General features: G+C 37.4%; 1 protein-coding gene and 1 non-coding gene across 4 annotated transcripts; both read right to left on the bottom strand.

Annotated features, from left to right (window-relative positions):
• Positions 1-5,536: 5,536 nt before the first annotated feature.
• On the bottom strand, positions 5,537-5,640 carry LOC141510541 (U6 spliceosomal RNA). The gene has a single exon (XR_012475009.1). It is a non-coding gene; the product is annotated as a U6 spliceosomal RNA (small nuclear RNA).
• A 19,144-nt stretch (positions 5,641-24,784) lies between these two features.
• ADRB2 (adrenoceptor beta 2) lies at positions 24,785-141,486 on the bottom strand. Of its 3 annotated transcripts, none has more exons than XR_012473737.1 (2): positions 139,464-141,484; positions 24,785-25,873 (listed from the first exon to the last, which is right to left on the bottom strand). XR_012473737.1 is itself a non-coding variant. In XM_074212362.1 (2 exons), exons 1-2 carry the CDS (start codon positions 141,382-141,384, stop codon positions 25,839-25,841), a joined length of 1,182 nt encoding a protein of 393 aa, XP_074068463.1. In that variant the 5' UTR covers positions 141,385-141,486; the 3' UTR covers positions 24,785-25,838. The 3 variants fall into 3 exon arrangements, 1 of the variants encoding a protein (XP_074068463.1); XM_074212362.1 differs by having other exon boundaries at positions 140,238-141,486; XR_012473738.1 differs by lacking the exon at positions 24,785-25,873 and adding an exon at positions 103,220-131,700.
• Positions 141,487-144,179: the final 2,693 nt, after the last annotated feature.

The raw sequence follows: 144,179 nt of genomic DNA, 5'->3' as shown, positions 1-144,179 counted from the left end.
CTGTCTACCTCATTTCCTCATTTTTAAAGTATACTGGAGAAATAAGTGGCAAACCACCCCAGTTTCTTTGCTATGAAAACCCAAATGGTGACAAGAAGAGTTGGACATAACTGAAAACAATATATTCACTCTGGAAAGAGATCTGGATGCTCACAGACTCCTCTCCACTCTCCTACTCCTCAACCTTTAATTAGTGCTGTGTGGGGAAGAAGCATATTGGAATTCCATATAACCTGTATGCTCTAACTCACTCCTTCAGAGCCATGCTGCCTGTATTACCCTCATGGTACCAGTGGTATTAAAGCATCTTTTGTTTTCCTGCAGTTTTTTCTCTCCTAACGTACCCACTGGCTATGATTCTCCCATTGTAAGGGGCTACTAGTACCTTAGTTCATGTAACCAGATAACATTAATTAGCTTTTCCAAAGTTGATATCACTTTGGGAGAAATCTGAAAGAGTCACTAGTCTGCTCTTGTCCTGTCCAAGCTCAAACGCTGACTTTGTCACTTAATAGTTATGTGATCTGGGGGCAAGTCCTTGCCTGGGCTTCAGTTTACCCATCTGTAATATGAAATTTGGATCCTCTTTTGTAGTCCTTTCCAGATCTTAAGGCTTTTGTTGACATGGAATAAGATGGTAGACCCCAAAATATAAAGACTGAAGATTGCTCCTTGCTCCTCTGGAATCTAGACTGGCACACTGGGATGCCAGAGCTCCCACTAAATGATCTCTTGAATGCATTAGATCAAGAGGTTTCCTTTATCTAAAACTGAAAAAGAACAATCCAAAAGAATTTCTAAGGAGAGGGGTCTGTTTCTTGGACCCATGTGGCCTCTGAGGGGAGAAGAACAGTAGACTTTTCCCCTTACAGCATGGTTTTGCACTGAACATTGTAAACAAAAGAGTAACCAAGTCCCCTCAGATTTGAATTAAGCAAAGAGATAATAGAAGTTGGCAGTGATCATATGAATGGGGCATTGAAAAGAGCCAGTTAAAGAGCTTCTACTTCTCCAAGTGGTTAGTAGATTAGAATCAGTTACAGAATACCTATGCATGCTTCACTGTCTCTCCACAGCATATTCCACAACATGAGTTTCCCATATGTCAACTACCTGGGATCCTCCTTGTGGAGAGGTTGCATCAGCTGAGTAAGTTGATGGAATCTGCACATTTGCTAGACTCCCGTTACATACAAGTGCTCACTCAAAGCTTTCTCAGAAATTTAACTGGAGAGGATCATGATCATGGCTATTATCAGTCCAAGCGATGGCAACATCCATGGTCATGCTGTAGTTTTAGGGAGGGCCCTGTAGAAACATATAGCATGTGGTTTCTCATGTGTCCTGAGAGGGAAGTTGATAGGAAATGTTCCTGGTCTCCAATCTCCTGTGTAGAGGATGAAGAATCTTGATTTCACAGAAGAGTGATATTAGAATCTAACTAGTCAAAGAAGGAAGATTTCTTGGGAAGGGTTCCTTATGAATCTGAGAATGACTGAATACACTTGAGAGAAGAGGATTTCCCACCTGGTCCCATAATTGAAACTCTAAAATCAATACAAAGGTTGAGAGAGAGAGTTGGATGTGGTCACATTGTTGGTCATAGAGGTACTAAAAGATATAGAGAACCAAGATTTGGATCTGTGTCTACATTCAGCATTTGTTTTATACTATACCCCATTATTTTCCAATGCTTCTGTCTCTAAAACAAGTTCAGTATGAGTTGCTTACTAAAGGTCAAAGGGAACTGGAGATTGGAATTTATTTGCTCACAGTTAAGGGTTAGTGAGAAAATATTTATTTGTGGTTAGGTATATTCCTTTCATTCTTGTTCTGTCATATAAAACTTTTATATAATAGCAAAAATGTTGATTCATCTTTATTTGGCACTTCATTATTACTGAGAGATTCAGACTGTGCACATCCAATGGTAAGGATAGTTACCTTTTTTATGATGATGGTGAAGGTAGCTAGCATTATATGAAGCTTTAAGCTTTGCAAAGGGTTTCACCTATGTTAACTTATTTGTTGAGGAACTTCAAGTGTATTTTCCTTCCAAGGAGCATCAAAACAACAGGATGGTACTGTAATTCTCTGAGGGATGATGTTGAAATCTGTGAGAGACAGGGATTGCATTTATATAGCATTGGATTGCTTCTGGATCCTCTCAAGTTCAGTTTCAGAGGAGGATTCTCAAGTTCAGAAATGGATCCTTCCCTTATCCCTAAACCCAACAGCTAAATTGCTTCTAAAAAGAGTAAAACTGTGATCCTGGGATTTTTACTTAGACTTTCAGGAAAATCAAACAAATTAGTTTCACCTTGGTCCATTCTAGACATCTGGTCACCTGCCATTATCCATTCCATTCAGGATAGATTGATCTGCTTATCGGGAGGCTATGGACCCCACCAGCTCCACCATGGACCACAAAGGACACTTTTCTAATTCTTATTCTTTAAGTTTTTCTTCAGTGCATTCAAAACTATATTCTTCCTATATTTCTCTTCTTCCTTACACTCTTTTGCTCCAAACACAAATCAGTCCTTTCTCCTGACTTAGCTATCTCTGTTACTAGTAGGACAATCTTTCTAATTCATCATGCTTTAAAATTTGTGTCTATTTTTTTTACTCTGTGTGCTCCCTTAGTTCAAATTTCATTAGTCATCAAGTTCTTCTGATTTTCCCTAGTATCATTTTTTTTAAAAAAATTAGTTTAATTCCCCCCAGATACATGCAAAAGTATGTTTCAAGATTCACTTTTTTTTGGTTATGAAAAAATAGATTTCCATGCCCAATTAAGTGTATATGTTATTCCCTTTGTGAACCAATTCTGATAAGAGTAGGGCTCATTCACTCCCCCTCACTTTCCCCCTCTTCCACTCCACGTAAAAACTTTTTTTTCCTCTTTCAGGAGAAATAAATAACCCCATTCTACCTCTACTATCCCTTTCTCTCAGTACATTTCTCTCTAATCCATTAACTTCATCATATTAAAACCTCAAATTCAACTTCCATCTGTTGCTTGTCTATATATATGCTTCTTCTAAATGCCCTAATAAATAGAAAGTTCATATAAGTTATCAGTTTCATTTTCTCAGGCAGGAATATAAGCAGTTCAACATCAAGTCACTTATAATTTGCCTTTCCTTGTTTACTTTTTTATGTTTCACTTGAGTCTTCCATTTGAACATCAAATTTTCTGTTCAGCTCTGGTTGTTCATTAAGGAAATTTGAAAGTCCATTCATTGAATGTCCATCTTTTCCCCTGAAAGAGTATGCTCACTTTTGCTGGGTAGTTGATTCTTGGTCATAATCCAATCTTTTTTTGCTCTTCAGAATATCATATTTCAAGTCCTATGATTCCTTAATGTAGAAGCTACTAAATCTTATATTATCCTGTCTGTGATTCCATGATATTTGAATTGTTTCTTTCTGGCTGCTTGCAATATTTTCTCCTTGATTTGGGAGTTCTGAAATTTGACTATACTATTCCTGGAAGTTTTCATTTTAGGATCTCTTTCAGGAGGTAATAGGTGGATTCTTTCAATTTTTATTTTACCTTCTGTTTCTAGGATATCAGAGCAGTTTTCCTGGATAATTTCTTGAAAAATGACATCTAGGCATTTTTTTTTGGTCATGGCTTTCATGTAGTCCAATAACTTTTAATTTTTTAATTTATTTTTATTTAGGTTTTTTGCAAGGCAAATGGGGTTAAGTGGCTTGCCCAAGGCCACACAGTTAGGTAATTATTAAGTGTCTGAGGCTGGATTTGAACTCAGGTACTTCTGACTCCAGGGCCGGTGCTCTATCCACTGCATCACCTAGCCACCCCCAAATAATTTTTAAATTATCTCTCCTGGATCTATTTTTCAGATCAGTTGTTTTTCCAATGAGATATTTAACATTTTTTCCTGGTTTTTCATTCTTTTGATTTTGTTTTATTGTTTCTTATTTTCACACAAAGTCATCAGCTTCCCTTAACTGATGTATATTTTGTATATTTTATGGAATTTTTTATTCAAAAAGCTTTTATATCTTCTTTTCCATTTGGTCATTTCTGCTTTTAAAGCATTCTTCTCCTCATTGGCATTTTAGACCACTTTTTCCATTTGGCCCAGACTGGTTTTAAAATGTTATTTTTTTGGTATTTTTTTTTTGCATCTCCTTTACCAAACTGTTGACTTGGTTTTCATGATTTTCCCACACCTCTCTCATTTCTTCCCCTAATTTTTCCTCTACTTCTTTATTTGATTTTCAAAAATCTTTTTTTGAGTTCTTCCATGGCCTGAGACAATTGATATTTTTCTTGGAAGCTTTGTATGCAGAAGCTTTGACTTTGTTACCTTCTTCTGAGTATGTATTTTGAACAGAGTTGGAAGGGATTTCAGGAACTATTTAGACTAACCTGAACCTGAAGTGGACAAAAACTAACCAGATTCCAGTTAAAACAAATTTAATGGGGCGGCTAGGTGACACAATGGATAGAGCACCAGCCCTGGAGTCAGGAGTCCCTGAGTTCAAATAGGACCTCAGACACTTAATAACCTAGCTGTGTGGCCTTGGGCAAGCCACTTTAACCCCGTTTGCCTTGCAAAAACCTAAAAAAATAAATAAATAAAACAAATTTAACTAGAAACAGCTTTTGTTGATAGCCTCTAGTGAGGGAGAACCCATTTCCTATGGGGTGGCCCATTCTATTTCTAGATAGTTCTACTGTTAGGAAGAATTTCTTATTAAATTCAATCAAAACCAAACAGAAGTACAATCCTTCCATACAATAAACATCACAATATTTGAAGACAACCGTCATGTTCCCTGCCCCTTTAGTCTTCTCCAAACATTCCTTTGCCTCCTGTTCATCCTCCTCTGGCACGATCTCAAGATTTGTCCTTTTTAAAATGTGGCTTCCATAATTGAATACAATATTTCATTTGTACACTGAGTAGAGTAGAGCAGAGTGGCACTATCACCACTCAAGTTTTAGATGTTATGCTTCTCAGAACAGTGTAGATTATTTTGTACTCATTTTGGGGCTATGATATTCTTTTGACTCCTATAAAACTTCAGTCCTTTAAAATCTTCAGTCCTTTTACATGTAAACTGGTCTATAATACCTCCTCAGTGACCCCAACATGGACCATGATTGTTTAACTCAAGTAGTAGATTTTACAATAATTCATATTACATTTAACCTAATTAGATTTGTCCTAGTGCTCTAGCTCATTAGATTATTTTGGATCCTGCACCTGTTAAGTATTAGCTGATTCTTCTAATTTTGAGTCATCTAAAAATTGGGTAGGTATACCTATACTATCTATGCTGTTATCTAAATTATTGATGAATGTACATGTTAAAGAACATGTTGAAGTTAAGGGCAATTAGGTGGTGCAGATCATAGAGCACTGGTCTTGAGGACAGTGAATTCAGCCTCATACACTTGACTCTTACTAGCTGTGTGATCTTGGGCAAGTCATATAATTCTGACTGCCTCACCTCCAGGTTCATCCCCAGACATCCTGATTCATATCTGGCCACTGGACGCAGATGATTCTTCATGAATTTGCATGTCATCTTTTCACAGGGGTCATGCTAATCTCTGTATCATTCCAATTTTAGTATATGTGCTGTCAAAATGAGCACGACCCAGATGATTCTGTAGGAAAAAGTGAGGCTGGTGACTTAGGACAGCACCCCCATCACTCAAATATAATTCATGTTTCTGTCATGGCATCCCCTCCCTGATATTGTGGTCTTCTTTGAAAATGAAGGACAAACATTATTATTGTTAAAGAGCACAGGACCAAGGACAAGTACCTGGAACATTTCATCTATTAAGCGAATTATTTTTTTTTTAGAGAAGGAAAGACTCTTAAATCAAGTCTCAACCTAGATTACAAAGCAATTATCAAAATATTTGGTTTAAGTTAAAAAAGTTGGGAGCTTGATCAGTAGAACTTATTAGGTACAAAACATAAAGAGATAAATATAATAAGTATAGTGCTTTCTAAACCCAAAGAAAGGTGCTATTGCAGGTATAGCTGAGAAAACTGGAAAACGGACTGAGAGAAATGAATTATAAAGCATCATATTACCATATATATATTACACACACACACACACACACACACACACACACACACACACACATATATAAAGTTAAGTTTCAGGGGACAAATTGTTTAGATAAAAAAGAGTGTTTAGGGGTGGCTAGGTGGTGCAGTGGATCGAACACTAGCCTTGGAGTCAGGAGTACCTGAGTTCAAATCCAGCCTCAGACACTTAACAATTGCCTAGCTGTGTGGCTTTGGGCAAGCCACTTAACCCCATTGCCTTGCAAAAACTAAAAAAAACCAAAAACAAACAAAAAGAGTGTTTAGATACATCAAGAAAACAATTAGAAGAGTAAAGAAGAAATTATCTTTCAGATCTATGAATAGGAAGTTAATGATGAGAAAAAGGATAAACATAATCATAGAGAATAAAATGGGCAATACATAATTTTTTTAAAAAAAAATGTGTACCAACAAAGCAAATACAGCTAAAATTAGTAATGAAACCAACATACAGGAAGAAAGTAATCTTTTCATCATTTCTCTTATAAAGGTCTCATACAAAAAATGTAAGAAACATTTCAAATTCATAAGAAAAAGAATAATTCACCCATAGATTAATAGTTAAAGGATCTTAACAGGCAGGTTTTTTTGGCAAGATAATGGGGTTAAGTGGCTTGTCCAAGGCCACACAGCTAGGCAATTGTTAAATGTCTGAGGTCGTATTTGAACTCAGGGACTCCTGACTCCAGGGCTGGTGCTCTAGCCATAGCGCCACCTAACTGCCCCAACAGGCAGTTTTTAAAGGAAGAAAATCAACCTATCAATGACCATATGAAAGAATATTCTAAATGTTAATAACAAAAGTTGTTGGAGCGGGCACAAGAAAATATTTGCAATAATGCATTGTTGGTGGAGCTGTGATTTGGTTCTGGAAAGCAATTTAGAACTTTGTCCAAAAGTCACTAAATTGTTCATGCCCTTTCCCAGTCATACCAGAACCCAATGTCTTTGAGAATGAAGGACAAACATCATCATCAGTCTTATTCCACCAAAGATAAAAGAAAAAGGCAAGAACTCACATGCATAAAAATATTTATAGTAACCCTTTTAGAGTTATTTTTTGTACCAAACAAGTACAATCCTTCTTCTATACAATAAATATTACAATATTAGAAGACAACTGTCATGTTCTTGGCCCCTTAGTCTTCTCCAGATGAAACAAATTTCATCTTCTCCAGATGTAAAAGAATTGGAAATTAAGGAGGCAAACAGCAGGCAAGGAAGTAAAACATTAAACAAATTATAGTATATGTTTGTAATATAATATTACTGCTCAGTTAGAAATTATGTAAAGGTCAGTTTCAGAGAAATTTGGGAAAGTTGTATGAACAGATGTAGAGTGAAATAAGCAGAAGCAGTGGAACAATTTATGTAATAGCAACAATATAAAACAAACCAGACTTTTAAAGACTAATGTGATGACCAAACAGGATTTCAGAGGACTCATGATGGAATATTCTAATTATCTTCTGATAGATGATGAACTCAAGATGCAAAATGAGTTATACATTTTCAGATATGGAAAATATGGGCAATTGTTTTGCTTAAGTGGGCATGAGTTACAATGTCTTTGTTTTTCCTTTTTCTTTTTTTTCCCATTGGGCAAAGATGGGATGGAAATGGGATAGGGATAGGGAAAAGAAGAAAAAGAAAGCTAGAAGAAAGAAAGAAGGGATAGAGGGAAGGAAGGGAAGAGAACACAAGGAAAAAAATAAGGAAGGTAGGAAGAAATAAAGAAAGCAAAAGAGGGAGAAAAGATAAAAGGAAGGAAAGGAAAAAAGAAGGGGAAAAAAGAGAAAGAAAAGAAAAAAGAAAAGTTTATTGAAACATTTTTTTCAAAAATGTGTGGAACAGAAGGATCTGTAAGAATCATAGTTGATTTAGTTTTGAAAGTTACATTTTGAATATATTAATACATGTTACTGTATATATTTGCACACAAATTTGTAAGCAAAATAAATTTGAATTTATATATTATTACATTTATGTATATATATGTTTATATATACATACATATTTATGTAAACAAGCAGTATATTATAGTTATATCCAAAGTTTTATGCTGAAATTTTCTTGGTTCTTCTATGCAATAGAAAAGTGTTTTTATTAAGTTCAGAAGAAAAATATTATTAATTTAAAAGCATATTTTAATATAACCACACTCCTATTTGTGTTTGACCACTCAATTAATTATGAATCCACTTAGCTGTATTATCATCTGATTACATCACTCTAACATTCTGTACAAAGGACTTCATTAAATGCTTTCCTGAATTGTGAATGATCACTATGTGCACAGTCCCTGTTTTAAGCATTCCATCAGAAAAAGGAAACAAGGTTGGTTTAGTATGACCTGTTTTTGATGAAGCTAAGCTGACTTTTTGTGATCATCACTTCCTTTTCTAGAAGCTCAGTAATCATGATTCCTTTAATAGTTTTCTTTAGAATTTTGTTAGAAACTCACACAAATCCATTAATCAAGGTTTTACAGATTCCATTATATGTCCTTTCTGGAAAATTGGCACAGGATTTGCCCTTTCTTCTCTTGACCAATGGCACTTCTCCTGTTCTCCACTGTCTTTCAGTCATCACTGACAATGGCTCAATAGTAATACCAGTATTCATTTCGGTATTTTGAGTTGGAGATTGAATTTATCACAGGCAGTTAGTTATCTTCTTCCTGTATTTTTACTTATTTCAGTTTCCTTCCAACAATAGATATTATAATTCTGTCTCTCTGTGTATCCCCAAAATTTAGCACAAGGATTGGTACCTAGTAGAAATTAATCAACTGATTGATACTGTCCTTTTCAGAACAAAGATTTTCATCTGAGGAAACAACAGCTGAAACAACAACAAATTCTGAGTTTCCATTGTTTGTTATCATCCCATTCCCTTCAGTTTTGCAGTCTTTGACAACCTCAGCTCTCCTGCCTGACAATGTTCTTACAAGCTCATGCTCCACTTTGCATTCATCCTCCATAACATGCTCTTCTTTTCTTGGGTTTCAAGTCAAAAGACTGTCATATGAAATAGCATGAGAGACTTGGACTCAAGAAGTCTCTTATTTAAATGCCACTTCACTATCCACAAAATTACTCAGAAAGCATTTAGTTGTTTAGAGCATATTTCCTCAACTGAAAAATGGAAATAATATACTTCTGCTATTTACTTCATGGGGTTATTATGAGGCAAGGATGTTGTAAGCCACAAAGTGTTATATAAATGCAAGTGGTTATGTATTTTAAAATTGCAAAGTTGACCAATGAGTTTAGTGCATCTTCACTTTGGTCTCTTTGCATAATTGTTCCTCTTTCTACTTCTTAGAATTGTCTTTGAGTCTTCAAAATGTCATTGTAAGGAGGTGTCTCTTGGTTTTTTAATGCCATTTTATTTTTTCAATTACACATAAACATTTTTTAACATTAATTTTTAAAATGTTGTGTTTCAAAACCTCCCTCCTTCCCATCTTTCCCCTTTCAAAAGCAAGCAATTTGACATAATTTGTGCAGTATTGCAAACTATATTTCTATGTTAGTTATATGAAAGAAAACTCTGGCAAAAACATGAAAAAAATAAAGGAAAAAATAGTATACCTGGATCTGCATTCAGACTCATTAAATTCTTTCTTTGGAAATGGGTCTGTTGGAATTGTCTTGAATTAATGTCTTTATCACAATAGCTGTTTTTTTTGGTTTTTGCAAGGCAAATGGGGTTAAGTGGCTTGCCCAAGGCCACACAGCTAGGTAATTATTAAGTGTCTGAGACCGAATTTGAACCCAAGTACTCCTGACTCCAAGGCTGGTGCTTTATCCACTATGCCACCTAGCTGCCCCTAGCTAAGTCTTTTTCAATTAATCATCACTGCAATATTATTGTCTCTATATACAATATTTTCCTGCTTCTGCTCACTTTGTATCAGTTCATGTAAGTCATTCCAGATATTTCTGGAAGTATCATTTTTTAAAACACAAAAGTATTCCATCATACTCATAAACAATAACTTGCTCAGATATTTCCCAAGTGTTGAGGAACAATTTCCAATTCTTTGTCAACATTAAAAATTTTTATCTCCCTTAGATACAGATCTAGCAGTGGTATTTCTGGGGTCAAAGGTCAGGCAAAGTTTTATACCCCTTTGGTATAGTTCCTAATTGCTCTCTAGAATGATTTGATCAGTTCACAACTCCACCAACATTGCATTAATGTCCCAATTTTCTCCCATCCCTTCAAAGTTTGTCTTTTTCTTTTTTTTGTTAGATTAGTCAATCTGATTTCATCTCTTTTAGACTGACTTTTCCTGTAGAATTTTGATCTATAGAATCCTACCTATCCTTTGTCTGAACCCTAAGAAATATGCTTTCCAAGACCACATCCAATATTCTTATCTTACAAAAAAGATGTAATTACTCTTTGGCAAGAGTTCCATCAATTCTACTTTGGCAACGTTTTTCTCCTTGATGGAAATATTGAATGTCAATTCTTCTCATTGGTCTCTGCCCCACCTTTTGAAAAATTAAATGAATACTAAAGCAAATCAGAAAATTATTAACTGTTCCCTTTAGCAGAGAAAGACAGAAAGAGAAACAGAGACAAAGAGATAGAGAAATAGAGAGAAACAGAGATAGAAATTTCTGAAAGATCCTGATACAATTGGAGAACCATCATATCATGTCTCCATGACATTTGTGTGATCTGTTTCCCAAATGCCTTAGCTGTTTCCTTTTTGTCCAATTGTCCAATATATTGAGAATAATGCTTCTGTTTCTATACCTACTGATTTTTGCCCAAATATTCTCCATACCTTCTCCTTACCTACATATCACATTCCCAAATTTTCCCTCTTGAATGTGTCTTTTTACATATGTTTTGGAATTGGAGGAAGTAGTTAAATCTGTCCAGATATTCATCTCCAGAAACACTGCTGCTCTCTCCCACCTCACTTTACTTACAAAAAAAATCATAATTTTTCAGAGTCATTTTTCTACTACTAGGACCCATTACACCAAATCTCAATGACACTCATCAAATCACATTAAACTTGGTGTTCCTGTATTTATCTCACCTTTGGGTATAATGTAGTATATCATCTCTCCCTCAGGAGCTGGACAGCATCCTTTATCATAGTCTTCTAAAATCATGGTCATTGATCTGCATATTTATAAGACTTTCAAAATTGTCTTTTCAATATTGATACTATAGTTCTAATTGTTTTCCTTCAGAGGAAAGTGAGTAGAGAGGGATTCCTTTAATGTCTTTACTTTGTTTTCTGGGACATCTCTGTTTTTACTCAGCTATGGCAGACTGATAAATGTTGCTCACTTTACATGTCACTTTCAAAATTACTTTGTTCTTCATGTTTTTAAGTTATCAGATCCACATCTGTAGCTCTTGTGTCCAACTTTCCACAAGAATTCTTAGGTTCCTGGAAAGTACCTCAGAATATAGACCCTAAATTTTACATTTTAAGGCCCTTTCCATATCAAACATTCTAAATTTTCTAAGGCTACTTCCAACTGTGATATTATATAACTCAATAACTAGGGTAATAATTAAATGGGCTTTAAATAAGAAATGATTTAATATTTTAAATTAGAAAAGGAAGTACTATGAGTTGTCATGCCAGAGACCAGCTGCAGGACTAAACCTTTATTTTTGAAAAATCATTTTATAAACAATAGCTGTCTGGCACCAAACTGGAACCTTTGCCAACTCTGCCTCTCTTAGGAATTCTTCCTATGACTTCATACTGTTACATTGTCAAAAGATCTCAATTTGTAAGGGTGTGACTTACTTAGCAAGTTAACACTTGATGTTGTTTCTATAAAGTGCTCCCTCCAAGGAACAAGATCAAGCAGGAGTGAGAATGATAGCGTGGGAACATTTTGGTTCCTTGGATTTAGTCACCTGGATTGTTCAATCTGAGATCTGCATTTTGGTGCATAAAGCTGAAGCATCATCTTGTTGGAAATGAGAAGATTTGATGTACCAGATTCAACTCAATGTGACAAACATTTATGGAGCATCTGTGATGTGTAGTATATACTATACAAAAAAAGAGGAAACACAGAAGTAGAAAGAAATACAATCAAGGTCTTTATAGTCATAAGATCATAGACTCAAATCTAAAAGAGATTTTAGAGGTCAAGTTCTACCCCCTCATTTTATAAATGAGGAAACTGAGACCCAGAAATATTAAGTGACTTGTCAGGGTCACACAACTTTTGTGTCTGAGTCATGATTCAATCTCGTGTCTTTCTGAGTTCAAATCCAGTGCTCTCTCCACTGTACCACTAGCAGTCTATTGGAAGAGGGATGAGTCAAGTACATAAATAACTTTAATAGAAGTTATGATGGAGGGAAAGTTTATTATTGTGTTGAATAGTTAATTGCACATGTCTTTTCTTTTCTTCTCTTTTTTTTTGTTGAAGCAAACACCTAGATCACACAGCAGTAAGTATCTGAGGTCAGTTTTAAACTCATATCCTCTTGATTCCCAGATGGTGGACTATCCACTGTACAACTTAGATGCCTCTGTGTGCATTTTTCTTCTCGCTTATAAACTTCATGAAGGTAGAGGTGATGCATATCCTCTTGACAAATTGTGAGTTCCATGAAGGCAAAGTACATATGTCTAGTAGTCAGTAGTCTACTATATTATAAGGTCTTTAAGAGCAGAGATCTGCTAAACTAAACTAAAACTCCATTAGGATAAGAACTGCCTCTTATTTCACCTTGTACTCCCCACTCTTTACAAAAATATTTTCCAGATTCCAGTGCTTAATCCACATTTGCTGAATTGAAGAGGAGAAGGCTGAAGGAAATATGAGTTGCCTTCAAGCATCTGAAGAGCTGTCAAGGAGTAAGAGGATTAGACTTTTGAGCTGCTTTGGAGTACACTCTGTAGCAATGGGGGCTGAGAAGTAGATAGCTGCAGAGAGATACTTCACTTCCCTCTGCTTCAGTTTTCTTATCTGTAAAATGAAGGGATTGATATATTGATCCTCTAAATTTCCTTTTCAGTTCTAAATCTACGTCAGTGTCTCCTTGATAGTTTCAGTTAAACAAAAGGCAAATCTTCCTAAAAACTAGGGCAATTAAAAAATGAGGCCTGATTATCTTGCACTTATCACTGGAAGTATTTGAGTGGAGGTTGTATCATTAACAATCAAGGATGCTCTAGAGCAGAATACTGTTTGCAAATCAGATTAACTAGATGATGACTATTGAGGGTTGCTAGGTGCTAGCTTGGAGTCAGAAAGACCTAAGTCCAAATCTAGTCTTAGACACTTCCTAGCTCTAAGACTTTTGGCAAGTCACTTAACCCAGTTTGCCACAGTTTCCTCATCTATTAAGAGTTGTAGAAGGAAATGGCAAATCTCTCCAGGAACTTTGCCCAAAACCCCACAAAAAGGATCACAGTCAGACATGACTGAAAAGCAACAGAAAATAGGATTCTTGAGGTCCCTCCTAACTCTGAGCTTCTAAAATTCTCCTTAGGATCCTATACATACTAGACACTTTGTCAATATTTTCAGAATTTAATGATCAATTGTTAAATTCCAGTCATGTGTAGATTTTTTTAAACTCTTGCCTCAAAGGAAATTTTCCTTTCAAATGTCTGTTATACTTATGAGTTATCTGTGTATCTTGATAATAAAGCTAGATTGCTTGATTTCATTAAAGATAGACTGACTCATTCCAGAAAATAGTTTGGAACCATGTCCAAAGAATTACTAAACTGTGATCTTTTGACCCAGATATACCACTAATAGGATAATACCCCTAAGAGATTTTTTTTTGAAAAGAGGAAAAAAATCCTATATGTCCAAATAAAATTCTGGCAGTTCTTTTTGTGGTGGCAAAGAATTGAGACTAAAAGGGTGTTTTCAGTTGGGAATGACTGAATAAACTATGATTGTCTAAATGCAATGGTACACTTTTGTGCTTTTGAAAATGATGAAAGAAATGGTTTCAAAGAATCCTGGTAAGACATATAAACCAATGCAGAGTGAAGGAAGCAGTACCAGAAGAATAATTTATATGATAACAGTGACATTGTAAAAAATTAACAATTTTGAAAGATTTAAGAACTCTGATCAATGTAGGAATCAACCATGATGCTGATAATAGAATTCGCTCACCTCCAATCAGAAAAATTAAGAGCTATGTTAACAGAATGAGGTGCACAATTTTGGACAGAATTTATATGGAAATTTGTTGTGTTTATATTTTTTTGCAATGGAGTTTGGGAAGGTAGGAGAATAAAAATGTTTGAAAATCACCAAAAAGAAATTTAACAAAAAAGTAGATTGAGTCTCTGTTGCATTACTTTGAAAAGACTACACTTTCTTCTTTTCAAACTGGCATAGAAAACCTGAATGTTGTTTGTAGTGGGTATCATTTTTGCAAGAACATGTAGATTTTTTTTTCTTTCAAAGAGTTTTCCTTTTGGAGATGTGGATTACAGTTACACCAGTGAAATGTATGGAGCAATAGAGAAAATCCCAGCTTTGGAGTCAGAAAACCAGAGTTCACCTCCTAATATTGGTACTGTGTGACTTTGACCTAGTCTGTTTATTTATTAGCCTCAGCCCCCCCCCCCCCCCCCTTTGGACTGGTGATAATGACACTTGCACTTTTTCCCACACAGAGTTGTTGTGGGAAACAAATGAGATAGTGTAGGTAAAATACTATTCAATGACTTCTATGGAATCATATTTCTATTGTCTCCTTCACATTCATTAGTATAGCTGGGCATATAGTATTCACTTTGTCCTCATTGATTGGTGACTGAGTGAATATAAACCAGTTCACTTAGATCACTACATGTAGCTGGTCCAAGACTGCAGGCCATCCTTTATATTTGTGTCTCATATACTCATGCCATCTTTCCATTTTCTTGCCACTGTTCCCATAACCCTCCTCTGTCATCATTCTTCCTGCTCCCTTTCTACCTCTTGTTCTAGTAACAATAATAAATTTAATAGTGACATTGTTTGGGGGAGGAAAGTGAATCAATTGAGTATCCTGTGGCTTTACTTCATATTTCTTCATATTCATTTTTACATCATATTCATTCATTTACTTTACTTACATACCTTTTACAGGAAAAGGATTTTTCAGTCTTTAGCCCTGGTGGGGAGAGATTGAGGATGGTAAGGGATGTTGGTGAGATATAGGAAGTTGGATTTGGTCTTTAATAAGAAACTAGAAGGTTGAGATGACTTTTTGGAATTCTGAGGTCCTGGGTATAAGTTATGCACATACTCATGGGATTATAGATTCAGTGATGAAAGAAGCCTTAGTCACTCAGTCTAATCCTTTAATTTTACAGATGAGAAAACTGAGAGTCAGAAAAGTTAAATGGTTTGCTCATGATTGATTGTATAATTTAGATGGCAGAGGCAGGATTTGAAGTCAGATCTTCTTGACTCTAAGACTGGCACTCTAGCCCTTTCATCATGATTCCCCAGGCCAACCCAATTGACTACCTTCTGATGTCAGAAGAAATTTATCATAGATGATTATGATTCATAAAAAGTTTCCTTCTAGGTGAATAACAGGCCCATCTCTCAACAGCAATTGAACTTCCTGACCAACTTTCCATCTTCTCATTAAACCTGTGTTTCTTCCCCATTCCTTCTCTGTCATGGAGATAATTTTGGGTTCTCAAAGGCTGTGCCAGTACAGCACAATATTACCAAGCTGAAAAAGCATTTGTGAGGCTAGTCTGTCAGAGAAAAGAGAGATGGATCACTCTAGAGTTGAATTGGTTTGCTCACAATGAACCATAAAATGGGGAGGAGTGTATGTGATCTAAACCCACAACATCTGAATCTTAAACATTTTTTGCATCAAAACTTTTTTTTTGACCTTTGTCAAACAGGTAAAGTCTATGGACCCCTTCTTAAATAGTATCTAAATTAAAATGTATAAGAATACAAAAGAGACCTATCATATTGAAATACAATCATCAAAGTTAAAAAAAAATAAAAACAAGTTCTTGAACCCTAGGTTAAGAATCCTTGACTTAGATGGTCCTCAGTCCTGGGATTCCTTTTTATTCTTTAACCAGTTGTTGATAGGGCAATGGAAAAGAAGACCTTCACTGTACTAGGTAGCCTTTGAGGATTTATAGAAAGCCAGGAGCTACAGAGGTAGAGGATATATTTGATGCAGGTGTTGAGTATTCTGTTAGACATACTCAACATGTGGTTAATTTTGCTCTTCTGAATTATTTTTCTCTTTATTTTCAATATGAGAATGGCTCAATGAGGAAAGTGCCAAATATACATGTATATATTTTTGTGTGTCATGCATATACACACATGTAAACACACATGCACCCACATGTTTGTATGTGCACATGCATGTGTATACATATAGTTTTTAAAAGACATGGAGAAGAGTTGCACAGAGTGAAAGAATGGGGAAGATCTGCTTCTCTTCCAACTTTGATATTCTATGGTATACATTCTCAAATCTTTTCCAATTCTAAACTTCTGTCTTCTCAGAGTCTCGCCCAGCTCTAATGTTCTCTATGTATCTCTGAGTCACTGCTTTGGAGAACCTTTGGGGGTAGCCTCAGGGTTCTATGTGCATAGAACAAACACAGATGCTGGTGACTCTCTTCTTTGCAGCACCACCACTGTGATTTATTGACATGTGGTAGTGTTTTCTTTACCTGCCAGATTTTTACATTTTCCATAAATACCATTGGCTTTGAGCTCAGAGGAATTTTTAAATCAATTGGCTATTTGCTTTCAAAAGTGTTTGCAAACACCCATGGAAGCAGCATGAAACTTTGCATAAAAGCCTTCTCTGCTGGAGTCTGGGTGTGCCCATCGACCTGACCTGACTTGGCTCACAAACAACTGAAATAGAGCCCATAGGGACATGATGTTCTCAAGTGGGGAAGAACATCTCTGTGGTGAATGAATCTTAGATTTGGAGTCAAAAGGACTTGAGTTTGAAGTACAACACTGATACTTAACTACGTGATCCTGGGAAAGTTACTTACCCTCCAGAAATGGAACTAGATGTTCCCTCTTTTCCAGTAATATAGCCTATGGTATTACAATCATCCTTTAGCCTGGAAGTCTACAAAATAGGGGATCCCAGCTTCCTGGGGGTTCTGGCATGACTCCAAAAGGTATCATTCAAACATGGACTTTTTTTGTAACATATCCACATCACCCACTTCCCTGATTGCCTTGAACCTCTTCCCACCCAAGTCTTCCTGTGACTTTACAAGATCTCAATTTGTCCCTTCCTGACCCAACATGTGATGTTCAGCATGCTATAATTTTCAGCCTCTCACAGTAGAAACTATGTAGGTGACATTGGGAAAATTGTTCCTTCCTCAATGTACCCATACCCCATCATTTCATAGTTGTACCAGATGCCCCTTGGCTGCCCGTGCATCATTTGAATGGTTTTATGCTTAAAGGCACTGACTGGCATGTAAGTAAACTCCATTCCTGTTTGTTTTTAGCAGGATAGATGAGTTACACAGGATAGGTAGGGATGGATGAATTGTGATATGCACTGCACATCTCATTACACTATTTTTATCTCCCTCTCCTCTTCTCTCCCCCTTCTTCCTTGTTATGTTTGAGAGTATCACAATCCTTCTAGATGCAAATATTCTCAACCCCAGTTTCATCCTGGACTCTTCCCTTTACTTCACTCATATATCCAATCACCAAATTTTGTTGCTTCTATTTCTCCAACATCTCTTGTATCCATTGTTTTATCTCTATTCACATAGGCATAATCTTAGATCAGGACCTTTTCATCTTTCCCATAAACTATTAAAATAGTCTCTTAATTGATCTCTCTGCCCCATATCTCTTCCTATTTCAATTTATCCTCCACATAACTGCCAATATATTTGCAAGAAACTAGTGTTTCCCAGTTTCTGCTAGAACCAAATAATGCTTCTATCTCATTCATTGTTTTTTAAGGTTACCATTTGTTCAGTTTTATAATGCATATAATTATAAGAATCAGAATATACATATAAGCATATACATACTGGAGAATAAAATGGCAAATCACTCCAGTATCTGCCAAGAAAACCTCATGAGGGCAACTAGGTGGTGCATTAGATAGAGCACTGGCCCTGGATTCAGGAGGACCTGAGTTCAAATTTGACCTCAGACAATTAATACTTACTTAGCTTGGACAAGCCACTTAAACCCTTGCAAAAACCCCAAACCCAAAAAACCAAAAAAAAAACCCCCCAACCAAACCCATGGACAGTACAATCCACTAGGTCATAAAGACAAGACTAGATGATTAAAAACCAACAATAACAGCAAATGAATGTATTTGTATGTGTGTGGGGCTGTGTCTCTGTGTGTATCAATTAGGTGTAGAGTAGATAGAGTGCTGGTCCTGGATTCAGAAGAATGCAAGTTCAAATCTAGTCTCAAGATCCAGCTGTGTGACTCTGGGCAAGTCACTTAACACTGTTTGCCTCAGTTTTTCTTTTGAAAAATGAGTTGGAGATGGAAATGACAAACCACTCCTGTAGCTTTGACAAGAAAATCCCAGATGGGGTCCAAAAGTAAATGAAAAAGGAATAAACAACACACACACTTATATATGTGTACATGTGTACATGTGTACATGTGTACATATATATACAGACACATGTGAATATATATGGATATACATTAAAATAAATATACATGTATTGGGTTCATGCTAATAAAAATTTAACTGATGAGTATGTATGGACAAAGAAAATCTGAAGACTATTTCCCTTATCATGTAATATTGAACTGGAAAGTCAGGAACAGTCAGGCTTCAGAGTCTCTGCTTACCATTTCTTTCCTTGAACCCTTCCTCTTTGTTTCAGTCAGTACTCAACACGACAAATCTGCCCTTTAGGTTGGTGACACATAAAGCTATATACCTAAGGGATCATCGTTTCATAGGTCATGAAACTAGAACTGGCAGTAACCTCAGAGGCCATCTAGTCCAAACCATCTGATTTTACAGCTAAGGAAACTGAGACCTGGGAAGGTTAAGTGACTTGTCTAAGGTCAAGAGTAAGTATTACAACTAACCATTTCCCACCACCACCACCTTACTTTCAATGGCTATTTCTAATGTTAATTCTAATCACTGCAGTACTTAAAAGATTTTTAAAAAATGCACTCCTCACAATAACCCTAAGAATGCAAAGATTACATATTCAATGCTCCAAGGACATTCAGTACTTTCATGGCTCCCTATAACTGTTAGGGTAAAATACACATTTTAAAACCCATTATTTTCTGTCTCTAATCTATCATTGCAAGCTAACCACACATTAATCTATCACCCCACTGCCCTCATGCATGCTATTTTTCAGTTCAAATATTCTTATTCAAAGGTTCTTAATTTGGGGTCTAAGAACTTTTAAATATACACACACACATACATACATACATATATACATATATATGCACACACATATATATATAGTATGCTGATAACTGTATTCTAATAATAAACATTTATTTTGTATATTTAAAAGCATTATTCTATGAATGGAGCTGTGTCTTTAGCAGCCTGCCAGTGGACTCCAAGACACACATAAAAAAGGTTAAGAATCTCTGCATTGTTTGATGGCCCCCTTACATACCATTCCATCTTCCATTTATGTGCTTCTTCCTATATAGGTGGTGCCCTATGTCTTGAGCTCTCTTTACTGTCCTTGAGAAATACTGGTTATGCTCTTTCCTGTCCTCAGTCCTTACATGAGGACTGTCTTTGGGCTCCTATTTGAAATACAAGTTTATATCTGTGCAGTATTGCAAAGGACTTTTAAAAACTCCCACCTACCCAAGATTCTTGGAAGGAAATGTTCTGGGTTAGAAAAACAGGAATCAGGATTCAACACTTCTTACAAGAACTTGTACCGCATTTGTCTAGCATTCTAGAACCTTAGCTAACACTTCAATGAGGTACTTATTGGAGGAGGATATTTGATGGAGTGAAATAATTATTATTATTCTCATTTTGCAGAGAATAATCCTGAAGTTCACAAGTAAGAAGTGACTCCTGTAAGGGAAGGTTTCATTCAGGGTCTGTATTTGAACCCAGGTTTAAAACTAACATGGCAATTGGAAAGAATAAATATTTTGGAGTTCAAACCCTAATTTTGCTACTTAATTGTGACCTTGATCAAGTAATTTCTCAATTTAAGCTATAATTCCTCATCTGTGAAATGAAGAGGTTGACCCAGATGAATCTTAAAGGGAAAGTGCCTACAACAAACCAAGGATCTTACAAAAATGATGTCATTAATTCTCACAACGACACTGTGAATAGATTCTGTTATTCCCATTTTTACAGATGCGAAAACAACCACATAGGGTTAAATGACTTGTCTTAGAGCAGATTTGAACTCAGGTCTTTCTGCTCCCAGGTCTAGCACTTTATTCACTGTACTACCAAAGTGCCATGAATTTTAAAGTCCCCCTAGAAGGATTTAGAAAATTCTAGAAAATTCTGTTCTATCCATTGAGACCTGGTTAAATCTATTTGCTTCCACATTTTCATTGATAGTGGTCAGAAATTCTTCACTTTTTGAAAACTTGTCTACCCTTTAAATCCAGTTCAAATGCCATTTCTTTCAAGAAACCTTCCCTGATGTTTCCAATTGACAGTAATTTCTTACTGAGACCTCTAATAACATTCTGGAACTCAAATGCACCACTTATATAATCTTGTTATCTATTTATGTATATTATAGTTTTCTGTGTTTAGGTCATATTGCCTTATTAGACTTTAGGCTCTGTGAAAGCAGGAATCATTAAGAATCATTTCTTTTCTTAACTCATTATCTGCCTCAGAGCTAAGTATCAAGTTCTGTCTATAGCAAGCTTTTAAAGAAGATTGATAATATAAAACTTATATCAAATTGCTTACTGTCTTAGGGTGAGGTGAGGTGAAGGGAGAAAATTTATAACTTAAAATTTTAAATGAATGTTAAAATTTGTCCTCACATGTAATTGAAAAAAATAAAGTACTACTAAAAATAAGGAACACTAGTAGTTGCATGAGTGAAGGAATAAAGGAATGAATGAATAAGAATCCCCTGAATCCTGAACATTGTGAAATTAAAAATGTTTGTGTTCATGTATAAATATGTGTGTCTGTGCATGTATGTGTATCAATACATGTATACATATATATGAACAAATGAGAATCCTCTGAAGATTGAACATTGCAAAATTAAAAATGTGTGTGTGTGTGTGTGTGTGTGTGTGTGTGTGTGTGTATCTCTAGGTAGGTGTACATTTGTATATTTTTGAACAAATGATAATCCCTTCAAGATTGGACATTGTGCAATTAAACAATTGCTATTCCTCTAGTTTTATAGTATATATATATATATATACATATATATATACATATATATATATATGTGTGTGTGTGTGATGTGTGTATACATTTACATACACAGAATTCTCTCATCTAGGGGGAAGGAGAGAGAGTGGGAGAGAGAGAGAGACACTAAGAGAGGAAAAAAATCTAGGTTCAAATCTCAGTTTCTTCTACTGATGGGTTGCGTGTGTGAGACTTTAACATTTGCTGAATTAAACTCATAATATGAGATAATGATGGTACAAGTCATGCAGAACCCACAGGTAAGTTCCTTAACTTCCCAGTGCAACCACATTCTCACATGCTATGAGTGAAAGACAACAGTTACTGATTTGTATCTTTGAAGGAATTCCATACCAGAAATTCCCTGCAATGGAAATCACAAATAAAAAAAATAGACAATGAAAAGGTAAGCAATTTGTAGAGGATTGGTGGAAATAGGTGTTCTGTTGTTGCTACTGCTACCACCACTGGCATTATTATTTACTGTTGTTGTGACCTGAAATGCAGTGGAAGTTGAAGTAGATAGAGGAGCTATTGGACAAGTCTAGCATGAAAGTAGTAATGGAAAGTGACAAGCTCAGATGAGAGATCTCTCACTCTTCTCATACTTTCCCAGTATCAAAGATAGATTCAATGGATTATAGAAAGGGAACTACATCATATCCTTTTTTTTTTTCATTTAGTGTCATTGAGAGCCTGAGGGGCAGGTGCAACACTCAACCAAGAGAACATCACTGGGGTTAATAGCAAGGGAAGGACAGAAATTATGAATACATCAGAGTTAGAGTCAGAAGACTCAGGTTCAAACATGGACCTACAAATGACTACATATGTGCTCTTGGGGAGAGTTGGACTAGATCAATGTCAGAGGTCCCTTTTCAACTCTAAATCCTAAAATTTTATCTCTGAGTACTGTTTCTGAGCATTATATCCTCAGGAACATTTCTAACAAATAGACTCTCCAGCTCACTGGAAATTCTTTCTCATACCAAACTTAAATCTGTCTCTCAGCAACTATTCTCCCCTCAAATCCCTTTTGCCTTAAATTGCTCCTAGTTCAACCTTCTGGGACCAATAAGAATAATATAAATCTAATCCTTATTCTTATTCTTCTACATGACAACCTCTCAAGTGTCTCTAGATAGCTCTCATGTCCTTCCTAAAGTCTTCTCCAAACTAAAGAGTGCTAATTTTTTCAAATAATCCTTGGATGGAATAGTTTCCAGTTCTTTCCCCATCCCAGCTTCCTTCCTCTGGATGTGTTCCAACTTGAAAATGACCTTCCTATAGTGTGGTGTCCAGCTTGGTCACAGTCTTTCAAATGGAGGTCTGACATATACAGAGGCTCACAGGATTACCTCCTCCCTTGTTCTGATAAGTATTTGTTTATAAATGAGATCTAAGTGCTGATAGAATTAGCTTTGGAGATTAGTCGATTATGCTATTAATTTATTGAATTTACAAACCAGTAAACCCTCAGGTCTCCCCCCCCCCCACCCCCTGCCCCAGCACCAACTGGGAAGCTCTGACCTCTGTATGTTGAATACTACTTTAATCCAATATTAAATAAGAGTAAGTGATAAAATCCTGCCACCAGAGGGCGCTAGGATGCTGAATATCTATATCTTAATGGACAAACCCTCCTTTCTCTCCCCCACCCCAACCCAGTCCCTAAAGTGGCTCTCTTATTGTAATTCTCAGGGGACCTCTAAACCTATCAGTCACAGAATGTCAGAGCTAGAAGGGACCATAGAGATGGAGTCCAGCACTTTCATTTTGCAGATGAAGATGCCCCCAGTCACACATTTCTTGGCTATTCCAACCAAAGACAATATAGTAATACAACAGTATTCTACCAATAAAGAGTATTGAATTGAGTTAAAAGAAATGTATTTTCTCCTGTCTTTGCTCCCGTTTAATTATATGACCGGTCTTTTTCCATCTCTGAGACTCAGTTTCTTCATATGTTAAATGAGGAAAATGATCCCTGCCTTGTCTCTCCCTTCATTCTAATATGGTAAAAGTGCTTTATAAAATATCAAATGTTATAGAAATGAGACCTATTATTACTTACTAGCTCCCAGTTCTTATGACTAATTCCTCTTTTTCAGTATTCTTAAAAATTCATTCTTCCTAGGTAAGCCAAATTAGGATGATATCATGGAAAAAAGGATTGGGTTAGAAGGGAGTCAGAGTATTTGAGAAAGAATCTTTTCTCTGACATTGACTCACTCTTTGACTTTTTCCTACCTGGGCCTCAGTTTTTTCATCTACAAGATTAAAGTGTAGAATTAGATTAAACCTCTCGGGCATTTGCTATGTTTTTTGCATTCCAGGTGAATTAGTCTATGTTCTAAGTACTGACTGGCTTTTACATTCTGTTCTGTGTTCTAAAGTTCCTACTAGTTCCAAAGTTCTATGAATTAGATGCATAGCTAGCAATTTAGATTTGCAAAGTGCTTTACGTCTGTTATGTCAGTTGGTCTTTGCAATAAGCTTGCATGGTGAGTGACAGTTTCTTCTCATGTTACAAATGAGAAAACTGAAGATGAGAGGTAAGGTAACTTGCCAGGGTAACACAATAAATGTGAATCTGGATTTAAATCCAAGTCTTTCAGTCTCCCTGCAGTAGAGATAGTGATCCACTTTTCTACCTAGATGCTAACTAGAAGCTATGATCTGTATTCCCTTATTATAAATTCAAAAGATTCTTCTCCTAGAAGCTGCTTTCCCCAAGTTCCATCAGACAAAGCTTCATCAGGCTGTAGAGAAAGATCTATGTCTCCAAGGGGAAGATATAGACATGTCTTCAAGCAGAAAGGGGAATGTGCATGAAGTAGATAAAGCCATGGACTTAGATGCAGAAAAACTTGAAATAAAATCCAGTCTCTAATTCTTATTAGATGTGCAACCTTGGGCAAGTCACTTAACCTCTATGTCCCTCAATTTCCTCAACGATGAAATGGGGAAAGTAATAACCCCTACCTCCCAGGATTATTGTAAGGATAAACTGAGATAATATTTGTAAAGTGTTTAACACAGTCCCTGGCAAATAGTAGGTGTTTAATGATTGCTTGTTTCCTTTCTGAGATGTCTTATGCAATGTGATTTGGGGGAATGCCTTATTTAAAGGAACCCTGTGGTGAATGTGACTCCTTTGTTAGTGTGTTTATTTCTCTTTTTTCTTCTATCCTTTTGAAAGTTTGTTTTTTCATAATATTAATTTTTCCTAAATGGGGGGTGGGGTGGGGGTGGGGGTGGAGGGGCACACCTGCAATCACACAATGCTTCATAGGAGTGTTGAAAAACTAAACATTTACGTTACCCCCCTCATTCTCCTATCCCATTTTGTTAGAGCAGTATGGTGGCTCTAAGGGAGGGAAATGGATATATAGGATGAGAAAGGGAGAGACAGACAGACAGACAGACAGAGAGAGAGAGAGAGAGAGAGAGAGACAAAGAGAGAGAGAGACAGACAGACAGAGAAAGAGAGAGAGAGAGAGAATAAGAGAGGAAAAAATAGAGGACAAAAAACAGAAAGAAAAAACAGGAAAGTGGAGAGAGAGAACAAAAAAAGAGGGAGGGAGAGGAGAGAGAATACAGAAACAACAGAAAAAAGAGACAGGAAAAAAGAAAGAAGAGAGAAAATGAAGGAAGGAGGGGAAAAGATGATGTGAATAGGGAAGGGAGGAAGAAAGAAAAGGGAGTAGGAAAAGAGAGAGAAAGAAAACGAAAAAAGAGGAGGGGAGGGTCAGAATGCTATGGAGAGGATAAGAGAAAGAACCATGACGGAGAATTAAATGTCAAAGTACAAAGTGAAGCTGTTGCAATGTTTCTTCCATTTATGTTAAAGCGATTATTATTTTTTTTCAAACTTGACAACACAGTCCATCTGGGTCCTGTTGTCCCCTGAGTCCCATTAGGAAGCCAGTTCAAGTTGACTCCCATGATCTTGTTAATAATAAAGAAATGAAATCCCTGGATTGTTAAGGCTTTGTGTCACTGTCCTCGGGTTAGGTGGGCCAGGGAAGCCCGCATGAACCCTCTTCTTCCTAGAGACCTCGGTGTTTGGAGATCTCTGACTGCAGCAGCTTGCAGTTTCCTGGTTCACCCTCATCTCCTGACTCTTGACCCATTGTATTCTTTCCATATTATCTCCTTTCATGGCTCCTTGCTCCTTTGCCTTCAGATCCTGAGTCTCCTCTGTCATTCTTCCAGTGGTAGAAAGGAAGTCATTGTTGAAGGTATGGACCTGGAGGCAGGCAGCACCATGAGGCAGCAGTCCCCAAGGTCAATGCTTGCTGTCCCAGGAAAGTAGGAGAAAATGCAGCCTATTCAGCTTTCAACTGTCTCAGGATGGTCTGGGCTCCCTAAGGAAAACAGAAAGAAACAATGAGATTTCAGAGAGTAACAGGGATTGGCCAAGACCGCTAGTTCTTTGATCCTTTCCAGAGTGGTCATATAGAGATCCTCTGGGACAGAGGTTCTTAATTTAGGTTACATGGACTCCCAAGGGGGTCTCTGGATAGATTTCAAGGGGCTTATGAACTTGAATGGCAAAAAATTATACTTTTGTTTAATAAAATTTGTTTCTTATATAATTCTATATATTTTATTTTATTCATCTCAAAATATTATTCTGAGAAGGGTCCAGAAAATTTCATCTAGACGAAAGGGATCCATGACCCCCCCCCCCAAAGCTTAAGGATCCCTAGGGGCTCTAGAATTGTAGAAATATGAGCTGAAAGAGACCTTAGAGATCATCTATTCCAATCCCATGTGGAACCTGAGGCCATAAAAGAGAAAGGGATTTAATGGGGTATAGCAGCAAGCTCGGTGGATTTTGAATCAGGAGGTTTTTGAATCTTGTCTCTGACACTAGATGGGAGGTTAGATATTTCCCTTTTCTGAATCTTTCACCCTGTCCTTCGTGTCTCTCTTTCCCTCTCTCTCACTCTTGCTCTTTCCCTTCATTCTACTCTCTCTCTACCCCCTTTTCCCTATCTTCCTTTCCCTTTCTTTCTCTCCTGCCTTTTCTCTATTTCTATTCTATTTTTGTCTTCTTTCTCTCTCTGTACTCTTTCTGCCTGACTGTCTTTGTCATTCTGCCTCTCTATTCCTTTTTCCCTCTCTTGTCCCTCTTTCATCTAACTCTTCTTTCTTCTTTCTATTCTCCTTTTCCTCTTCCCCCCCTTACTCCCTTCCTCTCTCCATCTTCCTCTGTCTCTTTGCCCATCATTTTAAAATGAAGACAAAAAGAACATGGGCAAGATCTTATTTTTCCCATCTGGAAAATGAGAAAGTTATCTCCCAGTTAATACATTCTATGAAAAAGAGTTGCTATATTAACAAAGGCTACAAAGCCAAGAGACACAACTAAAACGTGAGTCCAGGTCTCATAATTCTAAACCTAGGAATTCCCAGGCATACCACATCTGAAGTAGAAAATTTAATCAGTGAAGGCACTGATAGAAGAAACATTTTATCCTCAAACTTGGTGAATATAGGAGGCAGCAACAAACTTTAACTTGAATCTTTAATGTATTTGAGCAGCTGTCTAATTTTCTGCTACTTTCCATTCCAGACATGATTTTCCTCAATCATCTCTTTCGTAAATGTAGACCACAACCTCTCCAGACCTTAATAAAGTGGTTGCAAGAACTTCTCTGGTCAAAGGACTTCATCCCCTGGTTTCAACCATTTCTGCTTTTGTTTTATCGTGTATTTTCACCCATTAGAATATAAGGCCCTTGAGGGCAAGGGTAGTCTTTTTTTCCCTTTGCATTTGCATTCCCAACATTTAGCATAGTACCTGACTCATAGCAAATGCTTAATAAATAACATGAATGAATGAATGTCATAAGCTTCTCCACATGTAATTAAGTTGATCTTTAGTTGATACAGGATCAGTCATTGGGATCTGAATTAAAAGGCTTTCTAGCTGGGTATGACCTACTAAATAATAGTTGTATTACACTAGATGAACTTCCAAGAATTTAAAATCATATCATTACAGCAATTTTTTTTGAAATTGAAAAGGACCTTAGAGATCACCTAATTCAGCCTCTTTGTTTTACAAATGAGGAAACTGAAGTCCAGAAATATTGGAAATTTGCTCCTTTACCCAGCTATTAAGTGTCAGAGTCAAGTTTCAAATCCAGGACTTATGACTCCAAACTTTCATTAGTATGTTCTTTAGATACTTCACAACCATAATAGGAATTCTTCATTTATTGAAAAAACCATTTTCAGACCCTTAGGGCTAGAAGGAAGGATTTTCAGTGATTCTTGCTTCTTTGAGTTGGAGGATTAATTTTACTATGTATTTCCTTGTCTCTGGGATGTTGACCAATTCAATTCTCAGGTAAAAAAGGCCTTTATCTTTGTATAGTGTGTTAGTTAAATGTTCTCTGATGTAATATTCACTGTCATAAAGGTTAAGGAAAGAATCTGGGATTGAAAAGTCAAAAGCATTCCTATCTGTGTTACCTTGGGCAAATCATTTAATCTCTCTGGGCTTTAGTTTCCTCAGCTGTAAAATAATGGAGTTAGACTAAATGATGTCTAAAGGACTTTCTAACTCTAAACTTAAGATATCATAAATGCCAACCAATATAAACAAATAAATAAATAAATGAAAAAAGTATCACAAATCTCTAATAATTTTCAGTGTGGTCTCACCAAAAGGTGATTTTTTTTCAATTCTCTGATAACATGGCTATGGGTAGAATCTCAGGCATGACCAGAGGGTATGTTTTAATACCTTGATGAAAAGAAGAGATATCTCAGTTTGTTTAGAAATGGACTCGAAATTATGCCCAAAGGGTAATAAAAATGTGGATATCCTTTGATCCAGCAATACCACTACTGGGTCTATATCCTGAAGAGATCATGAAAATGGTAAAAACATCACTTGTACAAAAATATTCATAGCAGCCCTGTATGTGATAGCATAGAATTGGAAATTGATGAATGCCCATCAATTGGGGAATGGCCGAACAATTTGTGGTATATGTACATTATGGAACACTATTGTTTTATTAGAAACCAAGAGGGATGGGAATTCAGAGAAGCTGGGGAGGATTTGCATGAACTGATGCTGAGCAAGATGAGCAGAACCAGAAAACATTGTACATCAATAACAGCAACATGGGGCTGATGATCTATCTTAATGGACTTGCTCATTTCATCAGTGCAACAATCAGGGACAATTTTAGGGTATCTGTGATGGAGAATACCATCTGTCTCCAAAGAAAGAATTGTGAAGTTTAAATAAAGACCAAAGACTATAACCTTTGATTTTTTTAAAAAAGTTATCTTCTTATGTAATTTTGCTATCTCTTATATTTTATTTTTTTCCTTAAGGATATGATTTCTCTATCAACACATTCAATTTGATCATTGTATAGCATGGAAACAATGTAAAGACTATCAGACTGCCTTCTGTGGAGTGGTGTGGGAAGGGAAGCGAGATTGGGGGAAAATTGTAAAATTCAAAAAAAATTAAAAATAAGATTTTTTTTGCTAAAAAAAAGAAATGGAATGAAAATTCTGGGCTTTGAACCAAACTCTCTTGATTCATGTATACAATACATGACTCTTAAAAAAAAATCACTTGAATTAGATTCTTTTTAGCGGTATGGGCTTTGCCTGTTAGAATCAGGAAGCTTAGAATTGAAGGGCCTTTTGAGATAATCTAATCCAACCTCTTCCTCCACTTCCATTATATAGATGAGAAAAATAAAAACCATTGAGAAAAACTGACTAGTTGAAGGTCAATGGGCAAATTAATGGCACAAGCAAAGTCCTGGATTTGGAGTAAGATGACTTTAAATATAACTTGTGTACAAGCCACTTCATCAATTGGGGGCCTTTGATTTCTCATCAATAAAATGAAAGAGTTGAATTGAATAAGTTCCCTTCCACTTCTGACACTATGTTTTCTGAAGGCCGTTTTCATTGCTAAAATATAATGTTCTAGGTTCTAACATTCTATAATATAGAGTCCTTTTAGCTTGAACATTCATATTCTCAAACTTCTTTCACTCTAATGTTCTATATTTTCAAATCCCTTTCAGCTCTATGCACTGACACATTGAGTCTTTTATATCCATTTTCTAAAATCTCTTCCAGTTATTAATATTCTATGTTCTATTGCATATAAGATTTAAAAAAATAGTCTTACTGAACTACCATTCCCTCTTTCCTTTGTTTATTTTTATTATTTTTAAAATTCTTTGCTATAAGAAATGAACCTCTGGGGAAATGGGAAATCTAGGTGACAAAAACAAAGATATAAAAAAGAATCTTTTTTTTTGAATATTTGGTTCTAAGGTTCATCCCACCTCTAATGTTCCACGATTTTATGATATTAGTCATCTCAACATCTTGCCATGTAAGTTTAAGAATGGGAAGTGGTAGAAGGTAAGGAACAGGATTAGAATCTTTCATCACAAAGACAAAACCAACTGGGAGATTTCTCTCTAAAACTCAGAGGTCTTTCCTTAACCAACTTTATTCTCTTTGCCTAGATGCCCCATGGGAGAGGGAGGATAGCTCTGGTTGGGATTGTGTTGTTTGCCCTTCCCTATACAGAGACATCCTGCTTATCACTTGCTCCACAAACACTTAGAAGTGATCTATGTCTAAGTTCCTATGAAATGAAAACTGTTTCCTAGCTTTAGATTGCCCTGACTAACCAAAGAGGTTGTTTTTTGCTAAACCCCCGCCTCCCCCCCCCCCATCATGTCTACTGGAAAATATGATCCTAGAGGCAACTTTCTTGATTTGAGAGACTTGTATTTTTTGGCTATGTTGTATTGCAAGAAGCTTTGGAGTTGGGCCAGTATGATGTGAAGCAGCTGCGTAGCTCAAGAAGACAGCACATGCCTCTCTCTCTCTCTCTCTCTCTCTCTCTCTCTCTCTCTCTCTCTCTCTCTCTGTGTATGTGTGTGTGTGTGTGTGTGTGTGTGCGTGTGTCTCCTTCTCTTTCTCAACACCCTTGGCCTTCTTTCTGCTTATCATATTTGTCATATTAGATCGATGGATTTAAACTTCAGTCAACTCTGCAGTGACCTTAGAGTCAAACAACTCTGCAGCTACTGTTTGCTAATAATAATGATGATGATAATGATAATAATAATAATAAATGTTCTGCATTATGCTTAGAAAAACTAGAACCAATGGAAGGAAGTTGCAAGGAGGCAGAATTTGCCTCCATATAAGGGAAAACTTCCAAACAGAACTGTCCCTAAGTAGAACAGAGAAAATTCAAGAATAGAATCATAGGATGTCAGAATGAAAAAGGACTTTTGGAATTTTTCTAGCTCAATCTCTTCATTTTACAGAATAGGAAACTGAGGTTAAGAGGGAAAGTGACTTGGCCAAGTTTACACATCTAGGATTAGAATCATTCTTCCTGATTCCAAGGGAGAGAACTAAAAGCAAACAGATAGAAGTTGTAGAGGTTTTGAGTCAATACAAGGGAAAACTTCTTAACAATCAGATCGAACCAAAAGTGGAATGGTATGCTACAGGAGGCAGTGATTGTCTTCCAGTAGAGGCTGACTGACCACTTTTCAGGAATTCTTAGAAGGCTTTTGCTTGAACAAGTTGAAGCCTAAGACCCTCCAAGCTCTGAGGTTTTAGATTTTTACAAATTCAGTTTTGTAAAGATGCCATTGGTGGGTTATTTCCTCCTTGAGTAGAGCAGAGTTCCTCCTCATCACTGTAGGTGATCAGAGGACCACAACTTTTGAAATGGAAGAGACCTTGGAATCTTCTAGCCCTACATCCTCATATTATAGATAAACTGACATCCAAGAAGCTGAGTGATTTGTCCATGGTGACAAAGCTTCTAAGTATGAAGAGTGGGATTGGAACCTAGACCCTCCAACTCAAGAATGAGAGCTCCTTCCCCCATATCACACTGTCCTTAATATGTTGCTGAGAACATTCTTGCCTGGTGGCCAAATCTCAGGTTATGGGTTTCTCTGTTGCCACTTATATATTTGAAGATTTCCAGCTTAGTAGAAGAATGTCCTACTGGAATTTGAGTTCTCTTGGGCAAGTCTTTTAGAGATTAGAGACATTTCCATGCCAAGAAAAAGCATCAGAGGGACATGTTAGTAGAATAATAATGACTCTCATTTCTATAGACTCTACTGTTTAAAAATTTTTCTTTTTTAAAACATTCTTACATAGTACAAGGATTATTACATCCATTTTGACTATGAGGAAAATGATGCTCAGAAGAAGGGAAATGACTTTAGAAAGGTGAATGATTATTTTTCTTCTCAGGGGAAATTGTGAGGAATAAATGAGATAATACATATAAAGTAATTTGTGACTAGAAAATACTATGTGAACAGGAGCTATTATTATCCTGAGATTTGATTCCCTAGTTATAGGAAAATAGGCTATTGGGCAGATAGGTGATAGAGTGATAGTCCTGGAGTCAAGAAGAACTGAGTTCAGATCCTGCCTCTCATTTTTCCTAGCTTTGTGACTTTGAACAAATTACTTAAGCTTAGTTTTCTTAAATGTAAAATAAGCATAACAATAGCACCTACCCTCTAAGGTCTCAGTGAGAATAAAAAGTGCTAAAGTTGGTTAAGTGCTTTGCAAATCTTAAAGAGTTTCATAAATACTAGTTGTTGTTGTTATAGGAAACTGTCCCTGAAAGATTTTCATCTATTTTCTTTAAACTTTATGAGCAAGAGATCCTGTAGACTTCTTGATAATGTGCCCAAGCATCCTGCAACCAGCTGCATCAAAAAGCCTCCTTCATTCCCAAACTAAATTACTCCTGCTGCCATCTCAGTGGGTTCTCTCTTGGGCAAACAAACATTTGTGGTTCACCACCACCACCACCACCGCTACTCCCCACCTCAGATGCTCTCCCATAAAGAGAGTTGACATGACTACTAAGCTACACTTCTAAGTCTTAGTGGAAAGAGTACTGGACCTGGAGTCAGAAGACTAGGAGGTAGCTGGGTCACCATGGCTAACTTATTTTCTTGGTTTTGGTTTCTTATCTAAAGAATGAAGACAATAAAACTTTTATTACCTGCCCCACTTCACAAGGCTGGTGTGAGGAAACTAGGATCATGGATTTGGAAATTGAAAGGACTTTAGAAGAAATCTATTTAGTCCTCATTTTACAAATGCAGAAACTTGTTTAGAGAAGTCAAGTAAAGGCAGGATTTAAATCTTGCTCTTTCTGGCTCCAAGTTCAGCACTCTATCCAGGAAAGTATTTTGTGACATGAAAGGACTATAGATGTGTGAAACATCTTCATGCTATTATTAATATTATTATTGGATCTATGATTTCAAGTCAACAACAAGAAGTCAATAAGCATTTGTTTCATGCCAATTATGTACTAAGCTTGGGCTAAGCACTAGAATACAAAGAAAGACAGTCCCTGATCTCAAGGAGGTCATAGACTAATGGGGAGACAGTATACTAACAATATTGAAACAAGCTATTTACGGGTTAAATTATTTGGGGATAACCAAGAGAGGGAAAACATTAACATTAAGGGAAACTGGGAAAAGCTTCTTGTAGGTGGGATATGAAGGAAATCAGGGAAGCTGAGAGGTAGATGTGAGGAAGAAGAGAATTCCAAGAATGACAATCAGTGAAGATGCTTGAAGTCAGGAAATGAATGTCTCATGTGTGAGGAATGTGTTTTACTGGACTGTAGAGTACACCAAGGAGTGTAAGGTGTAAGAAGATTGGAATAGTAAAAGAGAACTGGGTTATAAATGGATTTAAAAGTAAGACAGGATTTTATCTGTGTACAGAATTCCTGATAAATAATTCTCTCTTCTAATATTGAGCAGAACATTCTCTGAAGCAGAGTATTAGGCATACTTGTGACTTAGACATACTAAGTGACTTGCCCAGGGTGAAACAGTCAGGACTTGATCTTGGATCTTACTGGTTCCAAAACCAGCTCTACTCTCCATTACACTACACTGTTTATCAAATTATTTTAATTGTTGCTGTCAAAGTTCATATGAATGCTGGGGCTGGATATAAAATGTTATAACATGGAATACAAAGTCTTAGAAGTGAAATATACTACAGCACTTATAATATGGAATGTTCACATGGGAGGGCACCTAGAACATAGAATAGGGATAGAAGTTTTCAAGTTTACTATTCTTATTTTAAAGATTGGGAACCCAAGGTCTCAGAGAGGTTATATGTTTTGCCCAAGGTCACACCACAAATCATTAGCAGATAGAGGACTAGAACCCAGTTTTCCTGATTTTCCAGAGTTTTTTGCACTATAAAGTCTGACCTATCATAATTTATTGGAAATGCATGGAGTGTTTTGACTTGGGGAGAGTCTCTGTGTGTGTTCATGTGTGTGTGTGTGTGTGTGTGTGTGTGTGTGTGTGCTGTTTAACCTATGCAAACTAAGTTGCTGCTAATGAGAAGACTTATTCAACAAGACTCTTATTCTTTAATTATGAAAATGCTGGAATCAGATAAAGATTATATTTCCCCTTTAACAGTGGTGGCAAAGGAACACTTTTAGACACTATAATGATAGCTAGAAAAATTCCTTTGATATTAAAGAGAAGCAAGAATAGTATATTTGAGAATCCTGAAGATAAATATACTAGGCCCCAAATTTTCTCTGCTTCTCCTCACCTAAAATTCCTTTCTTCCATTTTGAATGACTTTCATAGGGGAAAAGGATTAAGGCCCTTGAGAATAACTAGGAGCAAAAAGGATCTGGGAAGTTTGGGTAGAGAAGAGGTCAGAGAATGGATTTACTAGTTGACTAAGGCTAGCTTAATATGAAGAATGGAAAGGACAGGTAGTAGTGAGGCTTCTGTCTGAGTGGCTTCTGTCTGAGAGTACTCCTAAAGAGGCTGCAAGATCTATTGGCAGAGAAACCACACACAGGTCGTTCATAAAGTGAAATGTTAGTCCAGATGGTCTTCCTTCTTACTCTAAAACTATCTGATTCCCTTTGTCTGTTCTTCGAGACCTAGATCAAATTTAACTACTTTCTGAGACCACAATTTCCCCTTTTTACTCATCCAATAGTCCTTATTGTCTTTTGTACCCTTTTGAGTACTAGAGAAATACTTTCTTGTTCTGTTGGCTAATTTTTTACTGTAAATGTCTTATATGGAGGCATAGGCACTAGAGAGCCAGTACTGAGTTCATTGAGACCTGATTTTGACACATGAAAACTGTTTCCATAGGAATTTAACATGTCAATCTCCCAACTCTCTAAGATTTTATACATGAATTGTTGATCTGTATTGGGGGAAAGGGAAACTCCATTTGAAGAGTTTCCTCCATCAGTGATATCCAGGTATAGAGAGCATAGAAGCATACTTCACTGATTAGACTGACTGAGTCTAAAATTGTGATGCAAATTAAACAATATTTGGGGAGCATCACAGTATAATGAAAATGGTAACAGTCTTATAGTCAGAATAACTGAGTTCTGACTTACTAGGTGGGTAAGCTTGAAGCAAAGTGCTTAACTTCTATAAACTTCAATTTTCTCATCTGTAAAATGGAAACAACAATATTTTCTACTTTGCAACATAATTGCAGGGAAGGTACTTTGTAACCTTTAAACCACAATAGAAATATGATCTAGTATTGTTACTAGTACCACAGGAACAATGTTAAAATGTTATGAATAGGCAGTTGTCAAATGATGTCATAGAAGCATTTTGCAATGTTATATAGTGAGCTTTGGTTATAATTCAATAATTATGTTATTGTAACATATTCTTGGTTTGGGCATTGGCATGATGAAAAAAACCTTTACTTCTCATGTTAAAGTAGAATTTCAACTAATGTCTGCTCTACAGGCTAAACAATTGAAGAAGAAATTCTGTATAAATTAGTGCTTTGCCACTGATAAAGAAATCTAAACTTATTTTGTCCAAATCATTTTTATTATTCCTGTTGCTATTCCAATTCTAATATTGTTCAATACCCTATTATTTCAATCCCTATTTCTTCTAATTGGCCTATTTTGTGTTCTATGTTCTACATTGAAGTTCCTCATTTTGACAGAGGTAGGAAATGACTTTCCCAGAGAAGTTAAGTGATTTATCCAGGGACATTTGTGGGGTTAATGGTAGAGGTAAAATTAGAACCCAGGTCTTCTGAGTCCCAGTTTAGGATCATTCAGACCACCCCTCAAAAAGCAATTTTATCTTCCCTTGCTAGAATGTTTAAACTTTGAAGTTGGTGTTCTAGACTCCATTTCGTCTGATAGTGGGTAACTGGTAAAATACTTGGGCACACAGGGACATTCAATAAGAGCTGTAGGGCAAGAACCCATGAAGGTTGGCAGTGTCTCTTTCAGTGTTCCTGGCCACACCTCCCCTTTGCATTCAAATATTCTCCAAGGGACAAAAGCCAGGAAACAGTAATGGAAGTTGCCAATAGGTTTTACAGAGACATGCCCGAAGCTGGCAGAGTATGCTGTTGACACAGTTAGCTCCCAATGGGGACAGAAGCCTGAGAGGGTGGAGAAGGGGATGGGAGGGTCTCAGTGGCTCCTTCCCTACAACCAACCACACTGTTTATTGGGCTGTCTCTGCCTCAGCCTGTCTATTCCCTTCTGGCCAATCCTCAGGCTAAAGACAGTTGCAGCAGCTCCACATTTAATAAGGATAATGACAGGTATTTATTATCACAATGTATTTTACAATGCACAAACTATTTGATTCCCAAAATAAGCCTTTGAAGGAGGCAAGGCAAGGCAGGGTTTTCTTCCCATTTTACAGAAGCAGAGTCATAGGAAAACAAAGACCAAACACTTAGCTTCTATGTCTTCAGGATCTTCCCAGTTCTGAATAACGGCAATAACAGCTAGCAACAACAGTCAACGACAACTACAAAAATAGGTAACATGCACATTGTACCTACTTTTGGATATGACTGTGTGCTAAATGCTTTATGAAATATTTTCTCCTTTGCTTCTCACTACAATCCAGGGAGATGAGTGTTTTTATTATCTCTAGTTAACAGAGGTTAAGTGATTTGTTGAGGGTCATACAGTTAGTGTCTGAGATGGGATTTGAACTTGAATCTTCTTAACTCTAGACTTAGAAGACATTATATGGTTTTAGCTCTTACTCTTAATTTCCTGTGTTCTTAATGTCTTCCTCTAATGCCTCACTCTAACATGGAGGTGAGTAGAGTCTGAGTTGTCCAAAGCTTTGAGAGAAAGTTGTGACAGCTCCCTTCTCCTAAAGTACTTTAGATGGAATTGATAAGAGACTAGTCTAAGTGTAAGGAATGATATCTCCCAAAGGTTGGTCACTGAATAATAAGATCAATGAGTCACAGTAACTTATGAAGACCAACAGCCATCTTCTATAATATTTTCACTGCACTTCGGTGAATAATTATACAACCTGGAAATGTTGCAGTAGATTCAATCTGCTTAAAATGGAAAGAACATCCTTTAGACATAGTGTAATGGGGGGGAGAATTTGGAGTGAAAAGATCTGTGTCATTTTAGACAGGTCATTTAATTTCTTTGGACTACAATTTTCTCATCTGGTCAAGTCCCAGACTAGATAGAAATGGGGGCAAAGGTGTGCAATGGAAAGAATACTGAGCTAAAAGACAGGAGAGAGCTAAATGGGAATATTGTCTCCAACATTTATGAGTTGTATAACCTGAGAAAGTCATCTAATCTTTCTGAGATTCTGTTAGCTCATCTGTGGAGATCAAATGAAAACAATGTATGACAAGTGTTTTCAGAACCTTAGCTTCATAGTAGCTGTAAGTTCTCTGTCTACTAATGTACTTTAAGAATATAACAAGTCTTCCCACTGATGCTGTATGTAGCTGTGGAAGAGGGTATCCAAGGTTTGTGAGGAGAGTGTTTCTGTGGCTACTATTTTTATGATGCTATCTAGATAGATGCCTTTACTTTGAGACAACTATGTCTACCAACTGACTATTAAAGTACTTCAGTTTTAGGAGTGTGGACCCATAGAATACCTTGATCATGAAGGTAATTGGTCCTTATTCATCCTATGTGTTAGGGTTGGGGAGAATTCTGGAGGGATAATTCACTAAGAAATCTGTGCCTTCTCTTTCTATTTTTTTTAACAAAGCCCCTCACGTGCTTATCTGATTTGTTGTTGACTTTGAATCCATTGATATTTCCTGAAGATACCAGAGAAGCAAGTCTTATCAGTCAACAACAAATCATCAGAAATATTTGCCACACTTCTAAAAAATGTCAGAATTTTTTAACCCCAAAGATATCATATGTTCTTGCAGCTTTCCTGACAAAATAACTTTGTTATGTGAAACATCCTAGAAATACCAGCTGGATTTTTCTGTCCCAAATTTCTTTTCCAGAGCTTTCTGAAACATCAACCTCTAGCAGATTAATTCTTGTAGAGCTGAAAAAAAGCAAACCAAAGCCCTTAGAAATCATCTGATATGACCCTTCCATTTTACAAAAGGGAAAACTGAGACTCTGAGAAGTAAAATACCTTGTTCAAGGTCATGGGGTAGTTAAATGACAGAGCCCAGAATTTGAACCCATGTCTTCTGATTTCAAACTCAGAACTGATTGACCCTAAAGTGATTGTGCCTATATCATCTTTTAGACTGCCATCAGAATTCTCTCTGGGATAAATTATCTTATTTCAATAATCCTGGACTATCTTCCCATTTTGCAATACAATTGAAGCACCTGTAACCTTAATTCAATTCAATGAACATTTACTAAATGCCTACTATATGTCTGGCACTATCCTAAGGTGCTATATTATAGTCTGAGATCAGACACCTAGTTTCCCCAGCAAGGGCAACTTCTGAATCATTAATAGGCTTCTCAAGACTCAAGGCCCCACCTGACTTGTTGGGAATGTATTGGCTATCCAGTTTTTCTGGGCATTTGACTAAAAAAAAATAGTAGCAATATGTGGCTCATATTTATATAGTAGTATATGTTTTGCAAAGCACTTTCCATTGCTTATCTCTTTCCATTCTTACAAAAACCCTGCAAGAGAAGTATTGCAGCTACTATTATGGTCATGTTGCAGACGAATAAATAGGTTTGGAAAAGTTAAGTAACTTGGCCAAGAATACAGAGCTGGTAAGGGAATGAGGATACAATACCAAATTCTTTATTTCAAATCCATTGTTCTTTCCATTACATAACAGAAGCCTAATCTACTAGGGTGGCAAATAGAGGCCCATTTAGGTAACCATAGTATATTTGCACAATTTTACCTTCAAAATCTCAGCTATTAATGTCCTATTTCTCCCCCACCTCTCCAATCCAATAAATTGTCAATCCTGCTAATTTTACAGCTATTTCCTCATATCCACTCTGACTGCTATCACCCTAGTTCAAGCTACCATAGCTTTGGGATCATCTTATGAGCATTATTTTTACTATTATTAATAATAATAGCTGGTTTTTATAGTATACTATTTTAAAGTTTGAACACTTTTATCCAAATTTATATATATATATGTTCAGGTTGGCTAGTTTTTATAGTATATACTGTTTTAAGATTTGAAAACTTTTATATACATATGTATGTAATCTTATTTGATCCTTACAACAGCCCTATAAGAAAGGTGTACTCTAATCTTCATTTTACAGATGAAGAAGCTGAAACTGACAGAGTTTAAATGATTTGACCCTCAGAGTCACCTATATAGTGAGTATCTCAGGTTACATTTGAACTTAGGTGCTGCTGACTCTTAAGTCCAGTGCTCTTACCCACAAAATGCTTGAATTAATTAAATAGATACTTAGTTGACTGATTGACTACTTAAAAACCTCCTAACTCATCTCTCTGCTCTCTCATACTCTATTCTCTCCAATCTAGACTTCAGAGAGCTGCCAAAATAAACTTCCTAATGAACAGGTCTGACCATGTTGCTCTCTTGCTCCAAAGTTTTCAATGGCTTCCTATTGCCTTTAGGATAAGAAACAAAAAATTGTTAGCCAGGTGGTTAAGCCCTTCTGCAATCTAGCTCCAAATTCCTTTTCCAACCTTCTTTCATCCTTCTTCCTTCCATACTCCTTAAGTTGTACACACACACACACACACACACACACACACACACACACACACATACACACACACACGAGATCCTCACTGTTCCTTTTTCTTCCCCTTCTCTGCCTCTATGTGGCTACGTCGCTAAATGTTTGATTTAGGCACCACTCCTTGAATGAAGATCTTTCCTGATTTACCCATGTACAGTTAAAAGTGAAATTCCCAAATTTTCCTAATGTATTTCATTTGGATCTCTCTCATACTTTCACCATATTCTACCATATATCATACCTTCAATATTCAACTTTTGGGAGAGTAACATTCTTGGAGAACAGCATTAAAGTAAAAATATGTGAGTCGATTTATTGAAGCTATAAATAATTGAGGCTTAGATTTCTGGGACCACCAAAAACTGTAACTTTTTGCTAAAGATTGCTGAAAATACACTCTTATGAACATAATTCTTAATAACAAAACATTAATTCTGATAATATACACTTTTCCTAACACATTAATAATGAAATAACTCATAAAATGGAGTACATAAAATAAAACTGGTAACACGCAGAACTTTTTTTCTCGCTAGTAATGCCTTCGAATTCAGTGATCATTTATTTTAATATTTCAATTTTTTTAAAAAATTGATTTTAGAAATTATCCACTTTCTATAACACATGAAATCCACAGATACAGTAAGTAAAATTCTTAAAGTTAAAACTTTTAAATCTGAATCTTATCTTTCACTATGCCATGTAGTATGTAATGTGAGGGCATTGTACCATATATTAAACAATGAAAGCAATCAACAAATGTATAGGGACCACTTTACTCTACATTGATAGTGTAAACAAGACTCATGAAGCAAGATCAGATGCTCAACAAACTTACGTACATATTATCTCTTACTTTTTTCCTCTATTGCACACAAGATTGACAATACGAAAGAGAAAATAGTTACTAATAAAAATCACACCAATACTTGAAGTCTTCAAAGTTAAACATGCAAATGTTGGAGTTTGACTGAAGTTATTTTTAGTTTCTTGTAGGCTATAGCCATATATATATATGTATGTATACATACATATATATAGATATAGAAATATAAAACTATAGTCTTATATATGTCATTTTCCATCTTTAAATCCACATTATGAGGCACAAGGCCTTGTTCAGTGTATCATAAAATTTAGAAGTGGAAGATGTCTTAGATATCTTCTAATCCACTGGCTAGAGTAGCTAGTTGGATAGAGTGTAGGCCCTGGAGTTAGAAAGATGAATTCAAATCCAGTCTAGGTGTCTGTGTCCTTGGGCAAACCACTTAATCTTGTTTGCTTCAGTTTCTTTATGTATAAAATGAGATGAAGAAGGAATTGCAAACCAGAACAATATCTTTACTAATGACTGAAAACAATTGAATAAAAATAATCTATCAACTGTATTTCAAAGATGGGGGAATTGGGGACCAGCAAGTTTACTAAGTTTGTACAAAATTATGCAAGTAATATATAACTGAGTTTAGGATTCATACTCAAATCTACTGAAACTAAATGCAGTGCTCTTTAACCCTTTGACTTCTAACTTGATTTGAATTGAATTGAACAGGTTAGGGCCTCAGAGAGAAAGAATCTAATCTAACTCCTACCTTAAGTAATTCTCTGCAAAAAACCAAGAATAAAAGGATTCAACCTCAAGTTGAGCATGTGATATAAAGCAACTTATACCCTTTACATTAAGGCATTTAATTGCACTTTGAGATAGCTCTAGTTGTTAGATATTTTTTCCTTATTCCCAAGCAGCATAATCCTTTTCCCCTATGACAGGCCTTCATATCTCCAGTAACTCTTTTCCAGACTAAATATCTTCTTTTCCTTGATGAAATACTCATATAACATCTTCACTATTTCCATATCTTTCTGGTTTTTCTTCATTGGCCAAGTGTGGTCTTGTTAGTTATCATCTGTCCATGTAACCAGTGAATTCTAAGAGAGGCAGCAAAGAAAATTGGCAAGAGATTGGAACTGGTTTCAGAAAGTCTAGGGTCAAGTTCAGTCTACCACTTACGAGTTATACAAATCAAGACAAATAATTTCCCTCTCTGCACCTCAGTTTTTTTTCTATAAAATTTGGAGATGGGACTAGAGAATCTGTAAGTATCTTTTCAGCTCTAGAAACCGGACTCTTAGGTATAATTCCTACAGAGTTAAGCCTGCAGCTTCCCTTTCCTAGGCCCCAAATCTATAACCCCAGGCCCCCAGCTGTCTTGGCAGCCCATCTCTTGGCCAAAGTTTCTTGGGGAATAGCCCTGTGGAGAGTCAATAGGCCATTCAGCACCTTTTGGAAACTCAACAAGCTGTCTATAGGAAGCTGACTTGGGGACTGGCCTGTCTCCAATGCCTCTTGACAATCTCCCCTGCATGGGAGGGTGTATCCATGACAGATCCAAGTCCTTGCAAGGCTGCCTGCCTGGCATCAGATGGTCTGAGTGATGCCATTTGTTTTTCTGTAGCTCACAGAGAACCCAATGAAGGCATCTAATTGGGATCCTGGAACTGCTGAGCTTCCATTTCCCCCTCATTAAAAAATAAATAAATAAAAACCAAAAATGTCTGTGCCCCCCCCCCCCCCAGTCTTTCTCCTTTAGTTATAATTATACAAGTCCTCATTTGAGAATAACAAACCTTTTTCTTCATAACAGTACAATGAGGTAGGGATTAATTGAAAAGTACATGAGCCCCATTTTACCAACAAGGACTTAGAGCTAGAAGACAAAAGAGGAAAATCAGATGGATAGAATGAAAACAGTATGGAATTTCAGAGTCAGAAAACTGGTTCTTGTCATTTATAAGTAGGGTGACTTTGGGCCACTCACCTCCCTTCTCTAGGCATGGGACCTGGTCTGTGAAATGAAAGGTTTAAACTAGACACTTCTTAGCTCCTATGAGGCACCAGCATTCTGGAATTCAGTGCAATTGAAACTCAGAGAAATTATATAGACATTTCTTAAAAATTTTATATTTTTAAAGCACTTTCCACAAACCACTATTTGATTCTCAAAACAGCCTTGTGAAGGAAACAGGACAATTATTATTATTATTATCTTCTTATTTCAAGAATATGACACTGGCAGAGAGGAAGTGATTTTCATTAGAATGGAAGCATTGACCCTAGATTGCATTTTCACTAGCATGTGAATAAGGACAAGTCTCTCTGAGACTCAGTTTTCTTATCGGTCTGTAATCTTTGGCTCTAAGTTCAATTGCATTAGACTTTCCTCTTTGGTGGAAATTGATATGACTCAATGTTCCACCCTGTTTGAGAGTTTGGGACTTCCAGCTTTGAGAAAGAAAACAAAAGGTTCCAGATTCCCTTCAGGGAAAGACTGGGGAAGGGAAAGGATTATCTTGTAAAGAAAACAGCTTGTAGAGGTGCTAGCTTCTTGATCATGTTCTTATTCCCAGAGTGCTTCCTCATCTAAAAAATGGGAATAATAATAGCATCTACCTCCCAGGGTTACTATGAATACAAATGAGCTATAATTATAAAGCACTTAGCATTTATCTAAGTACTATATAATTTTTTATATATGTGTGTACATTATGTAAATGAACACATGTAAACGTATGTTCATGTATATGCATATATGTGTATATACAGTTATAGATACATTATATATTTGTATATATATATGTATGTATGTATGTATATATGTATATTTACACCCTATATATCTTATCTCCCCAAAGAGAATCTGGAACAGCTTATCTTTTCTCTCAAAACTGGAAGCCAATAGACAAGGATCTCACTTCTTTCCAACATCTCTGACTACATCTCAAACTACCCGTCCTTCCATCATCACCTTTTCCTTCCTCCCCAGACTTGGAGCATTGAGTCTTTAATATTACATACAGGATAGGGATAAACATATTTATCCTACCTACCTCACAGGGTTAAAGTGAAATTCAGATGAGATGATACCTGTAAAGCATTTTGTAAAGCTAAAAATGTTATCATATTGTCAGTTTTTTGTTATGGTAACAAGACACATTTTTCCTGTGTGAAAGGCAGGGCAGGTTTTATTATCCTCGTTTTCATTGAATAGTAGACCTGGAAGAGATACTAAAGACAATTCAGTCTCCTTCCTTGTACAAATGAGGACCCTCAAGAGATCATAAAAGGTTAAGATTGATCATATGATGAGTCAGTAGCAGATCCAATATCTGATTTAAGTGTCTTTACAGATGAATAAACTGAAGCTTAAAGGAAGAGTGACCTCCCCAAGATCATAGGATGAATAATCATGGATTGCACTGCCAGGGAAAGAGGTTTATAATTGAAGCGTTAGTCCCTGGTCCCAACATAATGTAACTTTGGTTGGAATTATATTAGTACAGACACAGTCACACATTGCTGGGCTTAAGGATCTGGCCTGTCCCTAACTGCCCCAATATGGTGACAGTTCCTGATATTTAGCACTTGTCAATTAGGCCCCAAGCAGTTGTCTGTATCTCTCCCAGCTCCTTTTAATATACATTTTCTAGGAAACTCATTTTCAAGCAGAGAAGCTATGAAAGAATGTTGCTTTTTCTCTCTTAATTCTGATAGAAGGTAGAGGAGTTAATATTTCTTGTTAGGGTAATGAATATTTCTGAACTAATATTTCTACAAAGATTTCTGGTTACCCAGCTTCCTTTGCCTCAAATGCCCTATGCCATGAGATATGGAAGAATTTTTTTTCCATTTTACCTTTGAATAAATTGGGGATCAGAAAGCTTAAATGACTTGCCAATGATCATACAGGTCTACTGATTCTAAATTTAGTGGTATTTTTGAACTATGCCTGAATTTCTATTTCCATTTTTACCATTAATGTTTTGCTCTCCAGACGTGTAATACCAAGTTTCTTTTTTTATTTGGTTGTGTTTTTCCAAGGCAATGGGGTTAAGTGACTTGCTCAAGGTCACACAGCTAGGTAATTATTAATTATCTAAGGTCGCATTTGAGCTCAGATCCTCCTGACTCCAGAGCTGATTCTCTATCCTCTATGCCACCTAGCTGCCTGCTAATCCCAAGATTCTTAAACCAGGACCTGTGAACTTGTTTTAGATAGAGAGATAGGTAGCTAGATTGATAGAAGGGCAGCTATAGAGAGAGATAAACTGCATTTCAATATTATTGGTTTTCTTTGTAATATTAAGTATTTTAATCTTATGTATTTAAAAACATTCTCCTGAGAAGGGTCTATAACTTTCACCAAACTGCCAAAGGGGTCTATGATATAAAATGGTTAAGAACTTCTGCCCTCATCACCATACTATGAGAGGCCTAGTAGATAGAGAACTAACCTTGGAGTCATGAAGACCTGAATTCAAATCCTGCCTCTGACATATATTGGCATTCTCTAGGTAACCTCCAAGCCTCTGCTGAACTGCTTTGGGAGAGGGAGTCTCCTCATCTTGGATTTCTCTCTATCAGTGGAATCATAGGGCCAGTCCCTGTCCTTAGTAGATCTATTCTCCTTATTTAGAGTGGGCCACACATTTCCCACCCTCTGTTCCATCTCAATCCTTTCCTTTAAAGTTCAGGTCAGTTACTACCTTCTCTGCAAAGCCTCCTAACTGAAAAGGTACTCTCTGTACCATATTTCTCACAATATTTGTACTTATCAAATTCTGGAACTGGTCTCTCCAAACTGGTCTCATCCTGTATCCACTGACAGATTCACCTTCACAGAAGACTTTTCTGTGTCATGGCAACATGGAGTCAATAGAAAGTTTGAATTGGAAAGCTAAGTTAGAAGATATCAATGACTACCATACTTGTCTTTATTCTAGGTAACATACCTTACAGGCAACATGGCATGGTGAGAAAGAGGCCAGATTTGGAGTCAGAAGATTCCAACTCTCAGCTCTGGTTTGAATCCTCTTTCCCACTTGCTACCTGTATAAACATTAGGAAATTCACTTATTCTCTCTGAGCCTGTATTTCTCCTCTGTAAAATAAGGGTTGGGTTAGATAGCCTCATGTCCCTTCCATTTCTAAATTTATGATTCTGTGACTGTATGTGGTCGTACAGAGACATCACTTGAAGATCTCTATTGACAAAGAATTTACTCTTCCCTAAGGAAACTTGTTCAACTTCAGGATCATTCTTGTGGGGAGTAAGCTTTCCCATACATCAAGCCAAGATCTGCCTCTCTCAAACTTCCCCCTTTTGTTCTTAGTTCTGAGGTTCTTAGTTCTACCTTCTGAGGCCAAGTAAAACAAATCAAACCCCTGTTCCCCATGATAATACTTGAAGTCTTCAATTATGTTCCTTACTAAACTTATTTTCTTTAGGCTAAATAAGTCAAATGGAATAATATTTGTAAAGTAGTATAGAGTTTGGCATTCAGCAGATGTTTAATAAATGTTTATTGGATTGAATAGTAGGTGTTTACTGAATGTTTAAGTAACATTCCAACTGTTACTAAGAAGACATAGTGTTCAGCTTCTTCAATATCTTGGTTGTCTTCCTCTGGTCTAGCTCATTAATATCCTTTCTAAAATGTGGCACCTAGAATTGGATATTCTGTGACTGATTCTGTTTGGCTAGCCATGGGGGTGAATAGGAGGGTCTTTGATTAGCTCTGGAGATGTTCCCAAATGTTCCCAAATCCAACCAGAGATGCCACCATTTTCTCTTCAGCTTCCCCCTGGTGGTTTGACTCTTTCACTGATACATTTAATAAGAAACAATATGGTAAGGGGAAAGGACCTGAGTGTTTTCCCCTCTGAGTTCATGTGGATCTTTGAAAATGGCCCTCACTGCCTCACTGTTCTACCTGACTCTATTTTCTGATCTTCTGTTCTTTTTTTTTCTTTTTTAGATTTTTTAAGGCAATGGGGTTAAGTGGCTTGCCCACAGCCACACAGCTAGGTAATTATTAAGTGTCTGAGACAGGATTTGAACTCAGGTACTCCTGACACCAAGGCCAGTGCTCTATCCACTGTGCCACCTAGCCGCCCCATCTGATCTTCTATTCTAGGTGAGGGAGGTTAATCTGGAGGTTCCTACTTTGTGAATTTTGAAAGGTCAGGAGAGTAGTCTCCAAGAATCTAGGAGTGTAAGTCCATGCTGAGTTTTTCAGCTAGGTCAATACTGATGAACCAAGGAACAAGGAGGGACCTTGAAGGGTTACCTTTAAGAATCTGCCTAGCAATAACTGAAACAGATCCAGGAGCAATGCATTTAAATGTGAACTTGGTAGAACCAATTCTATATAGAAATTGTATTAAAAGTTAACTCCTCTCACCAGACACTGAGTTATGTTACAGGAGAGTCTTAGAGTTAAAGTTTGTACCTTTGTTCTTGCTATATGTCCCTTTCTAAAAGCTAATTGTTAAGTGATTAAGTAGAATTGGATACTACTCACTAATATCTAACTTTGGAAGGAACACAAATGGTGGGGAATCAAGTTGATGGCATTAGAGAGAAAATATTCCCCAAACCCTTTGTGGTACTCCTAGTACCCCAAAGATCAGATGTAGCCTGCATGGTTCTCATATAGTGGGCTAAAGCATACTTATTACATATGTGAAATATATTGTAAATGTTAAATGTGCTAAATAAATACTAGTTACTACTGTTGCTCCTGCTTACTAGAACTATTACTATTACTATTACTATTACTATTACTATTACTATTACTATTACTATTACTATTACTATTACTATTACTATTACTATTACTATTACTATTACTATTACTATTACTATTACTATTACTATTACTGCTAACTACTAAGACTGCCACTACCTCTACTACTATGACTATCACCATAACCCTCACTACTATTATTAGTAATACTACTACCACTAGCCACATCTCACCAGCTAGCAACCTTGTAATCCAAAGAAGTTTTGTAAATTTCATCTAGACAAGATTATTTTATAGGAAACATCAGAAAAAGGTATATTCATGACTGGGAAGATATATAAGTAAGGAATTCCCTATATATAGTTTTGGCCAAATTCCCTGGTTGTCTACATTAGTAAAACTCCAGATCCAAATTCTAAATGGAAACCCATACTAAGCTATGAAAAAGTCTGACTCATACCTAAGGTCCCTTACAGACCTGACAGTTTATATCATAAATCCTCTTCCATCTTTAACACTGTCCTATATTTTACAATCCTTTCTGATGCTGACATTCTTTGTTCTGAGGTTCTTTCTGGTTCAAACATTCTATGTTCTAAGGTTGAATTCAGCTCTAAATTTCAACAAAAATATAAACTGGCTCTGGCAGTTCCCTAGAGAAACAAATGACCCACTTGTAAAGGGCCAGGAAAGAACCATGATTTTGAATCTAGGGGTGGGGCAGGTGGAACACCCACATAACAAATACAATTTGGGTAGTGGAGCCTGTTTCTCCAAGCTTTGGCCCAAGGCTCTGATTGCAAGTCCCTTTCGGTTTTTTGGCAAAAAAACATTTTGGAACTTAGTTCTCTGAACCAATCATATACTTGACAGGTTCATTCATGAGGTGCAGAGTTCAGCTTATCAGCTCCCCAAAGGATTTTCAAGAGGGAACATTTTGGGAGCACCCACTCTTAATGAGTTATTTTTTTTTTTCCTTAAGAGTGATGACTGGGAGGATCCAAAGACACCTTGATCTGACAAAATGAAAATCAGGACCATAAAATCAGAAATTCCAATCAGTTATCACAGAATTGCAGCTTTTCAAAAGTGAAAGTGATCTCAGAGGACAGTTAGTCCAAACAATTTCTGACAGGTGGCCATCAAAACTCTACTTAAAGTCCACAAGGAGGGGCAACTAGGTGACACATTGGATAGAGCACTGGCCCTGGAGTCAGGAGTACCTGAGTTCAAATCCAGCCTCAGACACTTAATAATTACTTAGCTGTGTGGCCTTAGGCAAGCCACTTAACCCCATTTTGCCTTGCAAAAACCTAAAAGAATAAAAAATAAAAATTAAAAATAAAATAAAGTCCACGAGGAGGGGGAGACAGTTACTTCTCAAGTAAGCCATTCCATTTTAGAATAACTCCAATTTCTCTAACTTTGAGGCAAAATCTCCTTCTCTGAAATTTTTGCCCATTTCACAAACAGTAGTGAATATAATCTCTCTTCATCAAGCCAGTCCTTCAACTGTTTCTTTTCTTAAGGCTAACCAAACCTCACTCCTTCAATTGTTCCTCATATGTCATGGTTTCAAGACTCAGAGTTGTTTAGACTTGTGAAAGTAGATATAGAATCATAGAATCTCAGATTGGAATGCCAGGAGATCTTGTTTTAAGGAACACATAATAACAGCTAGACTTTTTATATTACTTTGTAAGGTTTGCAAAGCATGTCATAAACATGATCTCATTTAATCCTTAAAACAACCCTGGGAGTCACCTGCTTTTATCCTCATTTTACCAGTGAGGAAACTGAGGCTAAATGACTTCTCCAGGGTAACATAGTCAACAAGTGTCTGAGTAAGGATTTGAACTCATCTTCCTGTCTCCAAGGCCAGAACTTCAATCTAGTTGACTCCAATATTCTTAGCAATCTTTACAATATACCTATGTGGTCATTCAGCCCCCACCTGAAGATTTACGTTGACAGGGAACTCACAAATCAATGCATTCCACTTCAGGATAACTCTTTGTGTACTAATCATTTTAGGGTCTAAATAGGGAGCAAACCATGTATATAGATAGTAAAACCTTGGGAATTAGTAGAGACAGGTCTTAAGTGAGACTTCGATAATAACAATTTGCATGCTCATGTACATGTCAATATATTCAATCCAATTCAACTAATTCAATTCTTTTCTACTGTGATAGGCATCATAAAAGATTGGGAAATGCCTATGTATTGAGTTAGGAGATCTGGGTTCAAATTCCACCTTTTCTACATAGGGCTCTGTGATCCTGGTCCAGTAGCTTCAGTTTTCTTTCCCAGTTTCCTCATTTATAAAATGGGTTAATATTGTTTGAACTACCTTCCTCAAGGGGTTACCATGAGAAAAACCATTCTGAATCCCCAGATTCTATACATATGTGATTTTAGACTTATATAGCCTTTTGTCCAGCATGGGGGGAGATAGTGGGGAAGATCAATTCTACACAGTATATCTACAATACAAGATGCAACATAATCAAGGTGCGAAAGTCAAGCTAAGACAACACACATTTGTTAAGTGCTATGTGGCATGTGTGATGAGCACTGTGTATTCAAAACCAAACCAAAAAACCTGAACAACTCCTGCTGTCAACAATTCATAATCTAAAGGAGAACATACAAATGACTACACAGATTTAAGATACAAACAGCAGAGATGGAAGGTAAATGCACAGGGAAGGCATTAGCTGGATGGGAGTGGGGTTGTAAGGGAAAGAATCCAAGAAGGGTAGAATTTGAACTGTCTTGAAGGAAGACAGAAGGAGAAACCAGGAGGTGGAAATGAGGTTTAAGCTGATAGGACAGTTTATAAGAATAAGAGACTATTTCTAGTTTAGAGTGAAGGAGGTAAGGGTGGCTAGCATCAGGCAAAGCTTTCCTCAGGACCTAGCATCTGGCTGTGCCTCTCTGCCTTAAGGATAGGTAGGACTTCATCCAGCAGAAATGGGGTTGGGGATGAGGACATTACAGTTACAGGTGACAGACAGCATAAACAGAGATATGGGTTAGGTTGTAGAACTGTGATAAGTTTAGGTAAAAGAAAGAGAATGGTCCAATTTGTCTAGAAATACCATATCTTAAGAAAAGTTGAATGAGAGAAAGCATGGTGGTGTCAGATCATGGAGAGTTTGAATGCTCTGGATTGGGGACTTGATCTAGTAAGTAACAGCAAACCACTGAGAGGCTTTGGGTCAGCTCTATGCACTAGGTAGCTCAGTAGGACCAGTTGAAAGAAGATGATACCCATTAGGAAAGCTAAAGGACAGAGGTGATGAAGGCCTGGACAAAGATGATTACTGTGAGAATAGAAAAGTCATGAAGGATGTGAACACAGACATGCAAGGTTTAGCAACTGATTGGCTATGGAGGATGAAGAGTAAGTCTAAGATGATTCTGAGATATTTAATTTAGTGATGGCAGAGACTGAAACAGAAAAAGTTTGGAAATATTTAAAGTTAGAATTGAGGAAGTTTTGAAGAGTTAGGCAAAACCACTTCCTCCCTCTGAGTCTGGTTTCCTTCCCAGTTAAATGATAGGATAATACAATACCTAGGATGTACAAACTTCCTTTTATGAGATTCTGAGTTCTAGGTCCTCTTCACCTGTTGTTATTCATCCCCTAAAGCTCTGACATTAGAGGAGAGGGTATATTTATGAATGTATGTCACACAGATACAAATGTATATATCTATGTGTATAATTATATACGTATAGATGTAGGTATAAATATACAAATGTACAATGCATATATAAATATATACATCATCTATCAAATGATTAATTTCTCATCCATCTGTTTATCATTTATCTATCAATTAACCTGGGTGGCTAGGTGGTGCAGTGGATAGAGCACTGACCTTGGAGTCAGGAGTTCAAATTCAGCCTCAGACTCTTGGCCCTAATTAGCTGTGTGACCTTGGGCAAGTCACTTAACCCTGATTGCCTCATATCCAGGACCATCAACAGTTGACCTGATTCATATCTAGCCACTGGGTCCAGATGGCTCTGGAGGAGAAAGTGAGTTTGGTGACTTAGCACATTCCCCCTCCCTCAAATCCAATTCACATGCTTGTCATAGCATCACCTTCCTTATGCTGTGGTCTTTGAGAAAGAAGGACAATCATCATCATCATCATCATCATCTCTGTCTCTCTCTGTTTCTCTCTGTCTCTGTCTGTCTCTGTCTGTCTGTCTCTGTCTCTGTCTCTCTGTCTCTGTCTCTCTCTCTCTCTCTCTCTGTCTCTCTCTCTCTCTCTCTCCCATACAGTTATGGACTTGATATTAGGAAGACCTATTTGCAAATTACACCTCAGATATTTAATATTTGTGTGACTTTGGGCAGGTAACTCAACCTTTTGAAGCTTCATTTTCTCATCTGAAAAATGGGAATTATAATACCAACTGTCTCATAGAAGTATTTCAAGGATCAAATGCTGCAAAGTGCCCTGCAAATATTAAAATGCTACATAAATGTGATTATGATGGTGATGGCCATAGTGCTGAGTATTATGGGTTTAGAGAGAGAGAGGGGAATTGATTATAATAATATTTCCTCTTCAAATGGTTAAGCATTTAAATAATGTTTTCACAAGAGCTTTGTTGCTTAAATCAATTGATGAAACTATATTAAGCACCTACTAAAGAATGGGGGATAGAAAGAAAGGCAAGAGTCAGTTTCTGCTCTCAAGGAACTCACAGTTTAATGGGAAAGACAACACAAAAATAACTATATGTGTCCAAGCTACATACAGGGTCAACTAGAGATATTCCATATTAGCAGGGGAATCAGGAAAGACTTTCTTTAGAAGGGAGGATTTCAGCAGGTAAGCTTAAGCTATCAGAAAATTTGCCAACCATAATCATAGCAACTTAGAGTTTTCTTACTCTTTATGGGAAACAAGTCACTTTCTAGTCACTGCCTCATTTACTCCTCACAATAAGTGGAGGAGGGGTATTCTAAGTCTGGCGCCTATTACTCTGGCATTTAGAGATTTACAAAGTGCTTTCATGCAAGCTGGTAAAGCAAGGATTCTTATCCCCACTTGACTTGGAAAAGTATGCCTGGAGTTCTAGAGATAGTAAGTCTCAGAGCAGAGACTGTAGCCCAAATCTCATGACTGCAGTCCCTAGTCTTCATTCCTTGTACAGTTCCATCCTGTTGAGACCTCGATTGCCTCAGGGATCTCTTCCAAATGATATTCTGTGATCCCAACAATGCTGACTAAAGGAGGCCTCAGTGTACTCAGAGTAACCAAACATAGATATGATGTTTGACTATGACGCTTGGCAACAGGGCCCTCACTTCACCCACTCCAGGGAGCTGGGTTGAAGAGTTGAATCATATCTCTCTTCCCAGATGCCCAGTTCTGTCACAGAATCACAGAGGTCAGGACTAACAGTTGGAAGGAACATTATGGAGACCATTGAATCCTATCTCTTCATGGAATAGAGACAGAAATTGAAGTCAAGAGAAGAAAGAGCTTTATCCAAAAATCATACAGTGACTTAAGTGGCACAGTGTGGACTAGGATCCAAGCCTTTGGCTCCTAATTCAAAGCCTCTGCAGCTCCTTGCTGCCTTGCATAACCTACTTATGAAAGAGCACAGAGACAGGGGGATGGACTAGATGGCAAGAAGGTAGGCTCAATGTTTTTGTGACTCCATGGATTTTCAACATAAGGAAAACTCTTTGCCTTCCAGGATTCTGAAGTGAATGAGCTAATTATATATATATATATATATATATATATATATATATATTTCATATATGTATTTCATCTTTAAGCTCTGTGATTATCATTAAACAGCATGAGGCTGAATCATGCTATTTAATCCCCAGTCAGCCACACCTGCCTGATTCACAGTGAGAGGCCACATTCCTTTATCTGGGGCATCACATTGGCTCCAGTTGTGATATGTTATGATATCATAATTTCTGGAATGTGGCATTTCTGAACAGATTCAGGCATGAGGAGCAGAAGGAAGAGAAAACCAAAAAGTTGGATGCAAATAGAGGGTCAGAGATGAAGGAGAGGGGAGAAGGATAATGGCGATTTGATGCAATATTGTTTCTAAAAGTTAGAAAAGTATAGAAGTTATGACTTCCATCAGGATAGAAAATCAGCATTGTCCCAAGGATACAACAGTTAAGAGACAAGAAGGAATGTACTAACAGATACCTACATGCTTTTCCTTTTGAAGCTTGTTCTTGTATATTGCTAAAAATAATCTCTACATTGATTAGACTCTCTCTCTCTCTCTCTCTCTCTCTCTCTCTCTCTCTCTCTCTCTCTCTCTCTCTGTTATTGAGAGGAAATGTTTGCTAGTATTGTTCCTTTAACCAAATAGCCTTTAACCAAGATCCTTTCACCAAGTATTGCTTGTGCCTCATACCACAAATTCAAAACCATGAGAAGACTCACTCAAGGATCATAGAATGTTTCTCAGTGCCTTCTGAGCTCAGAAGAACACAAAAATGGACTTCAGAAAGCCTGTCCTGGTTCTTTCATTAAATCTGAGGAGTCACTTCCTATGTAAGAGAATGTTCTGATAAGAATCTCAGTTTCCTCCTCAGTAACACAGGGAGAAGAATGCATACTTTCCACTTCTAGCTTCACAAGTCACCATCAGAGGAGGCAATGAACAAAAAACATCCTTTCACCACAAAAGTTATTGAAAATTTTAGACTACTTTTAGGCAATAGGATAGCTCAGTGGATAAAGTGCTGGGCCTAGAGTCAAGAAGACTTATCTTCCTGAGTTTGAATCTGGCCTCAGACACTTACAAGCTGTGTGACCCTAGGCATGTCACTTAACTCTGTCTCAGTTTCCTCAGGAGTAAAATGAGTGAGAAGGAAATAGCAAGTCATTCCAATATCTTTGCCAAAAAAGTCCCATATAGGATCAGGAAGAGTCAGATGTGACTAAAATGACAACAAAAATGCTATTATCACTGTATTAGGTGGTTTTGCTTAGTTTTTCTTTAATGGAAAAATTTATAAGGCAGTAGGATGGAAGAGGATGCTATTTGTTAAGAAATGACTAATGTGCCAAAATTAAATGTATCAACAAAGGAAGAATTTTTCAAAAAACACATAAATGTGTGCTTTAGTTTTGGTTCCTACTCCTCAAAGAACTTAGTGATATCAATAAATATTACTTTATTTCAGATGATGTACAAAGTTCCTCAAAGGTTACAGGGATGATCTTATGCAACTCAGGTATTTGCATTTGGGTTAGATCAAATATGAGGTCAATTTTGATCAATAATCTTGGAAATTATCAGCCAGGCTTTTCAAGTCCTTATAAATATTACAATAAAAACAAACAAAAAACCCCCAAAAGAACACAATCAAATTTCAAACAAAATGACAAGATTCCTTTCTGCTTCCCCTCACCTTGCCCCTTAATGCATGGAGTATACCACACCTCAGATTAAAACACCACCACTGCGAAGGGCATAAATACAAAATACATTCATGATGGGGAAATATATATGAAGAACACATATGTAAGGAACATCTATTACCCCGTCTGACCCAAAAGTAGCTGGCACAACAGGTGATTACTTTTCAGTGAGATGCAGATCTGGGCCACAAAGCAGTAGAGTATCTAAGTCAAGACAATAGAAATAAATCAATAGTACAGAGATGGAACTTCTGAAAAAAAGTGATTATCTGAGTACTACTCCCTTTTTCAAGATATAATCTAATCAAAGAATGTTTGCACTGAAAAAGACATTTTATATAACATAACTATAGAACTTACATTGCTAGTGCTGAAAAAGACCACAGTGCTCATTTCCCCAACCCATTCCATTCATTTTACAGATGGGGCCAAGAGAGTTTATATGATTTATCAAAAAAGTCAACTAGAGAAACATTGCCAGGGCTGGTACTTGGTCTTTTAACTTCTAGGTCCCAATGCTTCTATAATTTTTTTTCTAACTAGATATATCTAAAAGTAAATATTGAAAAGGGATAGATGGGAAAAATCAATAGGAATATTTATCTCAAAGAGGTTCAGCTAACAGGATTCTTGTACTTTTTTGTTAATAGAAAAAAAAGAGGAGTGAAAAATAGAGGACTAGGGGAGCAGCCATGTCCTGCAGTCAGGAGGACTTGAGTTCAAATTCAACCTCAGACGCTTAATAATTACCTAGCTGTGTGACCTTGGGCAAGTCACTTTACCCCATGGCCTTAAATAAATAATTTTTTTAAAAACTTAAAAAAATGAAAAAATAGAGGAAGGAGAAGGGAAAAGAAAGAAGAGAATTTGAGGGCTTCATAAACACAAATCACAAGGGGTGGAGGGTTGGGGCAGGGTGGTCTCATGCCTTTAGCAGTAAAAGGGAACTATCAAGTTCATGAGAGTCTGTTAGAGAAAGGGGCAACTGGAGAGGGGGAGAGAGACTAAAGAGAAATTTCATCTACTTTACAATTGGGCCTTCCATGGGCAGCCCATGACTCACTTGAGTGTCCATCCACAGACCCACCCTGTTCCTGTTAAGTAATTATTGCATAAATGTAGCTCAAAGAAACTTGCCAAACTTAGCTGTGTACCAGTTATTCCTGAAGGATGCTCCCTGACTCTCCAATGCAGAATGTCCTAGACACCAAGCCACCAGCTGGTGCTGGGAGAGTCATTTCTCCTTAGGATCTAAGGGAATCTAAAAATTCCAGAGGTGGTCATCACAAAGGTCCAGACTGTACCTGAGCAAGAATCCCTGACAATGATCCATTTGTAGACTTTCTAAAAGCAAAGATCTCAAGACCCTTACTTTTCTGATTTGTAAACTGAGGGGATGGGACCATTGAGTTCTAGGATGCTATATCTCAGGCTGACTGCTCTATGGTGTCTTCCTGTTTACCACTTGTTCTTGTAGGGGTCCAGAATAAGGAGTCAGTTGCTGGGAGGGGGAGAGGGAGGAGAGGTTGGATAAATCATGAAGGGAGTTCCAGAGAGGGAAGGGGAAAGGATCTTGAAGCCTCTATGATGCTCTGATTTAAGGAATTCCATTTCCAAACAATGACACAGTCTCCAAATAATCCCTCCCCTTTCACCCAAACATCACTAATTAGGGCAGGGGAAGAAAATTTAGAGAGGAAGGGAAAAATAAAAAAGAGGAACTAAAGGCACAGACCCAATTTCTCTACCCACAGAAAGTACACTCTGGCAGAGCTTGGTAAAGGACTCAGTCAGACAGAGACTGTCTTTGTCTTACCCAGCACAGGAGGAGAGTTTCCAGAGAGCCCCAGGACATTAGCCTGGGAAGGAAACTTGACAGAATGGAGTCTGGGCAAGTTCATGGACTTCATCTCTTAGATTCAGAATGAAAGGGTCTCAGAAAACTGGGAGGTCCTTCACAGTTTAGTCATCTCAAACCCTACCTGACCTCCATCTGTAGCATCTCTGACAAGCAATTCAGACAGCCTCTGCCTGAAGAGTCCAATGATAAGGATCGCACTGCTTCTTCATGAGATAGACGATTCCATTGGAGAACAGCTTTGGTAGAGAATTCCTAGAATCTTAGATCCCAAACCTTCCATGACATCCTTGTTAAGTGATTCTTCAGTTTCCACTCAAACACCTCCAATGAATAGAAAACTAATTGTCTTGAGAGGCAGCCTGTTACATTTTAGGACTTTGATTTTTTCTTTTTTTGCTCATTTCTTTGCTTATTCCTCCTGATCACTCTTCTCTGAATTTCTTCCAGTTTGTCAATCACCTGGCATAGTACTCAAGAAATAGTCTGAGAAAAAGGATATCATGATGACCTTTTTTCATGATGGGCATTGTGCTTCTCCTGATGTATCTTAAGACATTAGGCTTGTATGCTGCCATGCTATAATCCTGATCACTATTATGCTCCTAATTCATGAAGTCACCCACTCCATTTCCACTGTTATTTTCATATGAAATATTGTCTAGTTATGCCTTACATTGACCTGAAATCTGTTCCTATCTTTCTACTTTGTGCTAGAAGCAGCACTAGCTCTGGTGTGAGAATTCTGGCTCAGTTCAAATCCTGCCCAACATGCAGGGTAATTCCAATTGGGTAAGTCACAATGTCCCTGGGCCTTAGTTAAAAAAAAAGGTGAAATTGGACTAGATAGTCTCTGAGGTCCCTCTTCAAATTATAGCAATGATTCCACATTCTTCCTTGGAGCTAGGATGTCTGGGGTCTCAGACTCTTTCTACCACAACCCACTGGTTCAAGGTAACCTGGAAAGATGGCAGGGATATGAGCCCAAACAGTTGTATAGTGAACAGATACTTCCAAGGGCAAACAAAGGGATCATTAGTTAGGAGCCTAGAAAGTCAGGTTTTCCTTTTTGATGGGGACCTGAGGATGGGGGTGGCATATAAACTGCAGTGCTATTTATCTATTCCTCTGGGCTGGAATGCCTGAGGCCTTCCCCCAGGCCTCATTTCCTTCCAGCTCCATGTGGGTAAGCTCTCTGTTTTGCATTTTCTCAGAAAAAAACTTTTTGTGAATTACACAGCCTTGCAGTGTTATTCAGGCAGCGTACTCCCAAAGAAAAACTGGTCAAAAAGCATTTGCTTCTGTCTGAGCTGCCAACACAGGCGCCTGCCCTTCTGAGGGCTTAGCTTGCCTTTAGGAAGGCATATGATCTTATTGTACCCTGACACAGTACCATGGAATATCAGGATTGGAAAATTTACTGTAGATCACAGAAAATCTGAAGTTGAAGGAAGAAGAGAGGACATGAATACAGAAAAGAGGACATCAAAACTAGAAGGAATTTAGAACACAGAACACAGAATAATCCATGATTTTTTCCATTACCATACTGCCTTGCTCCCCACTCCTGGTGGTCCTCTAGTTCCCACATTCCCGAAGACACACCAGTGACTAACTAAGCACACCAAAATTCTTCATTCTCTTTTCCCCCTCCCCTTTCTCCCCTTTTGTCTTTTCTTCTTTTCTTCTCCTCTACAATCCAGTCCTTTTTTCCCCTCCTTTCTCCTTACATTTCTCCTCCTTTCTACCATGTACAATGAGTTTTGCTCAGCCTATGGGAACACAGAAAGACTATCCTGGAAGAGAAGACTAGGAAAGGAGGACAGAGAAGTATATTCCCCATAGCGGGGAGTAAGTAGCCTGGCAGTTAAACAGCTGGTGGCAGCTCTAGTTGGAGGTAGGGGGTGAGGGAAAGGAGGGCTTTGGCAGAATTCTAATGACATGTGTGAGCTATTCAGAAGGATTTTTTCCCCTCTGGAAGGAAGCCAAGGAGGCAGCTGGTTCATCATTTTCTATATGGGTCTTCTCAGAACTTTTAATAAAATTTACCTAGGGAATTACAAGCAGCCAACAACAGGATCTTTATGAACCCCAAAACAAACTTTAGCTATAGGGCCACAGACTGAATATTAACTTTTCTTGGCCTGGTACCTAGTAGTAAAGGCATGTTGAGTGGAACTCATAAGCTTGGATGAATGGTGAAAACTACCTTTGCATGTAATTGGAAAAATACATATACAAAATAAAATGAGTAAATAAAAATTTAAAAATAAATAAATGCAAGCTGACTGATTTTCTGTCCTAAAGTTTCCTGTAAACTAGACAATTATTCATCATGGCTCCTGAAACTTAACCCAGTTCTTAGAGATATACACTATAGGCCTACCTCCTTTCTCCTATCATTTGCTCTTCTTCATCAGTCATCTGCCAGACTCTCTAGTGAAAGACTGACAAGATGGGACTTTAAAGCATAAAAATACCTTCAAACATCAGCATTAGAACACAAAGTGCCATAGTTAGAAGGGACCTTAGATCACAAATGCCGCAGCTGAGAAGGACCTTTGAAAATATAATGTTGCACTGGGAGGAATCTTAGAATGAAGAATGATATAGAAGAGACCTTAGAACCTAGAATGTTGCCCTTGAAGTACCTTTGCACATAGCAGAGCAGAGCTAGAACTGCCTTAAAAAGTAGAATATTACAGGTCAGTGGTGGTGGAGATATGGAGGTATGGGAGTCATAGAAACTTGGATCACTTGTCTAATTCTTATCTGAGTTGTGAAATCCTTCTGCTGATTTCTCTCCTTTTCTCTTTCATCCTCTCCAGAATTTCCTTTCATCTATTTTTCCTTTCACTCAGTCTTTGACAAGTGGTAATCTGGTCTTTGCTTAAATATCCATGGTGGTGCTCACTAACCACCAAGATATCTGGCTCCATTGAGGGACCATTCAAATCTATCTCCTAGTTAAGTTCAATACATTGTTTCTAATTCTTACCTGTTGTTCGAAGCAGAACAAATCCCTCCCCGACAGCCTTTCAAATATTTGAAGAGAGAGAGATCCCATTACACTTCAGTCTTCATGCTAAGCACTTCCAATTCTTTCAACTGATTCCCTTGCAGCCCACCTTCCAGTTCCCTCCCTATCCTGTTCACAGTCCTCTGGATTGATTTTTACAGGTGAGTATTCTTCCTAAAACGTTATAATCAGAACGATATGTATGTTCTCCTCAAAGTTTAACTCTGGCACTTAAGACCCTTCACAGTCTGGACCCTTTCCAGACTCATTTCACTGGAGATTCTTTCCAGCTCTAAATCCGATGATCCAATAATCCTTCATGTACTCTTTATTTGAGCCAAATGGAACCACTCCTCTTCTTGTCCTAGGCACCACTCCCCCTTCTCTGTGCTTTTGCTCACTCCATTTCCCATGCTTAGAATGGACTCTTCTAATCTCCACCTGTTGAAGCTTTTTCTATCCTTAAAGACTGAGTTCAATTGTTACTTCCTTTATGAAATATGATTAACTTGCTGGAATATAGACTCTTAGGTCTAGAAGGGACCTTATAATGAAGACTATATATATGTATGTATATATGTATATGTATATGTATATGTATATGTATATGTATATGTATATGTATATGTATATGATATGGATATGAATATGTGAAGATACAAGGACCTTGTCAATTAGACTACTTGCTTATCCCTCCCTAATGAAAGAGACCTCGCCTTTCTAAAATTTCTTCTAGTACTTTCACTGGAATTTTCTCCTTCCACCAGTCAGGGTTCTTGAAAATAGGATCTGAGTCAGAGTCCTCTTTTTAAATCTCTCCCTACCTCCCACTAGCTGAGTCTACTAAAGGGTCTTACATCCAGTGGGGATTATATTGAATTGAACTGAATTTTTTTCATGATAATGCATTTCTGAAAGATTACTATAAATGTAATTTTTGAAAACTAAATCATACTTTAAATTTATGAGAACATATTTAAACCAATCCTATAGTGATTGCTGTTATAAGTAAAGCATCTTAGAGTTGGAGTTGGATTTCTACATTGGTCATTCCTGAATGCCCTTAGATAAGTCACTGATGTTATGTGAGCCTCAGTTTCCTCTTATGCAAAACAGCCATAATCATCCTTGCCATTCTTCTTTCACAGACAGTTGAGAGGATCAATTAGGATGATATATAAAAAACATTTTTATAACCACAAAGCACCAAAGAAATATTAGGTATTAATATAATTTGATAATTATCAGAATAGTTTATTTGATTTAATATTATATTATCCCTTATAATTTTCCTTGCTAGTAAATACTATACCCTTGATAATGCAAATGATGTGACTTAAGATGCAGCTCCCTTATGTCTTCATGGACATGTCCATGAACTGTTAAAGCATCAAATGTTCTGGTGGCTTGCCTTCTGGTAAAGAACATCTCCATACTCCCCTATGCTGGTCATCAGATGACAGACTGACCTTGTATTTGACAATTTTCCCAGACAGAATTTGTGTGCTCCATTCTAAAACAAGGTGCTTGAGTTAGAGGATGTCAGTACTGAATTTCCTTAAAGGATGTTTTATAGCCTATCTTCAATCTTTTCAGCATGGAATTCGATTTATTCTAAGACCTCTTTAGGGATGCTGCACATTCTCTGACCTCTGCTGTTAATATCGATTGGAGATCACTTCTCCTCCCCAAAGTGGTAGGAAGTTGAAGAGGCCAAATCATGGTTGACTTTTATTGTGTTTTGAATACAGCATCTCATTTGATACACACAAACTACAGCACATTTATCATCTCCATTTTACAGGTATCTAGGTGTTACAGGGCAAAGAATACCAGACTTGGATGAAGTAAAGAGGAAATGAATCAGAAGCAGAGAAACTACTTTGGGGGCTTTAGAGACAAGAAGAGACAGAGTGTGAATTAGGGGGTTTGCCACTAGTGAGAAGGGACCAGACATGGAATATATTTCTGAGCTGAATTTGATAGTAGCTGATAGCTAACTGTATGCAGGTGAAGGAGGCAGAAGGGTAAAAGATGACCTCACAGTGAAAAGGCTAAGTGCCTCAGGGTGACAAAGATTGGGAGGAAGGACTGGTTCTATGAACAGACAGAGTTTTAAAATCTTAAAATGAGTCTCTAGACTTTGCACCCCCGATAAGCTTCTTCTGTAGCTGCATTACCTAAAGACAGAGAAGTGAGGAAAAGAAACAAGAATTTATTAAATACCTATACAATATCAGACCCTTTATAAATATCTCATTTAGTCCTCACAATAGCCCTGGAAGGTAGTTGATATTATTATTATGCTTGTTTAACAGTTGAGGAAACTGAGGCAGAGAAAGGGTAAGTGTCCTCTCCAGGGTCACCCAGCTTTTAAGTATTTGAGGTCAGATTTGGATTCACTCAAGTCTTCCTAAGAAGCCCAGAAATCTCTCCACTGCTACCTAGCTGCCTTTTAATCAGCAAGGTATAGTTTTAGTAAGGGATATGGATCACCAATTCTGCTTTAGAAATGTTCAGTTTGCAGGGCTGTTGGGATTCAAGTTAAGTAAATGAAAACATGGGGCTGCAGTTCAGTGGTTGGACATATAGATGTAGGAATCATCTACAGAGAGGTGAAATCCAAAGTCACAGGACTGGAATAGCATTGTAGAATGAGAAGAAAAAAGGGGGCGGCTAGGCGGTGTAGTGGATAAAGCACCGGCCCTGGAGTCAGGAGTACCTGGGTTTAAATCCAGTCTCAGACACTTAATTACCTAGCTGTGTGGCCTTGGGCAAGCCACTTAACCCCATTGCCTTGCCAAAAAAAAACCTAAAAAAAAAAGAATGAGAAGAAAAGAGGATTAAGGGTGCATTTGTAGGGAATACTTGAATTTAAGAGGTAGGGAGAAAGAACCAAAGAGGGGGAATGGAGAAGTAGTCAGAGAAGTTGAAAGGAAGTCAGGTCCTTAACAGAATTTGTGATTGGCATAGGCAGCTCCTGGTAGGGAATTCCCTCTATTTATGGTGGGGAACCCTTACTTTGAAACTTAGAGTCTCAGAGAGTTGTTTTGGGGCACAGAAAGAAGAATAAAACGTATCCAAAGAGATCATAAAAAGGGGAAAGGACCCAAATGAACAAAATTATTTATAGCAGCTCTTTTTTGTAGTGGCAAAGAATTGGGAATTGCGGGATGCCTGGCAATTGAGGAATGGCTGAACAAGCTATGATATATGAATGTTAAAGAATACTATTGTTCTGTAAGAAACCATAAGTGACTGGACTTCAGAAAAGCAAGACTTGCATGAACTGATGTTGAGTGAAGCAATCTGAACTGGGAGAACATTATACACACTAACCAGAGCATTATGAGATGATCAACTATGATCAATGCAATTCTTCTCAGCAGTTCAGTGATCAAGGATAATCTGGAAAGTCCTGTTAAGGAAAATGCTATCCACATCCTTGGGGGGGGGGGGAACTCAACAAACTATGTATTCTATATTCAGAGCAAAACATACTATGTTCCCTTTTTAAAAACTTCTTTATTTTTTTCTTTCTTTCTCTCTCTTGTTTTTCCCCTTAGTTCTATTTTTCCACATTTTAATATACAAATTATATTAGATGTGATTTTCCATGTACAACTTATTTTATATTGGTTGCTATCATGGGGAACAGAGTGGGAAGGGAAAAATGTAGAACTCAAAAGCTTGCAAAATGATTAATGTTGAAAATTATTGTTGGGGTGGCTAGGTGGTATAGTGGATAAAGCACCGGCCTTGGAGTCAGGAGTACCTGGGTTCAAATCCGGTCTCAGACACTTAATAATTGCCTAGCTGTGTGGACTTGGGCAAGCCACTTACCCCGTTTGCCTTGCAAAAAAAACCTTAAAAAAAGAAAAGAAAGGAAATTATTGTTGCTTGTAACTGGAAAACAAAAAAAACAAACAAACAAATAAATAAGTAAGATTAAGAAAAACTTGCCAGGTCACCCAGTCTATGTGTCAAAATCAAAACTTTAACCTGACATAAATCTACTAGGCCACAGTTAACCTTGAAAATGAATCATCTTTTCCTTCTTCTTGAAAATTCACCTCTCTATAGTTCATTCTTGAGTATACTGCTTGGAGAGGAAATGGAGGAGGATATGGGGAGAACCAAGGCAATCAGATCCCCTCCCAGGACAGGTCCATTTTCAGAACTCGTGGTATTCATAAGATCATAATTTCAGAGTGAGAAGGAACCCCAGAGATCCATACTCATTTTTTAGAGGAAGAAATTAAAAATTAACTGAAGGAATTTGCCTAAAGATACACCACAAGTGTTTTTTTTAAGTGGAGGGGAGAGTAATATGATTGAAATGGCATCTTAGTGAGATTATTGGAGCAACAAATACTATGAAGATGGACTGGAGAGGGCATAGATTGGAGAGGAACAGGGAGATAGACCAATGGGGGAACATTTTGATAAGGAACTGCAAGACAGAAGAACATTTTTTAGGGGCAAATGACCAGAAATCATAAAGCAATGAGCAGGAGATCAGTATTTTAGCCCTATCTCTGACACTGTTTCATTCAATCGAATTCAAAATAATATTTATGAAGAACTTAATTTCTGTGCCAGTTTCTGTATTGAACACCAAGGAAACAATAATTGCAATTTTACTTCATCTCTTTAAAAAATCATCGAACTGGATTAATTTGACATGAACATGAATATTTTTATATGAGTTAAAATAAAAATAATGCAAAGAACATATAGACATTGACCTTGAAGTCAGAAAGACCTGAGTTCAAATTCTACCTCTGACACTCTCTTGGTGACTGTGGTACTAAGTTACTTAACCCTTGTCAGCCTCAGTTCTCTTCCATAAATTTATTATTCAGTTATTTCAGCTATGTCCAACTCTTGTTTTCTTAGCTAAGATACTGATGGTTTCCAGCTCCTTCTCCATCTTATTTACCAGTTGGAGTTGTTGTAAATCTATTTAATAATAATAGCAACTACACTATGGGTTGTTGTGAGAAATACATGAAATAAAAAGTATTTGCAGTTAGTGTTTCTAATAAAGGATTTATTTCTAAAATACATAGAGAACTGAGTCAAATTTATAAGAATAAAAGTCACTCTCCAACTGATAAATGGTTAAAGGTTATCACATCTGAAAAGGTAGTCTTAAGATGAAAAAATTAAAGATATCTATATTCATGTGAAAAAATGTTTCAAATCATTATTGTTAAGAAATTGCAAATTAAAAACAACTTTGAGGTAACACTTCATATCTATCAGATTGACTAAGAAGACAAAAAAAGAAAATGATCAATGTTGGAGAGGGTGTGAGAAAAGTGGGACACTAATGCACTGTTGGTGGAGTTGTGAACTGATCTGCCCATTTTGGAGAGCAATGTGGAATTAAGTCCAAAGAGCTTTAAAACTGCATATCCTTCTATCCATCAGTACCACTACTAGGTATATATTCCAAATATATATTAAAAAGGTATGGGTAAATGATATTTTTGTACAAAAAATGTTTATAGCAGTTCTTTTTGTGGTGGCTAAGAACTAGAAATTAAAGAGATGCCCATCAATTAGAGAATGGCTAAATAAGTTGTGGCATATGATTATAGTGGAATATTGCTGTGCTATAAGAAATGATAAGCAGAATGATTTCAGCAAAACCTGGAAAGACATTAATTTGTGCATAGTGAAGTGAACAGAACCAGGAGAATATTATACACAGTAAAAACAATATTGTTCATTGAAGAACTGCAAATGACTAAGCTATTCTCAGTGTACAATCCCAAAAGACTAATGATGAAGCATAGTATCTGCCTCCAAAGAAATATTATTGACTTTAAACTGGAGTACTATTTTTTACTCTTCCCCTTTTCCCCTTTTGTCCCAGTCTTTTTTATATGTAATGACTAATATGGAAATATTTTAAATTATTGCATGTGTATAACCTATACCTGATTGTTTACTGTTTCAGAGACAGGGGAGGGAGGAATGGAAGGAGGGATGGAATCTGGAACTCAAAACTTTTTTTTTTAGTTTTAATTTTATTTTCTTCCAGTTAAATGTAAAGATAATTTTCAACATTCAACCTTTGTAAGATTTTGAGTTCCACATTTTCCTCTTTCTCTTCTTTACCTCCCCTTTCCCCAAGATAACAAATAATCTTATATAGATAATAAATGTATAATCATGTTAAATGTAATTCCTTATTAGTCATGGATCTCAAAACTTTAAATAAAAATGTTTTTTTTAAAAAAGAATCCTACCCCAAGGCCCTTTAATATTCAATGATCCATAGGGTCTTTCAGGATCAATATGTCTGTTCTAATCTCTCCCTATTAATTCCTATTAATTCTAATTCCTTCTCCTTTTTAGACCCTTCACCTTGGGCTCTGACTATGAACCCTTAATGCAAGAGATGAGGACTTATGTGGCTCCCAGTGGCAGGATGGCTTTCTGGGCATGTGACCCAGTTCCCTGGCTTGCCTCTCCCAATGATCCAGAAATAGACACCAACTTTACAGCTTTGCAAGGACTCTGTGATACCACTGGCTGAGTTGCGTTCCTTAGTAATGGGAAGGGACAGAAAAAGAACAATTTGACCTCCTAAGAAAAATTGTAAGCTTCTCTAACTTGCTTTGATTCACGCAAAACAACCACAGCCCCAGGCTTAGCACACCATGGGTGTTCCACATGAGTTCAGAGAAGAATCTGGGTTTGTATTCAAATCTGAGCTCCACCACTGATACCCTGAGCTTGGGATCTTGGAACAGTCACTTCTCTCTGGGTTTCTGATTTTTTTAATCTGGTGAATGAGATGGGGAAACATGCTGATCTCTAGCTTGAGTCTGAATCCTTTTGTTGTTATTGTTCAGTCATTCCAGTCTGATTCTTTGTGAGCCCTTTTGGGGTTTTGTTGGCAAAGATACCAGAGTGGTTTGCCATTTCCCTCTCCAGCTCAATTTAAAGATAAGAAGTTGAGGCAAACAGCCTGAAATGACTTTCCCAGGGTCATCCAGCTAGGAAGTATCTGAGGTCAGACTTGATCTCAAGGAGCTGAGTCTTCCTGATTTCAAGGCCTGCCCTCTAGGTTCTCCACTGCCTGGCATTGCCAATAAATAGCTAAACCTTCCTCATAGAGTCAGAAATCACAGGATCATTTGATGATAGATTTAGAAGTGGAAAGAATCTCAGGAGTCTTCTAGCATGCTAGTCTCATTTACATAGGAAGGCACTGAAACCCAAAATTGGGTAAGTGATTTGTCTAAGGTCACAAAGGGAATAAATGGCTGATTCAGAACTTGAAGTAGACCCTCTGACTCCCAAACCAGACCACTTTTCATTGTACCCCACTTCTCATTTCTATAAGGTAAGGAAACTGAGACCCAGAGAGAGGTATATGGCGACTCTAAGGTCTCCCCACTATTAAATGGCATAGCTGGGACTCAAAACCAGGTCTTTTGACTTTAATTCTCTTCCCCCTGAATTTCAAAGCAATTCTGTAGTTCTTTTCAACCTCCCCCTTCCCCCAATTTCCTTATCTCCCAATTTCCGATTTTTCCTTGTCTCTTCCCCACGCTTTTACTGTCCTCTGAGAAAAACTGCTCAAATCCCTCACCCATGGTCCCTGGGCCCCAACCCACTCAACTTCCCCCTCTCCCTCCAGTCATTTTCCAAGGGTTCCCTTCTTGGGTTCAGTCAAACACTCTTAAAACTCCACCTCCCCTATAAACATGGTGATTTCCCCTTTCTTCCACACTATGTAAATACAAGAGGCCCATGACTCATTATTCCCTCTCCACCAGGGCTATGTACCTACCCCATTGTTGCTAAATAACATGGGATATATTAAGTTTCTATGGGGTGCTGCTATAACAACACAAATAATAACCCTTCCCCCATTTTTGTACGGCAAAGTGCTTCCTTCACAATAACCTTGTGAGGTTGATAATGCAAACAAATACGATAGTCCCCATTTCACAACTGAGGAAACTGAGGTTGAGTGATTTGCTCAGTGACTCAAGAGATCCAGGACCTAGGAAAAATCAAGTCTAAGTTCTGGGACTTCAAATTTGATATTTTCCCCACTACATTGCCTCCTGTTCTTATCTACCTTTTTAAAAATCAAGTATTTATTCAGTATCAGGCTGTACTATATTGTCTCATCTTATTCTCACAATAACCCTGAAAGGTAGGTACTATTACTATCTCCATTTTTCAGACAAGGAAACTGAGGCAGACAGTAGTCCAGAGGTCACAGAGCTAGGAAGTGTCTGGGGAAAAATTTGACCTCTGATCCTCCTGACTCCACCTTCAGATCACCACTTGGGTTGTTTTAACAATTTGGGTTGCTAACAAACCACCCAGGATCTCACAGGACAAGGAGACCCAAGTGGTGCTTGGGATAGGCAGGTCCCTTCCTCCACTATCCCCCTGCTGGACAAGCTACCTTCTGGCTCCGCCTTCCCTTCCCTCTACACAGAAGAAGGATGATAAAAGCAGAGAGCATTGAATACAAACCACCAACTGTCATATCTTGCCATGACCAAAATGAAGATAAAGATGTAAATGAATACATGAGGCCATTCTCTCCACACAGGCACTAGATATGAGAACACGCCTTTTCCGCTCAAGCAATACTTAGAATTTTCTTAAATTAAACAAGCAACTGGAGACCTTCCTCATCAGTCCCCGTCTACTGATAGTCAGATACCAGGAACTCAAGGTTAACCTCAAAGCCAAAGAACCACTAGTTTGGCTCTTTAAATTAATTGATATACACATGTATAAAGTGGTATATCAGATTCACTCATATAATTAACAAAATAAAATGTTAAAGCTGGAAGGAGATTTAAAACAAAGAATATCAAGCTGGAAGGGACCTAAGAACAGACAATTTTGAAAGTCAGTATTTAAAGATGGCTTGTAATACAAATTGTTAGAATTGGAAGGTACCCTAAGATTAGAGAACCAAAGAATGCTAGAATGGAGCCAGTAAACATTTATTAAGTTCTTGTTACAAGCCAGGCATTGTCCTAAGCACTGACAGAATTAAAGACTTAGAACTTGGATCAGAAGTGACCATAGAATACATTATAATTGTAGTCAACAACTAAAGCCCTATGTTAGATAAGAAAAATGAGGTTCATGGAGGGGAGTGGCTTACCAAGGTTCCCATTAGGTTAGAGGAAGAACCCAACCTTGAACCTAGGTCAGCGTGCCTTCCCTTGCACTATGCCAGCCCACTATGTTTGTTTGGCTTCCTGGTTTTCATTTTTTCAAGACAAGGCATGTGAGAAGGAAGAAAAAGTTGAAATGGGAATTGAAATGGTCTGAAGAAGAAAAATGAAGACTTTCTGAGGTTGCAGAGTGTTTCCATTTTAGAAAAGCAGAGGCAAAAAAAAAAAAAAATAGAACAAATTGGTCCCAGTTCCCCTTAGCAGATGGCTGAGGAGGAGACAATGACACCTCTAGCCAAGAGCTGTAGGCCACTTGGCACCACCCACATCAATATGTTCTTTGAAAGTCGATACAAGCAGAGGCCAGAAAACAGAACTACATAGAAATTCCCAAAGGTGGGGGCTGCCTGGATTTGGAGCAACAGGTTGGAAATCAAGGACATTGGGTTCAAATTTCACTCCTCATTGTATATGAGTTTTGTGAGAAAGGACAAGGCACTTAATTTCTCTAGGTCTCAGTTTATCTATAAAATAGAGATAATAATAGCCACATTATCTCTGCATTGTTATGAGAGCGAAAGAAGATAATATGTGTTAAGCAATGTTCAACCTTAAAACATTATGTAAATATAAGCAATCACTATTATTAATGATAATTTCAATGGCAATAAGGATTTGCTCTGGGTACGAGGTATTTTAAAAAACTGGAAAGAAAATAAGCAGTAAATAGTTAATTGTGATTGATCAGATTTGATTTAGAGTCAAAAGACCTCAGTTCCATTCCAAGGTTGGCTAATTACTGTCTGTGTGATTCTGGGCAAATTGTTTTCCCTCTCCAGGGTTAATTTCTGTTTTTATATTGTAAAATTGAGGGTTTATCTCATCAATTTATGAAAACACAAGACTATAATGTCCTTTTTACAAATGACTCCTTACTCTGTTTCATTTCCTCCCTTACTCTCCAACCTTTGTAGCTACCAACTGGCTTCAGAGGAGAAAGTGAAGCTGGTGATTGCATAGCCCCCCTCAAATTAAATTTGCTTGCATGTCATGGCATCACCTCTCTGATGTCATGATTTTCCTCAAGAACAAAGGACAAACAACAATAACCAAAATGTAAATGATGGATAACAAAGTGGAAGAGAGTACTGGACTTGGAATCAGGAAGACACCTTTCTGAATTTAAATCTGGTTTCAGACATTTACTAGCTGAGCAAATCACCTTACCCTATTTGCTTCAGTTTCTGTATAATGAGCTCCAGAAGGAGATGACAGAACTTCCTCAGTTTCTTTGCCAAGAAAACATAAAATGGGTCAGCAAGAGTCAGATATGCCTGAATAGACTGAACAACAACAAAAGAGCTAGAAAGGATCTTTAGAGTGCTTTAGAAAATAAGGTTTTAAGAGTTGTAAGGAACATTAGGTGTCATCTCATTGAACTCCCTCATTTTATAGTGGGGAAAATTGAAGCTCAAGTAGGCTATGGGACCCATAGCTAGTCAGTGGCAGATTAGAGAAATGTGAATTAAATTAACTCTAGGTTACCATTGCACCTGTCATATTGGCTAATATTTCAGAAGAGAAAATGACTAGTTTTAGAAGAAATGTGGGGAAATTGGGACTAAATGCACTGTTAGTGGAGTTGTAAACTGATTCAATCATTCTGGAAAAGGAGTCAATCTGTCAGGTGTAAGGTAGTACCTCAGAGTTGTTTTAATTCACAATTCTCTATTCAATACTGCTTTAGCATTTTTTTTATATGACCATAGATAGCTCTGAAAACTGCCTGTTCATATCCTTTGACCATGTACCAATTGGGAAATGACCATATTCTTACAAATCTATTTTATTTCTCTACATATTGATTCAACTAGTTCTTATCCTTCCTTGGAGTATGAGTGAGAAAGAGAAACCCTGGAAAGCTGTAGTCTTTGTTGCTATAGTGATCCATTGTTCTATATAGAATTATATGCTTTATTTAATTTTTAAAAATCTCTCAAGCTTAATCCTTTGCATTTCTTATGATACTGAACCTCCCCCTTTTCCACTCACACATGTTCTTCACGTTGTTCATATGCTATTTTCTCATGCCCTAGATGTAGTTGGTAATATGTTTCAAGTTCTTGTGCCCACAATATTTGGCTCAGTCTGAAATTGTAATTCTTTCAAGACTATGGTACTCTGTGATTCTCAGTTACATGGCATCTCCAAAATTCTAGTATTTAAAAAGATGAGCTTTGGCCAAAGAGAAAACCTTAGGTCATCTGAAAGCATTTAATAATCTTCCAAGCATAATCCAGCCAGATATCCTATGCAATACTTGGTCCATTTATCTCTATAGACAAAAATTGATGTACTAGCCATCTCAGAATACCATGTTGGTATGAAAAATTGACCAATTCCCTTAAATAAACTATCTTTGAAAGAAATAAATATATATTTACAAATATATATGTTATATGTATGCAAATATATGTATTATATGCTGAAAAGTTATACTAATTGTAAAATGCACTCAGATTTTATATAAACTAAATACTAGGGAAAAGGTGTGCCCTATTTTCACATCGGTTAATTAGGTCTGTGTGTAAACCCTTCTAATAGATCAAACTCAGTTATTTCAGTTTCCTAACTTTCTTGCCATCTAGGTTAGATCTTTTCTTCTATGATTACATGCACTTTTGAGCTTTTGCTCCCCCTAAGACTGGTTCCAACTTTGCTGACGCCCTTCCTCCCTACTGATATTCTGAAAACATGCATACCTTCATTTCAAAGAACAGGTTTCTGCTTCTAATTGAACTGGGGCTGGGGGTAGAAAGAGGCACTCTGTTTACAGGAAAGATTGTTCTTGCCTTTTGAAGATCATTCCCACAATTTAGACTGTTTCCCTCTGACTTTTGAGCAATTTCCCAAGAGTTTCCTGGCCAAAGTCTGCTTTTCATCCTCATCAGTCTTAAAGGGGAAATGGCACTATCAAATCATAGGAGGTATCAGTGCCAGATAAAGTGCATCTGGCCAGCAAGAATTGGACAAGATGGAAAGTAGGAGGATGCTTACACAAATTATCATTTTATTTGCTGCTACTACTACTATTCTGCAGACTACCAGAGCATCTACTCTGGTGGCAAAGAGATTGCTGCTTGAATCTACCACTCTTGTGTTCCCCTTTTTATGCAATATGGGCTTAAAGTTAGAAGTTAATCAGAAAACATTAATTAAGCACCTGCTATGTGTTAAGCACTATGCTACGTACCGTGGATACAAATGTAAAAGTGCTAACTTCCCTTAAGGAATTTATATCCTACTGGAGATAACGTATATCAGGGAGTGAGGTTGAGGGAAGAGAGCTTAGGCTTCGGTCAGGCAGTCACAGGAATCCTGAGTGAAGCCATAGGACAGAATATTGCAATGCTCTTTCCAAGAGCAATGTTAATATTGAATTGATTATCATGTGCAGAGTAAATAGTGAAAGGCCATGTCAAGGAGGTTTATAGGTGAAGTAGCAGAAGAGATAGCAAAATGCCTTCCTTGAAGAAGCTCTGGTGTAATGGTGGGTGGTTGGATAGAATACAGCATTGTTTGGAAATCTGGGATCTGCTAGAAATAGAAGTCTGATGTGATCTATGCAGCTCCACTGTGGATCAAGTCGCAAAGCAGAGTGTAGAAATTCCTGCCAAGTATTAGGATAAGGGGACAACAACAGGAAAGAACTATAAAGCACATCTGGTTCACACACCTCATTTCATAGGCAAGGAAACTGATGCACAGAGAGGGGACCTCATTTACTCTAGCACTATCCACAAGCACATTGCCTGTGCTATATCAACCACTGCATTGAGCTATATCAATCACTGTATTGAGTGCTAGAGAATCAAAGACAAAACAGAGAGTTTCTGCCCTTTAGGAGCTTATAGTCTATGAAGTTTTTTTTTCTTTTCTTTTCCTTCTTTCTTTTCTTTCATTCCTTCCTTCAATCTTTCTATTTCTTTCTCTTTCCCTCCCTCCCTCCCTCCCTCCCTCCCTTCCTTCCTTCCTTCCTTCCTTCCTTCCTTCCTTCCTTCCTTCCTTCCTTCCTTCCTTCCTTCCTTCCTTCCTTTCTTCTTTCTCTTAGAGTTATGAGTGAAGATCTTGGCTAGTCTGTGTGTGTGTGTGTGTGTGTGTGTGTGTGTGTGTGTGTGTGTAGCTGTGAATCCCAGATACCTCACTCACCTTTCCCCAAGCCCTGTGCATTAGTGAGACCTAATTAGGATAATGTATGATGGGCCTAGATATCAACATATATGTCTCCAATCACAAAATTGCTTTAAGGAGGTATCTGCAATGAACACTAATGTATTCCAAAGTAGCATCTCTTCAAAAGTAGCCAGGTGGAACCTTTTAAAGTCATAACTTCAAAAACAGCTTGGGATTTGTCAAATATTTTAGGATTTGAGGGTGGGAGTTTTTACTATATATAGCATAAATAACAAAATTTCAAATAGGGTACTGAATAATTTGGATAGGCTAGAATGATGGGTCATATTACATAAGATGAGATTTAATAGTAATATATGTAAATTCTTCTTCTTGTTCAGTTAATGTTTCTGAATCCAAGTACAGAATAGGTATGACATGTTTGATGCAATTTATTGGAAAATGACTGGGGCTCTATTCTATATCTAGAGAATCAATTTGATGCAGCAGAAATAATACTGAATTTTAAATCAGCAGACCTGAGTTTGAGCCTTCATTCTGCTTCTCACTATTTGAGTTACCTTGATCAAATCTTCACTTTTTCCTTCTTTATAAAATGAGAATTTTTTTTAGTTTTTGCAAGGCAATGGGGTTAAGTGGCTTGCCCAAGGTCACATAGCTAGGCAATTACTAAATGCCTGAGCTCAGATTTGAACTCAGGTACTCCTGATTCCAGGGCCGGTGCTCTAACCACTGTGCTACCTAGCTGCTCCCTAAAATGAGAATCTTCAATTGAATTATCTCCACATTCCCTCTCAGTTCTAAGGTCCATAATCCTAGAATAGGAGAAAAGTCAGTAGATCCTTCTAGTCTGACCCCATTTCCAATGCAGGAATTTTCAGTTTGGATACAGGCAACTTTATAAATTGTAAGGCAACTCTTATGTAAGACAACAGTTTCCTTACTCTTCTGCAGCTCAAGGTGGGTGTATATTCCCTCGCTCCCTCTACAATCCTCCAGATGTATAATGACAGGGAAGATCATTGAAAATGTGAAGCAATTACAAAGAGCTCAGAGATGTAGGAACTGATTTGCAATTCTGACACTTGCTCCCTGTGCGACCTTGGAAACAAGGTACCCCACCTCCCTTGACATCAGTTGACTCATTTTTAAAATGAGGGGGATTGGGTAAAAGAGACTCTGAGATTTTTCCCAGCTCTAAAACTGTGAATCTATGGCATTATTTAATAACAGTGTGATCTTGGGAAAGTCATTTTCCCTCTTCTGTTTGTACTTCTTTAAATGAGGTAATCATTTCTATCCTGCTTCCTTCCCCTCACAAAACTGTGGAGACATCAAAAGAGAAAAAGGACTTGGTGATCTTAAGGGGCTATATATCAGCAGCTACTGTTATTTGTCATCACCATCATTATTATTGTCTTATATTTATTTCTTCTCTTCTCTAGAGAAAACACACATAGTTCATTTAAAGACGATAACTTGTTGAAAAACAGGACCAGTTTCATTTTTGTTTTGTATACTCAGCACAGTGTTTGCAGTCCTAATAAACATTCACTTTTTGGTGCCCAGTCCTCTCCCTGACCTAGTTTCCCTCCTCTAGCTAATATTCTTCACAAAATATAGCACCTGGAATTGACCACAAAACTCCAGATGTGGTCAGATGAGGATAGAGGACAGAAGAATTGCCCCTTTCCTTGATTATAATAATAGTTTGCATTTATTATTAGCACTCTACACACTTGATCTCATATGCTTGGAACACTATGATTCTATTCTTTTAGTGTAACTTGAGATCACATTTGCCTTTTTGGCTGCTAGATCACATTCTTGACATACTTGAATTGGAGTCCACTAAGGCCTCCTTGTCTTTTTCACATGAATTGCACTAGATATGTCTAATCTATTCTGTATTTGGGCTCAAAATCATTAACTGAACAAAAGAAGACCTTAAATTTATTCCTATTAAATCTCTATTTAATTTAGCCCATCATTCTAATCTGTCCAGATCTTTTGGGACCCCAATCACAGCACTGTAATTTATGCTATCCATCCATTACTGGATAATAGACATAAATATATAGAGTCTCATTATACTTACAAAACTTTTGGAAATCTATAACAAAGGGAAGCAACAGTGAACAAGTATAAACTACTGAGGAAAGGGTGACATGTTTTCTATAAGAGGAAATCATTATTAAATTATCATAATATTTATGGCAGAATAAATATGCAGGTGGATAAATGGTAACTGATTAATATAAGCTATCTAAGCTTTCCAAAAAGTCTTTAATAAGATTTCTCACTACAGATTATTAACAAAATATAAGTCAACAGGGTGGGGGTGGGATGATGCTAGTAGTTTTGTCATGGAAGAAGTGACTTAAAAACAGCAAACAAAGGGAAGGGATAAACAGTTAGCTCTCTGAAAAAAGAAGCATAAACATCAAAGTTCTCCAGGGAGAAAGGCTAGGAGTAGGCTGATTTTTCACCCTTAGAAGTGCTGTATAGGAGAGAGGTCATAGTCTTCAGTTTTGTCAAGGACTCTAAACTCTTCAGGGCAACAAAAGAGTGATAATATCACAATCTAATTCTTGCTACTTCCATGACTACCATTCATTTCTCCAGTCTTTTTCTTTCCAGTTTCCCCTTTGAACCATGCTCAAATCATTTCCAAGTTCAGAATATAGCATTCTCCTGCAGCATTGCAATAAAATGAAAAAGAACATTAGATCTTTTCAACTCTAAATTCTAAAGGCCTATGCTTTAATGCTGAGGATTTCACAGAGTGATTTCCATTTTTCTAATACACATTATTTTTTAGAGGTACATACTACAGACCTCATTTCCCTACAAAAGTATAAATGCCATGATAACAGGAATTATTTTTTTAATCTAAATCTTGTATTTTCACCACTTTGAATGCAGTACCATGTACTCAGCAGATATTTAATAAATATTTATTGGATGAATGAGTGAATATTGGGAAGCAAGATGGCATGGTGGAAAGAATGTTGTTTTTAGAGTCAGAGGATTTGGGTTTCAGTCATCAGGGTTGATATTTACTACCTGTGTGGCCTCTGAATGAAAGGAAAAGCATTCCAGAGCCTCCTATGCATTGAATACAGTCCCTGACTTTAGGAAGCTTGCTTTCTAATGAGGAGAAGGGAAACAAAACACAGGTAGGGGAGTAGTGACCAGAGAGGAGGATTTTGTTTTGGAAAGTTCTAAGGGTAGAAAGTAGAGCCATAAGGAGTAGACTAATATAGCTTTTTTTTTTTCCTGGAATAGTGACAGAGTTAATTTGATTATGTTTCAAGAATGGAAAAAGGGGGAAGGGGATGAAAAGTACAGGAGAAGCAGCAAAGCAGCTGTCAAGAGAAGGCATGAGAGTGAAGTGAAGCATGAGTGGCCTGGGACCTCACTGAGACAGCAACCAATCAGACAAAAGGGCTCCATAGAGACACGCTGTTTAAATTTTCTGGTCTTAATTTTTTCTTTTGTAAAGTGAGGGTATTGAGTTAATGTGACTTCTCATGTACTTTCTAGTCTAAATCTGAATTATGAATTTTATGATTTTTAATTAATTTATGAATAAGTTTTTATGATTTATGAATTTATTTATGGCAAGTTCAAATCCATAGCTTGACATTCAAGGCTTTCCACAATAGGGAAGACTAATCCCCTACTATTTCCTTTCATATTACAGCAAAACTGAGAGATTGATCATTCCTAGTGTGTTGCTTGAACTTTCCCACCACTGTGTCTTTGTTCAAGCTGTTTCTTATGCCTGGAATTTCTCTCCCACACACTTTTCCATCCCAATCCACTGAAATTTTACCAATCCCTGAAGGCCCAATTCAAATACCACCTCTTGGTTAAGGAAGCTTTCCTTGATCTAAATAACACATATTAAATAATTTTCCTTCTGCAAGTTTCACATAACATTTTCTTAAAACTTTTATATGTGTAGGAAGACAAGCAAGATTCTGTTAGCCAAAATATAAAGCAAAAATCTGGGAATTGTTTATTATTAGATGTGCATAATACAAGGCAATCTCCTGCCTTTTTTTAGTTCTCTTTCTAGATGGCATTGCTCCTAACTTTGCCTTTGTAATAAAAGCGCAAATCTTTCCTTATCAGAGAGATTCTAGCCTCTGAACCTTAGGATATGAGAACAGTGAGATATAGATATTCACAAAGAGCTGAAGTCTAGCAGTAGACACATCCAGCAGAGAGAACTGGACAGCGGGCAGAGACATGACATCCTACAGAGTGGAGAATCAATGTGCAGAAAAGGAAGGAAAAGCTTTATATCATTAAAGGACATCAGTGACTCAGAAGCATTAGAAGAGCAGGTTGCTCTGACATTTGTGTCCCATATATGTTGGTCTTCCATGATTGAATTCTGGCTTTACAGGTTTCTTATCGACTTTGATCATGTTGATTCTTGACATATATACTATGGCTAGATAAGTTCCTAGGATGGCCACCTCACAAAATTTTTTTTTGTCATTTTATTTGTTAGGCTATTTGATTAAATTTTTTTTGTTTTGAATTAACTTATCTTCAGGAAGACTGGTAAAAATAACCACATCTGTAGAAACCTGCGACCTATGATATTGAGTTGGTGATCTTGAACCAAAAACCTTACACACGATGGGATGCCCCAAGTATTATATATGTGTGTCATGTATTATTTTTTATTCTAGTGATTTTTGTATAGATAACATCCCCTTATTTGACTGGAAGTTACTAGCTTCTTTGCAGCATCCTGAAGCAGCCAGATGGCACAATGGATGGAGCCTTGGCCTGGAGGGAGAAAGACCTGAATTCAAATCTGAACTCAAAAATACTGTTAGTTCTGTGACCCTGGGTAAGGTACTTAACCCTGTTTGTTTCAGTTTCTTCATCCGTCAATGGGAATAATAATAATAGCACTTACATTCCAGGTAAATATTGTAAGGATCAAACTAAATGATAATTGTAAAACTGGCACCTAGCACTTAGTAAGAACTATATAACTATTAGCCACTAATAGTGGGAAATAAGCATGACTTGGATTCAAATAATCTGAGTGTGAGTTCTAGCTTTGATATTTATTAACTGTGTGAACTTGGCAAAGACACTGTACCCAACAGAGATTAACATAGTTGCCCATTATTTCTCACCTAGTTGTGTTACCTATGTTGCTGGAATGATGGTATAGGCAAACTTTGAATCTCTTCAGCAGGGAACATAGGCTCTACATACTGTAGGTATTTAATTAACCTAAGTTGGATTGTATTCAACTGATATCTTGTGACTGAGGAATTTCCAATAGTTGACAATAAGGTTGAAAAAATTAGTACAAATGCATTTAGGGGAAAGTAATAACAATTTTTCTTTGAGGATAAGTCAGTGCAGACTCTTCACCAGAAAACAGCAAAAATTCTCTATAGAGCATTCCCTGAGGATGCCAGCTCGGGTTCTATAGTTATGGTAAATGCCATTCAGAGAGTGCTTTAAACTTTACCACATGCTTTACCAATGAATCAAAAAACATTCTGGATTTCATTTGACTGTGAACTCCTTGAGGAACTGTCTTTTGCTTTTATTTGCATCCCCAGCAAGTGCTTAACAAATAAATGCTTATTGACCAATTGATTCATGACCAAAGACAGATACCTTTCTCCTGAACTCCTTAGGGAACCCAGAGTTTCTGTTAACTTCAAGGTTCCCTGGTTCTAATCTTTCACTAATGCTCTTGTCTAAATATTCCTAATGGAATGATAACCCTAGAATCTGAAAAGCTAAGACATCAGAGAGAAAGAATAAGGTCTGCACCAAGAGGGAAAAGCGTGAATATGTTACTGGTATGGACTGTGTGTCCATCACTCAAGAATCAGACTAATAAAATATCAAGTAGTTCTGTCATCAGTGAATTTACTTTTTTTTATTGTTCAACTATAGTGACTCAAGAAGTCCATCTCCTAAGGTATGGATGAGTTGAAATCAGGCTCAATCAATCAACCAACCAATAAGCATTTATTAAGTGCTAATTATGTGCCAGATTTTCTCCTAGGTTTTCAGGTTACAAAGAACAAAATGACTTTGGGGGAGGTGTTCACACAATGAAATCCTGGATCCCTGAAGTACAGACATGGGATGGCCATTGTCTCTTCAGAAAATTGGGGATATTTGAGAGAAGGAAAGAAAAGAGACTAAAAGGATGAGTTTGTTTCAGACTGAAAGGATTAATCCCATAGTGAAATGGGATTATAAAATTGTAGAATGTTATTGCTTTGATTGGCAGCTAAGTGGTGCAGTAGATAGATCACTGACCTTGGAGTTAAGCAATCTGAAGATTGAATCTGACCTAAGACACTTGATACTCACTAGCTCTGAGACTTGGGCAAGTCACCTAACCCTGATTATCTCACATCCAGGGCCATTTCTAGTCATCCTGATCCATATCTCACCACTAGACCCAGATGTCTCTGGAGGAGAAAGAGAGGTTAGTGATTTAGCATAGCATCCCCCTCACTCAAATCCAATTCATGTGCTTATGTCATAACCTCCCTGATGTCATGATCTTCTTCAAGAATGAAGGACAAAATCATCATTGCTCTGATTGATAGGAAATGTGTTTTTACATGGATTCTAAAATTTAAGTTCTACATAACTTCCTTACATTACCCTTAGTTCTGTCTTCTGAGACTAAAACAAGTTTTATCTGCATACTTGACCTTCAGATACTTGAAGACAATTATTATGTCCCTCCTGAGTCTTTCTTCTCTGTACTGAAATTTCTCTTTAATTGAGTAATATCTAGCATATTCTTGAGATTCTTCACTACCTGTATCACAGTTTTCTGACTTTGTTTGTCAAATTTCAGATATCAGAAGAGACTTTAATTGTAAACTTGAGGGATTTAGGAGGAAAATAAAAGGAAGTCCTATTGAAGTTGTCAAATAATGTTGCTCCTGTAAAGTGATACTGACAGGGGAAAAGTTTAAAAAGTTTAGATAAACCAGTGAATGGCATTTCTTAAGATATTATTCATCAGCTTAAAAAATCTTCAATGGCTCCCTATTACTCACATGAAAAATACAAATTCTTGATCATAGAAATTGAGGTCCTGTATCCTGAGACTGTAACTTTCTTTTATATCATAATTTCATACTATAGCACTTCTCATATTTGTCAGTCTTGCCAAACCAGACTATTATCAGTCTTCTGAATTTCTCTCCTCTACTCTTATACTAACACTATATATATATATATGTATGTATATATATGTATATATATGTATATAGATAGATAGATAGATAAAGATATATAGATATATAGATATAGATATAGATATAGATATAGATAGATATTCTCATGCAGTGCCTTCTGCCTATAATGTCTTCTTCCCCTTAAAATTTCCACTTATTAAAACCTTACCCTTTTTTCAAAACCTAGATTAAATACTTGATTTTGGCTGTTTAGTAAAGAACCACTACATACTGAAGGCTCCCACTTGGAGAAGTCTCCCCTAAAAAATATCTTTCCACACACATCTGGAATTGCTCTCTCCTTTTTCAGAACTCAAAGTGCTTTATACCTATATTTTTGAATAGAGCATTGGACTTTGCTTGAGGAGTTGCTGTTGTTCAGTCACTTTTCAGGCATGTCTGACTCTTTGTGACTACATTAGGGATTTTCTTGGCAATGAAACTGGAGTCATTTGTCATTTCCTTCACCAGCTCATTTTACAGGTGAGAAAACTGAGGCAAACATTAACTGACTTGCCCAGAATCTCATACCTAGTATATGTCTAAGAACTCAGGAAGATGATCTTCATGACTCCAGGTCAAATTCTAGCTCTGGTACCTACTTTTATGAACACATAAGCATGCTCATCTTTCTGAATCCCTGTTTTTTCATCTGTAAAATGAAGATGATAATACCTCAAGAGGAAGTTGTGCAAAAAGAAATTTGAAACCCTTGAAGCACTAAAGAAATGGAAATTTTCATCATCAATCATCATCAATCATTATTAATTTTTATCATAGTAATTTGCATCCATGCTTCAGCATCTCAACTAGACAATTAATTCCCTAGGAGCAAGAGACACAAGTCCAACTGTCAAATTTTGCAGTTTTCTCCTTTCACATCATATACATTCCTTTCTCTCCAACCACAGAGGTTCCACCCTAGTTCAGGCTCTTATTACTTCTCATCTGATTTATTGCAATAACCTTTTAATTGATCTCTCTGTCCCATGTCTCTCCTGTCTCTACACATTCCATTCCACCCTCCATTTAGTGGCCAAAGTGAAGTTTCTAAGTTGTAGGTCTAATTATGCTCACTTCCTCATTGGACCAACTATATGATCCAGTTACTACTATCTACTGTTTTTCACAATGTTATACCTCTATGAGTCTGAACATAACTATCTCCATGTCTAAAATTCTCTGCCACCTACCTTTTGCCTTTTAATTTCCCTGGCTTCCTTAAAATCCGGTTCAATTCTCTCATCTCCTCCCTCTTCCCAGGTATCAGTGCCTTCTCCTCTCAGATAACCATCCTTCTATATTTATCTGGTAATTACCTAGCTATTCAAAGTTATTTTCCCCATTAGAATGTAGACTACTTGAATTTAGGAATTGTTTTACCTTTCTTCAAATCCCTAGGACTGGTAAAAAGTAAATAACTGTTCATTGTCTGATTGATTCAGTGTCTTCCTTAGCATTGAGTTCTGTTCACAGCCATTACTCAGAATTATTCAAGGTTGTAGAAATGCTCCCAGTTTGGCATCCTTATGCATCTTCCTATCGAAGGCAGTGCTGGAATCATTCCTGTGGCCACGTGCAGTGCTTAGCTGAATCTGCAGGTTAAACCAAAGGCTTCTATAAACATCTGCAGAAAGCATGTGCTCAGGTGCTGACAAGGCATTATCTACTGCAGAGTAAGCAGTTTCTTGATATTTGAGTCATTCTCATTAAGCCCCTCCTGATGGCATCTGCTGACAGTCTACAAGGTGATGGTTTTCTGTTTTGAGACTCCCTCCCATCACTCTCCTTCCATTTGCTGCCAAACTATTTAAACCTACCTCCTAAATTTGCAATATGGCTCCTGAAATCAACTTTCTAAACTTGTAACAAATTATTTAAATCTATCTTTTAAACTTCCAATATGACAATTCAGGCTGCTCTCTCGAAGATCCCATACCACCTCCTTATTTTCTAGTAAGATTATCATTCTCCTTTTCCTCTTTCTCAACGGCACAGAATTCTATGTCAGAAGGGTCCTTATGGGCTGGTAGTTCAACCTATTCCTGACCAATGGGTCATCCCTGACAAATGGTCATCTAGTCTCCACTCAAGAAATTCCAAAGAAAAGAAACACACTTCTCCTTGATGTCATCTGTCCCACTTTTCAAATTAACTTAGAGAAAGCAATAATTATTAGTGGGGTGTAGGATTAGGAAAAATCTCATATAGATGATGGCATAAATTAAGACTCATATGGGGTTTTGGATTCCAAGAGACAAAGTTGAACAAAGAGCACATCATACCTATAGTACCAAAAAAAACCTAGTCTGAAAAGAAAAGTAGCAAAGAGGTCAATTTAGCTACAACAGCTAGTGTGTGAACAGCAACAGCTATCTCAGGATATAGTATAAACTAGTTTGAAAAACCAGATTGGAGTCATATTGTTAAGGCTTCCAATACCAAAGAGAGGAGTTTGTATTTTATCTTAGAGAAAAGAGGAGGAAGTCTTTGGAGCCTTCTTCATTAGAAAGTGATGTGGAGAACAAACATAAAACTCTATGACATGGCTGCCATTCAAATATTCTGATACTCTGCTGCATCTGACCTTGCCAGAGGTGGCATGCTATCATAGAAGTAGTACTGACTGAGGATTCCAACATCTGGATTCAACTCCTAGCCCTGATGTTTGTAGCTCTTTGACCCTGAGAAGGCATGTCAACATTATGACTCTCAGTTTCCTTACCCACAAGAAGGACATCCTGGTTCCTTCACAGCCTTCTAGAGAAGGAGGTCCTTTGTCAGCCTTCAAGTGTGAGTGCGAATTTAAATTATTATTCTTGATAGTTGTCTCCTTTCCTCTCTGGCTTCTCTGTTGTGCTTATTTCCTTTTCTCTATTTTTTAGGACAGGGATAGGCATCTTAAATTACTAGATGAAGAACTCTTTGCCAATACAGTTATACACTTTCTCTGCCTCTTAGAATTTTAAAAAGATGCCTAGAACATTGAGAGATTAAGTAATAGCTAATAACTACTATTGTGTAGCTGTTGTTTGTCCTTCATTCTCAAAGAGAATCATGACCTCAGGGTGGCGATGCTATTACAAACAAATGAATTGGATTTAATTGAGGGGGTGCTATGCTAAGTTACTGCCCTTCTTTCTGCTCTGAAGTAATCTGGGTCCAGTGTTGAGATAAAGATCAGGACAACTGGAGATAGTCCTGGATGCAGTGGGACACCTTGGCCTTTTTTAAGCTCTCAGTTTGTCTGAGGCAACATCCATTCAGTGATCCATGTATCAAGCACCATTCACAGTTTGCAGTTATTAACTCATTGGTCCTCACAACAGCTTTGGAAGACTGGTGTTGTTATTATTATTACCCCCATTTTACAGATGAAGAAACTGAGTCAAATAAAGAGACTTACCCACTTTTCATAAAGCTAGTATGTATTAGTGGCAGAATTTGAATACAAGTCTTCTTGGCTTCAAGGGCAACTTTAGCTACTCTACATTTCCACCACCACACTCCCCCTCCTCCCCAGTATCCCCTTTTAATTATGGAATTTAATTTAATTATGGAAATTCCCCAGACTCACTGCTCTTTTCTCTCAGAATTCAGTTCTCAAAACAGAAAACCTTCACCTTGTAGACTGTCAGAATTAGTTCCATATCATAGATAGCTTCAACCACTACTAGTAATAACAGTAACAATAATAGCTAACATTTATGTAGCACTCTTCAAGGTTTGCAAAGATTATCTCATTTACAAATATCATTTCATTTTACCATCACATCAATCCTGAGAGGTAGGTGTTATTATTATTCCAGTTTTACAGATTGGTAAATTGAAGGATTAAATGACTTACCCAAGGTCACACAATAAGTATCTCAGAGCTGAAGATCAGTTTCTCCAGTTGTAAAACAGAACTAATATTCCAACCTTGTGATGCCTTTGCCAAAATCATACAAAAGAATGGCCTTACTGGGTGAGACCAAAGAATTGGGTTCTCAATACTTCTTTGCCATTGAACATATCAGAACTGGAAAGGACTAGAAGACAAGGAATGTCAGTGCTGGGAGGCATCTTAGAAGACAGAACATAGAATGTCAAAGCTTAAATCATGGGTTCTTATCTTTCTTCTTTCTTTCTTTCTTTCTTTCTTTCTTTCTTTCTTTCTTTCTTTCGTTCTTTCTTTCTTTCTTTCTTTCATTTGGCTGTGGATCCCTCTGACAGTCTAGAGAAGTCTATAGATCCTTTCTCAAAATAATGTTTTTAAAGAACAAAATAAAATGTATATATTACAAAAGAAATCAAACCATATTGAATTATAGTTAGCAAATATTTAGGGGAAAAACAAGTACATGAATACCACATTAAGAACCCCCTCATTAGAATTTAGAATGTCAAGTCTGGGACGGGCCATAGAATTCCAGAATCCCAGTCAGCAGATTACCCAGAGTTCAACCTGTGCAACCTTTATCTGAATGAGAATGCCCTGAACAACATCCTCCTATATTTTGATTAAAGTTTGATTAAACAGCATCACCTATATTTTGATTAAATTTCCAAAGAATGTGCTGGAGCAAGTATCAACAGGCTCAGGAGAGTTGATTGTTAAATTTTCAGCGTGAGCATTCATTTGTATCTTAGAAATTACAAACACTACAAAACAGGACTTGATTTATTGTTTTGTTGATTATCTAGACTTAAGAAAGTTGGGAAAATATTTAATGCAGATTAAATTATTAAACTTAAAATTATGTTTCCTGTGCATCTTTTTTTTAGAACTAGATATTAAGTATTTACCAGCATCTATCTTCTCAGACAAACATCTATCTAAGTTCTCAGACAGAATTTAAGGAACCTCAGAAATCATCTAATCCACTTTTAGGTAGCATTAGTTGTTGGAAATGTTTTTATTGCTTCAAGCCTAAATTGACCTGTCTGAAAATTCTACTCTTTGTTCCTAGTCATCAGAGCAAAATTTAATTCCAACCCCTCATAGTTTATCAAACATTTGAAGAGAACTATAAAGTCTCCATGATTAAAATGTCAGTCAGTTAATCAACAAGTATTTAATAAGTGATCACTATGTCTGAGGTACTATGCTAAGCACTGGAAAGTCTTCTTTTCTCCATGTTAACTATTCCCAGTTCTTTCAAATAAACTTCATATGGCATGAATTTGAGGCCACCCTGGTTGTCTTCTTTCTATTCATATTTCAGTTAATAACCTCTTTCCTAAAATGTGATTCCCAGAACTGATCATAACACTGAAATGGTAGTCTGAAAAGGTCATTCAGAATACAATGTGACTAATACCTCCTTGAAACACTCTGCAAACCTTAGACCAACATATATGACATATTCAGTCAGACTAATGCTAAATTCTCTTTCTTTGCTGCCACATTGCAATATACTCACTCACATCTCAGGATCTTTTTTCAGACAAATGTTGTCTAACCATGGTTTTACTTGTGAAGTTCATTTCTCAAACAGAACATGGAGTGAGAGTTCTAAAAAGGCCCTTCAAACATAGAACTTGGAATGTTAGAGTGAACAGGGACCTCTCTAACTCTTAGTATTTCATCTCCAACTTCCTGTTGAAAATTTCAAACTTGATGTCCTGTAGACATCTTAAACTCAACATATCAAAAGATGATTTCATTACTTCTAATCTCTCCCTTCTTCCTAATTTTTCTTTTACTATCAAAAGCAACATCAGACTTGCAACTTTGTCTGTCACCCTACATATCCAGTCTGTTGCTAAGTCATGTTGGTTTTACCTCTACAATGTTTCATACATGCCACCTTCTCAATTCTGACACTGCAACTTTCCTGAGGAAAGCATTAAGCTTACACTTGATTTTCCATTTTTAATATTTCAATAGCCTAATGCCAGTTGGTCTTCCCACCTTAAGTCTCTCTCCACTCCATTCCTCCACTAAATTGATAAATTGATCTTCCTGAAGTAAAGATCCAACCATGTCACACACATCCCCTCCATTTAATAAATGCCAGTGCTTTCCTAGCACCAACAAGAACAAATATGAAATCTGTTGGGTATTCAAAGTCCTTCAAAAGTCTTCTCTATTTCCATTCTTCTTCCATCTTACTCAGAGTGATTATTCAATGATTCAATGACATTGGTGTCCTCACATAAGACACTCTATCTCCAGACTCTGGAGATGTTTATCCCCCCCCATGCATGAAATTTCCTCCCTCATCATCTTTGCCTCCTAACTTCCATGACTTTCTTCAGGTTCCAGTTAAAGTACCACTTTCTACAAGAAGACTTTCCTCAATCCCTCTTAATGTTAGCACCTTCCTCTATTAGTTATCTTAGATCTATCCTGTACACATCTTGTTTGAACATTATTGCTTTTATGCTGTCTCCTCCATTAACCTGGATCTCCTTGAGGGCAGGAACTGTTTCTTGCCTTTTTGTGTCTCTAGAACTTAGCATGGTACTTTTTATAAATACTTATTGATTGACAGATTTACAGATCATTTAATCTAATCCCTTCACTCTAAAGTTAGAGAAAATGAGGAGTGATTTGACCAAGGTTATATATATTTCAGAGCAGGTGCCTGAATCTAAATCCTTTGACTTCTGGGCCAATGCACTTTGCCCCACCCTATACATTTTCTATCCCAGGAAAGTGCCTGGAGTGGCCCTACTTTGGACAGAGCAAGGGACATGGCATCTTTCTCAGTAGAACCCTGTGAAATATCAGAAGATCTCTCTAAGGCTGGAAATAACTTGAGAAAAGCAAATAGAGAAAATACAGAAAAGTCCACTTGACTATTCTTCTTCCCTTCTCCCCTCCCCAAGCATTCAGATTTTTTTTTTTTGCTCATGCAACTTTAGTTGCTGGTAAAAGTGGTTTAACGGGTTTGGGAAGATGTCCTTCTTTTCAGGGACAATCACTCTTCTGCCCCTTATTGGCCTTGCTTTGTGGTCTCCCAGTCATCTGGTCTTTCAGAGACTCCCTCCTCTTTTGGACTCTGGCCTCCCTGTTCAGAGCTGGTAATCTTTCTCTATTCTGCTTTTCAAAATGTGTTTGTCCTGTCCCCCAGTTCTCCTAGACCCTACTTGCTGCTTTATAATCTAACAAAACCAGTTTTACTGTGATGTTCATGAATCTGTTGCCATTAGAAGCAGCACACTGATATTTCAACACAGCTTTCTGTTGACTCTCAACCCCCAAATCTCTCCGATTCCACTGTATACTCACAAGACTTAAATGCCCTCAGGTCACAGAATACTAGAGCTAAAAGGGGTTTAAGAGGTAAGTGCATGACAAGTTAGGACTGAGAGTGATTTTAGAATATAAAAACAAAATCCAGAACATAGGACATAACCTGGTGGGGCAGAAAGATATCGTAGAGCCTCCGTTATCCAATGCTTTTGTTTTTTAAAGGAGCAAACTGAGGCTCATGAAGTGATTTGCTTGTGGTTTATACAGTGAGTTGTAGCAAAGTTAGATCTCTTAATTCCTGGGGGTCCTTCTTCCTTTCGATTGGAGGGCTGATGCGCCTCCTCTCATAACCCTTATTTAAGGAGGAAACCCAGGTCAGTCATCTCTTTATTTCCCACCTTGGTGCACAGCTCTAGACTTCTTCATCATGTCCCAGTCCTAACATCATCTTCCTCTTTTTTCTTTTCTCTATCCTTTCTTAGAGTGATTTTGCATATTGATTATAAACTCTTTAAGGGAAGGAACTGACTGTTGCCTTTCCTTGTAGCCTTAGTGCTTATCACAGAATCTGGCACTTAGTAGACACTTTAAAAAGGTTTATTGACTGGTTAACTGACTAGCTCATATTATTATGAGCTTGGTACTTACCTAGACTTCCTGAGCTACATCATCCATGGGGAAGACAGTAGGAACAGGCCTCTGAGATACTGGATTTCCTTTGGCTGTGTTGCTGGAGAGGTCAGCATCTTCAAGATGGTCTGACTCAGCAATCATTTTACACATTTCTGGCTGAGGATGAATATCTCCTTTACCCATATAATGAGAGCTATCTCCCTTGCTCTTTAGATCTTGTGACCCAAATAGACTAGGACTTTTGACTTTTTCCTTTGTTCTTTTCCATTCTAGGTTCAAGGAGTGAAGTCTCTGATCCTAGAACTTGAGCCATAGAGATCTGGGAGACTGAAATTCCAGGAAAAATAATGCTAGCCTTTTAGCAACAACTAGAGGTATGAGGATTCAGGGTTGCCTGCCCAGAAGAAATCTGGATTTGAATTTGGTGGGACTAACGCTCTGTCAGGACTTAAGTTGTGAAATTAGTCTTCTTCCTTTCCTCAGAGTCCAAGATGGTGTATGATTGCATGTATGTATGTATGGCTGAGAGTGTTGGTGAATATGACTATGTGTGTAGGTGAGTACGTATGACCTGGAGATATAGGGGAAAGTGTTGGTATGTATATTCTAAATATATTTTTGAAATAAATATTCCTTTGTGAAGTTAATCCAACATTAAATGATTAATAGAACTGGGACACTGGTCACTGGGCCCCTAAAATGAATTGGGAGAACCTTGAATTGGTGGCAGAGAAGAGAATCTTCCTAATCGCCTTAGGTTACATGTCACATTCTGAGAAATCTCAACATGTTAAATAGTTATGCTTGAACTTCCTTCTTGAAGGTCCTTTCCATCACCAACATTCTATGATCCTAAGAGAGGCTATTGTGAAGTGTTAAATCTATTGAAATTAAATCTATTCCTGGGATAAATTTATTGAGAAGTCTGGGGCATGGGAGAGAGAGAAAGGGCAGGAAGGATGATGTACACAGATAGCTTGAGGAATATTTGTATGCTCTTGTAAAGGGAGTGCCTCAGTTTGTGGTGATAGTCCTCATTAAGAATCTTTTCTTTTTTTAACATGTTTTCTTTCTGAAAATATCTGTGACTTCTGGAGTTTTCTGCTGCCTTCTGATGTAAGAAGAGGGTGGCAGAAGGCATGTTAAGATTACATTTCTCCCTAGGTAGCTAGGTGGTACAGTGGACAGAGGGCTGGGAAAGGTTTCAGAAAAACCTGAGTTCAAAAGCGGCTTCAGACAATTATTAGCTATGTGATATAACCCCTTTGCCTCAGTTTCCTCAACTTTAAAATACAGATAATAACAGCACATTGAAGAATTGTTGTGAGTATCAAATAAGATGATATTTATAAAGCATTTAGCACAATGCTTGGTCCATGGTATCTTCTTACCAGATCCTCAATAAATTACTTTCTGATTCCCTTCCTTCTAGGCTAATTCTCCTCAATTAAAGTCATCTATTTATTTGTGTATTTTCTTATTTATTTATTTATCTGCTTATTTGTTTATTTATTTATTTATTTATTGAGATTCCTAGACACAACTTATTGTCCTGAAAAGAACATTGACATTGGAGCAAGAAACTTTGCTTTACTATTAACTTATGTGACCTTGAATAAAATTCCTTCCTGTAAAATTACAGATTTAGAGCTTGAAAGGACCTTGGAAGCCATAGCATTTAATCTCCTCATTTACTAGAGACCAGGCAAAATTAAATTATTTGCTCATAGTAATACAACTGCCAAATGTCTGAGGCAGGATTCAAACTCAGGTCTTTCTTGAATTTAAGTCCTATAGAATTTATAGAGTTTCATCTGTAAAATGTAAGTTATTTTTAAGGTTCTCCAAACTTGCCATGTTCTATACTCTAAGGTCTTTTACAATTCTATGTCCTAAGTTCTAACATATCATGACCTCAGTACTTTTTTCCTTGTGGTAACATTTTGTAAGTTCACAAGCAAGTGAATTAATATTCACATAGAACTGTTGCTATCTTTTTGACCTTCCGATGTGAAAGCAACAACAAAGGAAAATAAATGAGGAATTGTTGCATCCAAAAGCAGTGCTGGAAGCCAGGAAGCTAGTGCACAAATATGGGAAAAACTGAAAAGGGAGAGAAAAGATACTCTTCCCTCACCAACCCACCCCCCTGCCCAAATCAGGAATTCTAACTTGAGTTTGAAAAAATAAATTCCTTCCAATTAACTGTATGCCTGCTGTAAAAAGCTCAGCTCCATTTTACAAGATGCTGTATGTACTAGTTACCATACCAAAAAGTCAGTGTGCCCCAAGCGTTTTGGAATGGGGGAGGAGAGAGTGGGAATAGGGAGAAGGGGAGTGGGAGAGGTGAGTGAGGAGGGGGAAAGAAAAGCATGTCCTAGATTGTAGACCACTAAAAGAGAACATCAGAGCAGCTGAGGATGAGTTTAATACTAGAACAAAGGATAACATAGCTGGAAGAGACCTTAAAAGATAGAGACAAGTTTAGGCTCGATGAAAACAAACATTTGGAGCTGTCCCAAAGCAGGATAGCTATCTGGTAGGCTTTCTCTCATTACAAGGTTTCAAGCAAAGATTATTGACCACTTGTTGGGTCTGATATAAATGTTTTTTTTTTCCTTTCCAAGTGATGCTGGGGTTTGGAGAGGTACTGATATCCCTCAGAACTGTGAAATTCTGTGATTCTATGAATGTCAGAACTGGGTGAGACATTAGAACATAGAATGAAGGAGTACAGATAGACTTCTCTGAGTTCCATTTGGAAATAGAACAATTGTCCTTGGTTGTAAAATGATAAACAACCACAAAAGCCCATCCGGCCTCAAGTCCACAAAGTATCGCATGCTTCAAGGTGCTAAATGGGTTTGTTGTCTGCAACCCTGGGGAACTCAGAGGAAAAGCTTGGAAGGACATGTGGGAAATGGAGCAGGCCAAAAGAAATGAAAAACTAATTAACTAGTAATAAAGAGGAAAGAATGCAGAGACACAATCATGAGTATAAATATTTCCTCTATTTCACACACACATGCATTCACGCACATACCACACATATAAAAGGAGGTGGTTTTTGGGGGGGAAGAAGCTATGATTGAGGAAACATCAGTTGTCCCAGATCAGATGTAATTCACTGTACAACTTTAGACAAGTAACTTCCCTTCCCTATCCCTCAATTTACCTTTGCGTGAAAAAAAGACTTCTAACTTTTGGCAACCTATGATTCTATAGTTTCTTTTTTTGTAGAACTTATAAAATAGCTTGGAGGAGAGCAGAGGAATACTTGACAAATAATTGATATCTGATTCCTTTGCTTCCCAGCTAGAATCCCTTTTAAACATTTCATGTTTTCTTTTTCCCACTTTGACCTGACCCCAGAACTGTTTCCAGTTCAGAACAGTTTGCTGGAAAGGGCACTAGGTTGGAGATCTTAGAATCAGAGAAGGAAAAGGTCTTGAGAAGTCATATAGTTAAGCTTCTTCATTTCACAAAGGGGAAAACTGCATCTCCAGCAGATTGGAGAAGCAATCCTAATGCTAAATCTTCCTGTATTCAACCTGGACAATGAAGGTATTTTATATGCACTTGTTGAATTAAGAATAACAATCTGGCATCTCTGGAACTTTGTATCTAGAGATGATGACTGCTCCTTCATCCTACCTTTTGGGGATCAATATTACCACTTTCATTTCTGTAGAAGGTTGAGGTTTACAAAGCAAGCACTTTCATCATAATATCTCATTTTACAGAAGGGAAATAGACTCATAGAAAGAAAGTGACATCCAAATTCATATAGATAGTAATTATCAGAGAGCTTGAACTCATATCTTCTTTTTTCATTTGTTTTTTTTTGGCGAGGCACTGGGGATAAGTGACTTGTCCAAGGTGACATGGCTAGGTAATTATTAAGTGTTTGAGGCTGAACTTGAACTCAGACCTATCTACTAAACCACCTAGCTTTCCCCAAATTCATATTTCTAATCAAAATTCAAGATCTTATTCCTATATCATAGGATCTGGAGTGGTTACTAAGGGTTTAGAAATGATGGAAAGTGGATCTTTAATAGTGAAGCTCTTGGTGGGTTGGTGTCAATTGGTGTACCCACCAGAGGCAGCCAATCAGTTAGGTTATCAGCTATTGAGGCCGTGCTTTCTGTTAGAGTCCCTAGGAAATCTTTCCTTTTTGCTCATTGTAGAGATTCCTATGGGAAATTAATTGAAAATACCCTCTACTCAGTCATGACTCATGAATTCAAATCAAAAGAGACATCTTGGGCAATAGCAACAATAACAGTACTTTTGTTTAGTAGAACCAGACATTAAATTATATTAGAAAGAAATAATAATTACAGCTATTTAGTACTATTTGATTGGTAGAATGGAGTAGAAACTCAGAATATTGAAGCAAACACAGTTGTTCTATTAACCCAAGACAAAAATTATTAGGGTAAAGATGGACTATTCAACCAAAACTGCCAGAAAAATTGGAAAGCAATCAGGCAGAAATTATGTATAACTAAACAAGTGTAACTGTGACTTAGAAATAAAGGGTGATATTCTAAAAGAAATAACAGAAGCAAGGATGAAATTACCCTTTCAGTTATAAATTATCTTTATAGATATAAAGTGAGGAAGGGAGAGTTCAAGATCAAGACAAGAAAGAAGGAAGGAAGGAAGATAAAAACAAAATAAAGAAGACAATTTGGGAGTACATAAAATTTAAAAAATTTTGCATATAAAGTCAGTGTAATCAAAATTTGAAGGGAAGCAGTTAGATGGATATTACATACAAGATATAAAATATTAGACAATTTATAAGAACAAGAGCTATTCTCAAATCCCAAAGGATTTGTTCAGTGTTCAAAGGAAGAAATTCAAGTAATAGCAACCATATTAAAATAACCATTAATTAGAGAAATACAAGCAAAAGCATTTTTGAGATTCTTCTTCAAATTCATTAGATTTGCAAAAGTGATAAAAATAGAAAATGACAAATGTTAAAGGGGCTGTAGGAAAATAGGAACACTAAAATCTGTCCAATCATGGAAAAAAGTTTGTAACTATACCTCCTAAATCACTGAAATGTGCATATCTTTTGACTTATCAATACCACTGGTATTCTCGAAGAAAGTAAAGATAAAGGAAAAAGATTTATATGTACAAGAATATTTATAGCAAAATTGGGGGGGGGAGTTTGGGTTTTGATGGGGGGGTTAGAAGTAGCAAAGGTTTGAAAGTTAAGGGGATGCCTATCCATTGGGAAGTGACTAAACAAACTCTGGTGTTTTTGACAAAAGAAATGATGACAGATGGTTTCAGAGAAACTTGAAAAGGCCTGATAAACTGATGCAGAGTGCAGTGAATAGAATCAGGACAATATATAATAATTATAGCATTATAAAGAAAGCAACGTGGAAAATTTTGAGAACTCTGATTTATACCATGACTAGACAATTCTACAGGACTAGTGATAGAGCATGCTAACCACTTCTTGAAAAAAGAAATGATGGATTGAAACTGACATTTTTTTCCCATACCTATCCAATATAGGAATTTGTTTTGTTTGATGATACAGATGTTACAAAAACTGTTTTTTTCTTTTTCAACAAAAATGATAGAGGATGAGGGGTAATAGGTAGAGGTGGAGAAACAGGAAGAACAGTAAGAAAAGGAGGTGCAGGTATATTTGAGGCATTTTTTAAAATATGGAGACAAGGGAAGGGAATACATTAAGAAAGAGACAAACAAGATAGATAGATTTGAAAACTAGTCTGAAGTCATTATAAACTTGAAAATGCAAGTTGTACATTTTAGAGACTGGCAGTTTCATGCATAATTCTCTTTGTTCTATTATTTATGTGGAAATGACCATTTTATCTGGTATTTCTTAAGTTCAGAATAAAAATAAATTTAAAAAGTTATTCATTTTTATAACTTCCAAATTTTACAGAACTCTTTAATTATAACAATGTTATGAGTAAAGAAGTGCAAGTATTATCATCCTCATATTACCGGTGTTAGATCTGGAAGGAATTTTAAGACATAGAATGTCTCTATTAGAAACAAGCTCAGAAGACAGAACATAGAATGTTAGCACTAAAAGAATATCAGATAGATTAGATAATCAAATGTCTGAACTGGAAGAGATTCCAAAACATATATATGTACATTATAGGGGTAAAGAAATTTGCCCAAGGTCACACAATTCCTCGCTGTGTTACCTGATAGCATTCCTTATTAGCGTTTAGAGAAATCAAATATTTTTGAGGAGATTGAGTCTCAGAAGAAAAATACCTTAGTTCCCTCTGGGCTCAGTTTTCCTCAGTGTGCTGGGGAAAACTCTTATTCTGATTCACCCCATCTCCTCTCTCCCTCCCTTTCTCCACCCTCATGCTCTATTTTAGAACCCAGCTTATTTTCAGAGCAGGGATTGGGTTACTAACTGTAGCCAGCAGACCTCTGCAATATCCCACCCCCCAACCCCTGCCAGTCCCTTGTGTTCCTATATACTTGGGCTACTGAGGATAGGTGTCAAGCCACCATGTGGCCTACCTTCCTCCTCATTTTTCTCCTTTTTTTATCCCCAGAAATTTGCAAAACCCCTGCTTCTTGTCTCTTCTAGCCACCCCCATTGTTTTCTGGTCTAATGCCCACAAGTAGAAAGAGACAGGGTCTCAGGATGTCTTTAATCCCGATTTCCTTTTCTATTTTTTTCCTGTTTAGTATGTCAGGCCTCCTTAGCCTCAGTTAATAACTATAATCCTCCCCCCTGCCAGCCCCCATCCCTTCACACACGCACAGAGCCTTAACCTGCTCCCGGAATTGGCTGCTCCCTAGCAGCATCCAAAGGAAGCAGCAAAGTTTGGCAATATGTAATGGAAAGAACTCTATCCTGAAAGATATTCCTTCCAGTACCTTGTTGTGTGATCTTGAGGGAGGTCCTTCCTGTGGACCTCAGTTATCCCATTTGCAAAATGAGGGTGTTGACTTAGAAAATTCTGAATCTGACAATCTTTATTCTGTTTTTAAGGTTCCCTTCTACCTCTGATGGTTTATGTTTCTAAAATCCCTGCCAATACAATAAATGCAAGGCAGTGTACAGGGCAATGGGGACTCAAAGCCGAAAGGAAAATGAGTCCTTGACCTCAAGGAATTTACATTCTGCTGGGAGAAAACTACACATACACATATACATACATAAGGATAATGTGAAGAAGAAGAAGAACATTTAAAAGGACCAGGAAAGATTTCCTTTTGGAGTTGGCAAAGACTGAGTCTTTGAAGGGAGCTAGGGATTCTAAGAGGAGAAGGAAGGGAAGAGAAGGGAAGAATGCTTTCCAGCCATGGGCTACAGGTACATAGGTAGATTGTGTTGTTCAGATACTCCTAATAGGCAGTTTATCTACATCTAGAGTAATCATGTACAATAAATTTGAAAAGTAAACTGGAACAGGGGAGTGACATGGTCAGACATGTTTTAGGAAGATTATTTTGGCAGCTGGGTAGACAATGGGTTGGAAAGAAGAGAGAATGTAAACTGGGAATCTAATTAGGAGATTGTTTCGATAGTTCAAACAACAATGTTGAAAGTCTGTACTACATTGAGAGAGAAGGGGGTGGATGTTGGACTTTTAGAGCTAAAAGGGGAAAAATCTTGGCAACTGATAGGATATAGAGCTGGGTGAGGGAGAAGAAAGAGTCAAGAATGATGAATGTTGAATGAAATGTTAAAAAATAATTGAAGTTGTCAATATGAAAGATTAGGATGATGGTGGTCCTTTCAACAGAAAAAAAGAAAGTTGGGAAAAGAATTTGGTTTAAGGAGGAAATTCTAATTTTTGACATATTGAATTAGAGACAGTTATAGTATAACTAGTTGGAGATGACCAACAGGTAGTCAATAATGCAAAACTGGACCTTAAGTGAAAGGCAGAGTGGATATATAGAATTTGGAATCACCTGACTAGAGATGTTAATTGAACCCCCAGGAGCTTATGATATCACCAAGAAAGAAAGTGTAGAGGGAGACAGATTATATCACAAATTTTAAGGTCTTTTCTATTTCTGACATTGGTTCCCTACAGTTCTGACATGCTATAAAATCTATCCTGTAAAATAATAGCATAAAAAGAAAGAAGAAAAAGAGGGTAGGAGAGGAAAAAGCTCTATCAGAGGAAAAAACTAATTAAAACAGCCCAAGAAGATTAATTTTTAAAGTTCTAAATTCATCTTATCCATAGACTTACCATTGTTTGTGAATTTGTAAATTTCATATAAAAGTTGGGTTATAAATCACATCCATGCTGTCTACCAAGAATGAATTTGCAAAGTAGATTAATAAAGATTTATGTGGCAGGGGACTCATGATTGTTTTATATTGTAATAAAAAAATATTACTACCTATTACCTGTGCAACCTTGGATAAATTACTTAACCTCTCTGAGTCTCAGTTTTTATTTTTTTAATTTATGAAGATGTCATTGGACTAAATGATCTTTAAAATATATTACAGTTCTGAGTCTGTGAACTTAAAAAGTAGCAGACCTGCTAGGATTTAAGAGTATTAATTCTTGTCTCAGTTTGACCACTAATCTGATTCTCAACTTTAGACAAAATCACTTCCCTAATTTAACCAGTAAAATGAGGGATTGGGTCAAGGCATCTACTGGACCCCTTTTCAGCTCTGATCTTTTATGTTCCAAGGTCACTTCATTTCCAGTATTCTATGTCCATATTGCCAGGTCCCTTTGCCCTCTGATATTACAAGTTCTATGTTCTGCGATTCTTTTTCCAGGGCAAACATTTTACATTCTACTTTCTGAAGTCACTTCTAATAATGGCATTTCATTGGTCTAGTGACATTTTGAGCTTTAACATTCTGTGCTCCATTTCTAAGTGCTTATTAAGTATTACTATTCTACATTCTAAACATTCCAAAACATTATTGAATTTTCCTATTTGTTAAGGCAAGCATGCTAAGCAAACTTTCTGGAGCAACATGTTGCTATCCATATTTGTTACAGTATCTAATTGCATCTAAAACTTCTTTTCTTCCAGAATATTCTATATTTTAGGAGTTTTTTTAAACTATTAAATCATTTTGGAACAGTGATGGAAGTTGCAATCTAACTCCCTCATTCTACAGAGGAAGAAACTGAGTCCTGCTGAAAGATTAAGCTTTGCTTTGGCTTGCACAGCTAGCTAGAGGTAGAGATCAAGCTAGAACCAACATTTCCTTCTTCCTAGCACCAATCAGGTTTTTCTCTTTAACTATTTTGAATTACTGAAATTTTTGAACTAAGTGCTCTGTTGCCAATGGCAATTGTCTCCCTTATTTGACTTTCAAGAACATTGTCTCTAACAACCAATATATGTATGTTTTTTCCCCAGGCAGAGTGGGGAAAGAGCACCTGACCAATGGCTATAAACATCTTGGCTGACAGTATACTCTTGGGAGAAAAAGGGTGTTCCTATATTTTCTTTTTTTTTCTTTTTTCTTTTTGCAATCATTTTGGAATAGTGATGGAACTTGCAGTCTAACCCCCTCATTTTACAGAGGAAGAAATTGAGTCCTGCTGAGGGACTAAGCTTTGGGGTTTGGTGACTTGCCCGCGGTCACACAGTTAAGTAAGTATTTAGATTCTGGGGCCACATTTGAACTCAAGTCCTCCTGACTCCAGGGCAAGTGCTCTATCCACTGTGCCAACTAGCTGCATATATTTCCAACAACTAATATTTCAACAAATATCCTTTTAGCACTTGCTAAGTGTAAGGGTCTATACTGAGCAATATGTCTTAGGTGGGGAGGGGGTGGGGGGAGTGTTTGGGAAATGAAGATTAAACAAAACATTACATATACCCTCAGAAACCTTATAGTATTGTATGGGAATAAAACTCAAATATAAATAAGTATAATACACAATACTGCATACTAAGAGCATTAGGAGTGTGCCAAAGCACTTTCTGAAGTCAAAGGAAGAAGTGTCTTCTAAATGAGTAGTGGAGATAAGGAATTAAAGAAAGATTTGTGGAACAGATTACATATGTATTAAATCTCAAAAAAAATTATCAGGCAGAGGTTTATCTAGTGGTACATGACTGCAGGTGGACTGCTAAGGAGTAGTAGATTGCTCCATCAGAAATCCTGAGGCTGAAGAATACTTTGAGTTTGGGAATTCTAGGCTGAAATAGGGCTAAAGTCCATGAGATGCCCACTAAGTCCAGTATGGTGGTCCCTGAGTCTCCAGGCAACCTTAAGGACAGGCAAACTGAGGAGCCCAAGCTGATCAGTGATGGGATTGGGTCCATGAGAGGCTTTTGTATTTTCAGCAAGAGTAAGAGAGGACAGGGAGGCTAGGTGGCACAGTGGATAAAGCACCGGCCCTGAAGTCAGGAATACCTGGGTTCAAATCCGGTCTCAAACATTTAATAACTACCTAGCTGTGTGGCCTTGGGCAAGCCACTTCACCCCATTTGCCTTGCAAAAAAACCTAAAAAAAAGAGCAAGAGAGGAAGATGTAAAGTTAGCAGGGAAAAGGGGAGGAAGGTAGAGAACATTTGGGTGAGAATCAATAGAGGGAGAAAAGAGAAGCAATATTTTAATCAAGTTATACTACAGCTCATTTGGACAAATAAAGAAATATATGAGGGTTTTCAGAAACAAATCACAAGCTTGGCACAGAGTCGTGCTTGAAATAGTGATATGGATGTTAATTATTTAGGTATCTATTGGACACCCAAACAAGCTTATAATATCTTGGTCTGCCTTCAGAATAGTCTGGCAGGTATCAGTTTGGGAAAAGTTCTAGACTAACTAAAATCTAGAGATGTTAACTAACAACCAACAACTAGAGATGTAATCAGACCAGACATGTAGGAAAATGAAGAATGAAACTGAAGATACAAAGAAGAACAAATATAATAAGAAGAGAAAGGGAAAGCAGAATGAAGATTCTTATGTGAACTCACAAAAAGCTGGACCTTCTCTAATTCCTATATACTATTTTGTCTGGTGATCTTATCAGCTTCCAAGAGTTCATTTACCATCTCTATACAGATGATTTTCAATTCTATATGTCCTGCCCCAATCTCTCTCTTAACTACCATCATGCATCACCAACTGCCTAGTTTGAAATCTAGATGTCTTATAGGCATCTCAAACTCAACCAGTTCAAGACAGAACTCATTATCTTTTTCATCCATACCTTTCTGTCTTCTGAACTTCTCTTATATGTTGTATGCAATATTATCTTCCCAGACACTAAAGTTTACAATCTTAGTTTCCATGGGACATCTATTAAACTCAATGTATAATCTGCAAAGAGGAAGGCCTGGATTCAAATACTTCCTAGCTATTTGACCCTGATCAAGTTTTTTGCAACTATAAAATGGAGATAACCAAAACATCTATTTTCTTTTTTTTTTTAGATTTTTGCAAGGCAATGGGGGTTAAGTGGCTTGCCCAAGGCCACACAGCTAGGTAATTAGTAAGTGTCTGAGGCTGGATTTGAACTCAGGTACTCCTGACTCCAGGACCAGTGTTCTATCTACTGAGCCACCTAGCTGCCCCCAAAACATCTATTTTCCATGGTTGTTTTGAGAATAAAATGAGAAAATATTTATAGAGCATTTATAAATGTGCATGATACATATAAATGCTCATTTCCTTGCTTCCTCAAATCCTTACTCTAATTCACCTTGTATACAATCTGTGGCCAAATCTTGTCATTTAAAATTTCACAACATCTTTCCTTTGAGTTCCTGTCCTTCTACTTATATAACCACAACACCAATTTGGGCCCTTCTTACATCTCCTTTACTGTCTTTTTACTGGTCTCTCTGATTCAAGACTCTTCACTCCAAACCATTCTCAGATGACCAAATGATTTTCTTAAACATAAGTCTGGAAGCTAAGATGGCAGAATAAAGGCAGGTACTCAACCGAGCTCTCCCAAATTCATTCCCAAATAACAGTAAAATAATACCTCAAAACAAATTTCAGAGCAGCAGAATCAACAAAAGGATGAGGTAAAAGCAGTTTTCTAGCCCAAGATAACCTAGAAGGTTGGCAGGGGAGGTTTAACTTTCAGTTCAGCCAGCAAAGACCCCACCCTGGCAAGTCAGTGGTAGGTCTTTGGGATAGATGAATTGGTAGCAACAGTTTCTGTAGCTCTTAATCGCATATAGTAAGTGGGTAGGAGAACTGGTCAGAAGGAGATAATAGGGGATCCTTTACTAGCCCATGAGGTTTTGGGTCACAATCGAGAAGGAGTAGCACTAGCTGGAGGTATCTTGGTCACAGTTTGAGCATAGAAAAGAAGGATTGTGGATACTTACAGATCAGAACACAAAATGGGGGAGTATCTCTCCTTAGATCATGCCACTTTCAAAGAAATGAAGACTTACAGACCTCCAGAACTGATTCTGAAAATAGCGGTAAAAAAACATGAAGCTTGGGACAATGCGTCCACCACCAACATTAACAGACTAAAAAAATAGGCAAACAATAAAAAAACAGCATAATAAATTACCGTGGTTACAAGGAAGATCAAAACAAACTCAGAAGAAGAAAAAAAATGAAATAAAGCTGCTAAAGGTAAAATCTCAAAGAAAAATGTGAATTGGTTTCAGGTTCTGGAAGAGTTCAAAAAGGATTTTAGAACTCTAATAAAGTAGGCAAAAAAGGCCAATTAACAAAAAGAGACATACTAATACACTCAAAAGCAAAACTGGTTAAATGGAAAAAATGTACAAAAAATTTTCTGAAGGAGAGAACTCCTTAAAAATGCAGAAATATAAAAATTGAATAAAGAGAATAATTCCTTTAAAACTAGAATGAACAAATGGGAGCTAATAGTCCCATGAAACATGAAGAAATAGTAAAAATTTTAAAATGGAATGAAAAATAGGAAAAATATAAAATAGGTTATTGGAAAAAGCTGGAAATTAGATCTAAGAGTGATAATTTAAGAATTATTAAACTACCTGAAAGCTACAATTATAAAAAAGAGCCTAGACATAATTATTGAATTTATTTTTAAAAACTGCCCTGATATCCTAGAACAAAAGGGTAAAAAGAAATTGAAAGAATTCACCAATCACATTCTGAAAGAGATCCCAAGATGAAAACTCCCAGGAATATTATAGCCAAATCCAGAGCTCCCATGCCAAGAAGAAAATACTACAAGCAGTCAAAAATGAAACAATTAAAATACTTGGATTACATAGGATTTAGCAGCTTCTACATTAAAATATCAAAGTTTGGAATATGAATATGAATATTCCAATATTGAAATATCAAAAGATGGAATTTTCATTTCATATGGAAATATGGAAAACATTTGAATATGAAATATGCAGATGGCAAAGAAACTAGGATTGCAACCTCTCAACAAAAATGGTAATAATTCTTCAGCGGGAAAAATGGACACCTAATGAAATTGAGGACTTTCAAGCATTCCTGGTGAAAAGACCAGAGCTGAATAGAAAATTGGTTATAGGAGAAACATACAAAAGTAGACAGAGAAGAGAAATCATAAGAGTTTCAATGACATTCCTACATGTGAAAATGATACTTGTAATTCCTAAGAACATTTTTATTATTAGATATGATGGTTTTAGAAAAGGTCAGGAGAAGTATAGATAGAGGGCATGGATTTGAGTTGGCTATAATGGCATGATATCCCAAAAAATAAAATTAAGGAATGAGAAAAGGGATAAACACCAGGAGGAGGAAGAGATATAGAATAAGTGAATTACCTTACATAAAAGAGGCATGAAAGAGTCTTTGCAATAGAGAGGAAAAGGGGGAATGAGGTGGAGGGCAACATTTGAACCTTAGTTCAGAATTGGCTCAAAGAGGAAATAACATACATATTCATTGGTTATAGAAATCTATCTTACCCTAGGTAGAAGTAGGAGGGGAGGGGCACAAGGAAAAGTGGGGACGGATAGAAGAGAGGGCAGACTAGGGGAGGCAGTATTCAAAAGCAAAATATTTTTGAGGAGGAATGCGGTGAAAGGAGAGAAAGAAAAGGATAACTGCAGAGAAGGGAGGATAGAAGGAAATATGCAGTAATAATAACTGTGAATATGAATGTGATAAAACCATCCATAAAATGGGAGCAGATAGGAGAGGTGGTCAAAAAACAGAATCCTATAATATGTTGTTCAAGAAACAGACTTGAAGCAGAGAGACACAGAGTAAAAATAAGAAGCTAGAGCAAGAATCTATGATGCTTCAGCAAAAGTAAACGACAAAGGAGTAGAAATTATGATCTCAGACAAAGGAAAACCAAAAATAAATCTAATTAAAAGAGATAAGCAGGAAAACTAAATTTTGTCAAAAGATATACCATGGACAGTGAAGTAATAATATTAATACTGAACATATATGTATCAAATGCTAAATCATCCAATTTCCTAAAGGAAAAATTTAAAGAACTACATAGAGACATAGTAAAACTATATTACTGAAAGATCTGAACTTTTCCCTCTCAGAACTAGATATATCTAACAAAAAAAATAAATAAGAAAGGAGTTAAGGAGATAGATAGAATTTTAGAAAAGGCAGATATGGTAGAATGAAAATAGAAAGGAATGTACCTTTTTTCTCAGTAGTAAATGGGACCTACATAAAAACTGGCCACATATTTGGGCAGAAAAAAAGTCACCACCAAGTGCAGAAAAGCAGAAACATTACATGTATCCTTTTCAGATCATAAATGCAATGAAAATTCAAGGATAGTCTATGAAAACATAAATTATAAATAAATTGGAAATGAAAAATCAAACTCTAATGAAAGAATGGGTCAAAGAATAAATCATAAAAACAATAATTTCATTAAAAAGAATGATGAGATAAAATATAAGTTCTTTAAGGAAAATTTCTATCTCTAAAAGCTTAAGTCAATAAAATAAAGAAAGTAGATTAAGAAATTGGGAATGCAACTTAAAAAAACTAGAAAAGGAACAAATTTTAAAACCTCAATCACTAAATTTGAAATCGTAAAGATCTAAGGAAAGTAATAAAATTTAAGTAAGAAAGTAATTGAACTAATAAAATTAGGAGCTAGTTTTATGGGAAAACACCAATAAAATAGATAAACCATTGGTTAATTTGATTTACAAAAGATGAAGGCAAATTACTAGTGTCAAAAATGAAAAGGATGATTCACTACTATTGAAGATGAAATTAAAGCAATTATTAAAATCTATTTTGCTTTATTATATGCCAATAAATCTAACAATCTAAATAAAATGAATGGTTACAAAACTATAAATTGCCCAGCTTAACAGAAGAGAAAAAAGAATGCACAATTAACCTTATCTAAGAAAAAGAAACTGAAAAATTTCATAAATGAAATCCTTCAGAAAAAATCCCCAGCAAATGAATTCTACCAAATATTTAAAGAACAATTAACTATAATACTATATATACTGTTTGGGAAAATAGTCAAAGGAATCCCATCAAATTCCTTTTATGACACAAATATGGTGCTAATGCTTATATCATGAAGAGCAAAATAAATAAAAACAGATAGAAAGAAAAATACAGAACAATTTCCCTAATATAAATTAAAAATTATAAACAAAATACTAACATGGATATTATAGCAATAATTCACAAAAATCATATATTATGATCAGGTAGGATGTGTGACAGGAAGGTAGGGATGCTTTGATATTAGGAAAATTATCAGCATAATTGACCAAATCAATTGAATTAATCCTTAAAACAATTTGTTACTGGTTAAGAAATAGGGTGTTGAATTAATGGAATAGATTAGGCACACAATGTTGTTCTTTAGTTGATTAGTCATGTTCAATTCTTTGTGACTTCATTTGAGGTTTTCTTGGCAGAGATACTGAAGTGGTTTGCCATTTCCTTCTCCAGTTCATTTTACAGATGAGGAAACTGAGGCAAATAGGGTTAAGGCACTTGAACAGTGCTACACAACTGGTAAGTATCTGAGGCCAATTTAAACCCAGGTCTTCTTGATTCCAGGGCCAGTCACTGGACCACCCATCTGCCCCAGGCAAGCAATACAAAGTTGTAAATGACAACAGGAATCCCATGTTTAATAAATGCAAAGATCTCAGCTTTTTGGATAAAAGCTCACTATTTGACAAAAACTACTTGGAAAACTTAGAAAGCAATTTGGAAGAAACTAGATATAGAAGAGCATCCCATGTCATATACTAAGATACTGTCAAAATGGATACATGATTTGGGCATGAAGGGTGATATGATAAGCATTTAGGAGAACAAATAATAGTTTGCGTGTCAGATCTATGGATAATAAAAGAATTTAAACAAGATCAAATAAGAGAGAACATTACCAGGATAATTTTGATTCCATTAAATTAAAAATGTTTTGCACAAACAAAATTAATATAGACAAGATTAGAAAGAAAAAACTGGAGAAAAAATTTACAGCAAGTTTCTCTGATAAAAATCTTACTTTTTAATTATAGAGAGAACTTAGCTAAATTTATTAAAAAGTGAGTTATTACCCAGTTGACAAATGGCCAAAAGAGATGAACAGGCAGCTTTCAAATAAAGAAATCAAAGCTATCTATAGTCATGTGAAAAAATGCTCTAAATCACTATTGACTAAAGAAATGCAAATTAAAACAACTCTTGAGGTACTACTTCACACCTATCAGATTGTCAAATATTACTGAAAAGAAAAATGACAAATACTGGAGGGAATGTGGGAAAATTGGGACACCAATACACTGTTGGTGGAGTTGTAAACTTGTTCAAGTACTCTGAATTGTACCCAAAAGTCATATAATTTAAGTCAGCAATACTAGGTCTGTATCCTGAAAAGATTTTTAAAAAAGGAAAAGGACCTAAATGTACAAAAATATTTATATCTTTTTTGTTGTGGCAAAGAACTGTAAGTTGAGAGGATGCCCATCAATTGGGGAATGGCTGAACAAGTTTTAGCACATTTTTGTGGTGGAATATTATTATGCTATAATAAATGACAAGCAGAGTGCTCTCACAAAAAGAAGACTTATATGAACTGAAACAAAATATAGTAAGCAGAACCAGGAGAACATTGTACACAGTTGCAGCAATATTGATTGATGATCAACTAACTGTAAATAACAGCTATTCTTAGTAATACAATGATCATAGACAATTCCAAAGAACATTTTTTGTTGAAAAGAGAAAGAACTGATGGAATCTGAGATCAAAGCATACTTTTAAAAACTTTATTTTTCTTGAAGGTTTTATTTTTTGTTCTGTGTTTTCCTTCACAACTTGACTAAAATGGAAATATATTTTGATTGGCTGTACATGTATATCAAATTATTTACCTTCTCCCTTGAGGAAGGAGAGAAGGAAGGAAAGAAGAATATTTGAAAATCAACATTTTTAAAATATATTAATTTCCTTTATATATTATTGAAAATAAATTTGAAATAAAACTTAATTCTATTGATCCGACTCTTTCCTGCTTGGTTACATTCCTGAGAGAAAGACAATGCCATAAGGAGTGATATCTTGAGCCCTTCCCATCTGAGGCCAATACAGTATCTTCATCCCTTTCCTTTGCCTCTTTGAATTTCTTTTGTCTTGCTTTTAAAGAAAGGGAATTGTAGATGATTATGATCTTATGAGTTTTTTTTTAGGTTTTTGCAAGGCAAATGGGGTTGAGTGGCTTGCCCAAGGCCACACAGCTAGGTAATTATTAAGTGTCTGAGACCGGATTTGAACCCAGGTACTCCTGACTCGAAGGCCGGTGCTTTATCCACTACGCCACCTAGCCACCCCGATCTTATGAGTTTTGAAGGATAAAGAGAATGATTCACTCTGGGAACAAAGTTCACCCTGAAGCAAGACAAGAGGAGTCCCAAGCAACTTGCCTGGCCAAGTCCAACAGTAGCACCTGTCACATTTGGAATTGAACTTGGTGAGGCAAATTCTATGTACAAATAACTTTGAGATCACTTTCCTCAGACTAAATTGGCAAAGTGGAGAGTGTGCTTCCAGATTTTGGGGGCGTGAGTGAAGAAGGGTAGAAATATTTACTTCTGATTTTATCATATCTTTGAAGTAGATCTTTTGTAAAAACTTATTTTTAACAAGTATGAGCCCTTGCCACGTCAGCTTCACACTCATTGAACTCTATTGGCTCCTTCTCACCTCCAGGATCAAATACAAACTCATCTTTCAGGCATTTAAAGCTCTTCATTACTTGAATCCTTTCATGTGCTCTACAGTTCCAGCCATAGTAGCCTACTTGAAATTCCTTGAATATGATAATCCATACCCCAATTCCACACTTTTGTATTTGTTGGCCCCTATGCTGAGGATATTCTGATGCCTCACCTCCTGGCTTCTCTGCTTCCTTCAAGACTCAAGTTAAATTTCACCTTCTCTAAGATGTCTTTCCCAAACCCTCCATCTGCTATTACCTTCCTCTTTCAGTTGAACTTCCATCTACTCTATATTTATCTTGTATCTACCTGGTTATTAACACACTGCCTCTTCCATTAGAAGTATATTCCTTTAGAGTAGGAATTCTTTTTGGCCTTTTTTGGTCTCCTGGCACAGTACTTGACTGATCAAATTAGATTTTTTAAAGATAAGTACAGAAGATGGAAGCAAGGGCAGGTTTGGAAAATAAACATTATGGCACTGTCTAGTAAGAAGAGCATAAAAGGGAATTAAAGCTCCAAATAACATGAGACTGCAAAGGATATCTAGATATGAGTCATTATTTGTGATACAGCCCCTGAAAAAAAAAGCAAATTAAATCTTAGAACAAATTAAGAGAAGCACTGGCAGGGAAGAGAGAATATAAAAAGTGGATCACAGGGAAAAGAGAAAATTTAGAAGGAAGCACAGAGAGCAGACTAACTTTGAAAACAATATACAAATAAATTATTAAAAAAAGAAAATGACAAGTAATATGCCAGTCATTTCTCCAGAAGGGAAAAATGTAGGTAGAAAATACTTCAAGTTGAATCAATGCAGCAATATTTACTCTATCACTTTCTTAAATCTGTACAATCAATAAAAAAGATAAACCAAGCCCCAGTTTGTAGCCATCTCTCCAGGTGAAGAAGCCTAGGATAAATATATAACACTCATTTCTCCCATGACTCCAGAATGCCCTGCTTTTAAACAGTGATGTGCAGGTGAAGTCTAAGTAGGCTGATCTGATCAATCATAGATTACTAAGTGATCAGAACAGAAGAACAGAATGGGATGAGGAACAGAGTAGGATGATCAAACACAGACCACGAACCACAAACCGCACTAGACAAATCACAGACTGATAATATTGTTCTGACCATCATTAACCCATCTAATATGAATTATTTACAAATGCCATCACCTCTTTGCTAGTTGAATTGCCCTTATTTTAAGGTAACCTGGCAGGAATATAAAATATGGGTATACTAATTAACAGAATGTTCTTGTTATTGAATTTTATTGAAGGTTAAAAGCAGCAGGCAGCGGTGGTGCAGTGGATAGAGAACAAGACTTGGAGTCAGGAAAAATCATCTTCCTCAGTTCAAATCTGGCCTCAGACACTTTCTAACTTGTGTGACCCTGAACAAATCACCTAATGTTGTTTGCCCAAATTTCCTCATCTGTAAAATGAACTGGAGAAGGAAATGGCAATCTGCTCCAATATCTTTTCCAAGAAAACTCCAAATGGCATCAGAAAGAGTCAGACACTGAACAACAACAAGAACCTCAAAAAAGTAGTTCCTGATTAGGACATTACCAGCAACAGATAGACCAGCTTCTACAGATCTCACACTCTTGACATAACTGTAATTGCTGATCACTCAATTAGGTATTTTTAGAAATGCAGGCCCTTCCAACCACAGCCCTTCAATTTTAATAATCAAATCATCAACTGTGTCAACATACTTTGAGAGAAATTGAAATAAGTGAAATAAGTGAAAAATTAAAGTTTGCACTTCTATCTGAGAAAAAGGAAAACCTTTTTATACCAAACTATTGATATAAATTAATAATATTTAAGCTTCACAAAGCACCTTAGCTATATAATCTCATTTAATCTTCACAAACAATCCCATGAGGTAGGTGCTATTATCTCCTTTATAAAGAGGAGAAAATTGAAGGATAGAGAAGTGCCTTGCCCAGATTCCAGCATCTTATCCATTAGTTCACATCTTTATTAAAAAAAAATTCAGGAAAATTCAAACAGAAAATTCAAAAGATTGAGAAGCATAAGATTGTAGGATTGTGAGCATGGAAACACAGCTGGTAGTGATTTTGGAAGACATTTACACAACTGTTTTATTTTGTAGATGAGGTAAGTGAGGAACTAAAGAGTTAAAGGACCAGTTCAAGACTACACAAGTAGTCAAAATGCCAAAGTCAAAATAAAAGCCTAGGTTCTCTGATCGTAAATTGAACATTCTTTTTTAAGGTCAAAGAATATGGGATGTCGGAACTAGAAGGGATCTTAAAACATAAGATACATATGTTGAAAAAAATTACAAAAAAATTTTAAAGAGGGAAAAACAAAGTCTGAAAATAAGGTGACCTATTCAAGATAACACAGACCTAGAACTAAGTTCCTCAGATACTTTTTCAGTAACAAGTTACTAGTTAATCTCTCCCCTGCCTCTTGTCCTTTTTTTTTTTAGGAAGGAGCCACCTCAGACACATTTGAAGGCCCAACAGCATTACTAATTTCTTGAAAAGAAGTAATAGGATTGGTCAAAGTGAAACTTCTATAAGCTATTATTCTATTTCATATTTTTTACATGATTAAGATAGGAAGGCATAAATAGCATCCATGTCATATTTTCAAGTGAAACAAACCTAGGAAAGAGTAGTTGACACATTGAAAGATAGACCTGAGAACCAAAAATACTTCGACAGGCTAGAATAGTAGGCCAAATATAGTAGGATGAAATTTTAAAGAATTTATGTGAACTCCTACATGCTGTTTCAAAAAGAAAATCAGTTTCAAACATATAGGAACAACAAGGCAAAGCTAAACAACAGTTTACACATAAAAGATCTAGAGGGCACAGTGGACTAAAAGCACAATATAAATTAAATGTGGCAGTCACAGCAAAATAAAAACCAGGGCAATTAATAGAAGCATAATGCCTGAAAGGAAAAAAAAAGGTTATTATCCCAGTGTCTTCTAGCTTGATTAGACCACAATTAGGAATATTGTGTTCAATTCTGGGGCATTTTAGGGGAAACAGTCTGATTTAAAAGAGAGTAACCAGGATGTGAGGGGATTTGGAAGTATTTCCATATGACAATTAGTTAACCCAGATGGGGATTTTTTTTTTTGTCTGGAGAAAAACAGAATAAAGGGAGGTGTGTAGTTACTCTCTACCTTCATATTCTTTAGGAATTGTTCTGGGCAAAGAGGATAAGACAGAACTGGGGCCAAGTGGGATTGGGCTTTGAGAAGGTACTTTTCCTTAATGTAAGGAAGAATTTATAATCAGAGTTGTCCATCAATGGCATAAGTTGCTTCAGGAAATCTTTATTGAAGGTTTTAAAAGGAAGGCTAGATAATCACCTGTAGGGTATAGAAGGGATTTTTATATCAGACACGAAATTGGGTTTAATGATTTCTCTTTGAAATGCAAATTAAAGCTTCTCTGAGGTACCACCTCACACCTCTCAGATTGGCCAATATGACCAGAAAGGATAATGATCGTTGTTGGAAGGGTTGTGGGAAATCTGGGACTCTATTACACTGTTGGTGGAGCTGTGAACTCATCTAACCTTTCTGGAGAGCTACGCCCAAAGGGCAACAAAAATGTGCATACCCTTTGACCCAGCAATACCAGGGTCTATACCCTGAAGAGATGATGGAAAAGGGTAAAAACATCACTTGTACAAAAATATTTATAGCAGCCCTGTATGTGGTGGCAAAGAATTGGAAATCAAGTAAATGTCCTTCAACTGGGGAATGGCTTAGCAAACTGTGATATATGTATGTCATGGAACACTATTGTTCTATTAGAAACCAGGAGGGACGGGATTTCAGGGAAGCCTGGAGGGATTTGCATGAACTGATGCTGAGTGAGATGAGCAGAACCAGAAAAACACTGTATACCCTAACAGCAACATGGGAGTGATGTTCAACCTTGAAGGACTCACTCATTCCATCAGTGCAGCAATCGGGAACAATTTTGGGCTGTCTGCAAAGGAGAGTGCCATCTATATCCAGATAAAGAGCCATGGAGTTTGAACAAAGTTCAAGGACTATTCCCTTTAATTTAGGAAAAAAAACAGATATCTTATTGTCTGATCTTGTTACTTCTTAGACTTCTTGTCTCTTCTTTAAGGATATGATTTCTCTCTCATCACACTCAATTTGGAACAATGTACAACATGGAAACAAAGTAAAGACTGACAGATTGCTTTCTGTGGGGGGGGAGAGAAGTAAGATTGGGGGAAAATTGTAAAACTCAAATATCTTTAATAAAAATAAATTTTAAAAAATAATTTCTCTTCCAACTCATTGGTCCAATAATTCTCATTAAGGACATTACTTGGAGATAGCACAGCACAGTGAAAAGTATCCCATATCTGGAGTTAAAGAATCACAGAGGTTGAAAGGACCTCAGTTAACCATCAGTCCAATACTCTCATGAAAGGATCTCCATTGAAAATACACCTCATAAGTGGATGGTAATCTATTGCCTGCTTGAAGACCTCCAAAGATGAAGTGGGGATACTGTCATCTCTCAAGATAATATATTTCCCTTTTAGGTTTTTTTTTACTTTTGAATATTAAATTGTATTTTCCCCAATTACATGTTAACAATTGAACATATTTAAATTTTGAACAGCTCTAATTATTAGTAGTCTTTCTTCAACATACATCCTAAATTGCATCCATTGCTCCTGGTTCTACATTCTAGATTAAACAGAATAGATCTAATCTCTTCTCCCTTTAATGATCCTTTAGGTACTTGAAGATAGCTACTAACTCCTCCCTAATTCTTCTCTTCTTGGTTTAATGTCCAAGTCCTTCAAATGATTCTTATATGCCACAAACTCTAAACTTTTTATCATTTTAGCCTACAGGGAGCATCCTATGACTTATCAATGTTCTTCTTAAATTCAGTTCCCAGAATGAATCCAATAACCCCCATGAGATCTGATGAGGGATGATTACAATGGGATTGTTATTTCTTTACTTCTGGAAGTTACACTTTGCTAATTCAGCACAAAATGGCACCTACTCACTTAGCTGTCTCTTCACACTGCTGATACAAATTGAAATCATTGACTACTAAAGTCAGACCTAACCCTGCCTGACCATTGCTCCCCAATTCCATACTTGTGAAATTGATTCCTTGCACCCAATTATAAGAAGGTGCAGCCAGGTGGTGAAGTGGATAATGATCATGACCTGGAGTCAGGAAGATTTCTTTTCCTGAGTTCAAATTGGGCCTCATTTATTAGCTCTGTGACCCTATGCAAATCAATTAACCCTATTTGCCTTATTTCTTCATCTGAAAATTAATTGGAGAGGGAAATGGCAAACCCCCTTTAATATCTTTGCCAAGAAAACCCCAAATGGGGTCATGAAACATCAGACTGAAATAACTGAACAACAAACCCAAGTATAAGACTTTACATTTGTCTCTACTGAATTTCATCTTATTAGATTCAATCCAGTGCTCAAGTCTGTTAAGTTCTTTTTTGGATCTGGAATCTATCATTTAATGTGTTGGCTATCCCTCCTAGCTTTGTGCCATCCAAAAGTTGAGATGCATGCTATATCTATCTTTATTTAAGTCAATAATAAAAATGCTAAGTAGCATCAGGTCAAGCACTGATCTCTGAATATTGAGTCATTAAGTTCTATACCCATCTCCTTTTATTATCATCTAATGCACATCTCTTTATATTCCCCATAAGGAAAACATAAGATGTTTTATCCATAGCTTTGCTGAAATCTCAGTAAACAGTATACCCTTATCTAATAGTTTAGTAATTGTGTACAAAAAGGACATGAGGTTAGTTTGGCATGACCTGTTCTTGATGAAGCCAAGATGACTCCTTATAATCATCACTTCCCTTTCAAAAAATTCTCTAGTCATTTCTTTAATGATCCATTCTGGATCTTTCTAAGTAAACATCATGGATAAAATCATAGACCTCAAGTTTGAAGAGTCTCTTCTTCACCCCCCCCTTTAAACTGGAATAATATTTGTCCTTTTATAGATTTGTGGCACATTTCTCATTTTCTATGATCTTTCAAATATGTCACTCAGCAATCACAGCTGCCAGTTGTTTTGAGACAAAGACATAGTTCATTAAGAAGTAGCTTTAATTAATCTAGAGTCACTCTGGGACTTTTTCCACTCTTTGTCATTACTTATCTTGGATATCAGCGAATTTTGCTCTGTGATTTCTTTTTTTAATTTTTAAAAATATTTTTTAAATTTTATTTAAGGCAGTGGTCTTAAGAGTAACTTGCCCAAGGTCATACAGCTAGGCAATTATTAAGTGTCTGAGGTTGAATTTGAAATCAGGTCCTCCTGAGTGCAGGGCCAGTACTCTATCCAATGTGCCACCTAGCTGCCTCTTGCTCTGTGATTTCTAATGAAAAATCATTCTCCTTGGCAGGAAAAAAACAAGCAAACAAGAAGAACCCAACCAACTCTTCATTTTCTCCAGTGTCAGTTATTTTTCCACCCAGGACAGGCAAAGGTGTTCCATTTTTATTTAATACTGCATTTTCCCAATGTGGCTAATCTTTACAGTTTAACTTCTTTTTTTTCCAGCCTCAGTTCATTTGTAGCTTCAGCTCTCCAGATAGTATTTTTATAAGTCCACTCTATGCTATTATGTTTATCCTCTATTCCTTGATCTTGCTCCTATCTTCTGTACATTTTTTTTTAAATTCTAAATTGCTTGGTGAGTTTCCTGTATGTCCATATTAGTCTCTTTAGAGAAATCACCTCCTACCCCCACCCATTTTTGGAATTATTTTCCTTTGTTTCTTCAGAATTTTATTTTTGAGGATCTCTCATATTTTCTAGACTAACTACATTTGTAGTATTTTAGTTCATGGGATCCAAGATATTTTTCCTCTGAAGGCTCTGAAATCTGTTTTCCCAAAATCTAAAATACATGCCATTTTTTTACCTGTATCTCTTCTCCTTAATCATAAATTCTAGATGGAAATTGCCCAGTTCCTCACCAGAGTTCCCATCATTTCTACTCCCTCAACCAGTTTCTTCTTTTTTATTTTTTAGTTTCTGCAAGGTAATGGGGTTAAGTGACTTGCCAAAGGTCACACAGTTAGGTAATTATTAAGTGTCTGAGGCCGAATTTGAACTCAGGTCCTCCAGTTTCTTCTTATTAGGGAAAATAAGGTCCAGAAAAGGATTCCTTCTTGCTTCTTCCTCCATCTCTTGTAGAATAAACTACCATAAAGTAAAGTCAGAACATTACTGACTGATCTGCTTTTGGCAGAGGGATAGATACAGAGATAGAGAGACAGAGACAAAGACAGAGATATATAGAGATGGAGATAAAGAAACATTGTTATCTCTAATAGGTATCTGGACAATTGAGCTTGAAAATCTAGCTTTAGAGATCATCTGTGACACTATCTATTTAATCAATCAATCAACAAACATTTTTTCCAATTACATGTTATGAAAGTTTTTCAACATTTATCCACTTGGCATATTTATAAGTTTTTCCTACCACCTTCCCTTCTCATTCCCTTCCCTTAGTGATGAATAGTCTAGTAAAAGTTGTACATATACATTTGTGTTTAACATATTTACATATTAGTCATTTTGTTTATGAGGATTAGGACTAAGGGAAAGAAAGAAAACCAAGGGGATAGGAAGTTTTTAAAGAAGTGAGCATAATATCCACTCAGATTCTGTGTTGGGTTTTTGTTTGTTTCTTTTTTGTCATCCTTTGGATGAGGATGGTGTTGTCCATATCCCATTCTCCAAGGGTTGTCCTAAATCTCTGAATTACTGAGAGGAGCTGTTTCCTTCATATTTGGTCAACTCAAAATTCAACAAGCATTTTTAAGTGCTTTCTATATACCAGTCACTGTGCTAAGAGATGGGTTTATAAAGAAAAGAAAAAAAAAACAGTCCCTGACTGCAAAGAATTCACATTCTAATGGGAGAAGTAACATGCAAATTATTTGAAAATATATACATATACATCAAAATACATAGAGAGTTGTGGAAGGAAACCTTGAGAGGTTGAGAGAGGGCCAGAAAAGACTCTGTTCTGGTTGTATTTGAGCTATGTATTAAAGGAAGCCAGGGATTCTAAAAGTTGGAGGCAATGAGGAAGAGCATTATAGACATTTGCAAAAGGAGATAGAGATTCCCAAATTTGGAATAGCAAGTGGGCCAGTATGATCAAACAGTAGGGTACACAGATGTTTGTGAAATTTATGCAGATTGGAAATGTGAAGAACTTTAGATACTAAACAACTTTCTATTTGTTCCTGGAGATAGTGAGAAGTCAGTGGAGTTTATAGCATAGGGGAAGAGTTGGGACAGGAAGTGACATGATTATACCTATATCTTAGGAAAATACCGTTGGTAGCTTTGTGGAGAATGATTGAAGTGGGAAGAGGTTTGAGGCAAAACAATCCAGGCAAGACATGATGAAAAGGGTAGAAAAAATACAAGTTAGTAGCTAACAGGTAAGGTAGAATCAAGTGAAGTTTAAAAAAAACATGAAAGAGATCACTTGATCTCCTTGGGCTTCTGTTGTCTGTAAAATAATGTGGAGTAGGGTGATAAATGATCCTTCTAGTCCTTAATCTATGATCCTATGATTTTTATCACAGTTGTTGGGTTGAAAAAAGTAGATTCTGAGTTCTAATGTTATCAGAAGGTGAAGATATGACACTTTTACCAACCTTGACAAGAAAATTTAGAATTAAGACATAAAACTGTCATAATCTATATGTAAAACAGTTTAAATCAGTATAACTAATGTCCTACCATTTTTCTTGTTATTTTTATTAGTAAATAGGGTGAGATGGGGTGAAAGTAATGGAGGAGAAAGCATGATGGGAATAAAGGCTCAACTGGTCACTCTTGGGATGTTTCCCCAAATCTGGAACTGTGGAAAGAAATGGAAATGAGCACATTGGTGCACAGGAGTCTAACTGGAGGGGTCCTCACCAAGAACAATCTACTATATACACCTGCCTAGAAACCAAGTGCCTGCCTAGGCATTCTCTCTAGGGACTATGGTAGGACAGTCTATGTAGGGAAGACAGAATCATAAGATGGTGCTTCTATGCTCCCTGGGAAGTGAGATGTATTAGAGAAAAAAGTAAGGGAGAAACTCAGTTGGAATAAAATAATCTAGAACACTAAAGCTAGAAGGACCTTTGGAATAAAGAACATGGAAATTCATACCTGGAAGAGTTTAAAGAACATAGAACATAGAATGTTGGAACTAGAACAGAGGAGTGCAAGTGACCAATTGTGACTGTGCAGGACTTATGGGAAAGTATACCTCCTTTAGCCACTGTATGATCCCTTTCTTTGTAAAAAGCTTGAACAAATAAACACACAGCTCCTCATAGAAGAGAGCATAAGTTTGAAGGGGGTGAGGGGATTGAGAGTAGAAGAATAAAACTCAAATACACACATATGTGTATAATTATATATACATATAAAACCAATGTGAGTGTCCCTGACCATATCTAAACCTGTCTATATTTCTAAATATAGAATATATCTCCACATGTAGATCATGTCTCTCTATGTGTGTCCAGGTACAAGTTTTTTTTAGGTTTTTTTTGCAAGGCAAATGGGGTTAAGTGGCTTGCCCGAGGCCACACAGCTAGGTAATTACTAAGTGTCTGAGACCAGATTTGAACCCAGGTACTCCTGACTCTAAGGCTGGTGCTTTATCCATTACGCCACCTAGCCGGCCCAGACCCAGGTACAAGTTTTTAATGGAGTCTATCCTTTTGCTTGAATATATCTGGAGAAGGACTGAATGAGCATGGGCATCTTCTAGACATGGGCAGGGGATACTTAGGAGTGTGTGTTAGTAGGGAATCTTGTCTGGTTACTTCTCTTTTTGGGAGCATGTGATAGAGTAAATGAATACAGTGTGTGTGTGTGTGTGTGTGTGTGTGTGTGTGTGTGTGTGTGTAAGAGAGAGTAGGTAAAATGTTAGAAAAGATGCCTATACAGGCAGGAATGCTTATTTATGTGAGACCAAACACAAATCTTACAGTGCTTCTCAAATTGAACTGTAGGGGGCTGCCTTCAGCCCTGCTTTGTCTTCCACTTAATCATTTTCATGGGCAGGTGTTCCTGCTTGGGGAGATGACTAAATCCTATTATTTCCTGTTTCTCTGTTTCTAAGACAACTCTCTAGTTGCCAGGTAGGTATCTCTGGTGTACTTAGGTGGTGATATAGTGTTTCCTTCAGATCCTCTAAGGTCCATTCCTCATTCTCAGGCAGAGGCTGGATGATGCCCCTCTCATTACAAGTAGAGGAGACCCTGTATGGGATTTAAGGTGGTAATCTCTAAAATTCCTTCCAACTCAAAGACTTTACATTCTAACATTGCACATTCTAAGTTCTTTTCTTAAATCTATTATTTTATGTTCCAATTCCAATATTCTTTGCATCAGTACCAATATTCTTTGCTTTTTGTTCCAAGAATTCTTCTAATTCTGACAATCTGTTCCAAGGTCTCATTATCTCAGATATTCTTTAAACAACATTCCAAGGACCTTTACAGATCTGAAATTCTATGTTTAATGCTCTAGGATTTTATAGTGTACTACCTTTTAACAGAAGCACCTGAGTTTGGAACATACCTCAGACAAGTAATAGTTGGTGTGACCCTGGGCAAGTCACTTAACTTCCTCATCTGTAAAATAAAGGGGTTGGGAAAGATAACTCCTAAGGTTCCTTCAAGCTCTAAATCTGTTAATCTATCATTCCTTTATTTTCAATAGCTATACCCACAAAGAGACCATAGTCATTGATTAAAAATAATGAGCTAATTATTTGGGTATTCTTTGGAGAGTATCCTTAGATCAGTGAGAATTTTGCATGTGATAGATGGACAAAAGTAACCTAGGTCTGGGACAAAGAAAGACTTTCTTGTCTTTCTATAATTCTTTGCATTCTATAGGAAATGTCTTTTTTTTTTTGTTTTTGTAAGGCAATGGGATTAAGTGACTTGCCTGAGGTCACATAGCCAGATAATTATGAGGATCTGAGGCCTAATTTGAATTCATTGCTTCCTGACTCCAGTGCTCTATCCACTGCACCACCTAACTGCTCCCAGGAAATATCTTTACATTCATTAACAGATTGGTTCCTCAAAAAACTCAGTGAAGAAGGCAGATAAACCAAGAATTGTTATTAAATTACTTGCTTTGAAGTCAGAGGACAAGCACGGATTTTCAGCTCAAATCCTAGCTCAGCCATTGAACTAACTTTGGGGGCTTGAATCCCTTTCTCATCCTCTGTAATCTGGAGGGGATAAAGGTGGGGAACAGATGATTTTTAAGTTTCCTCCGAGCTTTCAACTCTCTAGTTTCTATTTCACAGATGAGGAAACTGAGGCTTTGTGAGAATTGATTTGCCCAAAGCTTGAATCAGATCTTGGACTTGCCTGGGAATTTTTCTACCAGCCAGTGAAAGCCTAGGGGTGAAGAACCCTTCACCTGGGCAAAATGACTCTTGTGAAAGGGCCTCCAAATATCTGAGAAATGAACAAGCCCTAAATTCCTATTTATAGATGGGGGAAATGAGGCACGCGGAGATGACGTGACTAGTGCCAAGAATTTCAGACTTCAGGCCATTACTGCAAACTAATGTGAAAACCAGACTCAACTCCAGTGTGTTGCTGAGGGAGGGGGAGGGCTTAGAGGACCAAAGTCTCTGGTGTATGCCAAACGGGGAGGGGGGAAAGGAAGGATCTGAGGCAGAAACTGTGACAAATGCTGCCATGCCTCATCTCTGACACTCCCATAATCCAGGGAGATCTCAAATTGGCTTGAGAGTTGCTGTTACCAAAGGAGAAAAGATCAAACAAAAGAAATAAGCAAAATGTGACTCACCCAAACAATACCACTATCATCCATGTGGAAAACATGCAAAACCACATGAAAAAAAAAGAAAGGAAAGGGTCCTTTTGCTAAAAGTTACAGGCACTTAGTGGTTAGAACATAGATTATTAGAAGGAACTTTGGGAAAAAAAGTATTTGAGATGGATGGGACCCTGAACACACCATGTCAGAATTTGAAGGGATCTTAGATCATAAAATATTAAAGTTGGAAAGAACCTTAGAATAATAGTTAATAACAACTAAGATTATATGATACTTCGCTGAGCGCTTTTAAAATTACTCTCTCGTTTGATCCTCACAGCAACCTTGGGAGGAAGGGGCTATTATTATCCCTATTTTACAGATGAGGCAAACAGGTTAAGTGACTTATCCAGAGTTGCACAACTACTAAGAACTCCAAGACTCCAGATTCAACACTCTGCCCCTTAGGATTTAGAGTATAAAAGTGTCAGAACACTGATTCTTAGATCTGAAAGGGATCTTAGAACATAGAGAATGTCAGAAAAGGAAAGGGCTTCAGAACATTAAATGTCAGAGCTGCAAGAGATGTCAGAGAGGTATATTCCACCCCTTTGTTTTACAGAGGGAAAAACTGACATCTTCCAGGAGGGATTTCCATTCCTATGATCAGGTATAAGATTGAACCTACCACATTCAGCAAATGAGCTACATATGCCTTTATTCAATAATTTATGTTCAATATTTAGCTTTGTTTGACACATTATTGACCATTCATTCATTCAATCATGAAAGTTTATGAGGCATGCAAAATCCCATATTTGGTACTGTGTAGAAGACAAAGATAAATAAGAAATCAATATCATCACCAAGGACTACTCAGTCCAGTAGGGCAATTGTGACATGATCATATAGAGCTAATATGCAAAATAGCAAATTTTCAGTGCACAAGAGAGTGCCAACAGTATTTGATGAAAAGTTTCGATAAAAGAAGGGGAGAGATGACATTTTCAGGTGGGGAGAACAGGAAAAATTTCCTGGAAAAGATAATATTTAAGCTGAGCCTTAAGGCATTGGTAGGATTTTGATGGGCAGAGTTGGGGAGAGGACATACAATGTGTAAGGGAATGTGTGAACAAAGGCTCTGAGGCATGAAAACTTAGGACGTGTCTGGGGAATTCTAAGTGGTACAATCTGTTTTGAATGCAAAGTATGTGAGAGGAAATAGGCAAAGATAAAGTCTTATTTAAAAGTGGGTTCATACCAGAGTTGAGACCAGGACTCTGAGAAGGTCTTCACACACTAAGAAAAAGAGTTTGCATATTAACTCAAATGAATGAGGAATCTTGGAAGGTGATATGTAAAACAGAGAATTTGCACTAGACACTATTGGAGTCCCCTTCCAACTCTTTACATTCTATGTTCTGTATGCTAAAGTATCACAAATCTGAGTGGAAAGAGACCTTGGTGATCATTTTGTACCACCTATGTTGGAGAAGAATCCATGTTATAACATACCAAAGAGTTCATTCAGTTATTTCTTGGAAACCTCCAGTGACTCTCAAGACAAATTCTTCCACTTTTAAATAGGTTCTTAAGCCTTACATTGCATTGTCAACCTGTTGCCCTTGGTTCTGCCCTTTGGGATGATGGTTATGCCCCTTGGGACTACCTTCTGAGTAACAGTCCTCCACATAATGGAACACTTCTCTGATGCTTTCCTAGCTCCAACACAAATCTTCTATTGTATAGGGTAAACATCTATGGGTCCTTCAACTAATACAAATATAACATAAACTCTAAAGATTCCTTCATTTTCTTTATAATAATGTTTAAAATTAGAGAATTCTAGTTTGTGAATGTTCCATGAGGAAACCTTCCAGCCATCTAAAATCAATTCTGATAATCAATGTTCTAAGGACCCTTACATTTCTGATATTATATAGTCAGGGTTCTCTGGCTTCTTCTAGCTTTGACATTCAGTGAGGTCTATGACTCAATGATTTTGAAGGCAAGGAAGGGCTAGGATCAGTGCTGTGCTTTAGGAAGATTAATTAAGACACATTGTTGAATGAATACATGAATGAATTGAGTAAAGGATGAATATGTTTGTGAGGTATGTGAATACAAGGAATGTCTACTTGTATCCACTCCATATTTTCTTACTCTGCTTTTTCAAAGTTGCCTTGTATTTCCATCATCACTACTTACACATGTTCAGTGGATACTTTTCAGCTCTCCAAATAGCTGGAGGCACCAGGATATTCCCAGTCTGTTTTTTTCTCTAAAGTAATGCATTTCCAAAGACTCTGGATCAGGGCTGTTGGGAGCCGCAGAGTCTCACTAGGGATCTCCCTGGCTCTGTGTGGAGTTGTCAAGCATGTGTAGTCTACTGAGGGCATTCAAAAAGGTGAAAATCTAGGATGAGATCACAGGGAATCATAGGGTTTAAGTCTTAAAAAAGACCCAAGAAATCATATAATCATTCTCTTCCCATTTTACAGATGAGGGCTGGTGATTTGACCAAAGTCATATAGTTTCTAGTAGAAACAAGATTGGAACATAAGTCTTCTATAAATATACTTATCTATATTGTTAGATTATTTTTCCCACTATACTATATTTCCAGACAGGTTTCTGAGATAGAACTAAATAAAAATTCCAAAGTTCAAAAATGTGGAAGAGGAAGAAATTGTTGAGTATGGGGGAGAAGGATAAGCCTTGCTGTCAAAATATTCAGATATAGTCCAGGACCTTAAGGGACCATTTGACACTATGTCCTTGGCCCTTCCTTCTCTCCCTGTGGTCTGACTTTACTTTTCTTTTTGTCCTTTAGTCCAGGAATTCTTTACCTTTTTGGTGTCAAGGATTACTCTGTTTGGAAAAGTTTATGGATCCTTTTTCAGCATAATACTTTTAACATACAAAATAAAATACATGGGATTACAAAGAAATCCAATTGTATTGAAATAAAGATGTGTTTTTCCCCATACAAAGTCATAGGCCCCCTAAATTTATCTTTTGCTTGAGAATTCCTACTTTAGATTTAGTTTAAAGACGTTTTGTCTCAGGATGACTTTCTTGTAAGGAGAAGGAATGGCAACAATTTAAGCATGCATTTAAACATATAAGGGAAAAAAAGAATTCACTAAAATGAAAATAAAATGGAAGAGTGATTATTATCTTCTCTAATATCCGTTTCTCCAATCTTTTCCTCTCAGATTTTTCCTTTGTCTCTACCTTCAGTCATAGGATAAATAATGTCATAGGTGGAAGTTATTTTTTAATATGGATAAGAGAATATTAGAATGGGGATAAAACTTAGATTACAGAACACTGAGCTATCAAACTGAAAGAGACTTAAAACTATAGAATGTAGAATGTTATAACTTGAAGAAATGATAAAATCCCATCACTAAAAAAGTATAAAAGATAGAAGATGCCTTTGCTCATGACATAAAGTATTAGGGCTTAAAGGAACATTAGAACAGAGATTATACTGTTACAGAAGAACTTTAAACCATAATCTACTGGACTAGGAATATTGGAGCTGTATAAATAGAGTCAAGTTATATAAATCTATTGGTTTAAAGATTAAAGGACTAGGGACCATAGAAGGGTACAGATTTATTCAAGGCTATATTGTTAACTACTTGGTGGTACTCCACTATGAAAGTCAATTTTTTTTAGTTTTTGCAAGGCAATGGGGTTAAGTGGCTTGCCCAAGGCCACACAGCTAGGTAATTATTAAGTGTCTGAGGCAGGATTTGAACTCAGGTACTCCTGACTCCAGGGTCGGTGCTCTATCCACTGAGCAACCTAGCCACCACAAAAGTCAATTTTCAATCTACATTTCTAATCACATCACTTCCTTTATGACTCTCTGACTTTTTAAAAAAGATTTTTAAATTAAAGAATACCATAACCTTACCCAAGTTAATCTAGAAGAAAATGATAACAGAAATTAGTGAGAGCTTTCCCTCTTCTCCCATCTGGTGTGGTGGAGTGGAAAAAACAAAACAAAAAATATTGAATTTGGAATAAAAAGCTGTGTGTTTGGACACTACAAGCTATTCTAGAATACAATTTCTTTCTCTGCAAAATGAAGAGGTTGGTTCAGATCCCTAAAGTACTTTCAGATTTAAATCTAGTGACTAAATTCAAAATAGCAAATCAGATGTAGAAGGTGATGACTCACAACAGCTACTAAGCAACCACTTGGAGTCAACTCCTAAAGCATCTAAGACCAGGGAGTACAGAGCTATTGTACACACGCAAAGGTTAGTAACAGCTCATTGACTTCAGCTGAGTCAGTCACCACACTGATGACAGGAAGCTTTTGAAAACCAGAAACCAAGTGGTGACACCGTTAGGTTATTCTATCAGCTGAGCTGCAGTTCATGAAAACATGGCACATCAGAGCTGGAATACATGAGATACAGAATGAGAGACAGAAAAAGGACATTAGAATATACATAGTACATTAGAGGGAGGAGAAACCATAAAACTGTTTTAGTCCAATCTCTTATTTTACAGATAAGGAAGATAAACTCCAAAGAGGCTTTGGGTTAATGGGTTAATGGCAGACTGTGACTAGAGTTCTTGTGCCTATTTGTGTGAATGTGTGTATCTGGTGTAAAAATGTCATTTCCCACTTTTGTATTTTTGCCAAGAGCACAAGCTATTAAATTAAATTTTTTTTAAAAGAACCACATTTTAAGACATGTCTAATGAAGAAAATTGCTTTAAGATGACAGATTCCAACCCAACTGATTCTTCCCCACTTTCCATTCATTCAATTTTTGTTTTTTTAAATGTATTTAACTTTCAGAAGTCAGATTCCTTTTATCCTCAGAGACTGGTCCTATGTAAATGTCATCCATATCCAGAGAAAGAACTCTGGAGTCTGAATGTAGATCAAAGCATACTATTTTCACTTTTTAAAATTGTTTTTTGTTTTTCTTTCTTACTGCTTTTCCTTTTTGTTCTGAGTTTTTCATATAGTTTAAAATAATAATAAGCACAAGGGATTTATATAATCTTTCTTGATTAGGGGAAAAAAGTGTGAGAAATGAAAAAAATAGAGATTGGTCCTATGTGGTTTGGTGGATGGGGGAAAAATAGCCATTAAATTTGGAATCAAAAAGCTTGTGTTTGGACACCACTTGCTATCTACCATATTGGAGACTTAGCTGGGACACAGTTTCTTTCTCTGAAAAAATGAAGAGATCATTTCTTTCCAATTTTAAATCTAGTGACTAAATTCAAGGGAGCAAATCAGATGTGGAAGGTGATGACTCACAACAGGAAGGAGAGTGAAGTTTAGCTACTAAGCAACCTTGCAGTCAACTCCCAAAGCATCTAGGAGCATCTTCAAAATAAGAGAATTAGAAACTAATGGCTTCAACCAGGGACTGTCCTTCCAGAGTTCACTTTTCTAATAGAGTTTGTCATAGTTCTCACTTAGTTGTCCTAGTTTCAGAATCACTAAACCACAGAGATAAAAGAAACCTCAGAAAACATGGCCTCTAATTTATGACAGAATAAAAATCCTTTCTTTAATACCCTTGAAGAGTGGTTATCCAATCTCTGCTTTAAAGATATACAGGTGTAGAATGCTTGCTATTTCCCAAGACACACCATTCTACTTTGGGACAAGTGTGTCCTTAATATATTTAGTCACATGTTCTGTCTCTCCTCCATGAAGACTTTTCTATTTTTTAAGTTAATACCCCTAATTCCTTCCACTTATCCTCATATGGTTGTTTTTTTCCTTCAGACTACTGTTTTGTTTTTTGTTTTGGGTTTTTTTCTGTCTTTCTCTGAGTGCAAAAAAGCATTAGGTCTAGAGTTAGAGGACATAATGGGGTCAAATACTAGGTTCAAATCCTGGCTCTGCTATTTCTTACTTATGTACTCTCTTTTTTTTTGTAAGGCAATGGGGCTAAGTGACTTGCCCAAGGCCACACAGCTAGGTAATTGTTAAGTGTACGAGGCCAGATTTGAACTTAGGTACTCCTGACTCCAGGGCCGGTGCTCTATCCACTGCACCACCTAGCTGATCCTTACATATTTACTCTTGAGAAAAGTCATACAATCTATCTGGACCTCAGTTTCTTCATCTGTAAAATAAGAGAAGTGGATAACTTCCAAAGTGCCTTTCAGTTCTAAATCTATAATACTTTCAATGGTTTCTAGATTTTGAGTTTCTCTTTGAGGGTTAGTATCATAGACACTGGTAAGTTTAACATATTCACACTCTCATGGTTTCCTTATAAATCCCATAGTTGTCTAGTTATAAGAGAAATAACTGGTTCCCAAGTTTTTAAATAGCAATTAGGATGTCTGACTCTACTCTGATGTCAGAACATATTATATATTTGGTTTGGTCAGTTATTCATTATTATTGTCCTACAGAGAGCTCCTTAAGTGGAATTATCTATCTATCCTGAATGTTTAAAATCTAGAATTTTATATATTCATTATTAATTACGATATATCCTTATGCACACAGCTTACCCCCTACAGACAAAAAAGTCACCACATGTTTATATCTACACCATAAAAAATAATAGAACCAAGAAACAGAACCTGAAATGGAAGGGGCATCAGAATACAGAATGCAGCCAGCACATGCATCTTACACAATTCAGTAGGATTGCCCCCATTAGAAGAAAATCTATGTCACAGGTGCCTGCTTGGGGAGTAGCTGCCAGTTCTGCCCTCCCCCACTTTGCTTTCAATGCCTTCCATACACAGCCTTAGATTGATTTTGCATGGCCTGGCAGAGCTGCAAGAAAGAAAGACTGAGACTAAGAAGACAAGCTGGGAGGAGTGAAAGGAGTCCCTCAGAATCCCCAGGATTTAGTAGAAGATGTAGAGTAGACTTGGAAGTACATACCCTGACCTAGCCCTTGATGGGGCCTCATTCAGCATACATGAACATAGAACTTTAGAACTTGAAAGAATGCTAATGATCATTTAATCCAAACACATTTCACAGACGGGAATACTGAGGGCCACAGAAAGGAAATTATAGAATCATAGCCCTTTAGGACTAGAAAAGGCCTTAAGTCCATCCCTGTCATTTAATAGATGGGGAAATTGAGGCCTGGAAAAGGAAATCATAATACTGAACTCTATGGTTAGAAGATCTTAGAGATTACCTTATCTAAGAGCCTTAGCCAAGGTCACACAAGGAGTCAGTGGCAGAGCCAGGACTACCCCATGTTCCATACGCCCATCTGTTTATATATACACCCTCCCCGAGCAGATGGGCACACACCCAGAGTGGGGGTTGGTAAAAGCAAAACCCCACTCTGGAGATGTCACACTTTTTTGCCAAAGCTTAGCTTTGGGATTTTATTGTTGCAGAAAGAGGAATATATAGGTGGGCCCAATCTATCTCCAAATCAAATTTGATTTTGGGTCAATAATAAATGGTATCCCCAGTGTTCCCAAGGAAGCGCTCCCCTTTTCTCTCAGTCCCTAGTCTCCAGTGACAAGGCGGAGTTGCTTCCAGACCATGATCATTGGCTGTTTGCAGGCTGGGCAACAGGAAGAAGGTCAGGTCGGGTTGCATAAAGATTGCCTTGTATGTGCTCAGCTCCTGGTGTTGCAGTCCTAAGTGGAGCCTGTGTACAGTTCCAATCTGGGATTAATCCTTTAATAGAGTCAGTCATCCAGATAAGTAAACACAAGCCAAGATGGTAAACGAGGGGAAGTGTATATATGTCCTGATGGGGAATGCATCTGCAATTATATCAGTACAGCTCATAAAACAAGCAACACATGCAGTCCAACACAGGCTAGCAGGAAAATACTCCCATCACTGAGAATCAGGAGCCTTGCCTTCGTCACTGACTCTCTCTGTGACCTTGCATAAGGGTCTGTCCCATTTTGTCCTCAATTTCCTCATCTCTAAAATAAAGACCATATTATACTAAGTTGGTCTACAATATCTCCAGCATTAAATGTTCTAAAATTCCTTCTGTAGTGGCAGCTTGATGGTGAAATGGATAGAGCATTGAATTTGAAGTCAGAAGATCTTAATTCAAGTCCAGTCACAGACATTGTGTTACCCTGGGCAAATCACTTAATCTTAATTTCCTCATTTATAAAATAGCAATAATAATAGCACCTATTTTCTTAGATTGTTGGGAGGCTAAAATGAGATAATTCACAAAAATTAAAAGCGATATATACAAGGGAACACTGTACACATAAATAACAATATTATATGATGATCATCTGTGAATGACTTAGGTATTTTCAGCTATACAATGATCCAAGATAATTCTGAAGGATTTATGATGAAAAAATGCTACCTATCTCCAGAGAAAGCACTGATGGAGTCTCAATTCTAGTTGAAGTATACTTTTTAAACTTCCTTCATTCTTGTCTTTTTGGTCTGCATTTTCTTTTGCAATATGGTTAATGTGGAAATGTTTTGCATGACTACACATGTATAATCTATATCAAATTTCTTGTCTTCTCAAGGAGAAGGCAGGGAAGGGAGGTGAGGAGGGAGAAAATTTGAAACAATTAAAAAACAGATGTTTAAAATTTCTGTTTATATGTAATATAGAAATAAAATAAAATAAAAAAACAACTGACTGGAAAGTGTTATATAAATTCTAGTCATTGTTATGTGGAAGATTATCATGATGTTACACCATTGGACTTGAAGATCCTAAATATTCTTTGTTCTAAAATCCCTTCCAGCTAGGATGTTCTGTGTTCTTATTTTCAGATTCCTCTCAAGATAGATGTTATAAGATTTTCTAATGAATTGTGTTCAGCCACAAGCTTAGGCAGAAAAGTTGTTTAAGCATTACTACCATTTCAGCCATCAGAAAGAGGGCTTCACTTTATTTAATTTAGTAAATACAGACTAGGCAGCCAGGGAACAATTAGGGGAAAAACATTAGAGTTAAAAAAAGCCAATAGTTAGAGTAACTCCAGTGCCTGGATTTTCAAATGAATTCACCTTGTATTATTGTTCAGGGACAGATCTTTGAGGATTTAACAGCATGGCAGTTGATTATGGCTACTTGGTGTTTCCTGAAGAGTCTCTTATGAAAATCTAAGACTGCCCTGAAAGGGTAAAAAAAGTACGATACACCATAAGGAGCATCTTCAGGCACATGTCTGACCTCTACTGTGTGATCTGACACAAATACTTTTTCTTTTGTAAACCTTAGTTTCCTCATTTGTAAAATGGGGATAAAAGCAATAGCTGCCATTTATATGTGTACATGCATGTTTAATACATATATGCACATATGTGCAAATATCTCTGTGTCTTTCTCTGTACATACATGTATGCATACACATGCACCATATATATGTATCTATAAATATGTATATATACTTATGAAAAATCTCATTTGAGCTTCACAACAACCTCTGAGGTTTGGTAATAAAATAGCAAGCATTTATGTTGTGCTTTAAGATCTACAGAGCATTTAATACATATTTGATCTCATTTGATCCCCATAGCAACAATAATAATAGGTAGCATTTATATAATGCTTTAAAGTTGGCAGTGATATTTACATGTGTTTTCTCAATGGATCCTTACAATTTAGGCAGATACTATTTATGCCCATTTTACCTGTGAGGAAACTGAGATTGAAAAAGATAAAGTGATTTGCCCAGAGTCACATGCCTAGTTAGTGTCTGAATTTGAATTCAGTTGTTACCGACTCCATGACTAGAACTCTATTCACTCATATTAGTGAACATAGCACTACAAAGTTTGCAAAACACTTATGCATTATTTCATATTTATTAATACCCTGTAAGATAAATGCTTTTATAACTCCCATTTTGCAAGTGAGGAAATTGAGACTAAAAGAGATTAAGTGACTTGTCAGGGTCAAAGGATTCGTGTCTAAGGGTTTGAACTCAGGTCTTTTTAAATTCAGCACTATATACGTTACAAGATGCCACTTTAATTTTACCTGTACTATTAACTTGGACAGAGTAAAGGGTCTTGCCATGATCACACAATGAGTGTGAGCCAGAGGATCAGTCAGTTTAGTCAATAAGTATTATTATCTACTATGTGAAAGGCACTGTATATTAAGAATTGGGAGATACAAAAAGTGACAAAAGACATCTTGTTCTCAAGGAATTTGCAACCTAATGGGGGAAATAACAAGCAAACAAATGTGTAAAAATAAGTCATATGTGGTACAATTAGAAAATAACCAAGGAAGCAAAGTTACTAGAATTAAGAGGGGTTGAGAAAGAGCTCCTATAAAATATGAGATTTTAGTTGAGACTAGAAAGAAGTCAGGGATGCCAGAAGACAGAGGGAAAGAAATCTAAGCATGAGAAACAGCCAGAAAAAATATCAAAGCCAGGAGATGGAGTGTCTTGTTTGAGGAACAGTCAGGAGGTCAGAGTTACTGGATTGATAAGTATTGGTGAAAGAGATAAAATATAAATAAGATATAAGAAGCCTGGAAGAGAGAGGGGAGATATTTAGGTTAGACACTAAACAGAGAGTTTTGCATTTGAATCTGGAAGTGATAGGTAGACAATGAAGCTCTTTGAGTATGAAGGTGATGACTTGGCGAGACCTGAGTTTTAGGAAAATCACCTTGAAGGCTGAAAAGATTAATAGACCCACCAACAGGCTACTGCAATGATTCAAGTATGAAGTGATAAGGGCCCGTATCAAGATGGTAGCAGTATCAGAGGAAAGAAAGGAACATATTCCATTGCAGAGATGAAATTGAGAGGACTTAGCAACAGACTGGAATAGGGGATGGGAGAGTGGGAAGGATGAGAGATAAAAGCTGAGTATGGCACCCAGGTTGTGAGCCTGGGAGATTGAGAGAACGATGGTACCTTTGAAGCAATAGAGAGTTTGGGGTGGGGGAGGCTTTTTTTAAGGGTTTTTTTTGCAAGGCAAGGGGGTTAAGTGGCTTGCCCAAGGCCACACAGCTAGGCAATTATTGTGTCTGAGGTTGGATTTGAACTCAGGTACTCCTGACTCCAAGGCCAATGCTCTATCCACTGTGCCACCTAGCTGCCCCATAGGTGGGGGAGGCTTTAAGGGAAACTTTTAATCAGTTTAGTTTTGTACATATTGAGTTTAGGATGGCTACTGGACATCTAATTCAAGTTGTCTGAAAGGCAATTGTAGATGCAAGATTACATAATAGCAGGGAAATTAGAGAAGGATTAGTAGATTTGAGAATCATCAGATGGAGAGAAATTTTTTTTAGGTTTTTGCAAGGCAAACAGGGTTAAGTGGCTTGCCCAAGGCCACACAGCTAGATCATTATTAAGTGTCTGAGACCGTATTTGAACCCAGGTACTCCTGACTCCAGGGCCTGTGCTTTATCCACTACACCACCTAGCCACCCCTGATGGAGAGAAATTAAATTGGGAGTTGATGAGATCACCAAGTAAAGAAAAAGGGAGAAGAGTGCCCAGAGTAGAACCCTGTGGGGCACATATGGCTAAAAGGTAAGACTGAGATGAGGATCCAGCAAAGGAAATTGAGAAGTAATCAGAATTGAGAAGAACCAGAAGAAAGCAATATCTCCAGTATCTAAGAGAATAGAATATCAGGAAGAGGGTGGTCAACAGTGTTAGAGACCATAGAGAAGAAAAGGAGAATGAGCACAGGATTTCAAAAAGGCCTTTGGATATGGCAATTAAAAAAATCATTAAAAGTAGTTTCAGAGAAGTGATGAGATCAAAAGCTGGGTTGTGAGGAGTTAAGAAAGTAAGCAGAAAGAAAGTAGAGGCACCTATGGTAGATAGCCTTTTCAAGGAATTTAGCCACAAAAGGCAGAAGACATATAGAATAATATTTATTTGATATGGGAAGATCAGGTAAGGTTTTTTGAGAATGAGTGGATGATATGGACAAGTTTATAGGCATATAGAAGGAGTTAGTAGACATGAAGAAATGGGGATTTTTTTTTGGGGGGGTTGTCCTTCATTTTCGAAGAAGACCACAGTATCAGGAGATCAGATGTCATGACAAGCACATAAATTGGATTGGAGTGAGGAGCTGCTGTGTTAAGTCACCAACCTCATTTTCTCCTCCAGAACCATCTGGATCCAGTGGCCAGATATGAATCAGGACAACTGAAGATGGTCCTGGATATGAGGAAATCAGTGACTTGTCCAAGGTCATACAACTAACAAGCAGCAAGTATCTGAGGCTGAATTCAAACTCTCATCCTCCTGACTCCAAGGCCAGTGCTCTATCCAATGCTCCACCTAGCTGCACCCCCCCCAAAATGGAACATAAGTGAGAGAATGGGGATGAAAGAGGGGGCAAGCTATTGGAGGAGATGAGACAGAATTGTAAAGGGGTGAGCCTTGGTAAAGAATAAGGCCACTTAATCATGTGAGATGGGATGAAGGAGGAGATAGTGGCATAAGGCATCTGGTAAGGAGGAAAAGGGGAAGAGGGACCTCACAACAAAAGACTTTCAATATTTTCTATAAAATATGAGGCAAAGTTCTTATCGGAGGAAAGCAGGGAGAGGAGCCAGGGGATGTTTGAGGAGGGATGAAAAGAGGTCACAGAAAAGTCAGCTAGAGGTGACTTGATCCACTACAATCAGTCTTGTTAGCAACACTTGCACAACTCCTCCTAATGTGGTTGGGAAGAAAATGTCTTTAAAGTATTATAGAAATGGACATTGTTATTATTATTGAATGGAGTGATGGAAATAAGATCACAGGAAGTGCAATGATTGGGGGGTAGAATAAAGTCTTAATAGTCTTTGCAGAGAAGACTCATTATTTTCTCTCTGGGAGGTCAAAAGTCATTTGGAAAAGGCATGGGAAGGACAGCTGATGAACAGGACTAATAGTTTGGAAAACTGCTTAACCTTTTTGCTCTATTTCTGGGTTTCCATCTCTCCCCCACCCTATAGCCCAGAACTGTTAAGAGACTGATTTCCTGGGTAGTTCCCCAGTTGGGAATACACTGAAAAGCCTTCATTGCAGATCACTGGGGTGAAGGCTAGTGTGAATTGGAGGGAAGACTTCAAGAATAACTTTTTTAAAAAAAAAAGAAATACAATTTTATTTTCTTGTACTTTCAAGGACACAGTGTCACTAAATTTCAGAATTGGAATGGACCTTAGAGGTCATCACTTCCAATCACTTGCCCCATTTGGGAATCTCTTCTTTATCATCCCTAACAGAATTAGCTTCTGATTGAATACTTCCAAGAATAGGATGGCACAACCTCCCAAAGTCCATTCCATAGATTCACAGAATCAATAGGGAGTCATAGAATCTCAGAGTTAGGACAGAGAATATCTATTCTAGTCTAGAAACAAACTAGAATCCCACTTAAAAAATTTCTAACAAGTGACTGTTAGGTCCCACTTATAGGCATCCAATCTTGAATGGCTCACTACCTGAAGAAGCAGCCAGTACTACTTTGGGCCATCTCTCTGGAAATTTTTATGCCAAATTTTTCTTCATTGCAACATCTATCATTGGGCTACCCTTTGGGACTGAACAAAACTGAGTCCAATCCCTTCACCATATGATGTTCTTCAAATATTCGAAGACAAAAATCAAGTTCCCCAGAGTCTTCTTTCTTTATGCCTAAAAATCCCCTGTTTATCCAAGTGATCTTCATGTGGGATGGTCTCCAGTTCCTTCATCATGTCCATCATCTAGATCACCTTCCTCTGGATATGCCCGAGTCTGTCCATGTCACTCCTAAAATGTAGGACCAAAAACTGAATAGAATCCCCTAGAAATAGTTTAACCAGAATAAAGGACAATTAAATGTCAGCCTTCTTTATCTAGACACAAAGTCCTATTAACATGATCTTTATGAAATTAGGGTTTAGTTTGTTGTTTTGTTTTACTTTTTGCTACCAGTGAGCTTAGAGAGTTGAGAAAGTAAATGATGTGTTCTAGGAGAAGGAATTGCCTTCTGGGGTTTTTCCTTTACAATGAAATCACAAGTCTAGGCTCCATCTCTATACTTATCCATGGGGGCCTTCCGGCTGCTATAATTTGTGGTCTAACTAAAATTCTCAATCCTTTTCCTTGTCCAATTTTTGCGCCCAAGTAAAGATGTTTTACATTTATTCCTAATATATGTTATCTCAGGTTAGTAGATAGAGTGCAGGTCTGGAATTAGGTACTTACCTTTGTGAGTTCAAATCTGACCTCAGATACTTCCTAACTGTATAAACCTGGGCAAATGATTTAACCCTGTTTGTCTCAGTTTTCTCCTGTAAAATGAATTGGAGAAGGAAATGGATAATCACTCCAGCATCTCTACCAAGAAAACCTCAAATGGGATCACAAAGAGTCATACACACCTGAAAAACAACTGAACAAATGTCGTCTCACTAAATGTGGGCAATTTTTTAAAAATCAATTTTCTCAACTCTGTCATTAAATGAATGACTGATTGATTGATCCACCTATAATTAATCTACTAACACAAAATATTGGTGCTAGAAGGGACCTAAAGATCATTCAGGAAAATACCTTCATTTTACAAAATAGCAATCTGACGCGAGGAAATAAAAAAGATTCAAATACAGGCCTTCTGACTCTTGGTCAAATATTTTCTCCACCACACCAGCCAAGCCACCTCTTCTTAATCATAAATTGATGGCATTTAAAAAGTTCTTGAATGTACTTGAGAAGTTTGTTCTTTTAACTATTTTAAATATTCCCCATGCAATTTTATTTGTACTCTCTTTGAAACTAGCATTGTCCAGAAGGCTTTTGTGTAAACTCACACAGAAGAATTGGCACTTGGTAAATATTGGTTGGTTGAATGAATAAAAATAGAGCACACAAAAATGAACAGTGGTTGTAAAGTCAGAGGTCCTGAGTTCAAGTTCTTGCTCAGCAACTTAACAACTTTTCCACATAGATTGGCAAGGCACTTTAAGTGAACGGGGGGGGGGGGGTATCCCTTTTAACTAATATTTTGTGAATTTATAATGAAATAGCCTGAGTTTGTTCATTTGTCAAATGGGGGTAAATTATGTTTCCTACCTCACAGGGTTACTATGAGGATTAAATAAAAATAGTGAACAATTAAAAAAATTGTTGCTTGGTTATTACTATTATTAATGGCCTGAATGACTTTTCCCCCATTCTATCAAACCCTCTCTACTGCCAGCAAATCAGTTCTATTGTACTAAGAAAGTGAGCAAAACACTTAAAATCTCTTTCTCAAGCCAGCTGTGGCCTGCCAGGTTTCTAACAAGTTCCAAGCCTCAGGACAACTCCAGCCACAGACTTGCTTCACAAGCAGGCCGCCATGGGCACCATCCCAAACTCACCAAGAACCAGTTTGCCTGGGTGAAATCTGGGCCGTGCCAAATATGTAGCTGCAGTTTTACCCAGCCACGCTCAGTTTTAAAAGTTTCACATCCTCTTTTCACTCTGACCCAACCCTCAAATTGAAATGCTGAGCCAAAACAAAGCCCTAGGAAAAAAAAAAGACTGGGCATTCTGATGAGCAGGTTGCTATTCTGTTATACCAGCAACCTCTGATAACATAGTAATGAGGGAAACCTTTTACCATCAACTCTTAGCACAGTTAGTTCTCCCCAGTTTGAAATCAAATGGGACTTCAAAGTCCATATATATATATATGTATATATATATATATATATATATATATGTATATGTATATGTATATGTATATATATACATATGCTTAGAATCTAGCCTCAACTCATTGGCTATTAGAATATAATACCCAGAAATTTAGAGCAGATGGGACCTTACTATATAGAATATTAGAGCTCAGAATTTAAAATATCAGAACCCGAAGACCCCTTAGACCACAGAATGGTTGGAATATAGTACATATATTCTTAGAACATAGAAAGCTAGGGCAGAAGGTGACTTTGGGTGTTATACCAGGCAGAGATCATGTAAGTCCAAATGCATCACTCTACAAAGAACAAAACTTAGTCTTAGAAAGGGAAAAAAAAATTAGTCACAGTCAGGGTCAAAGCTAGGACTAAAATCCAGGTCTCTGGACTCTCAGATCCAAAGCTCTTTCCACTGTATCTCATGGTAAGTCACTGTCTTTTACTACCAGTATTCATGTGTTTGTTTTCCCAAATAGATTATAAACTCCTCAAGATGAGCCACCAAGTATTGGACTTTTCTTATATCTTCAGAATAGAATCCTATCACAATCAGATTCTCAATTAATATTGGCTTGACTCCTTCTGAAGGTTCTAGCTAGCACATCCTGCTCTTCATCAAGGCATTTGTAGCCTGTTTCCTTCCCATCCTCCCTTTCCCTGGATTCCTTCCCTCAGTAACTGTCTCCTCCCTACACCCCCACAAGACACACCTGTCAGCTGGCTTCTCAATATTAGTTTCTCATTTGACAGTTCCTGGGCCCTTCTAGCCTAAGCAAAGGAAGTTTTGTTCTGGTGAATATACCACAAATGTTATGCAACCCCTTGACAACAAACAAATATGCATGACAGAGGGACATAAATAGAATCATTTATTGAAAAATCAGATCTGCCACTGTTCATTTCTAAAGAGAGTGGTGTTTAAAGTCAGAGGACAAGAGTACCTGGCTGTTCCTACCTGTATGACCTTGGATAAATTGGGTCTCCGATTCTTATCTATCAAAAGGTTTGGAGGAAGGAAGGATTACATTAAATGGCTTCTAAGGTTCCTTTCTCCTCTACATTTTCTTATCCTAGGAAAGGCAGTTATCAGTCAATGCCCTAGAGTCTGGAAAAGTTTCATATAGTTACATTTATCCCAGAACATGAATGACCACACTGAAAGGTATGCTGAATTAGGTCATAAGCATATTGAATTAGAAACCCTTCAAGCATCCTGAAAGGAGAAAATATCATAGTAGATGTTTCCTGAGTGAAATAAATAATTCTTTAGAGTTTGAATCTACTCTCCTGCTTACTAGCTATGTGACCTTGGGAAAATTAATTTCATTTCTCTAGGCCTCAGTACCCTATTCTGCTAAAAATGAGGATATTAGGCTAGATTAACTGTGTGCCCCCCCATCTATAAATTCTAGTTGTTCCCTATACCTGTACAGTCGAATCCAAACTCCTTGGATTGGCATTTAAAACAATTCACAATCTGTCTCAATCTATTTTCTCTTCTCATGATGCATTACTCCCTTTCCCATTCCCTAGGGTCCAGTCAAACTGGTCTTGCTGTCCTCATACATAATATTCCACCTCCCACCTCTGCATTTTTGTATTTCCATACCTGGAATGAATTATATTCTCATCTCTGCCTCTTAGAATCCCTAAAGTCCTTCAATTCAAGTGCCACTTTCTACATGAGGTCTTTCCTGATCTAACTCCCTCACCCCTCACCCTAGTGTGCTCTATTTTATGTCTGCTTACAAAAGCACAACATAATCTATGTTAATATCTGTCTGTCTGTCTCTCATCTATCTATCTATCTATCTATCATCTATCTCTATCTATATATGGATGGATGTACATATATATATATATATATATATGTGTGTGTGTATACAGAAATTCATATACACAGCAGAATATGTGGCATGTAGTAGCGCTTAATAAATGATCTCTAAGTTCTCTCCCTTCTCCAAATTCTGTGATTCTAAATCATCTTTTATGTCACTTCCCAGTGTAAAATTCTTTGATTCTCTATTAGGAGGCTAGTTATGAAGAGCCTTTTTACAAAGAGGAAGGGTCATATGCAGGACAAATAAAAGGAGATAACAGATATCAAAGTGCTAACAGATATCAGAGTGCTGTGCAAGAAGGCTAATGGTATCCCACACAGACTATTATTACACAGTGTACTAACAGCATTAAGCCATTCAGTATTTGACTGAGATCACAATGCACACACCCAACCCCCATCACCCTGGTAACCAACAGAAAACACAGGAAGGCCTGTGTGGTGTCATGGAACAATTGAAAGTCAGAAGGCCTGGGTTCTAGTCTTGGTTAAGCTACTCATTATCTTTGTGTTCTTTGGGGTCATAGATTTAGAGTTCAGAAGAGGATTGTTTCAGTTGTGTTCAGCTCTTTTGTGACCCCATTTGGGGTTTTCTTGGAAAAGATCCTAGAGTGGTTTGCCATTTTCTTCTCCAGTTCATTTTGCAAAAGATACTGAGGCAAACAGTTTAAGTGACTTGCCCAGGGTCACATAGTCAGGAAAAGTCTGAAACTGGATTTGAACTCAGGAAGATAAGTCTTCCTCACATCAGACCCAGCATTCTATCCAGTGTAGTATCTAACTGCACCAGGAGACACCACCTAATCTAAACCCTGTATTTTACAAATGAGGTGATTGAACACCCAAAAAGATACTCCTGGTCACCAAGGTGATCAAGGCTACAGAGGCAAGATGGAGCATGCCATTTACCTTCCTTGAGCCTCAGTCACATTATCTAGAAAATGAGGATGTAGAACTTAGGTCCTTTCTATTTCTCTGTGATCTATTGTGGTTTGAGGTCTTTACTATTTCTAACACTCTAGGTTCTCCTCTCTAGTCTAAGGTCCCTCCTGGTTCTATCATCATGTGCTGTAAATTCCATGTTTTATCCTTTTTAATACACACACACACACACACACACACACAACAAACACACAGAGTATTCCTAGAATACCATATGATGGCATGGATATGACTTGAGGTTTTCAAGGGCTATGCCACAGAACATAAATTCTCACAATCTTGTCAAGTTAAAACAACTGAATATGGATCTCAAGATGGTCGATATTTCCCTTTTTCTGAGGACTAGTCCAACTAAATGCAAGGAGGTACATCAGGTGATGACAATTTTTGGCCATTGCCACTCATGCAAACCATTCCTGAGAGCACAGAAGGTTTGCAATCTGCCTATATGAAAAGTGTCCATGTCCCCTGACTGGAGCACATTTTATGTGCAATGGCTTCCTTCCAAAATCTTATGTTCTAAGACTCTTTGCAGTTCTAAGATTTCACTGCTCCGTGTTGGACGGTCCCTTCCAGCTCTGATGTGTTCTAACGCTCAGTGATCCTAAGTGAATTCCTTGCCATTGGTAAGGTTAAGGCTGTAAGAGAACTGTACTGACAGATGGGGAGAAAGGAACCACTGTTTGGAGCCGGAAGCAGCTATTCAGTTAAGGAACAAACTAAAGATTACTGAACTCTGTTCAGACTAAGCCCTCTCCAGTCATGAAGGGAGAAGTTGAGCCCAGATACCTGATGTAAAAATAGAAAAAGGATGGAGAGGAAAGGGACTAAAAGAATGTGTTTACTTTTTTGATTGTCACATAAGTGACTTTTAAGGACATTAAGAGTCATTTTATAAAACAGTAGTGACTGTTCACCGACCCTCTCACCACTCATAAACTTGTCTGAACCAGTGCCCTCCCTTCAGTTCCGGTGCTACCTGGGCACCTTCTATTGTGGCAGCATTGAAATAATAATGGAGCAATGCATTAAACCCCCATGGCTGGGGGAGGGGGGCAGGAATGGGGAAGATAGCCAGACCTGTGTTCTGGTGTTGCCTCTGACATCAAGGACATATTTTTTTTTGGGGGGGGGGGATTTGCCTTTCTTTACATTCTCTACACTGACATATTCCAAGCTTTAACAAATATTGATTGATTGACGTATGACATCTGGGCAAGTCATATTCCTTCTCTGGGCAACAGATTCCCTATCAGTAAGAAGATATGAATTCAAATTATAATTTTATTACTTACTATCTGTGACCTTGGGTTGCAAGATTTGTAGGTTCCAAAGACTTGGATTTGAATCTCATTCCATTCTACTATTTGCTAATTGTGTGACTCTGGACAAGTCACAATCTTCTCTGAGACTTTGTAAAGTCATCTGTAAAATAAGAAATTTGGACCAGATCCCTTCATGCTTTAAATTCTATGACCCTAAGTGACCTTAAAAAATTATATGACCTGTGATCATTTGAGTTCTGTCTAGTTCTAAGCTTCAAATCTATAATGTTAAAGTAGGGATAGAAAGGACTTTAGAGATCACCTAACTAAAGCTTATCCTCATCTCCTCCCCTGTCACTACTCTTCTCTCCAAAGAACCCAAAGAGGAGACTTAGTGATTTGGGACCTGCTTCAGGTCACAAAACCAGCTAGTTGAAAAGTGGGTGAAGGGGAGGTGAATCTAAGGAATCATTCACCAGACTTCCAGTTGAATTCATTGAGCCAATTACTGGTCCTCTGCCTTCTGATGAGAATGAGAGAGGCTGTCATTTGGGGAGGGAAAGAAGGGGTAGCATTTTCATAAGAAACAGCTGAATTCTCTTTTTTTCCCCTTAACCATGAATTCTAGGTAGGTTCAGAGATTCCCATGGGAAGACAGAATGAGGGTATAAATTTAAGAGGCTGCCACCACAATAGGTAGGGAGATGGCTGTCCATCACCTCATATCCATGAGTCAGTCTTTCTGATGTAAACAGTCACAGTAAATCTAACAGGAGGCAGTTTGTGGTGCAACAGGAAGAAGACTGCATTTAAAGTACAGAGCGTTCAGTCTGAGTCTCAGCTCCACAGCTTGACTATCTAAAAGACCCTTCAGAAGGTTCCTTCCCCAATCTGGGCCTCAGTTTTTTCCCTTAGCCAAATGGAGATGTTCAGCCTTCTACAAGAAAGCATAGTTGGATCAAATGAGGTAAAGTGTCTGTAAAGAGCTTTGTAATTTCAAAGTGCTGTGTAAATGGCAGTTATAAGTTTGCTCATTATTGAACTGAACTGATTTTTTTACTTTATCATGGAATTCTAAATCTAGAACTACAAGGAACATCAGAGACAAGTTAGTCTAGCCTTCTTTTTTTATAGATAAAGAACCATGTTTAAGGAGGCTAAGTGATTTCACTAAAGTCATGTGGGTAATAAGTGTCAGTGGGTACTTGAACCCAGATGGACTTTTCTTCTCTCTTTCCCTTGTACTTCCATCTTCCCATGAATAATTTTGGAATAAATGATTAATGGGAAATTTACACTTCCCATTAAATATAAACAATAATTTTATTATTTAATAATTATTAAATATATTTACATATCAATAATACATAATAGGTAAGCTAATGAACAACATACTTTATAAGAGAACTATGCAAATCTGAGGAGCTTTACTTAGGGTAGAAGGATAACTTGAGATGTGTTTATTACAACACTTAAAGCCAACAGACTTAAGCTATGTGTAAATGTAATTCCAGGAAGTGTGGTATGAAAAAAGGAAGACCGGAGCTGCTAGAGCAGAAGCCCTGGGTTCAATTTCCCACCAATACTTTTAGTTGTTAAGACTGTAAGCAACTCTCTTCCTTTACCTCCTAAACCTTGAGCTCCTCAATAGAATGGAGATGATATTTCCCCTGCATACTTCACAAAGCGATGGGGAATGGCACTAGTTAAAACTAGGCAAACACCACAGAAATGTGAGGTTTTATTATTATTACTATTCATTCACCATTAAATCACCGGACAGCTATTGCAAGCAGTTACCTGTGGTTTCCAATAAGAACGTTCCACTGGGAGTTTTGGACAAACAGGTGCAATGATGTCACAGCAAAACAATTTATTTACTGTAAACTTTAGACTTTGCTCATTCAACAGCAGAAGCTGTCCCCTCTGTGTCCCTGCCTCCAACAGCCCATGTGAGCAAATAAGAGGAGGAGACGAATCCACATTGACAGCCAGGTCCAGCTGGGGTATCCACAAAACCCAAGGGGGGGTGAGGGGAGGCCTGCTCCTCCTGATAGATGTCCCAAGTAGAAATCTGCTAAGCCTAATACTTGACAAATGAGGTAGATCTATGAGACAGTCATTCAAACTAGACTCAAGACCTCAAGGCCTGAGTCTCTTGAAGTGAGATATACACTTCCGAACTCCATTCCGGGCATAAGCCAACTAGTACAGAAATGAGGAATCCCTAGGACCGGTGGGTGAGTTGGTCTCTTTCCTGATAACTTAAAAACAATAAATAGCCTAAGACTGTCCTCCTCCCTCTTGCCCATCCTTCTACAGGCTGACCAGACATTTCTAGTTCGTGAGTTAAGGAGTAGACTTAGTGTTTGGGGGCTTGTGATGGGTTGTTTTTGTTGGATTGTTTGTTTGGGGGGGGGTTTGGTGGTTGTTGTTCTTTTAAAAATTGTTTCTTTTCCCCCACCTTGCTTGGTTTGCTGAGGGTTTTTACCAATCAAAAAGACAGTCACAAGGGGGTATCATCCAGAGTCTGATCCTGGCCCTCTAAGTCGGCGCTAGCATTAGGCACAGTACCTGCACAGTTCAAAAAGCCTTCAGTGCCTGGGAGGTCTTCATACAGCAGCTCGATCTCCTTCTCCTGTTCAGTGGGGTAACTCCCATGCTCCCCGTTTTGCTCACTCCTCCCATTGCTGTTGCTGGAGTAGCCATTACCATAGAGCTTCAGGGCTGACCTCCTGAAACAGAGGAGCTCCTGAAAGGCATACCTGAAGTCAGGGCTCCGGCAGTAGATCAGCGGGTTGAAGGCTGAGTTGGCATAGCCCACCCAGTTTAGAAAAATGTACACATATTTGGGGACAATGTTGTCCTGTATCACATGGACAATGTTGACAATGAAGAAAGGCAGCCAACAAAGTGTAAAGGTCCCCATGATGATACCTAAGGTCTTCAAGGCTTTATGTTCTTTCAAACAGAACTTGGAAGACCTTCGGTGACTTGTCCTTCCATTTTGCTCCATTTGGCTGCTGTTCTGGACATGAAAGCGGCCCTCGGATTTATCTATCTTCTGAAGTTGCTTCTTGGCTACTTGGAAGACCCGGGAGTACACAAATACCATGACCACCAAAGGCAAGTAGAAGGACACAATGGAGGAAGCGATGGCATAAGCCTGGTTAGTGAAGAAGTCACAGCAGGTCTCCTTCTCATAACACCTGAGAGCTTCATCATGGCTGGCACGATACCAATGCATCTGAATGGGCAGGAAGGAGGTGAGGGCTGATACCACCCAGACCACCAGGATGACCACCCTGGCCTTGCCCTTGGTAAGCAGGCTCTGATACCGAAAGGGTGCTGTGATGGCGAAGTAGCGATCCACAGCAATAACACAGAGGGTCTCGATGCTGGCTGTGACACAGAGAACATCAATGGAAGTCCAGAATTCACACCAAAAGTTCCCAAAGGTCCACATTTCCATGAGGATGTGACTGGCACCAAAGGGCACCACGGCCAGCCCCATAACCAGGTCAGCACAAGCCAGGGATGTGATGAAGTAGTTGGTGACAGTCTGCAACCGCTGGAACCTGGCGATGGCTGTGATGACCAGAACATTGCCAAAGACAATGGCCAGGACTATGGTAGACATGACGATGCCCAAGCCCACCATCCACGCTTCACCCCTCGGAGCGGTGCTGTTTAGAAAGCTGTGGCTCGAGTTGGCCGACATGGCCCCCCACGCTGCCCCCCGGGGGCGGGGCCGTCCCAGGAGGTCCTCGCGCTTCCCCGAGGGGGCCCAGCTGCCAGCCCGGGCTCGGCGCGGGCTCAGCTCCCGGAGCGTCCCAGGCAGCCGCTGAGCCGGCGCAGGCCCGTCATTCAGCCTCCGTGAGGAGCACAGGGCGCGCCCAGCCCGGAGCCGACCGCGGGGCGCAGCGGCAGCTCCCCGAGGCGAGCGCCCAGCCTGCGAGTGCTCCCAGCCCGCTACGCGCCCGGGACTTCACAGCTCCGGCTGTCCCCGGCCCGCCTTCCCCCGATGACGTCGGGGGACTTTCAGCCAACGGGGTGAGGGAGACCCCGCCCCTCCCCCGCCCCCCGGCTCCCCCCGCTGCGGGCAGCCCCGGCCCGGCCCGCCCCGGAGCCGCACCTTCTTCTGGGCGCGCAGGATCTGAACGCTCTGGGAGCCCCGGGGCGCAGCGCTGCCCCCCCCCCCCCCGGCATGGCACACTGACCGTCCCCCCGGAGCCCCCGAGAGATCCACATGCGGAGAGCCACGGGACGCGGGCAGAGAGAGACAGACGCCGACAGAGCCGCAGACACACCGAGAAAGACCCCGGACACACGGATACGGAGGTCCAGAGACAGAAGTCCACGAAGACCCAGCACTACCCACCTCGTGCAACCCTGATACCAAGACACACACAGACGCAGACAGACAGACAGACACATGGCTACTGGGACAAAGAGACAGAGTTGTAAACATTGGGACAGTAGCAGTTGCGCATAAACAGCGACAGCCGCTGAGTGACACACACACACGCGCACGCACACACGCACACACGTACACAGAAATATGTCCAGGCACCAGTACACTTTTGGATTAGATGAAAAACTGAAGTCTGTACTCAATCAACAAACATTAAAACTGTGTTAGGCATAAGGATACTTTGTACTACTGCCATCAGGGAGGTCACATTGTAATGAGGGCCAACAATACACAAGCAACTATGTATGTACAAGTTCTATACAAGGAATCTGAAAGATAGATCGTGTCAGAGAGGGAGGGCCTGGGAAAGGCTTCTTGCAGAAGAATGCAGTCCCTGTACAGCAAGCAGGACAGATCTCATTTGGCCTAATATTCATGGCCCCATTGGTTGGGCTCCTAAGGTTGCCTTTCTTTTTCGTCCTTAGGCTGACACTTTTAGAGTTGGAAGAGACCACAGAGGTCAGTCACAGTTAGATCTTCCTTTTATTTTGCAGATGAGGATTTCGAGACCCATAATGAAGAAGTGACTCATTACAGTCTTAGACTAAATAGCACAGACAGAATCTGAATCTTCTTCCTCTTTTTCCAAATCCAGGGCTCTCTCCTTTGCACCCCACTGAATCCCAGAGAGTTAGGTTTATTTTCTTTTCCTTGTATTTCTTTGGGGGGGGATTTGATTGTTTTTAATGAAAAGGAGATAGTTTTTCTAACCTGATTTCATTTTCAAGTGAGAATACTTCAGATTTCAAAGTTAAGTAAAGGCTGTATTGACAATTAGATCATCAAAAGACAGGTTTGCATGTACTGTGTACACATACTGGCACTTTGTCCAGTTTTGTCACTGTGGTGCCTCACTGATATGGGAGGCATCTATATCCATAAGAGCAAGGACTCCTTCTGCATCCAGACGTCCCCAGAAGTCAAATCAGGTCAAGGGATGAACTGGTTCTGGAAAAGACAGGGAGAAGGATGTCTTTGCATAGTACTCCCCTCACTATAATAAACAATGTGCAAGTCATCATATATATGATGACACAGTCCTCTTCCATTACTAAGGATGATGACTTCGTAATCTACTCTTACACCCTGATTTCCACACACACTTGCATTATTAGTATGATAGACTTCTCTGCACATCTTTACATAGTCACATGGAGCAAGATATTAAAGCTTAAAGAGATCAGAAGCAGGCCATCTGTATTTGCAGAGGAAGTTCCCCCATCTGAAATCACAGAGTTACGAGATCATAGGCTCGGGGCTAGAAGGAACCTTACAACCATTGTCTAATCCTCATAACAATTCTATAATGATGTAAGGTAATTTGTAAAATACTAGACACCTTTTTTTCTTTTCAAATCCTACTTAGGCAAGTACTTCTCTCTATACCTTGATTTCTCATCTGTAGAGTAAGTGAATTGAACTTGATGGAAGATCTTTAAAGTTCTTACTAGCCCTGAGCTTTGACTTTGCTCCTAGTGACTAAGTGTAGATGTGCAAAGTAGACAATCATATGAAATGTGTGGAAATCAGGGCCTGAGAATTTGATAGGAAACAGGACTTCTGGTGATATTTGGATACAGCAGGAATCCTTGGTCTTATGGATATGGTTCCCTTCTGTATTAGCAAGGTACCATAGCTAAGCTGTGGTGGACCTAGAACTTGAATTTGTCTCCCAACACAGAGTCTGGCATCACACACAACCCTGCTACTCTTCAAATGATGTAAAATGAAGTTCCCTTCATAAACTTTCCAAAGACTTTGGGGTTTCCTAGAGGCAGAGTGATACACACTGACTATATGACCCCAGGCAAGTTATTTAATGTCTCAATGTTCTAGGTAACTCCCTAAGACTAGAAATAGCTAAAAATGCTGACCACCTATATTTAAAAAAGAAATTCTCTCATCTGGGTGCTCCCTAGACCAATGAGATTGCAGGTCTAATACGTATTCCTGCTGGTCTTATTATCTGACTGAAGTTCATTTGTATTGAAACAAACTTCCTTAGAATATTTAGCAAAATCAATTTAGTGATTATGTAAATG

The sequence above is a fragment of the Macrotis lagotis genome, chromosome 1, assembly GCF_037893015.1.
Source record: "Macrotis lagotis isolate mMagLag1 chromosome 1, bilby.v1.9.chrom.fasta, whole genome shotgun sequence".
NCBI classification, from domain to species: Eukaryota; Metazoa; Chordata; class Mammalia; order Peramelemorphia; family Peramelidae; genus Macrotis; species Macrotis lagotis.
Note: the sequence above shows the minus strand (reverse complement) of the source record. Positions and strands in the feature narration are given on the sequence as shown.

Excerpts from the sequence above, each read along its gene's own strand:
- ADRB2 (XM_074212362.1), bottom strand. The coding sequence starts at position 141,384 with ATGTCGGCCAACTCGAGCCACAGCTTTCTAAACAGCACCGCTCCGAGG. Across the intron at positions 25,874-140,237 it reads AGGCTTTTTGAACTGTGCAG|GGAGCCCAGACCATCCTGAG; the intron begins GTACTGTGCCTA and ends TGTTTTCCTTAG.